The 144179-nt window shown below is 41.5% G+C and overlaps 1 protein-coding gene across 2 annotated transcripts; it reads left to right on the top strand.

Moving 5' to 3' along the window:
• The first annotated feature begins 76770 nt into the window (after positions 1–76770).
• Positions 76771–132067, top strand: snap25b (synaptosome associated protein 25b). 2 transcript variants are annotated; one of them, XM_062446436.1, is made up of 8 exons: positions 76771–76926; positions 96894–97025; positions 98066–98107; positions 121830–121878; positions 125106–125223; positions 129640–129759; positions 129975–130119; positions 130656–132067. In XM_062446436.1, exons 2-8 carry the CDS (start codon positions 96954–96956, stop codon positions 130722–130724), a joined length of 615 nt encoding a protein of 204 aa, XP_062302420.1. In that variant the 5' UTR covers positions 76771–76926; positions 96894–96953; the 3' UTR covers positions 130725–132067. The 2 variants fall into 2 exon arrangements, with proteins under 2 accessions (XP_062302420.1, XP_062302418.1); XM_062446434.1 differs by lacking the exon at positions 125106–125223 and adding an exon at positions 125463–125580 and having other exon boundaries at positions 130656–132060.
• The last annotated feature ends 12112 nt before the right edge of the window (positions 132068–144179 follow it).

Below are 144179 nucleotides of genomic sequence, written 5' to 3'. Positions count from 1 at the left end.
CATGCTGCGTCAGATTTGTACACAAAGTAGAGACACGCGCGGCATACATTTTACACTGGGCTTTTGTTTGACTTCCTTGTCTATTCTGTGTTTGTCTATGGCTGCACTGCAGCTACAATTCACTGAATCTCTCTTACCAATTAAACGTTGCCCTTGAATGAACGCCACCCTCGAATAAACGCTGCACCACTAACTGCTCTATTAAAAGGGTTCACTATGAAGCAAACCATTCTAACAAAATAATAAAAACATTTACAATGATTTCAACAAGAAGTCTCTCTGACTTGACAACTCTCTAAACAAGCAACTTTCCAAAGCAATCTCTGAAACAGCTGACCAGTGTGGTAATTTTATGTTGACAACTAAACCGCTGATTGGAAGTGCGCGGCTGATTGCCAATCACGAGATAGGGAGACTGATAGCCAACCGCCAACAAACGCTGACTAGACCATACCTGCATGCAGCGAATAGAAAGAAAGAGGGGAGAAAAGAAAAAACACACAACCACAACTATACAGACTGAATTAGGACATTTTAAACATGGGTCCGTAACAAAGACGTTGTTAAAAATGCTCATTCACATTCATTTTTCTCAATTAATCTTATCACTTAAACACACTGGTTTAGCATTTTTTCCCACAAGGAAGTCTAACCTCAACAGTGGATCCTTGGTCCCTGGATCTCTTGCTGGAACATGGCATCTAAAAAACACATAGAAAAAACATCAAAAACTATGAAATGTAACATACCACACTACTGCTTAACAATTTCATAGTCTTACATTATCATAACTTCATACTCAACAGTTCTAGTATACAGACCTTTAAGAAAATATTGAAATGGTTAACACCAATCTCTGTACTTAAAAAAAATATTTAGACATCCATTATTTACCTTTATTCAATTTACACTGTCTACATTCAAATTTAAGTCTGTAAAATGTAAACATAGAGAAACGGACTCGACTATAAATACAAATTAAGACCAATTGAGAACAATTTATCTTGCAAATGGTTTTTACTTTAAATTCATGTTTCACCAAAAGAATCATCACAGTTTAACACAAATAACCAAACCTTACTGTTAAAATACTGCCAAGCCACTGACTCACATTAGAAAATTAAAACAAATAAACATAGCCTAGAAGATGTACCTGTAGGTCAATTACATAATCAAGAGCATGGAGTAGGAATGGATGGATGACAAAATACCCCGCCGAGCCCAATCCATTAAATATTTCCTACCCATAAGTTAATTTCCTGAAATGCAATAATTCACCAACATTTTGACAATTTCATGCTCCAAACTTTGTGGGAACAGTTTGGAGATGGCCCCTTCCTGATCTAACATGACTGTGCAACAGTGCACAAAGCAAGGCCCATAAACACATGGATGAGCGAGATTGGTGTGGACGAACTTGAGTGGCCTGCACACAGTCCTGACCTCAACCCAATACAACACCTTTGGGATGAATTAGAGCAGGGACTGCGAGCCAAACCTTCTTGTTCCACATCAATGTTGGACCTCACAAATGCACTTCTGGAAGAATGGTAAAACATTTCCATAAACCTCTTAAACCTTGTGGAAAGCCTTCCTAGACGAGTTGAAACTATTATAGCTACAAAGGGTGGTCCGACATCATATCCTATGGTTTAAGAATGAGATGCCACTCACGTTCATGAGCGTGTAAAGGCAACCGAGCGAACACTTTGGCAATTTAGTGTATAAAATTGATACAAATATAAAATGTTATCAAGAGATGGGAAATCGTGCAGCATAGTACAACATGCCGATTACAAACGTATTGTAGCTCTATAGGCTTTCAATGGAACTCCTAAACGATCAAACCATGAACCCAAACAAAGCTAGCAAGCAAAACAACCATGGTACCATTGCTACTTGTTTAATGCTAGGTAGCTCTATCTGTGCAGCAAACTAGGCTACCTAGCTACAGTTTGGAAAAGAATAACTTACGATGTGATGACCGTCAGAAAAACTTGGAACGAACAAACAAAATTACATCAACAATGACATACAGTTAAATATAGAATAACCCAACCGTAGGTACGTACAGTACATACATTTGAAACGCCGTCCACAAAAGCAAAAACTAGCCTTAAGGGTTATAGCTTGCTCGGCATTCGTTTGACCTCCTTGTCTATTTGTTTGTGTATGGCCGCACTGCAACTACAATTCACTGAATCTGTCTTACTAATTAAACGTTGCCTTCGAATAGACGCCGCACCACAAATGATCATTGTGTAATACACGCTGCAGTGTTTAATCGAAAGACACATTTGGAACTCACGTACTAATTTAAATTACATCAACAATGACATGTAAAAATAGAACAACCCAACCGCATAGTTACGCACAGTATACACATTTCAAACGCGTCTCACAGAAGCAAGTATAATGTTAAAGATTTTACGACTTGCTAGCCTGTAATACTGTCTGTACAAAGAGATATCCTTAGCTCAGCTAGCCTAGGTAGATTAGCTGCTATCCTGTTTACGACAGTATAAAAGTCTTCAAGTTATCATACGAATACAAACGCTAAAATACATGTTTTGTACTGCCATTGTAGGATCTTATTACTCACTGTCAAATGTAACAATGAAAATCTCTGAGGGCTGCAGGAGTTCTCCAACGATAAAATAAAATGGTCGTCTTCTTGTGCGTGTACCAAGCTCGCGCGTGTGTCAAGGGGCTCTGGCCCCTTGTGTGTGTGAGAAAGTGGAGCACGCGCGCACAGGAGCAAAGGGAGAGAGGATTTGGGGAAACAGCCCTAGAAATTAGCCAAGCATGCATGTTTCAAATATTCACTAAAAATCGAGTTTTCATGTTACAGTCAACTTTTTCTCAGATTTGTGTACTCAACATTCTCAAGAGTCTTCATATGAACTACTGATTGAATCAGAGTATCAGTTTTTGGCCGGCGGATGTGTAAAGCATTATTTTAGCATTAGCAATAAATTCAATTTGCTTTATATCAATCATTTTTAGAGGTATGAAGTTGCCTTTGCACATGGTAACATGTTGTAGTGTCTTCCACGTGACATACCAAGTTTGGTGTTGATATCTCAAAGATTTGCTGAGATTTGACCAAACGTCCTGTTTGGTTGCTTTGTTGCAGATTTTGATTGGCTCTACCGGACAAACGGTTTTGAAATTCAGAAATCCCTACGATAACTTTTGTGAGGCTCAGTCTGGATATCATCTATGGCAATTTTGAAGAAAATTCGACCAAAAATGTAGGAGGAGTAGGGGAAAAAACGCGTTTCCTTAATCTTTATTGTACAGACAAATTCAATATGGCGGCCGTTATAGCTTCTTGGGGCTTTTTTATTCCTCATGAGAAATAAGGCATATGTAATGAATTTCAGAATTTTGGGACTTATGGCCTGCAAATGGCATCAATTTGAAAATTGACATATTGGGGCGTGGCCTGTAGCGCCACCTATTGTCTCACATGGCCCATGTTTGGTATGGTAGTTACTAATGGTCTGCAGTTTCAACATGCCAAATTTCACAACTTTTTACGGTACTGGTCTAGGGGCTGCCATTGACTCCCATGGGTAAAACATAATAATAATACCACCAATAACAATAGGGTTCTCCTACCGGAGGAACCCTAATTATAAGAAAAGGTAGAAACCCTTAAGGTGGCTTCGCCGCTTCGCGGCTTGGCCACCAATAATAATAATAAATATAGCTGCAGGCAGCAATGGCGGGTTCCTCCTCAGCATTGCAAACCATTACAAAATTGACATGACACAGACATGTATTTCATACATGTACACAACATTTCAAGACAATTGGATGAATGGCTGATTTGAAGTCATTTTTTGAAATTCTTCACAAATTGTCACTGTAGAGAAATATCCATGCTGCCGACATTATGGGTTCTTGAGACTTATTTGTTCCCCATTGGCAATAAGGCATGCGTACCAACTTTTAGACATGTTGGACTGACAGGGTTAAAATGCCACCCTTTTGAAAGTGACAACTTTGAAGCGTGTTGTGTCAGGCCACCTGTGCTCTGGTCAGGCCCATCATGCAGAGATCCATTCTTTAAAAGCTTTGATTACAACAATAACTTCATGAAAGTGAGGATACACTTCACTAAAGGAAGTGTGTAGGTTATGTACTACTACTGCTTGCTCTGCCCACACACTTTCCCCATCCATGCGGTTTCCCTCTATCCCAGCGCAGGTCATGCCAAGGCATAAATGCGGCAGCCGTATGAGTATTAGAAGTAGCCCAAAAAACATACCATACACAGTCACACTGTTTTCAAAACTGAAACTGGTTAGAAGACCATGGCTATTAGAACTCTACCTGAATTGAGCTCTCTCTAGAGTCTCAGTCAAACAACTGTCAAGAGTCATGTAGGGAACTGGAGCAAGGTATAGCTAATGTCCAGCTGTTAGCAAGTGTACCTTGTGATGGTACAGCAGCTTAACAATACTTTGTCATGGTCAGACTCTCTGATCCCATTAAACTACACAACATGCACAATCAGGGTGACCAACAGTATTATCTTAAGTAAAAAACAATAACATTACACACATTTAAGTGAACGAACACAACAACTGAAATCCCTTGCACAGCTGTTGTAACCAAACTATTTTCCACAGCTATTTGCGTTTTTGGTGTGCACTGCATGCTGGGTACCCAAGGGCGCTGACGCTACAATATTTATTATCTAGCTGTCTTCCGGCTGTGTAATATGACGAGATGCTAGCGATGCAAACATGAAAGCTTGTCTCGGGGGGTCATGCATGTGATCTCACTACAAGCTTTTGATTACACGTGAGGACTGTTAGCAAAGTATTTCTATTCGTGTTTTGTTAGTGATTGAATGGTAATGTCAGCTAGCTAAAAACAATGTTAGTTAGCTTGGCTAAAATGGTTTTCATAGCAACAGATATCAACAAATCAGATCAATCTAACTTTATTCAGAAGGGGGGGGGGGGGGGGGGGTGGGAACATATAAACTAGAGGTGAAATGGTAGGCATTGTTCTGCCTTGAAGCTGCGTGCGCATCCTCATTGTTTGTAACCACCAACCCATCTATATGTAAAGATAACATCCAAGCTAGCAATTTCGCCAAATTTGACTGCAGATTTTTTACACCATATGTACTTTGTTATGGTTTTTGAGTCAAACAACTTGCTAAATGATTAAATGTCTGTTAAATGTCAAATCCAACTTTAAATGTATAAAAGAGAGAATTAAACCTAGAGGTTGAAAAGGCTACGTTTGTCTAAACTGACATGCACAAACTCAGAGCACTGAGTTTCAACATCCATGTACACATTTTGTCTCTATTTTTTACTCTACTCTTTAACGCATGACTATGTTTAACTTAATGTCAGCACCTCTCTGTCATCAATTGTCTCTGGAGTGGGGGATGGGGGCTTCTTATCCAACAAATTACATCCCTGAACTTTTAAAACATATCAATGGCCTACTACAATTGTAAACATCCTTTGGCCTTCCCATGCTGGGAAGAAAACTACAGTTTTTCTTTGATTAAACGTTGACCTTGAATAAACGCTGCACCAAAAATGAACATTGTGTAATAAATGGCACCTTCGATTAAACGCCTCCCCCAAAAAATCAGAAAACGGTTATTTAATTGGTTAAATTAAAACACAGTATTTATTACACAAGTAATTTACAAGTGTAGCATACTATTATCCCATGAAACACTGGCAGGCGCAAGTGTCTTTCTTGCTACAGATTTATTTGAAGCTTTTTCTCCAAATCCACCGTTAAAACTAAACTCACGCTGTAACAGACACAAAACAACATACTTTGTTGGCTGCATGCTGTAGCCTACACAAGGGAATAGAGGTTTCCTTAGATTGCTAACAACCTCTATAACAACCTTAAACTTATCACTTAGAGTGAATGTGCATAAAGCTCCAGGACCTGACAACATCCCTGGCTGTGTTCTCAAGGCCTGTGCTCCTGAACTGGCAGGTGTTCACTGACATCTTTAACCTCTCCCTGTCGCTCGTCCCCAATAGGTTCAAGGGGGCCACCATCATCCCAGTCTCTAAGAAACCATCAGTGAACTGTCTCAATGATTACCGCCCTGTTGCCCTGTTGTGATGAAATGCTTTGAGACGTTAGTCAAAGACCACATTACATCCTGCCTGTCACCTGCATTAGACCCACTCCAGTTTGCAAATAGGCCGAACAGGTCTACAGATGATGTTGTAGCTTTGGCCTTGAACACTGCTCTTTTTCACTTGGATCAGAACAACATATACGTGCGGATGCTCTTCATCGACTTCAGCTCCGTTTTCAACACCATAGTACCATCAAGGCTCATCATAAAACTACAGGACCGGAACATCAGTCCTTCCATGTGCAGCTGGACAGGACACAGGCAGTACGGCTAGGTAACATCACCCCACCAGTCTAACACTCAGCACTTGTGCCCCACAGAGTTGTGTGTTAAGCCCACTGTTGTACTCTCTGTTCACCTATGGTGTGCAGCCACAAACAGCTCCAACACTATCATTATGTTTGCTGATGACACCACCATTATCGGCTGCATCAAGAATGGTGATGAGTCTGCCTACAGAGCAGAGGTGGCAACAATGACATCCTGGTGTCAGCATAACAGCCTGTTGCTTAATGTAGCAAAAACCAAGGAGTTGATAGTGGACTACAGGCGGCTGCAGGGAGAACATGCACCCATTCACATCTCGGGCACAGCTGTGGAGAGTCAAAAGTTTCAGATTTTTTGGTATCAACATCAGTGAGGATCTGAGCTGGACCACCATATTGGTGTGGTTACAAGGACAGCGAAACAGAGGCTCTTTTTTCAGCGGCGACTGTGGAAATTTGGCATGGACTGCACTATACTGACCAATTTTTACCGGTGCACCATTGAGAGCATACTGACTGGTGGCATTACAACATGGTTTGGCAACAGCACTGCCCAGGACAGGAAGACACTACAAAGAGTGGTCAAATCTGCACAGCGTATTACAAGGACTGCATTACCATCCATTCAGGACCTTTACAGCCAGCGGTGCAGGAGAAAGGCCAAGTGGATCATTTCTGACCCTAGTCATCCCTGCCACAGTCTTTTCTCCCTCCTGCCTTCTGGAAGGCGATACAAGAGTATAAGGTCCTGTACCAGCAGATACAGGGATAGTTTTCTCACACATGCCATCAGGATGCTGAACTGTCCTTGAAATATCTTTTTGCACTACAATTTCTCTTATTTTTTCTACCCTTTTTCCCCATTCTTTAGTATTGAATTTTTTTATTCTGCAAGTTGAACGGACATTGAGCACAAAGAATTTCATTACTTATAAATGCTGTTTATGAGTATATGATAATAAACTTGAACTTGAAACTTATCAGAGCTTTAAATTGTCTGTGCTTCGCTTGCTGTTAGGTTGTCGACTCTCTCACTCATGAGCGTCCCAAAAGGCCTTCAAAATAAAGTCACGTAATAATTCTGAATACAATTATATAATTCTAAATTAAGACATTGCTTGAAAAAAAATTATACATTATTATAATGCAATTGCGACAATTGCATTCAGGCCTATAGATAGTTACACATATTGTATACAATATGGCGAGGTAGCTGACTTAACCATTCCTGAATGTGCTTTTCATCAACACCAAGTTTGCGTGCTATAGATCTGTTGCTGGTGGTGAGTGCTTTCTGCACAGGTTTCTGTTTGAAAGCTAAAGTGTAAGAATGTTACAGCATGCTGCGTCAGATTTGTACACAAAGTAGAGACACGCGCGGCATACATTTTACACTGGGCTTTTGTTTGACTTCCTTGTCTATTCTGTGTTTGTCTATGGCTGCACTGCAGCTACAATTCACTGAATCTCTCTTACCAATTAAACGTTGCCCTTGAATGAACGCCACCCTCGAATAAACGCTGCACCACTAACTGCTCTATTAAAAGGGTTCACTATGAAGCAAACCATTCTAACAAAATAATAAAAACATTTACAATGATTTCAACAAGAAGTCTCTCTGACTTGACAACTCTCTAAACAAGCAACTTTCCAAAGCAATCTCTGAAACAGCTGACCAGTGTGGTAATTTTATGTTGACAAATAAACCGCTGATTGGAAGTGCGCGGCTGATTGCCAATCACGAGATAGGGAGACTGATAGCCAACCGCCAACAAACGCTGACTAGACCATACCTGCATGCAGCGAATAGAAAGAAAGAGGGGAGAAAAGAAAAAACACACAACCACAACTATACAGACTGAATTAGGACATTTTAAACATGGGTCCGTAACAAAGACGTTGTTAAAAATGCTCATTCACATTCATTTTTCTCAATTAATCTTATCACTTAAACACACTGGTTTAGCATTTTTTCCCACAAGGAAGTCTAACCTCAACAGTGGATCCTTGGTCCCTGGATCTCTTGCTGGAACATGGCATCTAAAAAACACATAGAAAAAACATCAAAAACTATGAAATGTAACATACCACACTACTGCTTAACAATTTCATAGTCTTACATTATCATAACTTCATACTCAACAGTTCTAGTATACAGACCTTTAAGAAAATATTGAAAGGGTTAGGATTCTCAAAACACCAATCTCTGTACTTAAAAAAAATATTTAGACATCCATTATTTACCTTTATTCAATTTACACTGTCTACATTCAAATTTAAGTCTGTAAAATGTAAACATAGAGAAACGGACTCGACTATAAATACAAATTAAGACCAATTGAGAACAATTTATCTTGCAAATGGTTTTTACTTTAAATTCATGTTTCACCAAAAGAATCATCAGTTTAACACAAATAACCAAACCTTACTGTTAAAATACTGCCAAGCCACTGACTCACATTAGAAAATTAAAACAAATAAACATAGCCTAGAAGATGTACCTGTAGGTCAATTACATAATCAAGAGCATGGAGTAGGAATGGATGGATGACAAAATACCCCGCCGAGCCCAATCCATTAAATATTTCCTACCCATAAGTTAATTTCCTGAAATGCAATAATTCACCAACATTTTGACAATTTCATGCTCCAAACTTTGTGGGAACAGTTTGGAGATGGCCCCTTCCTGTTCTAACATGACTGTGCAACAGTGCACAAAGCAAGGCCCATAAACACATGGATGAGCGAGATTGGTGTGGACGAACTTGAGTGGCCTGCACACAGTCCTGACCTCAACCCAATACAACACCTTTGGGATGAATTAGAGCAGGGACTGCGAGCCAAACCTTCTTGTTCCACATCAATGTTGGACCTCACAAATGCACTTCTGGAAGAATGGTAAAACATTTCCATAAACCTCTTAAACCTTGTGGAAAGCCTTCCTAGACGAGTTGAAACTATTATAGCTACAAAGGGTGGTCCGACATCATATCCTATGGTTTAAGAATGAGATGCCACTCACGTTCATGAGCGTGTAAAGGCAACCGAGCGAACACTTTGGCAATTTAGTGTATAAAATTGATACAAATATAAAATGTTATCAAGAGATGGGAAATCGTGCAGCATAGTACAACATGCCGATTACAAACGTATTGTAGCTCTATAGGCTTTCAATGGAACTCCTAAACGATCAAACCATGAACCCAAACTGTTAAAATGTAAGCCTATTTTTTATGTTCTCAGGTTACATGACTGTAAATATGATTTACTCTTAGCGACACAAGAGGGCGCAAGAGCACACAATAATTAATGTGATGAATGTTCATGTATTGTATTGTGATCTAATGGACTTCCCGTACATGGACATTTTTATGCGTAACGTCTTTACTTTAAAAAGTTAGTTCGCGATCAACCCAACTGGCAGATGGCCACATTTCATTGTTCTGAAATAAATGTCCTATAATGAGAGAAGTCGTCAGCCTCCTTCATACGCATCGTCAGCAGCACCACTCTGCTGATAAAATTTAACAGGTTATGGGCCCAGGAGACGTTTGAAGGAGAATATAGTCGACGAAAGCCAAGAAAGTTGCAACAGATCGCGTGCTGAGGAAGGCTGCTAACCTGAGAAGAGGGGCAAGCTAGCATGGCAGAGCAACGAAGGGCAAGTAGCAGCAGGCTACATCAACTGGTATTCGACGGCGACGAAGCAAAGTATGAAGTTTGGGAAACTAAATTGTTGGGACACTTTCGTTTATTAGGGCTGAAAAACACTGTGTTGAATGAGCCAGTAGAAGAAGCTGAAAAAGCAGCAGATCCTGAGAAAAATGCGGACGCGTATGCAGAGTTGATCCTACTGCTAGATGACAAAAGTCTGTCTCTGGTAATGAGAGATGCGCAAGATGATGGCAGAAAAGCATTAAATATTCTGAGAGACTATTATGCAGGGAAGGGAAAGCCTCGTATAATTAGTTTGTACAACACGCTGACCTCACTTCAAAAGTCCATCGGCGAAAGTGTAATGGACTATATCATTAGAGCAGAGACCGCCATAACTGCCCTGAGAAGCGCGGGAGAAACGCTGGGGGACAGTTTGCTGGTGGCTATGGTGCTGAAGGGATTGCCAGAGAGCTTCAAGCCATTCGCAATTCATGTGGCGCACACCTACGAAAACATCACATTTGCTGACTTCAAGACCAAATTGCGGAGTTTCGAGGAAACCGAGAACATCAGAGCAACCGGGTCGAACGATGACAGCGTGATGAAGACCCAGGGGAGAACCGGACGGCGACCTCCCAGTAGCAGCGCACATGGACCGGGCAAAGACGACAGCGAGATGGTGTGCTTCAAGTGCGGGACCAAGGGGCACCGAGCGAGAGCGTGTCGACAGAAGACGTGGTGTAGTGTTTGCAAAAGTGAAACACACAGGGACGCGACATGCAGACGAAAAGACAAAAACAGAGACCGAAGGGAAGGCGTGAGCAAAGTGTCGGAGAATGCTGAGGTAAAGGAGGACTTAGCGTTCAAGATGGCGGACGGACGGGCCAGTGACCAGCGGAAGCCGGCGCGCACCATCCAGGAAAGGGGCCTGATGGTGGACACCGGGGCCACATCCCATATCATCAACGACATCGCCTTGTTCACAAGTTTCGACAGCACCTTCAGGCCGGAGACTCACAGCGTCGAGTTGGCTGATGGGACCAGATGCAGCGGCGTCGCTCAGCGGAGAGGCACGGCAGTGGTTACCCTCATCGACAGCAGTGGACGGCGGTGCAATGCAAAACTGTTGGACGCTCTGTATGTGCCGTCGTACCCGCAGAACATTTTCTCGGTGAAGGCAGCAACCACGAATGGGTCCACAGTCGTCTTCAAAGAAGACAATGATGTCTTGATAACCAGATATGGTACCAGGTTTGACATTCATGTGTGTGGCAGGTTGTACTACCTGCACACTGAGATTGAGTCAACTGATGATAAGTGTAATGCAACCCACGACATCCAAGCATGGCATGAGATACTAGGCCACTGTAATTATGATGATGTGCTTAGGTTACATGATGTTGTTGATGGTATGCAGATCAAGGGAACAATGAGCAAGCCTGAGCAAGAGTGTGAGGTGTGTATTCAAGGGAAGTTTACACAAACTAGAAATAGGAACCCCGATGCCAGAGCAAAGGCTCCTTTAGAAATGATACACACAGATCTTGCAGGTCCAATAGCCACTGAGTCATTAGATGGGTACAAATATGCACAGTCTTTCACCGATGACTACTCAAATGCAGTATTTGTTTACTTTCTAAAGAAAAAGAGTGACGCAGTGCAGTCAACTGAAAAATTCCTTGCAGATGTATCCCCTTATGGGAAGGTGAAGTGTGTGCGATCTGATAATGGAACTGAGTTCACAGGTGGTGAGTTCCAGGCGCTGCTGAGGAAAAGCAAAATTAGGCATGAGACGACAGCTCCGTACTCACCACACCAAAATGGAACAGCAGAACGTGGGTGGCGTACTCTTTTCGAGATGGGCAGGTGCATGCTAATTGAAAGTGAGTTACCAAAACACCTTTGGCACTACGCAGTACAAACAGCAGCAACGGTACGCAACAGATGCTTGAACAAGCGCACAGGGCTGACTCCTTACGAGATGTTGACAAACAAAAAGCCCAATGTGTCCAGAATGCAACGATTCGGGTCTGTTTGCTACAACTATAAGCAGGAAAAGGGAAAGCTTGACTCCTGGTGTGATCAGGGGCGTTTTGTGGGGTACGATAAAAATAGCCCAGCGTATTTGGTGTACCACCCAGATACAAACAAAGTGCAAAAACACAGGCTGGTGAAATTTGTGAGCAAAACAGCTGCAGAAAAACAAACACAGACAGATGAGCCAGATCTAAATGATGACAGTGTGGGGCACAGAGTCAGGACTAGGGGGACGCAGGGGGTCAACAGGAGTGCAGAAAAGGCTCTAGAGCAAAATGAACCCGGTAAAAGTCCACATTGCGATAGTCCAAGGGCAGCAAATGAGTCTACTGAGCATAATGAAACTGTTACAAGCGTCGATCCTGAGAGTAGGCGGTATCCAACTAGAGAAAGGAGGGCACCTAATTACCTAGACGACTTCGTGAGAGAAGACAGTGATAGTGACGGGATGCATGTCACAGTAGACTACTGCTGCAGAGCAGTTTATGGCATTCCGCAAACTTATGGTGAAGCAATGCAGTCAGACAATTCAAAAGAATGGAGAAAAGCAATGAATGAGGAAATCCAGTCTCTAAATGAGAATAAAACCTTTACCCCGACAACACTACCCGTGGGCAAGAAACCAGTGGGGGGTAGGTGGGTTTACGCAATCAAGTCTGGTGTAGATGGGAATGACCAGTACAAGGCTCGATTTGTCGCCAAGGGCTACAGCCAGAAAATGGGGGTAGACTATGGGGAAACGTTTTCACCTACAGCAGATCTAACCAGTGTTAGAATTGTGATACAGAAGGCAGTGCAGGAAAATTTACTGGTCCACCAAATGGACGTGAAAACCGCGTTCTTACACGCCCCCATCGACCACAAAATCTACATCAATCCACCAGAGGGCTATGAAGAAAAAGAGGGTGTAGTCTATAGGCTAGAAAAATCGCTTTATGGTCTCAAACAGTCTGGAAGAAACTGGAACAGGGTTTTACATGATTGCTTAACTGAAAATGTTTCACACAAAACCAAGCTGACAACTGTGTTTATTCCCAAGAGTCTAAAGAAGGGAAATTAATCATAATTGTGTGGGTCGATGACTTGATCATTGCTGCAAGCGATGAAGGAAAACTGAAAAAGGTGAAAGGGATGCTTGCAGAGCAATTCAAGATGAAAGATTTGGGGCAACTCAAACATTTTCTTGGTATTGATTTTGATTTTTCTGATGGATGCATTAAGATGTCACAAGAGAAGTACATTAACAAAATTCTACAGCGTTTCAACATGTCAGAATGCAGGGTGAGAGATACTCCTTGTGAGCAAAATCTGGAATACAGTAATGATGCCGTTAAAATGACAGATATCAGGATGTACAGAGAGGCCGTGGGCAGTCTGATATACCTGACGACCTGCAGTAGGCCTGATCTGAGTTTTGTGGTGAGCAGGCTGTCACAGTACCTAGCCGAGCCTACAGAGGAGCAATGGGTTACTGTGAAGCATGTCCTGCGATACCTTAAAGGTACAGCAGGCAAAGGTTTAACCTTTAGGAGAAGCACTGAGAATCTTGGTATAAAAGCCTACAGTGATGCAGACTGGGCGACTGATATCAGTGATCGCCGCAGTACCTCGGGATACTGTGTTAGTCTTAGTGAAAACAGTGCACTTGTTTCATGGAAGTCTAAGAAGCAACCTACTGTTGCACTTTCCACATGCGAAGCAGAGTATATGGCACTTGCTTCTACTGTTCAGGAATGCCTTTACCTAGAACAATTACTGGAGAATATGGATGGTTACCAATACACACAAATGGTAATACACGAAGACAATCAGGGGACGATTGCTCTTGCCAGAAATCCTGTAAATAGAAAGCGTTGTAAACACATAGACATTAGGTATCACTTTATTAGGTCTACTGTGAATGAGGGTAAGGTGAATTTAATGTATTGTGCTACTGATGAAATGGTCGCTGATGTGATGACGAAGCCTGTCAGCAAGTTCAAACTGGGAAAGTTTGCAGGTCCTCTTTTTGGTGACTAATATGTGTAAGCCAAAGGTACACATTTGTTTAACTTGTTTTGGTGTTTTTTGTGTTACCAACCTGAGTACAAGTGGGGGTGTTAAAATGTAAGCCTATTTTTTATGTTCTCAGGTTACATGACTGTAAATATGATTTACTCTTAGCGACACAAGAGGGCGCAAGAGCACACAATAATTAATGTGATGAATGTTCATGTATTGTATTGTGATCTAATGGACTTCCCGTACATGGACATTTTTATGCGTAACGTCTTTACTTTAAAAAGTTAGTTCGCGATCAACCCAACTGGCAGATGGCCACATTTCATTGTTCTGAAATAAATGTCCTATAATGAGAGAAGTCGTCAGCCTCCTTCATACGCATCGTCAGCAGCACCACTCTGCTGATAAAATTTAACACAAACAAAGCTAGCAAGCAAAACAACCATGGTACCATTGCTACTTGTTTAATGCTAGGTAGCTCTATCTGTGCAGCAAACTAGGCTACCTAGCTACAGTTTGGAAAAGAATAACTTACGATGTGAAGACCGTAGAAATAGAACAACCCAACCGCATAGTTACGCACAGTATACAAATTTCAAACGCGTCTCACAGAAGCAAGTATAATGTTAAAGATTGTACGGCTTGCTAGCCTGTAATACTGCCTGTACAAAGAGAAATCCTTAGCTCAGCTAGCCTAGATAGATTAGCTGCTATCCTGTTTACAACAGTATAAAAGTCTTCAAGTTATCATACGAATACAAACGCTAAAATACATGTTTTGTATTGCCGTTGTAGGCTCTTATTACTCACTGTCAAATGTAACAATGAAAATCTCTGAGGGCTGCAGGAGTCTCGTCAGTCGTTGTCTTCAAGTCTTCTCCAACTATAAAATGGCCTTCTTCTTGTGCGTCATACCAAGCTCGCGCGTGTGTCAAGGGGCTCTGGCCCCTTTTGTGTGTGAGAATGTGGAGCACGCGCGCACAGGAGCAAAGGGAGAGAGGATTTGGGGAAACAGCCCTAGAAATTAGCCAAGCATGCATGTTTCAAATATTCACTAAAAATCGAGTTTTCATGTTACAGTCAACTTTTTCTCAGATTTGTGTACTCAACATTCTCAAGAGTCTTCATATGAACTAGTGATTGAATCAGAGTATCAGTTTTTGGCCGGCGGATGTGTAAAGCATTATTTTAGCATTAGCAATAAATTCAATTTGCTTTATATCAATCATTTTTTGAGGTATGAAGTTGCCTTTGCACATGGTAACATGTTGTAGTGTCTTCCACGTGACATACCAAGTTTGGTGTTGATATCTCAAAGATTTGCTGAGATTTGACCAAACGTCCTGTTTGGTTGCTTTGTTGCAGATTTTGATTGGCTCTACCGGACAAACGGTTTTGAAAATCAGAAATCCCTACGATAACTTTTGTGAGGCTCAGTCTGGATATCATCTATGGCAATTTTGAAGAAAATTCGACCAAAAATGTAGGAGGAGTAGGGAAAAAACGCGTTTCCTTAATCTTTATTGTACAGACAAATTCAATATGGCGGCCGTTATAGCTTCTTGAGGCTTTTTTATTCGTCATGAGAAATAAGGCATATGTAATGAATTTCAGAATTTTGGGACTTATGGCCTGCAAATGGCATCAATTTGAAAATTGACATATTGGGGCGTGGCCTGTAGCGCCACCTATTGTCTCACATGGCCCATGTTTGGTATGGTAGTTACTAATGGTCTGCAGTTTCAACATGCCAAATTTCTCAACTTTTTACGGTACTGGTCTAGGGGCTGCCATTGACTCCCATGGGTAAAAAATAATAATACCACCAATAACAATAGGGTTCTCCTACCGGAGGAACCCTAAATATAGCTGCAAGCAGCAATGGCGGATTCCTCCAAACATTGCGAACCATTGAAAAATGTATATTCTTCACAAATTGTCACTGTATAGAAAAATCCATGCTGTAGACTTACCAATGGGATACCAAATCTGAAATGCAATACCATCAAGATCCACAAGGGCTTTTATCTCAAGCCAAGAAATGAAAGGAGGGGGCTTGGTGAGTCTACCCATTCCAGAAAGCCTTGTATCTTTGTGTATCAGGGCGTGGCCTGTAGCGTCACCTATGGGTGATATTGGGCCATTTGTGGTGTGGTAGTTACTCTTGGCCTATACTATTAATGTTTCAGGATTTTGAGAACTTTTTACCATTGCACACAAAATCGGAAATGCAATACCATCAAGATCCACAAGGGCATTCACTTCAAGCCAAGGAATGAGTGGGGGCTTAGTCAGCCCACAATTGCCTGAAATGTTGTGTATGCGTCTCGCCAAGCTTCCGCGTGTGTCAAGGGAAAGGCTGAGTGTGTGAGAATGTGGAGCGCGCGCGCTGAGGAGCAGAGGGAGACATTACATTGGAAATTTCATTAGCAATTAGCCAAGCATGCATGTTTCAAATATTCACCACAAATCGACTTTTCATCTCACAGTCAACTTTTTTCTCAGATTTGTGTACTAAACATTCTCAAGAGTCTTCATATGAACTTGTGATTGAATCAGAGTATCAGTTTTTGACTGGCGGATTTGTAAAGTATTATTTTATCGTTAGCGATAAATTCGATTTGCTTGATATCAACCATTTTTGGAGATATGAAGTTGCCTTTGCACATGGTAACATCATGTAGTGTATTCCTTGTGACATACCAAGTTTGGTGTTGATATCTAAAAAATTTGCTGAGATTTGACCCAACTTCCTGTTTGGTTGCTTTGTTGCTGATTTTGATTGGCTGTACCGGCCAAACGGTTTAGAAAGTCAAAACGCCATGGGATAACTTTTGTGAGGCTTGGTCTGAAGATCATCTCTGGTAATTTTGAAGAAGATATGACAAAAATTGTAGGAGGAGTAGAGAAAAAACGTTTTTCAATTAATTCATAATGGCGGCCGCATCAATTCGGCTTTTATCACAAGTTATCATGTGTCACACACTGGATGTCCCAAGATATCATGAGACAAAGGAATCACTTAATAAAGGCAAACAAATCAATAGTTATTGGCCAAAACACATTTTTGCTTCCTGCGGCCACGCCCAGTGATCACATGACACCAAATTGTGTAGACATCCTCAGAAGAGGGTTCCGAGTCATCATACCAAGTTTGGTGTTGATATCTCAAAGATTTGCTGAGATTTGACCCAACTTCCTGTTTGGTTGCTTTTTTGCTGATTTTGATTGGCTGTGCCGGACAAACGGTTTAGAAAATCAAAACGCCATGGTATAACTTTTGTGAGGCTTGGTCTGAAGATCGTCTCTGGTAATTTTGAAGAAGATATGACAAAAATTGTAGGAGGAGTAGGCTTTCAAAGGTTTTTGTTACAACCGGAAATAGCGGAAAATCTATATAACCGGAAATTGACGTCATAGGGTGCGTTGAACTCGTCTTGATCCAGGGAATCCAATGGTACCTCATTTTTTAAAATCAGTCATACGGTTCAAAAGTTGCGTGTGTAAACACAAGTCCAACTTTGACCCATTGGTGGCGCTAGAGTGGTCTAATGGGATACATGAAACTTGGTGTAGGTATAGAAGGAACTGTCCTTAATGAGTGTGCCAAATTTCACAAAAAGTTATCCAAGGGTTCTAGGGGCTGCCATTGACTCCCATGGAACTAGAATAATAATAAATATAGCTGCAGGCAGCAATGGCGGGTTCCTCCTCAGCATTGCAAACCATTACAAAATTGACATGACACAGACATGTATTTCATACATGTACACAACATTTCAAGACAATTGGATGAATGGCTGATTTGAAGTCATTTTTTGAAATTCTTCACAAATTGTCACTGTAGAGAAATATCCATGCTGCCGACATTATGGGTTCTTGAGACTTATTTGTTCCCCATTGGCAATAAGGCATGCGTACCAACTTTTAGACATGTTGGACTGACAGGGTTAAAATGCCACCCTTTTGAAAGTGACAACTTTGAAGCGTGTTGTGTCAGGCCACCTGTGCTCTGGTCAGGCCCATCATGCAGAGATCCATTCTTTAAAAGCTTTGATTACAACAATAACTTCATGAAAGTGAGGATACACTTCACTAAAGGAAGTGTGTAGGTTATGTACTACTACTGCTTGCTCTGCCCACACACTTTCCCCATCCATGCGGTTTCCCTCTATCCCAGCGCAGGTCATGCCAAGGCATAAATGCGGCAGCCGTATGAGTATTAGAAGTAGCCCAAAAAACATACCATACACAGTCACACTGTTTTCAAAACTGAAACTGGTTAGAAGACCATGGCTATTAGAACTCTACCTGAATTGAGCTCTCTCTAGAGTCTCAGTCAAACAACTGTCAAGAGTCATGTAGGGAACTGGACCAAGGTATAGCTAATGTCCAACTGTTAGCAAGTGTACCTTGTGATGGTACAGCAGCTTAACAATACTTTGTCATGGTCAGACTCTCTGATCCCATTAAACTACACAACATGCACAATCAGGGTGACCAACAGTATTATCTTAAGTAAAAAACAATAACATTACACACATTTAAGTGAACGAACACAACAACTGAAATCCCTTGCACAAACTATCCCAAACTATTTTCCACAGCTATTTGCGTTTTTGGTGTGCACTGCATGCTGGGTACCCAAGGGCGCTGACGCTACAATATTTATTATCTAGCTGTCTTCCGGCTGTGTAATATGACGAGATGCTAGCGATGCAAACATGAAAGCTTGTCTCGGGGGGTCATGCATGTGATCTCACTACAAGCTTTTGATTACACGTGAGGACTGTTAGCAAAGTATTTCTATTCGTGTTTTGTTAGTGATTGAATGGTAATGTCAGCTAGCTAAAAACAATGTTAGTTAGCTTGGCTAAAATGGTTTTCATAGCAACAGATATCAACAAATCAGATCAATCTAACTTTATTCAGAAGGGGGGGGGGGTGGGAACATATAAACTAGAGGTGAAATGGTAGGCATTGTTCTGCCTTGAAGCTGCGTGCGCATCCTCATTGTTTGTAACCACCAACCCATCTATATGTAAAGATAACATCCAAGCTAGCAATTTCGCCAAATTTGACTGCAGATTTTTTACACCATATGTACTTCGTTATGGTTTTTGAGTCAAACAACTTGCTAAATGATTAAATGTCTGTTAAATGTCAAATCCAACTTTAAATGTATAAAAGAGAGAATTAAACCTAGAGGTTGAAAAGGCTACGTTTGTCTAAACTGACATGCACAAACTCAGAGCACTGAGTTTCAACATCCATGTACACATTTTGTCTCTATTTTTTACTCTACTCTTTAACGCATGACTATGTTTAACTTAATGTCAGCACCTCTCTGTCATCAATTGTCTCTGGAGTGGGGGATGGGGGCTTCTTATCCAACAAATTACATCCCTGAACTTTTAAAACATATCAATGGCCTACTACAATTGTAAACATCCTTTGGCCTTCCCATGCTGGGAAGAAAACTACAGTTTTTCTTTGATTAAACGTTGACCTTGAATAAACGCTGCACCAAAAATGAACATTGTGTAATAAATGGCACCTTCGATTAAACGCCTCCCCCAAAAAATCAGAAAACGGTTATTTAATTGGTTAAATTAAAACACAGTATTTATTACACAAGTAATTTACAAGTGTAGCATACTATTATCCCATGAAACACTGGCAGGCGCAAGTGTCTTTCTTGCTACAGATTTATTTGAAGCTTTTTCTCCAAATCCACCGTTAAAACTAAACTCACGCTGTAATGAGAAAATAAAGACCACATTAGCTTAATATGAACATGCAATGACATGCGCAGCATGTAAATAACATTCACCAAAGTCAAATACAGACACAAAACAACATACTTTGTTGGCTGCATGCTGTAGCCTACACAAGGGAATAGAGGTTTCCTTAGATTGCTAACAACCTCTATAACAACCTTAAACTTATCACTTAGAGTGAATGTGCATAAAGCTCCAGGACCTGACAACATCCCTGGCTGTGTTCTCAAGGCCTGTGCTCCTGAACTGGCAGGTGTTCACTGACATCTTTAACCTCTCCCTGTCGCAGTCTGTCGTCCCCAATAGGTTCAAGGGGGCCACCATCATCCCAGTCTCTAAGAAACCATCAGTGAGCTGTCTCAATGATTACCGCCCTGTTGTGATGAAATGCTTTGAGACGTTAGTCAAAGACCACATTACATCCTGCCTGTCACCTGCATTAGACCCACTCCAGTTTGCATATAGGCCGAACAGGTCTACAGATGATGTTGTAGCTTTGGCCTTGAACACTGCTCTCTTTCACTTGGATCAGAACAACATATACGTGCGGATGCTCTTCATCGACTTCAGCTCCGTTTTCAACACCATAGTACCATCCAGGCTCATCATAAAACTACAGGACCGGAACATCAGTCCTTCCATGTGCAGCTGGACAGGACACAGGCAGTACGGCTAGGTAACATCACCCCACCAGTCTAACACTCAGCACTGGTGCCCCACAGAGTTGTGTGTTAAGCCCACTGTTGTACTCTCTGTTCACCTATGGTTGTGCAGCCACAAAAAGGTCCAACACTATCATTATGTTTGCTGATGACACCACCATTATCGGCTGCATCAAGAATGGTGATGAGTCTGCCTACAGAGCAGAGGTGGCAACAATGACATCCTGGTGTCAGCATAACAGCCTGTTGCTTAATGTAGCAAAAAACAAGGAGTTGATAGTGGACTACAGGCGGCTGCAGGGAGAACATGCACCCATTCACATCGCGGGCACAGCTGTGGAGAGTCAAAAGTTTCAGATTTTTTGGGATCAACATCAGTGAGGATCTGAGCTGGACCACCATATTGGTGTGGTTACAAGGACAGCGAAACAGAGGCTCTTTTTTCAGCGGCGACTGTGGAAATTTGGCATGGACTGCACTATACTGACCAATTTTTACCGGTGCACCATTGAGAGCATACTGACTGGTGGCATTACAACATGGTTTGGCAACAGCACTGCCCAGGACAGGAAGACACTACAAAGAGTGGTCAAATCTGCACATCGTATTACAAGGACTGCATTACCATCCATTCAGGACCTTTACAGCCAGCGGTGCAGGAGAAAGGCCAAGTGGATCATTTATGACCCTAGTCATCCCTGCCACAGTCTTTTCTCCCTCCTGCCTTCTGGAAGGCGATACAAGAGTATAAGGTCCTGTACCAGCAGATACAGGGATAGTTTTCTCACACATGCCATCAGGATGCTGAACTGTCCTTGAAATATCTTTTTGCACTACAATTTTTCTTATTTTTTCTACCCTTTTTCTCCATTCTTATAAATGCTGTTTATGAGTATATGATAATAAACTTGAACTTGAAACTTTTATCAGAGCTTTAAATTGTCTGTGCTTCGCTTGCTGTTAGGTTGTCGACTCTCACTCATGAGCGTCCCAAAAGGCCTTCAAAATAAAGTCACGTAATAATTCTGAATACAATTATATAATTCTAAATTAAGACATTGCTTGAAAAAAAATTATACATTATTATAATGCAATTGCGACAATTGCATTCAGGCCTATAGATAGTTATACATATTGTATACAATATGGCGAGGTAGCTGACTTAACCATTCCTGAATGTGCTTTTCATCAACACCAAGTTTGCGTGCTATAGATCTGTTGCTGGTGGTGAGTGCTTTCTGCACAGGTTTCTGTTTGAAAGCTAAAGTGTAAGAATGTTACGGCATGCTGCGTCAGATTTGTACACAAAGTAGAGACACGCGCGGCATACATTTTACACTGGGCTTTTGTTTGACTTCCTTGTCTATTCTGTGTTTGTCTATGGCTGCACTGCAGCTACAATTCACTGAATCTCTCTTACCAATTAAACGTTGCCCTTGAATGAACGCCACCCTCGAATAAACGCTGCACCACTAACTGCTCTATTAAAAGGGTTCACTATGAAGCAAACCATTCTAACAAAATAATAACAACATTTACAATGATTTCAACAAGAAGTCTCTCTGACTTGACAACTCTCTAAACAAGCAACTTTCCAAAGCAATCTCTGAAACAGCTGACCAGTGTGGTAATTTTATATCATATAGGTCATATAGGTTCTTCAGTGTATTCTGAAGCTGGACCATGTTGGTATTTTCTTTAATTGCTTTAGTCACACCCAGCTCCAGGCGATGAGCTATGCAGTGTATGGAGATGAGGTATGGGATGTCCCTCAGAAGCTGCGCTGCCACCCCATTCCTGCATCCGACATTGACTGCTGCTCCATCGCTGCCAAATCCCACTAGCCGGTCTTTCCAGTCATCAATGCCAGCTTTTTCAAATGCTTTGAAGAAAAACAATAAAAGAGAAGTTGAGCACCATTCATTAAAATGTAAACATGAAAACATCAGAATCAGAATTCGGTTTATTCGCTATAGATATTGCATTGCAAAAACGAACCCCTCTGGATTAAGGGAGTTGCAACCAAATCAGGTTCACTTGTCAATTGCGTTGTTTATTCCAATATCATAATGATATTTGAAGTGAAAACACTTGTGCACAGTTAATCTACCATACAACCATTCCACATTACCTGCATAGATGGCATCCAGGATCCCAGAAGCATTTCCTTGTTTAACAGCCTGAATGGAGAGGTAAGCATTTACTGGACCTTCGTCTGCCATGAAGCGGACATAGACATTTTCAACGGTGCCACCATCAGTTGCCCCATCAATCATGATGGAGAAGTGTTTGGCTTTCCTCAACTTCTCCATGAGCTTTTCCCTCTCCACATCATATATGTTACAAATGAACCTGCAAAGAACAACATTATTATGTTAACACTTTGGGTAATGCACACAAGAAAGCATCGGCTACTGGATTTGGTCTGTGTGTGACATACCGAGCACAGGCTTTGTCTGATTTGTAGCTGTCTGGGAGTGTCCCACCGGTCCTGTTAGTGAGCCCATGAAGTTCAGGAAATTGAGTGAAGGGTTGCTCCTCATTTGCAATGTAATAGGCTGTGTGCATAACATTCTTAATTTTATTAAACATTGCCGGGTCCATTTTTTGTTCTCCTTGGACTACAGCTGGCACTTTTGCATGAGGATCTTTTGCCTTCTCAGAAACAGCACAGTGCTGGTGGTGTTTGCTGGTCCCGTGGGACAACAGTGTGTCATGTCTGAAGGCACTTGTCCCTTTGACCAACGAAGATGAGCTGTAATATTATACAAATAATATAGTTAACAATTTAGGTGTTATTTGTTATATAAAACATGTACACAATTTCTGCAGAATGAAACATTTTCTGTTATGTACTGTATTGCAGCTTCGTCCCAAGACCTCTAAAGACCTTGAAGCTAATTTAATGCTCAACACTTGAACGGGGGCTTATTACTTGAAAGAGGAATTATTAACTGTGTCGTCTCGGTTACACTATCAGGGCTTGGAAATACTGTGACTTGCTAAAGTAGGCAAATGGCTAGTAGAACATAACATTTCATAATAATTTCAGTAAATCAAAAAGCTGTAAGACCCAGTGAAATGTTCTATAGGCCTACAGCATGCAAACTAACGTTAGCTAGCATCACTAACGACATTGGCTAACTGAACTTAGGCTATATATCCTCAGTATTTGCAAGCTAGCTAAACTTATACTATATATAAAATAATTTTGTAGACATAACAATACATTTTGCCACTGTTTTCTACAATTTCACTTTCTACCCGGCAGAGGCTGATTTACCAAGGGATCCTTTAAAGGTGTAGCAACTTTACAGTTGACTCATAAGGTGCTGTTTTTGTAATGTTTGTTCTTCTTGGTGTTTTCCCTGGCACTTGGCCGGGCTGCGGAGCTTGAAGTAACATAACTCTACACTCCTCCACCACTGTTCTTCTGAGGCGGGTAAAAATGTAGCAGTATGTTTCGACCAGAGCCATAGAAAAAGAGAGTTGCGACACGCTTTGATCTCGCCGACACGTGATCACGTGGTTCATGTAGCTCGCTGTAGTTCCAAAAAACCCACTGCTGTCAACCGGTTTGAATGGTTTTCAATGAAGCTGGCCAACGGAAGTCGCTTTCTCAGGCAAATGATGAATGAAACAGGCTCGGTTAAAGAAATACGATATTCTAGCTATCTTCAGCAGACTCGTATCTACAAAAGGTAGTCCTCCCTGACGTGTTTGGTGTAGAATGGAGTGAAATACAACATTGTGAACACTCACTGCCAGTGAAACACAGGAAAAAAGCTAGAGCTTTTTTGTCACGTGGTTCCGGTAGCTCGCTGTAGTTAAACAAAACCCCCACTGCTGTCAACCTGTTTGAATGGTTTTCGGCGGGACAGACAGCAGCACCATCTCGATTCACAGACATTTTCGGTATATTAACACATAATGTCAATTGGGTACTGGTGTGTTGTATCATGTATGTCTGATACTTTATTAACATGTATGTATTACATGAACTTATAATACATAACGCAATATTGTGAAGCAGAGCTAGAAATGGCTATGCTAGTTACCATACTGTACCAATTGTACTGTACCATACTGTATATACCAAACAGTAGCCTTATGAGGACTAACTATATTGTTCCACTTAACGTTTAACCTTCGACTGTTGAAGTAAATGGGACTTTTTATTCATCAGCCCACTTACAATTTACCACATTAACAACACTTATATTTGTAGTACTTGATGCAAGTTGAATCTAACCATTATCACCAGCAACTGCTCAATTTAAGACAAGAAAGGAGTTTGGTAAATAGAACAGAATAAACAAGGCAACCAACTGCATTCAATAAAACATTTTATTGTACAATATGTCCAGTGTTCTTCCACTCCTTTTGTTTGTGGTGATCTTTTGGCTATGATACATGTAGGCCTACAGCTAGCTAGAGTTACAGTGTTGCTTACGTAGACCTACAGTCTAGCTCCAACTGCATTTAGAATCTAACAAGCTTACGATAAACTTTAACTAAAGCTAGCTATATAAAATACTACTAATAACAATTGATATGTGGTGGTCGAAATATGAAAAAATGCAGGATTTTCGTGAATTTACCAGCTAACTTGCTTCGGACCCCTTAATCTGCAATTCATTGTTGCTAGCTCTACTAACTAGGCTAATAAGAGCTATATATAGAAGACTTACTTTGTATGCCAACAAACACCAATAATTAGAACTAATTTGACAGACTATAAGCCAACTGACTTCTGGTTATGATACACATGCTCTCTAGCTAGCTTCAGTAAAAGTGTTGCTTATGTTAGATACTAGCTAGACCTACCTTTGACATCGATAACTGTGACACCTCAGAGACCTGTGACTGCTCAGAAGAGACCATCCTCAGGTAATGGGGTCCACCAAATGGGGTCCCAGCCAAGAGGGCATGTGACCCACCAACGGATGTGCGCAGGGACATGGTCGCACATTTCCTGTGAAGACAACGAGAGGACGCTGCAGACACTGCATAAAAGGATATTCTAATAAGCTCTGCAGAAAGTGCAATCTCCGTCTCTGCTTTTCAGAGGAAAGGAATACATTCTAATTCATCAAAATATGACTGTTGGGTGATTATTATTAATGAAATGTACTGTTATAGTGCTATGTAAGCAATCCACACTCCAAATTAACCATTAGTTGTTTTGTGTATTTGTTCTGACAGTTTGAGAGCAAATGCTGAAATTCTGCTCCCAACTAGGCCCAACGTTGCATCATTACAACGTTTCCCTAAAAACGTACAAAAACATATTTTTGGAATTAATCCTTCTTTATCTTCATCAGAAGACTCTTACAACATCATCTGACTAAAAAACTTTTTTTAGACATTTTTATGTTTGGGTCTTACAGGGTTAATGAATGAATGCAATAGGAGTAGGCTAAATGCCTGAAAATATCACGAGAAGGGAAAAACTTAAAAGGACGTTCAAGTCATAGGGATTAGGTCTATTTTTACACCGGTCTGCCAAATGTATTCGTTTTGAGGCTGCCTCTTGCAGGGGAAATGACAAGACATCTATTTCATTCTACACTTCACTCTTAGTATTTTGAGTTGTAAATTAGCAGCAAAAAAATAATGCTTTTAAATCTATGTAATCTTTATAAATAATAAGTATGCATTTTTATATAAAATATACAGAAATATCAGTTGTAAAAATGGCATTAAAAAACGGACACCTGTGCAACCAACGCAAGCAAGCACACCCTACAATTTCCCCAGAAATTGTACCCTCTCTAGTTTAGCTTGCTTTGCCGAGCTAGAACAACGACGGAGCCAGATATTCAAGTTTACAGTTTCTTTAATCCGACACAAAACTTAAGCAGTCCAACTAAAAACACGAAGCAAAAAGAGTATAGACCCTGCACGTATAATACTACAGTACTAATAGTATTGATTTTCGTAAAGTTCACATGTATCTGCTTCTTGATCGGACTTGTACCGAGAGTACCGGGAGTCAGGTGGCTGAGCGGTGAGGGAATCGGGCTAGTAATCATAAGGTTGCCAGTTCGATTTCCGGCTGTGCCAACGTTGTGTCCTTGGGCAAGGCACTTCACCCTACTTGCCTCGGGGGAATGTCCCTGTACTTACTGTAAGTCGCTCTGGATAAGAGCGTCTGCTAAATGACTGAATGTAATGTAAAATGTACCACATTCTGACAGTTTTCTGCAATGCCAATACTAAAAAATATAATGCGGGTCACGTGAAAAAAGGATCCAAAGACTCGTAGAAAGACAGAGTCGGGAAATGAACGAATCGTTTGTTTCCTCTAGCTACCAGTACAGAGCCTATGCAGGTCACGTGAAAAAAGATCCAAAGACTCGTAGAAAGACAGAGTCGGGAAATCAACGAATCGTTCGTTTCCTCTAGCTACCAGTACAGAACCTATGCAGGTCACGTGAAAAATGATCCAAAGACTCGTAGAAAGACCGAGTCGGGAAATGAACAAATCGTTTGTTTCCTCTAGCTACCAGTACAGAACCTATGCAGGTCACGTGAAAAATGATCCAAAGACTCGTACCCGAAGACCGAGTCGGGAAATGAACGAATCATTTCTGTTTACTTGGACGAGCCTATGCAACAGTCCCGATGCGCGGCCACGAGAAAATTAATGAATCAGTCTTTGAGGGGACTCATTACTCCCGAGTCCTTGTAAGGATTCGTTCAAAACGACACATCACTACTAGGGGGGGAGTTGCCAAGATGGCCACTTGAACGCACGCTTCCTACCAAGCTCTGCATACCAACTTTTGATAGATGGTGAAAATATCTTTTTTCTGAACTGCCAAACTAATACTCTTCTTGCTAGAACACCATGTTAACCTTTCCTGCTCTGTCTGTCTCTGACCGTAGTTAGAGATTGCAGGGGAGACTGTGTTCAATGCTCCAGGGCCGAAGTATTACAGTTTTTCCCCATTGCTTTGGCTCATTTCACGAAACAGAAATGACATTCTCAAAACAACACGTGCAAACCTCCAAACCACTGGGCACTTGTTCACAACCGATTGGAATTTTTCATTCCTTTAATCAAATTGCAATTGTATTAGCACATCCTCGTAAATGACAAGTGCAATTGCCTACAGTTTGCACAAATTTCTAATGATTTAGCACATCTTTGAAATGGTTAAGTACAATTGCCTTCAGTTAGGCCAATTACCAATTGAATATATCTTGCTGGTATAAACTGATTGTTGCTTCTCAGTCAAGTGGTTATTCTCTGCAAAACATGTTGGCATAATTTCCTTGTGTACATCATCACCTGAACAATAGTTCACTCCACTGTCAAAATCTTTCAGGCACATAATACCATGAAAAACATCATGGTATATACTGTAATATGGATCTCTTGGATCATCTGCTTACAGTCTTTGTCAGGTGCAACTAGAACTTTACTAAACAAGGAGACACATCCGATCACCAATCACACAGTAAGTTTAGTTAGCTGACAGGAGCTATCCAGGAGTATAAATGCAGCCATCAAATATATAGAGCTTGTCCCAGGGCAGCTCGGGGGCAACATCACCATGTGTGCTGCCATGCTTTCAGAGAAAGGTGTAGTCACCCACATTCCCAGTCTTGGCCCATACAATACCCAGAAGCACCTGGTGTTCTTGGACCGCCTGCACTCCGATCTTATCCCTCTACATGAGAGGGGTTTGGTAGGGCCTCACTTGCTTACATTTGTCATTGTGTGGGACAATGTAAGCTTCCACTGTGGCCCACTCATCAGGGTTCACTGCCCATCCAAGAATGCTGATGGTGCTCTTATCACCTTACTCCCCATTCCTCAATCCTATCGAGAAGTTTCTTTTTGCATGGAGGTGGAGGGTCTATGAGCATCGGGCTCAAAACCAGAGGTCCCTGCTCCAGGCAATGGATTCTGCTTGTGATGATGTCACAGCAGATCAGTGTAGGGGATGGTTGCAGCATGCACAACGATTCTTCCCCTGTTGCAGGAGTGAGGACGACAACTAGTGAAACTCCAGCTTTGCTTTACTTTCTTACTGTATGTGTTGTTAGTGTAGGTTATACATAATGTTAGTTTTGATGTGCTTATTGTATGACAGTATATTGTGCTGTACATGTTTCCTGTTACAGTAACCACGATGTATGGCTATTACAGTAATAATTTCCATAGCAGTGTGAGTGCAATATGTGATGTGAAACCTTGTAGGCTACTCTTGAATTACTTTAATCTTTTTTCTGTTTGATACACATTTACATTTTATATTTATTCATTTAGCAGACGCTTTTATCCAAAGTGACTTCCAAGAGAGAGCTTTACAAAAGTGCATAGGTCAATGATCATAAACAACGAGTTAGCCCCAAAAACATTGTGGGTAGCCAAAACATGAAGCATACATTGTGAAAAGCAAATAAGTGCCAATGGGAAGAAACATAAAAGCATGTAGTTACTAAACAAGTTACAATTACATGTAAGCAACATGAACTTCACAAGTGCAAGAGTGGGAGCGGGGAGTCAGGTGTCTGAGCGGTTAGGGAAGCGGGCTTGTAATCAGAAGGTTGCCAGTTCGATTCCCGGCTGTGCCAGATGACGTTGTGTCCTTGGGCAAGGCACCTCACCCTACTTGCCTGTACTTACTGTATGTCGCTCTGGATAAGAGCGTCTGCTAAATGACTAAATGTAAATGTAAGAGTGTACCTGTAGGAAAGCAAGCAACAATACGTAATATAATTCACAGCGAGTACAACAAGTTACAGTAAATCAGTTAGAACTAACCAACAAGAGCAACAAGTCCCTCAATAAGTGTCATTGTGTTCCTGGAGGAAACTAACATCAGGTCCAGCAAATCAATCCTAAGTACCGTTGTACTCCCTGTAAGGATGAGATATCTCAGCAGGCAGGCCGGAAAGAGTCACAACAATTATAAAAAGGGTTGACTCGGTTTTATTAGCTCGACGTCGGATCATGCCACCAATCCACAACAGAGTGGCTAGCATGAGTGAAGACTCTCTCTTACAAGAGTGCTTAAATACAGTATCTGGACATGTTCAAACATAGAATGCACAGAATCGGGTGGGGGTGTAAGGCTAGAGGAGGGTGCAGTCCCGTTCACCGCTCGGAAGGTCAGTACCAGGGTCTTGAATCTGATACGGGCCGTGATGGGAAGCCAGTGGAGAGAGATGAGGAGCGGGGTAACATGGGAGCGTCTGGGTAGATTGAAGACACATAGTATTCTGGAAAGAAAACATCTACTACAGTAACTGTAGCACAGTGCACAAGGGATATTTCTAAGGTCCACTGCCATACTGACAAAACATCTAAACATTTTGACCTGCAGTGTTTACACAATGCCAAAGGGACTTTTCATTTTGGGGGCACTGACTATTTGTATGAGAAAAGGATTTAGTTTTGACTGATGAGTTGTCTGTTTTAGGAGAGAGATGACCCTTTGTAGGTGTGCCATGGTGTTTTGCTGAACCATCTAGGTTATTTTGGCAAATGTATTTAAAGCTTTGAGAATGTCCTCTTTTTTCTTGAGAGATGAGCCAAAGCAATCGAGAAGGAACTTTTCATTTTGGGGGCACTGACTATTTATATGAGAAAATGATTTGGTTTTGAAGCATGAGTTAACTGTTTTGGATGAGATATGACCTTTTGAAGGTGATCTATGTAGTTGTGCTGAACCATATAGGCTATATTGCCCAATGCACTTAGAGCTGTGAGAATGTAATTTCTGTTTCAAGAATTGAGCCAAAGCAATGGAGAAAAACTGTAACAGTGCATAACTTCAGGGTTAATTCCCTTCTGCTGCTGGTTAGAAAATGAATGCCCACTGTATTCTTTCCCTATGATTTATTATTTTCACACTCAAATACTGTTACAGCAGATACGTTTGCTCCGGTCGCTACATTCAGAACACGTTTTTAGCATCACCTCTTTCACTCGCTCCCGCTCCCTCGCTCTGCCACACCCACGCTGTACGTGCTGTTCTTAAAGGAGCCGCACCATTTTACAACAACCAGGTTTTTGATTATTTAAAATTATATTTCCCAAAATGTCACAGCGTGCTGACAGAAAGAGAAATCTTGTGGCTAAATCCTCGGCTAGCAATGCGGCATCACCCAATGTCGCTACACCGGTAGCAAACGCTTTAATTGACAATTGCCACGACTATACTGGGCTGACAGAGTCTATGCCACTTACTGTGTCCGACAAAGATTTTCCTTCTTTGCCTATAACCCCCAGAAAACCTCCAGCTTCCAAGAAAGACATGTTTGAATTGGGCCCAGATATCACTGCCAATGATGATGTTATCACCACTCTTTCCAGACTCATCAATGCAAGGTCCGATTCCATAGAGAAAATGGTTAACGACAACGCAATGAAAATCGAGGGCTTAAAAAAAACTGTTGACTTTGTATGCTTGTGAATCAAGGATGTTAAGTTAAAGGTAGCCCACATCGAAAAGCGTGTTGAAGTGGAAGAAGGATAGGTGGACTTGTGCCAAAGAAGACTCGCGGAACTTGAAAGCTACTCCAGACGGTGGAACCTGAGACCGTATGGAGTTCCCGAAGCTGATGGGGAGAACATGCGGCAAGAGGCAATCAAAGTCTGCCAAGTTATCCTACCTGCTGAGAAGTCTAAGCTAGCGGATGTTGTCGACACTGTACATCGCCTTGGCACGAGACGGCAGGTTGACTCCAAGCCTAGAGGTGTCATTCTCCAGTTCACATCACGGTTTTATAGGGATGCCATTTGAAGAGCAGCCAAGAAATCTACGTTCTTACGCGATAACAATCTACGATTTGATGAAGACCTCTCGAAAGCAGACAGAGAGAGGAGAGAGAAATTGTGGCCAATTGTGGAAAAAGCACGTAAGGAAGGGAAAGCGGCCTACTTCAACAGAGGGCGCGCCTTCATCAACGGATCCGAAATCAACCTTCCTCCTTGAGGACTGTCACAGACTGTGCGTGGTGGTCAACATAGGCTGCCTAGATGCCTCTGGTGAGAGCATGACCCCACTCCCGGTTCCGAAGTGATTTACCTGCACAGGCTTACTGGAATATTGAACGTTTGCCATTGGGTGTGCTCACGCCTTCGGCGAGCACAACCATTGTTCTCTCGCATATATATTTATTGGGTGTGCTTTGCCTTCGGCAAGGGCACAACCTTTGTTCTCTCACATATATATTATTATTGGGTGTGCTCAAGCCTTTGGCGAGAGCACAACCTTTGTTCTCTCACATATATATTATTTTTATTATTCTTTTTGCCCCCCTAAAACTCAGTCAATATTTGGCCTACATAGACAAAGTAGGTGTCAAAAGTTTCGTCTTGGTAGCGATTGAGTTGCTTCTATTGGAATTTACGTTCCGTTGCATGGTTTAGGCTGAAGTTAAGTTTTTGTGGCGAAAAGTGAAGCTAACGGTGGCTAATTTGCTAGCCACAGTCACTGACGTTACTAACGTCACTACGTCACTAACGTCACGAAAACACGCGTGACTACCTTTGGCAGAACATTCGTTTCGCATCTGTTAACTTGGGGGATAGCTAGGCTAACTATAGCTTTACTGCAAGGCAGCTGCAGAAACGCCACAAGCAAAGAGGCCAGGGTGATAACTATTTACTCATTTTACTTTGTGACATGACACACAATTGGTATGTGTAATGTACAATATAAGCTGATATTATTAAGGAAGTACATCTACTTTCGGAAACAGTAGTCTACTATTTCACTGAAGTATTAGCATCATGACGTTAGCCTGTGTTGCCCGGGCAACACATACTACAGTGGTCTATGATGTATCTGTTTTCAATCGTTAAAATAAACATTCCTCACATATACATTTTCGTTGTAGGATTTATTCTGACATTAGTAAACGATTTGTTGGTGAAATTACCATTACCTGTGGTTTCAAACCAGTGTAGCTCACTGCAACGCTGTAGCTTACGTGAGACACACTACAAAAACATCTACACTACACAGCTGTTTAGGAAGTCAAACGGCGACAGAACATGTTCAGCACTCCCCTTACTTAAATCAAAAGTCTATCTAACTACTAACCTGAACTTCATTGCCACAGCCTAAACGTTGTCAATATGTTCATGAAAATAATTAATTTCATCTTAAACCGTACAACGGAACGTTAAATCCAATTCAACCAACGCAATCGCTACCAAGATGAACACAGCAGTAGTCTAGTACTATGCCGTAGTAGTACAATTTACCGGGGCAGCTTCTCCACACAGGGCTATATCGCATTTTGCGTTGTTACTGACAATGATCGCTACCAGTGAGCTTTTTATGAATGAGCGATTTTCCACTAAATAAATGTCAAGCTTATTCACGTTTTGGGGGGCATATTTTCAGTTAGCAGATGGTACTGTTTGAATCGCGATTCCATCTTCTACTGCCGGGTAACGTCGTAGAATAATCTTCAAAGGGGGTTCTTTATTAATGAATGAATGCAATGAGTAGGCTAAATGCATGAAAATATCACGAGAAGGGAAAAACTTAAAAGGACGTTTAAATCATAGAGATTAGGTCAATTTGTACACCGGTCTGCCAAATGTATTCGTTTTGATTCAACGATGAGGCTGCCTCTTGCCTCTTGGGGAAATGAGAAGACATCCATTTCATTCTACACTTCACTCGTATTTTCAGTTGTAAATGAGCAGCAAAAAAAAAATGCTTTTAAATCTATGTCATCTTTATAAATAATAAGTATGCATTTTTATATAAAATACAGAAATATCAGTTGTAAAAATGTCATTAAAAAACGGACCCCTGTTCAACCGACGCAAGCAAGCACACCCTACAATTTCCCCAGAAATTGTACTCTCTCTAGTTCGTTTTGTTTCAACGATGAGGCTGCCTCTTGCAGGGGAAATGAGAAGACATCTATTTCATTCTACACGTCACTCGTATTTTCAGTTGTAAATGAGCAGCAAAAAAAAAAAAGCTTTTAAATCTGTCATCTTTATAAATAATAAGTATGCATTTTTATATAAAATATACAGAAATATCAGTTGTAAAAATGTCATTCAAAAACGGACCCCTGTGCAACCGACGCAAGCAAGCACACCCTACAATTTCCCCAGAAATTGTACCCTCTCTAGTTATTATTTATTTTTGCCCCCCTAAGGATCCGTCAATATTTGGACTACATAGACAACGTCGGTGTCAAAAGTTTCGTCTTGGTAGCGATTGAGTTGCTTGTATTTTTATTTACGTTCTGTTGCACGGTTTAGATTTGAATTAAGTTTTTGTGGCAAAAAGTGCCTTTTGTCGGCAAAGGGAATCAGTGCAAGCCTAACGTCACAACGTCAGCCCACGTCAACAACGACTCATAAATACGACGTGCATAGATGTACTAGTAAGACTGCGCACAGTACTGGCAGCATCATACATAAGCAATTCAAGACTTGCATGTACAGTAAGTAATGTCACATTAAATAATGTAATTAAACTCAAGCTTGTTTGGTGTGTCACTGTTTTCCGTGCCACAGCCTAAACTTGATGTCAAAAGAAACGTTTTTCATATCCGGCGCATTCAAACAATCCCTCAGTGAATTTTGGCTAACAACAGCAGCTAGGCTAGCTTGCTCATAGCACAATTTACCGAGGTCAGCTTCTCCACCGTGCAGGGCTCTAGACTGAGATCAAATGGTTGCATTTGGCATTGTTACTGACAATGATCGCTTCCAGGAAACTTCTTTTGAATTAGCCATTTCCCTCTAAATAAATGTCAAGCTTATTTACGTTTTTTGGGGGGCATATTTTCAGTTAGCAGATGGTACCGTTTCAATCGCGATTCCATCTACTTCTGCCGGTGACAATGTTCCTATGTTACTTAGAATAGCTTGTTTCAAGGGGGTTCAGCTTGTTTCAAAGGGGGTTCTTAATAAATGAATGCAATATGAGTGACATCCATAGCGACTTACAGTAAGTACAGGAATCTACACTTCACTTTTTGTATTTTGAATTGTACATGAGCAGCAACAAATGTAGGCTATGCTTTTAAATCTATGCAATCTTCATAAATAATAAGTAGGTATTTGTATATAAAATATACAGAAATAGCAGTTAATAAACGGACCCATCTGCAACCGATGCAAGCAAGCACACCCTACAATTTCCCCAGAAATGGTATCCTCTAGTTACATTTGTCATGCCATGAACATAATAACGTTCATTACAAAATGGTTAAATCTGCTTTAGAATAACGGAAATAAACTCTACAAACAACCGTCATGTATGTGTGCAAACATTTGTAAAACTGGCTACAGATAAGTCAGGCAACTGTAGATTATGAAGCCCTTTCTCCTTGTGCTCATTCAGCTCAGGTAAATCAGCGATCGGCTAATGTTCACTTTTGTGCTCGTGCCCTGTTTGTATCCGCAAGCACATTTCCAGGAAACTTTTCTTGACATAAGCAAATAAATGGGGTGTGTGAAAGAAATTTTGGGCCTATGTACAATGAATGTGTTTTAGGATAAGTTTACAGTTGGTTAAGTAGCTTGATACAATGAATGTTGATTCAAATCCATTTGGTAGAGATGCCATTTGCAGTTTTATGACACCTAACTAGGAGACGTGAAGTCTAAGAGACGGGAAGTCTGGGTGACCTGAGAGAGTTCTTGTCACCTGGGGGGAAGAGACAGTTGGTCTGAAGACAATGTGGATTCAACTGTATTGTTCTAAGGATTTAACCAATGACAGAAGAGATTTGGTATAGCTGCATGTCTGTAGGATGGACCAATGACTTTTGAGAACTGTTGTATCTATAAAATGGTCTGTTGAAGAATGTTCTGGGGGGGTTCAGGGCCATCAGCTGGGTAGTGCTGGTGGGCTGGATTCTCCCGGTTCCATTCTAGAATGCTAGATGGAGCTGTATAGAATTGTCTTTGTGTTATTGTCTTATGTTTGTGTGTCGATGATGTTATGTTGATAACGTTATTATGTTCAAATCTACGTCAAATAAACATTAACTCTGTACTTCACCCGACTTCAGCTTAAACGATTGATTCTCTCAAAAACTTCCACGACAGGTGCTAGTTTACCCATTTTGGACTGGTTTGAAAATTAGCAAAAATCAGGAAAAATTATTCTATGAAAAGCTAGTAGTATGAGCCAGGTTCGAGAATCAAACAGAAGTTATTGGGGGAGATAATTTTGGAAAAGTTGACTGGAGTTAATAGAATAAAAACGACCGGACGAGCCGGGTACCTAACCGGAAATGCAATACCACCTACATCCACCGGCGCCGTTGCCTCAATCCAAGGGGCGAGGGGTGTGTGTCTGCTCAGTACCCATGAAGTAGCTCTCAGTTTCAAAAAGGTTGGTGACCCCTGGCACAAAGCTAAAGACGGACGCATTGTGGTGGTATCTCACCACACGCGGGAATATATATTTCTTGCAAGCCTCCACCCCAAAGAGTATAGAACACAAGAGGCGAAGCTTAATATTATGTCCCATTGCAACATCAGCCCCCTGCAGCGGTCCTACACATCCGCCATTTTGGACTGTGAATCCAGTAAAACGTCACTCCAACAAATAGCCGTATCAATGTACAAAAAAATGATCAATATTGTATCGCCATATACTTAATGTCTCTACCGAAATAACATATTTAAAAAAAAAAAGAAAACTTTCTCGTCCGGACGCTTTACAGTTTCCGGTGTGTGGATTGCTTCCGTGCACCGCTCATAACAAGACGGATAGACGGGCTCCCCAGAAGGCTGCATGATGAAGGATCCGCACACCGAACGTACAACTGGACACCTGCCACCAATGCTTTGATGGACACGGTTGCAGCTTGCAGGACTCAAAACGGTGCACCCTGCAAAGGGCACAGCACAGACATGTTTACAGGCAGAGGGCTCACAAAGAACGCATCATGGTATGTATAAGAATATTGAAGCTAGGCAGGAGTTGACGGTATTCACTTGCCCTTTGACGAGGGCACAGATCGGGGAAGCGTCCCTGCAGGCTACCTGCAGCATGCAGATACCTATTGCAATCAGTATAGCTGGCTTCATGCAGACCGTCTCACAAGCTTCTTGGTTCATCATTATTGTTACTCATTATCTGACGCATTGATTACATCAGACACATATGTTCAGCATTGTCAGTACACATTGGTATATCTAAAGGTGTAACCGGGCCAGGGTATTCTTCTCTGCCTTGAGAAAAAGAAGCTCAACGCTCCAATTGAAAATGTTCCTCTTATGATGTCATAAGACAACATGCGTGCAATTGACTGTAGACCAGATAGGCTACAATATTAGGGGACTGCTAAGGCTGTATAAAGCATCCAAAACAGCATGTCATGGGACCTTAAGATGCGTCTCTTAAGTAAGAGACATAACTAGTAGTATATGAAATAGCAGCAGGATTAGCATCATAGATTCATTCCTTTACAGGACACATCCTATTAAACTATTACTGCTATTAACCGACAACGTTTGCCGTCTCCATGGTTAGGCTACTTCAAATGTCACTAGGACGATGTACTCCAGTGCTTCCGCTGTATTCATCATACCGCTGCTCGGAATGGAATGAAACGTCATCAAATGCGAGCGAGTAGATTGGATCTGCTCCACGATTCTAACAACCAATTTAAACGGCGCGAATACAGCAAGCACTTCTGTTCGGCTCGGTCAAGCAGTAACAAACAGGGCAGCTTAGTAACAGTAACACTACTACACGCCGAACCCCATGTTGTACAACGGACAGTCCTTAATGTTGGCCGACAAGGCCAAACGAGAACTGCGCCTGACTCGGTGCCCCGAGTTTCCACCGACCCCATCGGTGCAGGGCTCCTCGGATGGAGAATCATCAGGAAGCAGCTCGATTAGTGGACTTCGTAAACTTGTCCACTAATTTAGTGATAGCTGTCATCATAGAATTACAGCATTCATCCACGTCCTCCGTGGCAAATAGTTAGGGATGACTAACCTTATATCATTGTCAGTGTTACATGATTTGCCAAAGTATTCTAGTCTTTTTTTAGTCAATTTTCTAACAGTCAAAGTCATGTTGTGATCTGATAGCCCTGTTATTAAATTATAAGTTCTTGTAATACGATCAGGTTTATTTGTAAAAGCCATGTCAATTAGTCTTAGTCTGTCTAGTAATCCTAGTGGGTCCTTTAATCATTTGTTGATACGTAAATGTTGTCATTATTGTTTTCAGTTTGAGTTTATAACTTTTGTCGGACCAATTGATGTTATAATCACTATACTATATTATAAAGGCAGGTCGGCCACCCCCTGGAACTGGTTGCTCCAAATATACCTTGGATACCAGTCTGATGTTGCAACTGTTGTGTCAGACAACCTTGCACAAAAATCTGATATGGTGACATGTATCTGACAGTCCTTGATTCCATTGATTGCAAAACAATCCAAGGTCACGTTTTATACGAGGCAGGTAAATGAAGTGAAGAGCCCAAAGATTTACAGTTACATTTAGCAGACGCTCTTATCCAGAGCGACTTACAGTAAGTACAGGGACATTCCCCCGAGGCAAGTAGGGTGAAGTGACTTGCCCAAGGACACAACGTCATTTGGCACGGCTGGGAATCGAACTGGCAACCTTCAGATTACTAGCCCAACTCCCTCACCGCTCAGCCATCTGACATCTGAAAGATGCCTTTCGTTGTTGGCAATAATGATTCCTTCATTTTCTAGATATGTAAACAAGGAGTGGTAGACATCTGTTTCAAGTATTTTATTGTCAGGTACACAGAACACCACACAGTCAGACTGGGCACTGACATTTTTGGGACAATACAATGCAAAGCAACCTGGCATAACATAAGTACTTAGAACATAGATTACATCTATGATAAGCTAAAAGAAAAATTATAATAAAAAATTATAAACCTCCTAAATATACAAAATAGTATACAATATACTAGACCTCTAATACACATAATGACCTATACTAACCTAAGACAAGTGGGGTACAGTTAGTGCAATATTGCTGATAGTGCAACCAGTAGCTGAAAGTGACAGTGTGTAAAGTGACTAGTGAGAAATGCATCAATGTAAACTGGCTAGTGAGAAATGTATCAATGTCCATTTCAATGTCCATTCAGAAGCCTTCTGGCCCTTGGATAGAAACTGTTGTCCAGTCTGCGTGTGTGAGACCGAATGCTTCGGTATCGCCTGCCAGAAGGCAGTGGGGTAGAGACTGAAAGATGGGTGGTAGCAGTCTTTTAGAATCCTGCCAGCTTTCCTGAGGCATCGTGTGTGGTAGGTGTCCTGTAGGGCTGGGAGCTTCCTGCCGATGATAAACTCAGCAGACCTGACCACACTACGTAGGACCTTGCGTTTTTTTTGTTACGCCTCACCAGACATCGGCCCACAGTCTTTCAATGCATTGATTATGAGTGCTCCTCCCTCTAAAGCACTCCCTCGGGCTGATCCTCTGAAGACATCCATGAAGAGACAAATGGAATTGTTTTCCCCTCCATTGTCACATCTGAATCCGGATGGGACACCAAACTGGGCGACTGCTTCCGAAAACAGGTCCATTACAATGTCACTTCTTTTGTTGTTAGAAGCTTTCAGGAAAACCACCAGTCGGCTGAACCCATCGATTCCTCCATGGATTACAATCCTCCACCTAAGATGAAGGAAGGGAAAATAAAAGATTTCACTTGCATATCTTATTTTATAAATAACAAAAAAATTGAAATGGCTTGAATGCAGCTAAAATGATTTCTATACATTTCTGTGCAACATGTTGGGCGTTTAATAGCAAGAAAAGTCCTAACCTCTATTGCATTCATGTGAAGCTGAAAATCGTATTTTCAATTCAAAACTCATAAAATAATCAGCTTGTCATTGGCTAGGGACACAGTTAGGGCAAATGAACGAATCACAGTAAAACAAGCCACTTACTTTATGAGCTTGTGGTTGCCATCAAGATGCCTCAGCGAATTTGACCCTGCCACTCGATATGTTCTCCTCCGAAGCCTGTGGGACATACTCCGAATAGCAGCACCTTCAGATCAAATGCATCATCTGTTAGATCCGTGTAGCGACCCCTAAAAGAGAGGTTGTACTGTCTATGGAAGACAATGTATACATATTAGAACTTAGATACATTTTTTACATTCATCCCTAGTAGTAACTCCAAACAAAACAATGCGTTTAAGGAACAGTGACAAGGCCAGCTATGTGGTAAATGCCCATGACAGTTTTTTTCTCCAAAGATATGGGATATGAAAGAGCTCTATCACAGTATACCGTTTTCTTTATGAAATGTATAGGTCATTCTGGAGTGTTTCATGTTCTATGTAAAGAAACAAAAGAATTGTGTAGGGCTCAGTGAGAAATGGGTTACATTATTCAGATCTCTCCTGAACTAGCCCTTCAATTGATCGTCGGTTCACTGTTCTTCTTGAGACAACCAAGATCTCTGCAATCTGTTTAGCAGAGAAGTTAAAGGACAACAACATCTGCAACTGCTCTTGGGAGATTTGGTAAACCGGCCTTCCAGTCTGTCCTCCCATCCGAGGTACATTACATCACACACCTGATTCAAATAAATGGGTAATTATTAAGCTCAACAGAAGCCTGATAACGACCCATTCATTTCAATCAGGTGTGTTGGAGCAGGGAAACTTCTAAAACATGCAGGGCAGGGGGAGCCGAGGACCAGGATTGGGAACCACTGATCTAAGGGAAACACTCCCTGCGATAGAGATATAATCCCCCAACATGCCACCACTCTGCCAGACTATGTGTCGAGCGGAGCACTGCTGCTCCTGAGCCACAGGAGGACCCCCTGACATCTCACTACGTACGTACTAGTGGTGAAAACAAGCGTTTTCTGGATGTGTGGGTCATGCTAGCGTTAACGATGACTAAGACTATGTGTGCATCAGTGGCGGCTGCTGGTCTTTCAAAGAGGGGGAGCTCATTTTCGGCCTACATCCTAAAAATGTTTTATTTATTTGGCTAGTTCACTGGCTAGTTCACCACTACGACACTAGCCTAGCCTACTGAATGAATGAACGAACGATCTAACAAAACAATATTAATCAAGGAGGAAATGTGGATATTTGGTTAAACTGAAACAAGGAACGTGGTGTATAATTGTATGAAATGTATGATGAAAATTGGTTAGCAATTTCGTCAACCAAATACCAAGAAATATAGGTTGCTGCAGTTTGTCTTTCAACTACAGTTGCAAAATCCGCGATGGGACTGAGCTTGAATTAGTGATGTGTCGTTCGTGAACGATTTGTTCATTTTGAACGAATACTTACAAGGACTCGGGAGTAACGAGTCCTCTCAAAGAGTGATTCGTTCATTTTCTCGTGGCCGTGCATCGGGACTGTTGCATAGGCTCGTCCAAGTAAACATAAATGATTAGTTCATTTCACGACTCGGTCTTCAGGTACGAGTATTTGGATCATTTTTCACGTGACCTGCATAGGCTCTGTAGTGGTAGCTAGAGGAAACGCTAGAGGGAACGATTCGTTCATTTCCCGACTCTGTCTTTCTACGAGTCTTTGGATAATTTTTCACGTGACCTGCATAGGCTCTGTAGTGGTAGCTAGAGGAAACGAACGATTCGTTCATTTCCCGACTCGGTCTTTCTACGAGTCTTTGGATCCTTTTTCACGTGACCCGCATTGTATTTTTTTGTAGAGGAAACAGTTTCCTCATTCCCTTTCGCGTGGCCGCTGTTTTAGTAAGACGTGAATGATATTCGCTCCAGTCATCATACTGACTGGTTTTGTGATTTTCACTTTACATTTACACTTACAGTTTAGTGCAGTGTAATTGTTTGCCGTGATAATTAAATGCTAGTGTGATAAGAAATGACCAAATCATACAAACTGTCATGATACATTATTTTAATGCAGGAATTTCTTTTAAAATAGTATCTGCTGGTGCACACATGTCATGCACTAACCTAGATGAGAATATGATACGTGTTTGCAGTGGACGGATAGCCATATTATTTATTTTAATTAAAATGAGAGATCGTATTAGGACTTCAAAATAAACTTTTCAAACCCTTTATGGTTGCAACTATTTATTTATTATTATAACACAGTGTTCTTTTTATTATTATTATTAATGAAATTAATATAATGTCTTATTAAAATGGGGAAGGCCCCGGTGACTTGATGTTCTCTGAAGGGAGGCTCACGCCTGGGACACACTGCCTGCGATCGGCTGCAATCTGCTGCGCCGCGCCTGGAAGCGCCGCCTTTTTTTTTCCGGCGCCCATGTTATCAAATGGGACCGACCACACTGGCTGCGAAGCGCCGCGATTGCCTACGATCGCCTGCGATCTGCAGCGATCGTTTCGGCAGCTGGTTGAATTTTTTCGCGAGACGCTTGCGAAATCGGCTGCAGGATGATGAAATACACCATATTAGTTGATATATTTTAATAAAAAAACATGTTATTAAGATTTTACTCCATTAATTGTAGACTACGGTGAACATTTGTAAAGTTGTAGACTTTATAATTACACAATGTTGGTAACGAACGTCCTTTGTGGTTACCCTGATGAAAACGAATGAAAATAAACGGATTTATCCGTTGAGCTAGCATGCCCGTAGTTGTTTTGTTTGTTTGAGAGAAACGAGTTGTCACGCGTTGCACACAACACACACGCAGACATAGCCTACCGAGAGGGAACCCCCGGTAGATTTCTAAAATCAGCATCAAAAAATTCTCGAAGTTGAAAAGCACAGGGAGTTGTTGTCCAGGCGCTTCGCAGCCAGTGTGTACCAGGCGGGACGTGCAGCGCCACGATCGGCTACGACCGGACAAAAGCTGTTCACACCAGACGTGCATTTCTCCGCGCCGGTCACCAAGCCTTTCAGCTACTCTGAGCTTTCCTTTACGCTGACATGGTACATAAACATGGCATTGGCTATATCCCAGCATTGATCCTTATCTACGTTGTCCTTGTAAAATTGTTGTTGACATACAACAACTCCCTGTGCTTTTCAACTTTGAGAATTCATTTGATGCTGATTTTAGAAATCGACTTGGGGGTTCTCTCTCGGTAGGCTATGTCTGCGTGTGTGTTGTGTGCAACGCGTGACAACGCGTTTCTCTCAAACAAACAAAACAACTACGGGCATGCTAGCTCAACGGATCAATCCGTTTATTTTCATTCGTTTTCATCAGGGTAAACACATGTAAAGGACGTTCTTTACCAACATTGTGTAATTATAAAGTCTACAACTTTACAAATGTTCACTGTAGTCTACAATTAATGGAGTAAAATCTTAATAACATGTTTTTTTATTAAAATATATCAACTAATATGGTGTATTTCATCATCCTGCAGCCGATTTCGCAAGCGTTTCGCAACATTTTTTGACCAGCTGCCGAAACGATCGCTGCAGATCGCAGGCAATCGCGGCGCTTCGCAGCCAGTGTGGTCGGTCCCATTTGATTTCATGGGCGCCGAAAGAAAAAAGGAGGTGCGTCGCAGCAGATCGCAGCCGTTCGCAGGCAGTGTGTCCCAGGCGTCACTCTCTTACACTTTGAAAACCCCTGTTCTAGACCATTGCTACACTACATTCACCTCGGCTTACCATGCATTCCCGAGTGCTCCGCTGGGAAAGTCTGACCATGTTATGCTTTTCCTTGTCCCGGAGTATCGCCAGAAACTTAAAACTGTGAAGTCCAACACTGAAAGTATGGTCCACAGATGCCATCTTTAAGCTTAACGGCTGTTTTGAGTGCACTGATTGGGACATTTTCAAACACACGTGTCAGTCTGGACGAGTACACAGAGGCAGTGACGTCATACGTTCGGTTCTGTGTGGATGAATGCATTGCAACGAAATGTGTGAAGTCATATGGCAATGGTAAGACCTGGTTCAGCGAAGAGGTTGCTGCATTCCATAGGAAAAAACATTCTGCATTTCAAAGAGGTGACAAGGAGGAGTACAAGATTGCCAAGTATGAATTACGTTCTGCAAAAGTCTGGTGCAAGATCCAGACATTTCCTTACAAATGGGGGGACAAAACCAATCGCCCCCACACCATACCACGCTCGTTCAAGTCTAACAACACTATAGGGGGTAATGCCCATGAAAATGGGGTCTTGTTGATTGGCCAAATCTTGCCAGAAGATGAGCCAGCATGGCAGGTGATTCTAGATCTTAAGGACATAGTTGAGTTGGTTGTGGCCCCTGTTCACACAATTGAGACCATTCGATATCTTGAGGCCAGAATCTATTATCACAGACACCGCTATCTTGAACTCTTTCCACAAATCAAGCTCCTACCAAAACATCACTATTTACAGCACTATCCACAAATGATTAGTTGCTTTGGACCTCTTATTGCACTGTGGACAATGAGATTTGAGGCTAAACATAGGTTCTTCAAGCAGGTTGCTCATCATACTAATTGCTTTAAAAATATACCTCAATCACTAGCTCCTAAACACCAGTTCATGCTTGCCTATGACACACATTCATTCAGTCTCAAAAAGTCATGCTTAGTGGTTGCGGATGTCTCAATCATGCCTGTTGATGTTCTTAACGAGGGAGTACTGTCTACTCTGAAGCAGAGATACCCAGATCTGACTGAGGTTCATATGGCAAAAAATGTCTTGCAGTGGTATCGATTACAGTGAGGGAATGCTTGTTGTACACGGATCTGTAGACGGACTGCCTGAATTTCATGAGATCATTCAACTGTGCATTCTTAAGAATAAGTTGTGTTTTCTAGTGAAAGATGTATGTGCTTGGTATAGGGAGCATTTTAGTGGATTTGAGCTGTCTCCCTCTCCCACTAGAGAGGTTGCCCTAATTGATCTTGGTGACTTGGTAGACCCATATCCCCTTGTGGAGTACATGGTTGGAGGTTTGCGCATGGTAACGTTGAAAAGATTTGTCATCAGTAAAGGTTAGTGTCATTGTTAACTCAAATAAGATGCATTTACACCTAAGGAACATGTGGTTCCTCCAGGCCTTTGTCTGTGTGTCCATCATGGTCTAAAGTACAGTGAAGATAAGGCATATGCTGCATGCACTCAACCAATCACCACTCAAAGTCCCTAGTTCCTTGAGAAAGTCCCTGCAAACTAACTCAAACTATTTGTATTTTAATCTAAAATATACTGTTCTGGTTCTCCTTTTTCCTTTGTTTCTGCTTTATATTAAAGGTGTTCCATAATGACAGGCCCAGCTGTACTGCGGATCATCTTTGGTGATGAGTCTGACTCCAGAAAACTGTCCCTGGATTCTGGAATTCCAGCCACAGTGGAAGAACTACAATCAGGTCCATAAATATTTGGACTGACACAATTTTCATCATTTTGGCTCTGTATACCACCACAATGGATTTGAAATGAAACAATCAAGATGTGCTTTAAGTGCAGACTTTCAGCTTTAATTTCAGGGTATTTACATCCAAATCAGGTGAACGGTGTAGGAATTACAACACATTTTATATGTGGCTCCTCCCTTTTTAAGGGACCAAAAATAATTGGACAAACTAACATAATCATAAATCTAATTGTCACTTTTAATACTTGGTTGCAAATCCTTTGCAGTCAATGACAGCCTGAAGTCTGGAACCCATAGACCCGCTGTGAAGCGCGGTCCTATGAGTTCTGAAGCATTTGGCTGAATCTGAGCAGATAATATTGCCCGAAACACTTCAGAATTCATCCTACTGCTTTTGTCAGCAGCCACATCATCGATAAATACAAGGGAACCAGTTCCATTGGCAGCCATACATGCCCACGCCATAACACTACCTCCACCATGCTTCACTGATGAGGTGGTATGCTTTGGATCATGAGCAGTTCCTTCCCTTCTCCATACTCTTCTCTTCCCATCATTCTGGTACAAGTTGATCTTGGTCTCATCTGTCCATAGGATGTTGTTCCAGAACTGTACAGGCTCTTTTAGATTTTTTGGCAAACTCTAATCTGGTCTTCCTGTTTTTGAGACTCACCAATGGTTTACATCTTGTGGTGAACCCTCTGTATTTACTCTGGTGAAGTCTTCTCTTAATTGTTGACTTTGACACAGATACGCCTACCTCCTGGAGAGTGTTCTTGATCTGGCCAACTGTTGTGAAGGGGATTTTCTTCACCAGGGAAAGAATTCTTCTGTCATCCACCACAGTTGTTTTCCGTGGTCTTCCGGGTCTTTTGGTGTCGCTGAGCTCACCAGTGCGTTCTTTCTTTTTAAGAATGTACCAAACAGTTGATTTGGCCACACCTAATGTTTTTGCTATCTCTCTGATAGGTTTGTTTTGATTTTTCAGCCTAACGATGGCTTGCTTCACTGATGGTGACAGCTCTTTGGACTTCATATTGAGAGTTGACAGCAACAGATTCCAAACACAAATACCATACTTGAAATGAACTCTAGACCTTTTATCTGCTCCTTGTCAATGAAATAACGAACTCCCTTTATGAGGGAATAACATACACCTGGCCATGGAACAGCTGAGCAGCCAATTGTCCAATTATTTTTGGTCCCTTAAAAAGGGGGGGCCACATATAAAATGTGTTGTAATTCCTACACCGTTCACCTGATTTGGATGTAAATACCCTGAAATTAAAGCTGAAAGTCTGCACTTAAAGCACATCTTGATTGTTTCATTTCAAATCCATTGTGGTGGTATACAGAGCCAAAATGATGAAAATTGTGTCAATGTCCAAATATTTATGGACCTGACTGTACATACCTTAGTCACTCAACTAAAAGACTACGACTAACAGTCTTTCAACTAAAAGAGGACTTCCAGTTGCAATACATGGATGCTGACTTCAAGGGGTTTATGAACCTAACTTCTGTCTTTGAAATTGAACATAAAAGCACACTCAAAGTCATATACATTCCTACCATGTCATCTGTGGAGCCCTGCATTACTTTGTACATGATGGACTCATCTGATGAGACCTCTCCCAGATCCTGCAACACCTGTTTCTTCCTTGGACTCATCCTTTAGCGATGATACGCTGTGCACATCAACCCCACATTCATTCCCAGAAACTCACAATTCTCCTCCTGGCCCAGTGTTTTTGTGGTACCTAAATTAACCTATGAGGCTGAATTTGAGCTCAACCAAAAAATACAGAATGGAACATACTTAAACCCTGGACCAAAGCTGAAAGGCGTTATCCTTGATGGACTTTCCCAAGAAATGTTGAAGTACACAAACTACTCAAAGGACTATCAGTGTGAAGAGGTAGCAGCAGCTTTGACAAACCCATGCTTGGGTGAGCTGGGGTCCACCACAGGATTTTGGGGATGGAAACAGTCACATAAGTATAAAATGAAAAACTGTCGAACAAAGCTTGTACATCCTGAAATCCGTGTGAACTCCTTGAAGCACAAACGAGAAGGCCAAGGCAAAGCTGCAGCCAACATCAAGAAACCTAGAAAGGCTGAAGTCAATTTCATTCCTCTGTACCCAAAAGGTGAAACTCCAGAAAGCTTGGAGAACGAGAGAATTGCTTTGTTGTCAGATCTTAAAAAGAGTGACAATGAAGGGTTGATCAAAACAAAAATGGGAAAAACCTTCTCCCACAGAAGACGAGAGATTGTGGAGCAGAGGCCCATGATTGCAGAGTTCAAAAACAGATGGCCTGCCCTGTTTCTGCAGTGTGAAGTAAGTAAATGTATACAAGTGTTAACAATATATTGTTTGAATTTGCCAATAATCATGCATCCTTATGTGGTAATTATTATATCTAACAAAAAACAAATGTATGTATTTTGTTTGAATGTGTTTCAGGTGAATGCAGAGTTTTTGCAGATCACCACCAAGTCACTGCAATCAAAGGTCATGTCGCAGCTGGACCACTTCTCAGACAAGCTGATAAAGATCTTCAAGAGAAAAGGAGAAGTGAAGGGGAAAAAGATTAAAGACGTTTTGGCAATCATAGATTCGGTTAGTAGAAATGCATATAACATCCTTGTCATTGAATTGTGGCTATTGTAAGGTTTAATTGTCCATCACTGGTCTCTTAAGCACTATACTTTATGCATTTAATTTACCCACTCACCAATGGCTGTGTAAATCATGCTAGGCTCGTTTGGGGCATTTAGGAGTAAGGTGTCTGATCTCAATACACTCCTCAATAGATATGACCCTACTGTCTACAGACAACTACTCTCCTACCTGTGCCACAGTCACTAAATTCTGTCATGATTTTAGTGTGACATCAACACCAGGAGGGAGTGTGTCCTGAGAAGCCTGGTCATTTACCTCAATAGATAGCACGCTCGCCATTACTGACTGATAAAACATGAGCAGCATCTCCTTGCAGATCTCAAAGGACCTGAGTTTCCTCAGGAAGAACAACCTGCTCTGTCCCTTCTTGTACAGTGCACCTGCGTTAGCCGACCAGTTCAGCTTGTTGTCCAGATGCACCCCCAAGAACTTGTAGGTCTGAACCACAGCAATGTCCTTGCCCTGGACATTAATAGGCTGCAAATGTGGCTTAGTCCTACGGTAGTCATTGACCAACTCCTTGGTCTTGCTGGTGTTAAGGAGAAGGCCGTTCCTCTCGCTCCAGTCGCCGAAGGCTCTCGTCAGGTCCCTGTACTCACCCTCCTGCTCCTCCCTCACACACGCCACTATAGCCGTGTCATCTGAATATTTCTGGACGTGACTGGACCCAGAGTTGTAGGTGAAGTCCGATGTGTAGAGGGTGAACTGGAACAGAGCCAGCACAGTCCCCTGCGGAGCCCCAGTGCTGCTCACAACAATGTCAGAGGCACAGCTCCCCAGTCTGACAAACTGCGGCCGTCCTGTCAGGTAGTCTGTAATCCAGGATGTGAAGAAGGGATCCACCCCCATCCTTTCGAGCTTCTCTCTGAGTAAGAGAGGCTGGATGGTGTTGAAGGCGCTCGCAAAGTCGAAGAACATAATCCTCACTTGACTTCCCGGCTCGTCCAGGTAGGAGTAGGCCCTGTGGAGCAGGTAGAGGACAGCGTCATCCACCCCTACACTCTCCCGGTACCCGAACTGCAGGGGGTCCAGTGCATGTTCGGTCAGAGGTCTCAGGTGGCGCAGAAACAGCCGCTCCAGAGTCTTCATGATGTGTGACGTGAGGGCCACCGGTCTGTAGTCATTGAGCACAGCCGGGCGCCCAGTCTTGGGTACCGGCACGAGAGATGATGTTTTCCACAGAGCCGGGACCCTCCCCGACTGTAGGCTCAGGTTGAAGAGCTCTTGAAGGGGCTCGGCCAGTTGGTCAGCACAGACCTTCAGCAGCCTTGGGCACACTTCATCCGGGCCGGCCGCCTTTCCTGCGTTCAGTTTTTTCAGCTCCACCTTTACCTCGTCAGCTGTGAGGCACAAGGGGAGGCTTGGTGGGGGAGGGGGCTCAGCCGTGAAGTTAGGACTGTAGCTGTGAGGAGTAGCTGGTGAAGGGGGACAGGCTGCTGCTGAAGGAGAGGTGTGGGGGGGGGACTGATGATGATGATGAGGCCGCTGAGTCAAACCTGTTATAGAAGTAATTGAACTCATTGGCCTTGGCCACATCAGGGGCTGTAGCCAGACTGCCCTTCTGCTTGTAGCCCGTGATGGTCTTCATTCTCCTCCACACCTCTCTGGTGTTGTTGTGCTGCAGCTTCCTTTCCACCTTCTTTCTATATTCCTCCTTGGCCTGTTTCAGGCTCCTCTTCAGCTCCCTTCTCTGTGTCACCCTCTATGTAAGCTGCCTTTTTCTGATTCAGGAGCCTCTTGATGTCACAGGTGATCCAGGGTTTATTGTTGGAAAACAGCGCACAATCCTCGCTGGTACAATCATGTCCCTGCAGAATGTCATGTAGCCAGTGTAGCATTCAACCCTCCTGTCGACTTCCGTGACTCCCCTATTTCCCTCTGTGTTTTGCAGTACATTCCAGTCTGTGCATTCATAGCAGGCCCGCAGAGCTTCTTTGGCCTCTGGTGTCCACTTCCTGAATGTCCTGGTGGTGACAGGCTGCCTCATAACACAGGGTTTGTAGGAGGGCTGGAGGAGGACCAGGTTGTGATCTGATCTGCCGAGTGGTGGGAGGGCTGTAGCTGTGTATGCCTCCTTTACATTGGCGTACAGTAGATCAAGGATCTTATTTTCCCTGGTGGGACAGTCTACATACTGCACAAAGCCAGTTAGATGGGAGGAGAGACTAACGTGATTAAAGTCTCCAGAGATCACAATGGCTGCATCAGGGTGCTGGGTCTGTACTCTCGCGACAGTCTCGTGGATGACATCACATGCCACTGCCGGCGCAGCCCGTGGCTGGATGTAAACAACAATGGCGACCATGTGAGAGAATTCCCTCGGAACATAGTACGGTTTATGAAGATCCAGATGTTTTCTTCAAGGAATATCTGGAATATCTGGCAATCTGATATTCCTCATGTAGCATCATACAGTGTAACCCACACTTATTTCTCCCAAAGCACACTATTTATAATGAGACCTAGCATACTATCCCTACCAATGTCTTTCGGCCTATGGGACAGGCTAGCAAGTGCACTTAAATGTGATTTGGGAAATCACATCTAATTAACCCCAACAACCAATGAATTGACCATCTAGTCTGATTTTATATCGTTTGTGGTGTGTGGCATTTACTTAACACGAGTCCTGTGTTTGTGTTGTTGTTCAGACCTCCGCTACTGAGGATGCAGAGAAGGACAACGCAAACAGTCATGGGGATTTACATGATCCGAAGAGATGCAGATGGAGAGCCAGACGATGTGGGAATTGTGATTGAAGGCATCAAAGTCCTGAGCAATGTGGGCAGTGTCATTGTGGGGTTCGTCATGCTGTTTGAGCTCATTTATGGCCTTGATCTGAGCTTTCCAGACAACCTCAAGTACACCTTTGAGTTTTTCCAGAAGGTCATAATGAATCTGGATGGGCACAAGCTGAATGCAAAGGTACAGCAGATAAAAATCAAACTGTTTGCATAAGAAAAAAAACTTGCGTCCATTGTTAGTGCATTAATGTTAGACCTACCTTTTTCTGTGTTATCTTTGCCTGAGATGGTACATGTACTTAACAAGTGGTTTTTGGTTAGGTTTTTTGATGGATATTAATTCTGAAATTCTTAAACAAGAACAATCTGAACCTGTTAGATGCAAAAACATCCCTCCTGCCATTTCACTCAAAAAATACCGTAGTTGGGTGTGCTTTGCCTTCGGCAAGGGCACAACCTTTGTTCTCTCACATATATATTATTATTGGGTGTGCTTTGCCTTCGGCAAGGGCACAACCTTTGTTCTCTCACATATATATTATTATTATTCTTTTTGCCCCCCTAAAACTCAGTCAATATTTGGCCTACATAGACAACCTAGGTGTCAAACGTTTCGTCCTGGTACCGATTGAGTTGCTTGTATTGGGATTTACGTTCCGTTGCACGGTTTAAGTAGAAATTACGTTTTTGTGTCGAAAATTGAAGCTAACGGTGGCTAACTTGCTAACCACAGTCAATGACGCTACTTATGTCACTAACGTCACGAAAACTCGCGTGACTACCTCTAGCAGAATATTAGTTTAGCAGCTCGTTAACTTCTGGGAGATAGCTAGGCTAACTATAGCTTTACTGCAAGGCAGCTGCAGAAACGCCACAAGCAAAGAGGCCAGGTGATAACTATTTACTAATTTTACTTTGTGATATGACACACAATTGTGATGTGTAATGTACAATATAAGCTGATATTATTAAGGAAGTACATCTACTTTCGGAAACAGTAGTCTACTATTTCACTGAAGTATTAGCATCATGACATTAGCCTGTGTTGCCCGGGCAACACATACTACAGTGGTCTATGACGTATCTGTTTTCAATCGTTAAAATAAACATTCCTCACAAATACATTTTCGTTGTAGGATTTATTATGACATTAGTAAACGATTTGTTGGAGAAATTACCATTACCTGTGGTTTCAAACCAGTGTAGCTCACTGCAACGCTGTAGCCTACCCGAAACACTAGTGAGTAGCTAACAAAAACATCTCCACAGCTGTTTAGGAAGTCAAACGGCGACGGAACATGTTCGGCACCCCCTTACTCAAAAGTCTTTCAATAGGTGAAACTATCTGACTACTAACATGAACTTCATTGCCACAGCCTAAACTTTGTTCATCTGTTCATAAAAATAATTAATTTCAGCCTAAACCGTACAACGGAAGGTTAAATCGAATTCAATCAACGCAATCGCTACCAAGACGAACACAGCAGTAGTCTTGTTGTAGTAGCGGCCTAGTACAATTTACCTGGGCAGCTTCTCCACACAGGGCTACATCGCATTTTGCGTTGTTACTGACAATGATCGCTACCAGTGAGCTTTTTATGAATGAGCGATTTCCCCCTAAATAAATGCTCAACACTTCAACGGGTGCTTATTACTTGAAAGATGAATTATTTACTGTGTCGTCTCAGTTACACTATCAGGGGTGGGAAATACTGCGATTTGCTAAAGTAGGCAAATGGCTGGTAGAACATAACATTTCATAATAATTTCAGTAAGTCAAGCAGCGCTGCAAGACCCAGTGAAATGTTGTATATCCTACAGCTAGCATCGGCGTACTCAACTTCGGTAGGCCATCCTCAGTATTTGCAAGCTAGCTAAACTTAGCCTATACTATAGCCTATCTAAAATAATTTTGTAGACATAACAATGCATTTCGTTACTAAATGTTGGTGTTAACTTTTTATTTTTTCTAAAATGTTCCAATCTCTATGACAAGTGTTTCCCTTCTCGTGATATCTTCAGGCATTTAGCCTACTCATTCATTCATTAATAAAGAACCCCCTTTGAAGATTATTTTAACAACGACGTTAGCGGCAGTAGCTATCTCAGATGGAATCGCGATTCAAACAGTAGCCTATATCTGGTACTGTAACTGTAATATGCCCCCAATAACGTAAATAAGCTTGACATTAAATTAGCTGCATGGTATGTAGATATCTTGGGAGGAAGCCACTTTTTGTGTGTTTTGCTAATGCAGAATTCGGTCAAATGAAATCGATAGACGTAATGAGTGGCACATAACGTGAAGTAACATTGGATTTTATTTTGTTTGAGTTTTAATAACTTGGGGCAAGTAGCCTAAATTTCTCTTCCAGACTTTCCCTACAAAAAAAATCCACTCGTCTAAGCCTTAATGTCGAGCCCTGTAGCTACATGGCTAGACTGTTGATACAGATCAGAATCCATCATATCTTGGACACCCACAATCAGCGAATCTCACAGCCAAATCAATTATATATAAAGGCCTTTATATATATATGGCTACAAACTTCTGCCCGGCGTCTAGCTGGCTACTTGTTACTAAGTAACAACTTTGTTGCACGAGCATTCTTTGTTAGCTACAAACTTCTGCTGGGCGTCTAGCTGGCTAATTGTTACTAAGTAACAACTTTGTTGCAGGAGCATTCTTGTAGATTGCGAGCTAAGTGTCCGGTAGGCTAATATTCGCTATAAATAATGATGTCGCTATAAATAATGATGTTAAACCGAGACCACTCAGCCCTAAAAGAAAATAAGGTAAATGAAACGAAAGGTTTGAGGTTAGGCTACTCTGGAAATTATAAATAAAATAGGCTAATGTAATAATAAAACTGCTAAATCATTCTCTAACTAGGCTCCTCTATATCTTGCATAATGAAACATAACGTTTTTTAAATAATCAAAAAGCCTGGGCTTGCCCTCATTACTCAAGTGATGCTGATCAGGGCGGTAAAATATCAAAATAGGACGCGAGTGTCTCAGAAATGATATAGAGCTATTTGTCTGAAAGGCCGACCAATTAGAATATTAAGAATAAAAACAACACAGAAACAGGCGGCAAATAAACAGGCAGATGTTAGCCTTGCATTGTTTGAAAAAGAAGAAGCGGGAAGCCCTCCTATATAAGAGGCAGATGTTGGATGTTGGATCATATCACACCATGGAAAACCATCGTCCCCACGTCTGGATCGTTGGCAGCTCGTTGGTCTACTGGAGGAGGTCGGACTGTACCCCGACCTTGCACTGGAGTGCCATATTGAATGGGTAGGAGTGAGAGGCATGAGGTGGGCAGACCTTGTGCCTAAGCTCCGTGAGAAGTGCATGCTTCCCAGCCCGGACATAATGGTGCTCCACGTCGGGGGAAACGACCTCAGCCAAGTGACCGGCATTGATCTGAAGAGGCGGATGAAGCGAGACCTGGGGGCCATTATGGAGATGTTCCCAAACACTCTGCTGGTGTTTTCGGATATCCTGGAACGCTGCGTCTGGAGGTATCAGAGGAGCACCAGCGCTTCTGGTATCGACAGGGCAAGATGTCGAGTCAACGCAGCGGTGTCTAGCTTCCTGGCTGACCGTGGGATGGGGAGCATTCAACACCCCCAAATACGACACGGTTTCGTGTGGATGTACCGACCCGACGGTGTCCACCTTGATTACGTTGGAAACAATGTGTTCTTGGGAAACATCCAAGACGGTCTCCGACGACTCCTGTGCTAGCCACAGCACACACAACAACGGCTCTTTTAAGAGCCACCCAAAATGTAAAAAAAGAGGAATTAGACAGTTAAAAGTGCTGTAATTTTACAACCAGGGCTCTTACAGGGTTAAATGGTACCATCTTTACATCTTTGAAGTGTGTCATAAAAAGCAGCGTCACGTAGGCTACATTGCGAGCTCAGCTCACGGTGTCCGGTAGGCTACTCTATGCTATAAATATAGCGAGCAACTCTACATTCATAACTACGTCTCTGAGCTTGCTTTAAAATAACAGAAAACATTCATATATTGATGTTGATACATTCAGATGCTTTTATGAATCAATATGTCCTACACCAGCTTGCGATCCACTTTTGGGTCGGGAGTCGGGACCCACCACTTGAGAAACACGGTCGTAGCCTACACATAATTAGACAAACTGGAATATTAGACGTCCCATAGCCTACAATTGACCCTAGCAAAGATGGGTGTTCATTTTCTAATCCTTAATGTATTGTGTAAAATTACATTATGCTGATGTCTTTCTAACCCGGTGCAACAGGTGCCCTTGAGAGGATTAAGGAGTTGAAGCAGATGCTGTCTTCTTCTTGTTGGGCAACCAACAAGTTGTTTATCTGATTAGAATGTTTTCTAAGTTTCCTCCTAAGCGCTGCATCTTCATGAGCTTCATTTGGCCTCCTTCTCTTCCAACCAACCAGTAACACCCCTCCTCCATCTGAGTGATAGATGTTATTTAACAAAATATATTATCAAGGGAACATAATGGTCTTAGAACTGCAGTCATACTTAAATGCTTTTGAAATATGTCCCATTGTTTGTACCTGTGTGTGAGACCTTTGCTATGTCTGGTTTGCTGAGGTGGGCAGTCTGGAAAAGTATAACTAAGGAGTTCACATGGGCAATCAGATATTGTGAGTAGATTATTTTAAACTAAAATATCAGTGTAAGACAAACTTAATGGATGGATTTTTATTGACAATTGTCTGGGAAAAGTAGCTACACCATACCATTTAGTCAATTTAAGACTTTATGTAAATAATGTGTCACATTAAAGAGTTTTCTTAATCCTATGTTTGTGTGGTTTGTCTATCCTACCTTCCTCTCATCCACAGGCCAACCTCTGACTCAAATTTAACCCAATTGTTTCTCATTAGGCTACATGGAGGTGAATAGCGAATGGGATGTGAGATGAGCGGTTACGTGACACTGACACAGTAAATTCAGAAAAGTAACATTTTTCAAATATTGGTTAAAAGAAATATTGAAGTCACATTGTTGTAATTACATGTTAGCTTGTTAAAGTGTTTCAAAATTGTAGACGGAGGCTTTGACTGCGTCCATTTGGTTATGGTTATACTTTGTACAGGCTCTATGTAGCCAGCGCAATAATTTAGAACGGTGAACAGACAGTTTTACTGGAACTACTTAGTCGCTGTTATCACCTGATTACGGACAGCCCTGCAGCCAATAAAAATCGAGTATTCACCCTGACCATGCCTATATACTGAGGTATCACACGCAATCCGATCTCTTGGCTTTCGAGCTAAGCTACCTACATTGCAAACCTTGTCAATTGAGATTTCCCCAACGCTTTCATCTTCACGATCCTGATCTTCAGTGCCACTGAGTGACATTTTGCCAACTATTTGCTTTTCAATCGTCAATCACAGAGGTAAGACATTAAAATATATATATTCTAGCGTCAAAAAATAATCTGACAGGAAAATGTAACTGGGTAACGCTAGATAGCATTGTGATCGGTAACAGTGCAAAACCGAATGAAACCAGACCAGAGCGATTTTTCTAGTTAGAGCTAGCTCTAGCTACAGTAATTTGCCTCAGACAGTTTGCATTGTTCTTATATCTAGAGCCAGCAGTTAACCTGTAGCCACTCATATTGTCTAGTTGGGCTTTTTAATATTAAGCTAGTAAAGGAACAGTTAAAATGCAAGAACAATTAGTTTGGCTTGACAAAATAGTTAGCTAATCACTAGAACGGACGTTTTGAAATGTGCAATAAACTGCTAACGCTAACTGACTTTTCTCATACGTGTATTTTCAATGAAATAATGTATATAAATGACAAAGTGAAATAAAATATCACAGTGACCTATTCCGGCCATACATTCTAATATTGATTGCACAGAATTTATATTGTAAATATGTCTAGTGGTTGGACTACAGGGCCTATCATTGTGTATGTCAAAGAAACGTTGCTAGCGGTCTCAGTGCTTCTGGTAATTTGCTTACAAATACAAATTATTAGATTTAATTGGTTTATCAGTACAGGAGTTGAATAGAAAAACAAATATTAACTGAATTATATGTCAAGACTGTAATATTTAAGTTATCCAGTACTTGTGGCAATTCTAGCATACTCAGTATACCTGGTCATAAAACTTTCAGATGACTTTCCATTGCATTTTTTGGTCTGCAAATTATGTTCTTATTTATTTCCAATAGTTCCTGATCTGTGCTCTGCATCTCCAGAAGGCCAGACTGAGCCCTGTTGCCCAGTGACATTTGTGAAGGTAAATTAGTATAAATCCGATCGTACTTCATCCAATCGTCCCACATACACGTGCTGTTTACAATACACTAGACACCTGCATGGTCACGTTAGCAGATTGCTTTATATCGCAGACTACAGTTTTTTTTAATCTGACTTATTTTACACAATATTTACCCAAACTAATTTAGGAACACTACAATTATTGGCCGGGTTTCCCAGATTCGTTAAGAAGCTCTTAACGCTAAGAGCTTCTTAAGAGCGTTCTAAGAACGCTCTAGAACGCTCTTAGAACGCTCCTAAGAAGCTCTTAGCGTTAAGAGCTTCTTAACGAATCTGGGAAACCCGGCCATTGTATGTGCCATTGTGTGTGTTGAATACCTGTTAGGGAGAGACTATTTTTTACCAGTAAGCACACAAGACACAATGCTTCACCTTTCATGTCTGTACTGAGAATGAAGCGCCTGGCCAAAGTGAAGTCATGTAACCAACACACAACTGCAGCTGTTTTTAACGTTCTTACAATTCTGACTTAATAAACAAACTATAATTGTGTTTAAAATGTTAATTATTGTAGAATCACATAAGTATTAATAACTGTAAGGCAGAGTTTCTGGGTACATGTACAGCTTGTTTCTCTGTAAGGTCAAGAGGTCATACAGCGAGGCCCCCTCTGAGCAGAATATAGCATGCAGTCCAGACAGTGGGGAGACAGTGAGGAAAATCATGTACAAATAGGGCTTATGTGATTAACGACCACTTCACCTGCTGAACGTTCTAGTGTATCAGTGTACTGACCACTGAAGACCCGTTAAGGAAGCGATTCTGTGCATTCTATGTTTGAACATGTCCAGATACTGTATTTAAGCACTCTTGTAAGAGAGAGTCTTCACTCATGCTAGACACTCTGTTGTGGATTGGTGGCATGATCCGACGTCGAGCTAATAAAACCGAGTCAACCCTTTTTATAATTGTCGTGACTCCTTCCGGCCTGCCTTCTCCAGAATTGACATCTTAACAATAATTATATGAGCTTATATCTTGTTATATTAATTAACTTAAATAGTCCCATTAAATCGACCATCATAAGACGCTGTATATTTACATGCCATATACTTCAAGGTATCACATAATCAGTCATAAATTTCTTTCCAATAACACTTTTGTGTTTGAAATTGTGTTTTTATTTTCTAGTCGTTCCAGATCTGTGCCCACATCTCCAAGGTTCTTTTCTCTACAGTTTGGACTGCTTCAGGTTAAAGGTTGGTAATAACAAGTACAGGCTACAGTAGCCAGCATTTGAGGTATGTAAACTAGCTTATTTATTACTCTGTATAAAGATCTTCAGATTCTACTCCACTTTTTCATCCCAAACAAAGCTTACAGGTTTGTAATAACTATTACACAATCCGAATTTCAGCCATTTCAGCAGTGTCAATACAGTCATGCCACGTAAGGGAAAGAAATCTCAGTCTGCAAAGCTGCGCTGGTCTAAATTGGACCTTTCAGACCCATGCTTGCAGAGTGCAGAGCCACACAGAAGTGATGGTGAATGTGGACAAGTGTGTAGTCAACCTGTGGTGTCATCCTCATGCACAGCTCAGTTTCCAGTTCAAGAGCCCAATGGAAGTGTGATTTCCACTTCTGAAAATGACAATATTCAAAAACAATGCATCCTACAAAGTCAGATATCAGTGCAGGCGTCAACTCATCAGGGTCGTATTGGCTATGTAAAGTCAAGGAACAAGCAGTGTACATGCATGGCTCTGACATTTTTGGCATATCACAATGAGGTTGAGGACCTGAGGAAGGCTGATCTTGACAAGATTCTGGACAAGGGCAACAGCTTGTATGACAAAACTATAAAACAGCTCAAAAGAGGAAAACGTTATAAATGCCAACAACTGACAATGGAGGAACTACCACTCAGAGTCAACACTGACCATCATGACTACAATGTTCTTAAATCTCCGGTGGAGATGGGATGTGTGAGAGCCAGCGCAGCCGTCCATAACCAGGCTTGGTTTCTTGATCTCTCCACAAGACTTCAGTGTCTCTCTGAGGGCGTTACACATGCCCTCCTTATCATATCACCATACTGCATTGCTGTGTTCAGAGACAAGTCTGGAAGATATGGACTGTTTGATTCTCATTGTCGAAATGCAGATGGACTACCTGACAGAAATGGAAAAGCGGTTATGATTACTTACACACATTTGAGTGAGATGGTTGCAAGGATTCATACGTTGTATGAATTTCTACTTACAGATTCCAGAGGCCCTATTGATGGACTACAGTATGACTTCATGCCAGTTGCATTTCAACATGCAAGACCTCTTTCAACGTGCAAGATATCCGACTGTTTGCCATTCCTATCAGTGCCATCTGACAAGCCACAAAGTGAAAAGCATGTGAAGAAGGTGACACAGACCAAAGATGTAACGCAAACTGGATTCCCACCCAGCAAACATTCTCTGCAGTCAATCAAGGCACTATCCACACAAGGCATGTCAAAGGACAGTAAGGCATTACCCAAGTTAAATGTACAACAGCGACAAAAAGAAAAGCGAAGACAAAGAAACCAAGGAATGCATGGTGCTCACAACACCAGCAGATATAGAACAGATGCAGATTTCAGAGAAAATCAAAAATAAACTTTCCGCCTAAAGTATTGTAATGATCCTGCCTTCAGAAGAAAGCAAAAAGAATCGTTGTGCCACAGGTATCATAATGATCCTGCCCTCAGAAGAAAGCAAAAAGAAACTTTGTGCCACAGGTATCATAATGATCCTGCCTTCAGAAGAAAGCAAAAAGAAACTTTGCGCCTAAAGTATCGTAATGATCCTGCCTTCAGAAGAAAGCAAAAAGAAACCGTTCGCCACAGGTATCACAATGATCCTACTTTCAGAAAACGTCATTTGCAACAATGCATCAGTTACATGAGAAGCAAGTGTCACAGTGAAGCACATTTTAAGATGGCCCATAAGATGCGCTGTGCCTTGAAAGTAAGTAGGAAATACAGACAATGGACTCATTCTACACGTGAATACAGTCAACCAGTGGACAACAGCCTAATGCAGACAGCTATATCCACTTTCAAGGAATGCATTAAAGCTGGCCCAACTTTTGTGTGCACAATGTGCCATCGCACCCTTTTCCCTAACCAAGTAAAGTGTTGCAATCGCAGCAATTACAAGAAGAATCCACACGTTGTTGCTGTCTGTTTGACAGGGCAATATGTCCATGTGTGCGACGATCTATGTCAAGGTCCTGAACAATGCACTGCACCGGAAGAAAGGAAAAAAGAGTGGATTTGTCACAGCTGTCATTCCCATTTGAAGGCAGGAAACAAATCATCCATCGCTGTGGCTAACAACTTGGAGCTGGCGCCCATTCCCCCAGAGCTCTGTGATTTGAACGTACTGGAAAGACAACTTTTGGCCAAAATACTGCCATTTGCCAAGATTGTCACACTTCCTAAAGGTCGACAAGCAGCTATACATGGGGCTGTGGTGTGTGTGCCATCTGAGGTGGAAACAACGGTAAATAATTTACCAAGGCCATGCAGCTCATCCCAGTTATACAGAGTGAAGCTGAAAAGACGTCTGGTTTACAAAGGCCACCAGCTGTTTCACACTGTAAACATGAGAAATGTAGTAGCGGGACTCTCAAAGCTCATTGACGCACACCCTGACTACAGAAACATTACAATCAGAGCTGATGAGAGAACGGATGATGATGATGGGATGGACCTTGATAGCGATGATGAAACTGAAATGATGGAGGTACTTAATCGCATAGAAAGTGCTGATCTATCAGAGGTAAAGTCTGCAGCTTTACAGACTGCTTATGAGCAACAGGAAGACCATGACCAACAACCTCCCAATGCAGAGACTGAGAAAGCTGCACTAAGACCTGGAGTCGGCTTGGACAGTTGTTTACAGCCACCTGACCTTGGAGAAGAAACACTGACCTACGATGGGATGGGATTGATGGGATTTTCAGCATCGCCCCAGCACAAGGAAACACGCCTGTTAGCTTTTCCCAAGTCCCAAGGCTTGAGGCAATGGCTTTCCCTGTTCAATTCCGCTACATTTCATGCCAGCTGCCTGATGAAGACAAACACACCCTTACTTCACAGATATGTCACAGACGTTCAAATGCACAGCAGAAGTCATTCCAACTCATGCAGGAAAGGTAACAAAGTATGCAGATTTGGATTTCCAAAACCACCTATAAAAAAAACGCGCGTAACTTACCCTATGCCACAAGAAGAGGAAGGACCACCCCAAGAACCTGCAATGGCACCACAAGCAGCCAAGAACAAACTGAAACCGGTCTGGGACTTGCTAAACGACCCAAAAGCACAGGTTGAAGACATGCCACAGCTATTGGCGCAGTGTAATATGACATTTGATGAGTACGACACGTATGTTGAGTCTTTGACCTCCGCAAGCGTCATTTTAATGAAGCGTGATGTCAAGGACTGCTGGGTGAACAACTACAATCCAAATTTGCTAATGGCGTGGAACGCAAACATGGACATCCAGTACATTCTTGATGAGTATGGTTGCATCATGTACATGCTCTCCTACATATCCAAGCCAGAGTGTGAGATGAGTGACTATCTCAAAATGATAGTCAAAGACATGAGCCCAGAAAATCAGACGGAACGAGATGAAATGAAAGGTGTTCTTCAGGTTTATTCCAAACACAGAGAGGTCAGCGCCCAGGAGTCTGTGGCCCGCACGTGCAGCCTGAAAATGAAGCCTTGCTCACGTGAGGTTTTATTTCTACAAACGAGTGACAACGCACTGAAAATGAGTCTCCCACTTTGCGCATTGCAGAAGAAACCAGAGGAAAGTGAGAATGTGTGGATGACGGGTATACCCGACAAATACAGAGCCAGGCCTGAAACGCCAGAGTTTGAAAACATGTGTCTAGCAGACTTTGTATCACATTACAGGATTGTCTACGGCAAGGAAACAGAAGACGGAAAGCGTGTCAGCCTATTAAACAACATGGGAATGATCCAGAAACGCACCAGAGGGAAGCCTGCAGTCATCAGATATGCTCGCTTTTCAGAAAAGAAGGACCCTGAGAACTTCTACGGAAGATTGCTCAAACTCTACCTCCCCCATCGGTCAGAGTCATCGCTGAAAACGGAAATGTTCCCCACACACCAGGAGTTTTACAAACATGCCCATGTGAGATTATCAGGAACACACGAGATATGCGCAGTGACTGCAATTGTTCAAATAAACCAACAGAAGTTTGAACAACACAGTAAGATAGTGGAACAAGTCTTAAACGACTACATGCAGAACGGCCCTGTGGAAGATGCTTGGAACACCTTCGCCCCGGAAGCTGAGTTGGAGAAGTTGGAATGTATAGAAGAACGAAAACAAGCAGAACCACTTCACGAGAATGAACAAGATGATGTTCCGGAGTTTACACGTGAGAAGCAAACTGGGGGGATTGCATTTACTGTAAAGGCCCCACAAATGTGCCCAGATTTTGTTCGCAAAATGTATCGAAACCTTAACCAAACACAAGCTGGCGCATTCTACTTGGTTCGTGAGTGGTGCGTTAACCGTGTGCGTGGCCTAAATCCTGACCCTTTCTTTTACTTTGTCACTGGTGGCGCAGGCACAGGAAAATCTCACCTCATCAAGTGTGTTCATGCTGAGGCAACAAAAATACTCAGTAAACTGCCTAGACTATGCGAGGAAACCGACATATCCATGCCAACCGTTTTACTGACTGCATTTACAGGAACCGCTGCTTTCAACATTTCAGGCAACACTTTGCATTATGTCCTGAAGTTGCCACGATGCTTAAAGCCACCGTACCAAGGACTTGGAAATCTCATAGATGAAGTGAGGGCCCAGCTGTCAAATGCCGAGATCATCATTATTGACGAGGTGTCAATGATTTCAAAGCCCTTGTTGCCTACGTCAACTGGAGATTACAGCAAATCAAAGGCAGTAAGAAACCATTTGGTGGCATGTTGGTACTGGCAGTAGGAGACTTTTATCAGCTCCCCCCACTGGGAAGAAGTAAACCGCTCTGCGTGTTTGAAGAAGATACCGATGACTTCTGGAAAGACTACTTTCAAATGATCACACTCACAGACATTATGCACCAGAGAGATGATGTTGCATTCGCTGAGCTTTTGAATAGAATCAGAGTGAAGCAGAAGACGGACGCCTTGAGCAATGATGACAAAGCTCTGCTTCATCAGGCTGTGACTGACCCCGCCCGCTGCCCTAATGACGTGCTACACATCTTTTCCACCAACAAAGAAGTTGATAGACATAATGCTGCAACAGTGTCTGTTCTCCATTCCAACGTCATCAACATAGATGCAGAGGACTATAGAAGAGACCCTAAAACTGGAGTGATGAAGAAGCAACGCCATCCTTTAAAAGGACAAAAAGACAATCTGCTTGACATGCTACAAGCAGCTGAAGGTGCCCGAATCATGATCACCAGAAACATAGATGTGGAAGACGGGCTTGTAAACGGGACATTTGGAAAGATTGCGAGAATAGTCACCCAGACAGAGAATGGTGCTACGGCTATAAACTCGTTGGGACTTGTGCTGGACAATCCAAATGCAGGACAAAGGTATCGGGACAATTCATCAGGTGATGCTGGAAACTTGGTGTACATAGAGAGGGTAGAGGAAAACCTGAAACAAAAAGGAGTGGTTCGCAGGCAGTTTCCCGTCAGGCTGGCTTTTGCATGTACAATTCACAAAGTCCAAGGAATGACAACACAATCCGCAGTGGTTTCATTAAAACGTGTCTTCCAACCCGGAATGGCCTACGTGGCTCTGAGTAGAACAACTTCACTGCAAGGACTGAAAATGACAGACTTTGATGAGAAGATATTTTGTGATCCTGCAATCACAGCATCACTGGACTCAATGACAAGAGCATCATTGGACAGCACTATGCCACTTATCAAGTATCAACAGACCACAAACGAGCAAACCAGCACTTGTCACCATAGGGATAGTACGCCTCCAACCCTTGTTGTCTGATAAAGTGGGCCTGTGCGGCACTGACAGACCTAACGCTACGCCACAAGAACCCACCATCATCTCCAGCCTTCAAAACCAACTCAGAATCATGTCACGCCACAGCAACCTACCAGCCACTCAAAGCCTTCCAAATCAACGCAAGATAACAGCACAGCAGCAATTTGTCACGCCATGACAAAGGACCAACAAACCAACTCACCACCACACAACAACCAACCAGCACTTGTCACCATAGGGATAGTACGCCTCCAACCCTTGTTGTCTGATAAAGTGGGCCTGTGCGGCACTGACAGACCTAACTCTACGCCACAAGAACCCACCATCATCTCCAGCCTTCAAAACCAACTCAGAATCATGTCACGCCACAACAACCTACCAGCCACTCAACAGCATTCCAAATCAACGCAAGATCACAGCACAGCAGCAATTTGTCACGCCATGACAAAGGACCAACAAAGCGACTCACCACCACACGACAACCAACCAGCACTTGTCACCATAGGGATAGTACGCCTCCAACCATCGTTGTCTGATCAAGTGGGCCTGTGCGGCACTGACAGACCAAACTCTACGCCACAACATTGACATTTATTCATTTAGCAGACTTTTTTTTTTTTTTGTCTGATCAAGTGGGCCTGTGCGGCACTGACAGACCTAACGCTACGCCACAAGAACCCACCATCATCTCCAGCCTTCAAAACCAACTCAGAATCATGTCACGCCACAGCAACCTACCAGCCACTCAAAGCCTTCCAAATCAACGCAAGATAACAGCACAGCAGCAATTTGTCACGCCATGACAAAGGACCAACAAACCAACTCACCACCACACGACAACCAACCAGCACTTGTCACCATAGGGATAGTACGCCTCCAACCCTTGTTGTCTGATAAAGTGGGCCTGTGCGGCACTGACAGACCTAACTCTACGCCACAAGAACCCACCATCATCTCCAGCCTTCAAAACCAACTCAGAATCATGTCACGCCACAACAACCTACCAGCCACTCAACAGCATTCCAAATCAATGCAAGATCACAGCACAGCAGCAATTTGTCACGCCATGACAAAGGACCAACAAAGCGACTCACCACCACACGACAACCAACCAGCACTTGTCACCATAGGGATAGTACGCCTCCAACCATCGTTGTCTGATCAAGTGGGCCTGTGCGGCACTGACAGACCTAACGCTACGCCACAAGAACCCACCATCATCTCCAGCCTTCAAAACCAACTCAGAATCATGTCACGCCACAGCAACCTACCAGCGACTCAAAGCCTTCCAAATCAACGCAAGATCACAGCACAGCAGCAATTTGTCACGCCATGACAAAGGACCAACAAATCGACTCACCACCACACGACAACCAACCAGCACTTGTCACCATAGGGATAGTACGCCTCCAACCCTCGTTGTCTGATCAAGTGGGCCTGTGCGGCACTGACAGACCTAACTCTACGCCACAAGAACCCACCATCATCTCCAGCCTTCAAAACCAACTCAGAATCATGTCACGCCACACCAACCTACCAGCCACTCAAAGCCTTCCAAATCAACGCAAGATCACAGCACAGCAGCAATTTGTCACGCCATGACAAAGGACCAACAAAGCGACTCACCACCACACGACAACCAACCAGCACTTGTCACCATAGGGATAGTACGCCTCCAACCATCGTTGTCTGATCAAGTGGGCCTGTGCGGCACTGACAGACCAAACTCTACGCCACAACATTGACATTTATTCATTTAGCAGACTTTTTTATTTTTTGTCTGATCAAGTGGGCCTGTGCGGCACTGACAGACCTAACTCTACGCCACAAGAACTCACCATCATCTCCAGCCTTCAAAACCAACTCAGAATCATGTCACGCCACAGCAACCTACCAGCCACTCAAAGCCTTCCAAATCAACGCAAGATCACAGCACAGCAGCAATTTGTCACGCCATGACAAAGGACCAACAAAGCGACTCACCACCACACGACAACCAACCAGCACTTGTCACCATAGGGATAGTACGCCTCCAACCCTCCAATTCACGTTGTCTGATCAAGTGGGCCTGTGCGGCACTGACAGGCTTAACTCTACGCCACAACATTGACATTTATTCATTTAGCAGACTATTTTTTTTTTTTTGTCTGATCAAGTGGGCCTGTGCGGCACTGACAGACCTAACTCTACGCCACAAGAACCCACCATCATCTCCAGCCTTCAAAACCAACTCAGAATCATGTCACGCCACACCAACCTACCAGCCACTCAAAGCCTTCCAAATCAACGCAAGATCACAGCACAGCAGCAATTTGTCACGCCATGACAAAGGACCAACAAAGCGACTCACCACCACACGACAACCAACCAGCACTTGTCACCATAGGGATAGTACGCCTCCAACCATCGTTGTCTGATCAAGTGGGCCTGTGCGGCACTGACAGACCAAACTCTACGCCACAACATTGACATTTATTCATTTAGCAGACTTTTTTATTTTTTGTCTGATCAAGTGGGCCTGTGCGGCACTGACAGACCTAACTCTACGCCACAAGAACTCACCATCATCTCCAGCCTTCAAAACCAACTCAGAATCATGTCACGCCACAGCAACCTACCAGCCACTCAAAGCCTTCCAAATCAACGCAAGATCACAGCACAGCAGCAATTTGTCACGCCATGACAAAGGACCAACAAAGCGACTCACCACCACACGACAACCAACCAGCACTTGTCACCATAGGGATAGTACGCCTCCAACCCTCCAATTCACGTTGTCTGATCAAGTGGGCCTGTGCGGCACTGACAGGCTTAACTCTACGCCACAACATTGACATTTATTCATTTAGCAGACTATTTTTTTTTTTTTGTCTGATCAAGTGGGCCTGTGCGGCACTGACAGACCTAACTCTACGCCACAAGAACCCACCATCATCTCCAGCCTTCAAAACCAACTCAGAATCATGTCACGCCACAGCAACCTACCAGCCACTCAACAGCCTTCCAAATCAACGCAAGATCACAGCACAGCAGCAATTTGTCACGCCATGACAAAGGACCAACAAAGCGACTCACCACCACACGACAACCAACCAGCACTTGTCACCATAGGGATAGTACGCCTCCAACCCTCGTTGTCTGATCAAGTGGGCCTGTGCGGCACTGACAGACTTAACTCTGGTGTATTTTGTAATGAGATCTTGGTGACAGACAGGGGGCCCTAATAAAGGGCTACTCCTTGTTAAGCCAATGTGTCACGCCCCACAAAAACCCAGCAGCATCTCCAGCCTCTAAAACAAACTGATATTCTACCCCCCCCCCCCCCCCCCCCCCCCGTTACAGTTCATGTTTTTACACCCCCCGCTAAATAATGCATTGATGTTTATTGTGTTACAATCATGTTGTGTTACGTTTCATGTTTTAACGTCTGTTGTTTTGTCACCCATTCTATTCAGTAGGTGCGGTGGGCAGCTGTGGAGCAGTGATCAGGCACCACCTCCAGATTTATAGCATATGTTCATTTAGTTACAGTTTGTGTAAATGTTATAATTGTGTATATATTTAGTATCCACCTTCTGGTGACCAACTCCAGATCCATTTCTAATTCCCACCTCTGGTCATTCTGGAAAAGTGTGTACGAGTCTCAATTATCCAGATAAATTAAAGTGCACCAGTTCTCAATGTTCTTGTGATTCCATTCACATTGAATATGAGATACAGGTGCTACATGGGCATCAATAATAACCATTTACAACATTTAGGACAGTATTTATAATAAAATCATTTAAATGTATCTGTAGTTGTTAAAAAATAAACCTGAATTTGTCCAGAAGGGGTTTCAAGTGTGCTTTTTAAAATACTTATTTGTTTGTGTAAATCTGATACCTTTTGCGGGAGACACTTAACCCCAAATCTATATGATGCTTAAAATACTTTTGAAAATCGAATATCCATTTTAGATAGACTTGTTGCTGGAAATCCTAACCTGAAATACTGGACATAAGTTTTGATGGAATTTTATTTTTAGAAATTTTACACAAATGTCATGTAATAAGGTAAAAACATCGTCTTTAAATAACATTCCCATATATCATTTTGCTTAATCAAGGCTATCTTTCTGTTGCTTTGTATATATGTTGCCTATCAACTGGAAGAAATGTTGGTTGTATGATTTATTACAAGTTTACAAAACTACATGTCAACTAATGGTTGCTCTCAAGGAATTTTAATCCTAGTAACCAGATAACAGGATGAGTTGACCAACAACCTACAAACATTTTCTTTGCTGTCTAAAACCAATGTAAAAACACACTGAATGGTTGATATCAGTAAAAACCAGGAGACTATGGGCAGCTGGGGCAGCCGCAAGCACACCCTCACAATTTCCCCAGAAATTGTATCCTCTCTAGTTATTGGGTGTGCTCAAGCCTTCGGCGAGAGCACAACCTTTGTTCTCTCACATATATATTTATTATTTATTTTTGCCCCCCTAAATCTTTGTTAATATTTGGCCTACATAGACAACCTAGGTGTCAAAAGTTTCGTCTTGGTAGCGATTGAGTTGCTTGTATTTTTATTTACGTTCCGTTGCATGGTTTAGGCTGAAGTTAAGTTTTTGTGGCGAAAAGTGAAGCTAACGGTGGCTAATTTGCTAGCCACAGTCACTGACGTTACTAACGTCACTACGTCACGAAAACACGCGTGACCTGTCGCAGAACATTCGTTTCGCATCTGTTAACTTGGGGGATAGCTAGGCTAACTATAGCTTTACTGCAAGGCAGCTGCAGAAACGCCACAAGCAAAGAGGCCAGGGTGATAACTATTTACTTTGTGATGTGAAACACAATTGTGAAATGTAATGTACAATATTAGCTGATATTATTAAGGAAGTAGGCCCACATCTACTTTCGGAAACGGTTTTCAATCGTTAAAATAAACATTCCTCACAAATACATTTTCGTTGTAGGATTTATTATGACATTACATTACAAGTAAACGATGTTGTGGGTGAAATGATCATTACCTGTGGTTTCAAACCAGTGTTGCTCACTGCAACGCTGTAGCATACGCGAGACACTACAAAAACATCTACTGTACACAGCTGTAGGAAGTCAAACGGCGACAGAACATGTTACTCCCCTTACTCAAATTAAAAGTCTATCTAACTACTAACCTTAACTTCATTGCCACAGCCAGGAACGTTAAATCCAATTCAACCAACGCAATTGCTACCAAGACGAACGAACACAGCAGTAGTCTAGTACTGTACCGTAGTAGTACAATTTACCGGGGCAGCTTCTCCACACAGGGCTATATCGCACTTGGCGTTGTTATAGTACTGACAATGATCGCTACCACTGAGCTTTTTATGGAAGCGATTTTCCACTAAATAAATGTCAAGCTTATTTACGTTTTTGGGGGCATATTTTCAGTTAGCAGATGGTACTGTTTGAATCGCATTTCCATCTTCTACTGCCGGTAACGTCGTAGAATAATCTTCAAAGGGGGTTCTTTATTCATGAATGAATGCAATATGAGTAGGCTAAATTCCTTAAAATATCACGAGAAGGGAAAAACTTAAAAGGACGTTTAAATCATAGAGATTAGGTCAATTTTTACACCGGTCTGCCACATTTATTCGTTTTGATTCAACGATGAGGCTGCCTCTTGCAGGGGAAATGAGAAGACATCTATTTCATTCTACACTTCACTCGTATTTTCAGTTGTAAATGAGCAGCAAAAAAATGCTTTTAAATCTATGTAATCTTTATAAATAATAAGTATGCATTTTTATATAAAATATACAGAAATATCAGTTGTAAAAATGTAATTCAAAAATGGACCCCTGTGCAACCGACGCAAGCAAGCACACCCTACAATTTCCCCAGAAATTGTACCCTCTCTAGTTGGGTGTGCTTTGCCTTCGGCAAGGGCACAACCTTTGTTCTCTCACATATATATTATTATTATTCTTTTTGCCCCCCTAAAACTCAGTCAATATTTGGCCTACATAGACAACCTAGGTGTCAAACGTTTCGTCCTGGTACCGATTGAGTTGCTTGTATTGGGATTTACGTTCCGTTGCACGGTTTAAGTAGAAATTACGTTTTTGTGTCGAAAAGTGAAGCTAACGGTGGCTAACTTGCTAACCACAGTCAATGACGCTACTTACGTCACTAACGTCACGAAAACTCGCGTGACTACCTCTAGCAGAATATTAGTTTAGCAGCTTGTTAACTTCTGGGAGATAGCTATGCTAACTATAGCTTTACTGCAAGGCAGCTGCAGAAACGCCACAAGCAAAGAGGCCAGGTGATAACTATTTACTAATTTTACTTTGTGATATGACACACAATTGTGATGTGTAATGTACAATATAAGCTGATATTATTAAGGAAGTACATCTACTTTCGGAAACAGTAGTCTACTATTTCACTGAAGTATTAGCATCATGACATTAGCTGAAGAAATTCAACCTGCCAAAGACAATGATGGTGCACTTCTACACAGTCATCATTGAGTTCATCCTCACCTCCTCCATCACCATCTGGTACACTGCTGCCACTGCCAAGGACAAGAGCAGGCTGCAGCGTATCATCCGCACTGCTGAGAAGGTGATCGGCTGCAATCTGCCTACCCTCGAGGACCTGCACACCTCGAGGACCCTGAGGCGTGCGAGGAAGATTGTGGCCGACCCCTCCCACCCTGGTCACTCCCTGTTCCAGCTACTCCCCTCTGGAAGAAGGCTGCGGTCCATCAGGACCAAAACCTCACACCATAAGAACAGTTTCTTTCCATCTGCTACTGGCCTCTTCAACAAGGCCAAGGACTCCCATTGACATTCATTCACTTATTTAACTATTATAAGTCCATCTAATGGCAATTACAGTATGCACAAGCCACCTTACCTCAGTATCCGATTGCACTATGTTGACCACTCACGCTGCTCATTCTTATTGTTATTTTTTTATATATATTTAGGGTTCCTCCGGTAGGAGGGAACCTATTGTATTCGTTAGTTTTATTATTATTATTAATAATCTTCTCCTTGCGCCACAATAACTCAACATGTTATTGGTAACAAATGTTCTAATTTGGCACATTGATACTACATCCAAGTGGGTACCCCCACACCAAATATGGGACACCTTCGACTGTAGGGGGCGCCACAGGCCACGCCCTAAAGTCCGATTTTCAAAGTGATGGCGTTTCCACCCCATTGCTTAAATTCTTCTGAAACTTGGTGTGCATGGCTCATTTTTCATGAGGAACAAAAAAGCCTCAAGGACCCATAAGGTCCGCCATGATGGATTTTCCTGTACAGTGATAATTTGGGAAAACCTTCAAAATTCCTCTTCTCTTGAACCAAAGCTCTAATTGACTTGACATTTTGAACAGATATGTATCATGGATGTATCTAAAAACGTTACTTAAGACAGTTGAATCAAATACAAAATGGCTGAAAGGGGTGTACTTATGTAAATGTCCCCATTGCCTCAATACGTTTGTGTCACTAAATCAAATGTCATTTTGAATGATGGTTTTTCAAACCTAATAGGGTTCAAGATGACATCACTCTGAAGTACCATAAACAATTTCACCTTGGTATGTCAAAATATGATTGAATTAGAGCTGTTTCAACCTTGGCTGAATCTAACAACGCTTACCACAGGAGAAACGGCTTACTTTTTCATACAGTAACTGAACATAACAATATTCAACACTGAGAATAGCTCAATGGGCTGGGACGGTGACCCGCTAAGTATAAGGTCGTAGGTTCAAATCCAGCCACAGTGGTTGAGCCTGTCTTACATTTGAATATCTGTTTAGTTAAACAGGATGACATCGTTCTGAAGTACCATGCGCAATTTCACCTTGATATGTCAAAAGATCATTGAATTAGAGCTGTTTCAACCTTGGCTGAATCTAACAACGCTTACCATAGGAGAAACAGCTTACTTTTTCATACAGTAACTGAACATGACAATGTTCAACACTGAGAATAGCTCAATGGGCTGGGACGGTGACCTTCTAAGTATAAGGTCGTAGGTTCGAATCCTGCCACAGTGATTGAGCCTGTCTTAAATTTGAATATCTGTTTAGTTAAACAGGATGACAAGTACCATGCGCAATTTCACCTTGATATGTCAAAAGATCATTGAATTACAGCTGTTTAAACTTTGGCCGAATCGAACAATCCGTGCTACATGAGAAACGGCTTCTTTTTTTTGTACAGTAACTGACCACGTAATCGCATCCTTGAGGGTAGCTCAATGGGTTGAAACGGTGTCCTACAAAGTGCAAGTCACAGGTTTGAATCCAGGCACAGTCTTTTGGCCTGTCATCATTTTGATTACTTGTTTAGTTAAACAGGCAGACATCATTCTGAAATACCATGCGCAATTTCATGCAATTTCACCTTGAAATGTCAACCGTTTCTTAACCCTCGTGCTGCCTTCGGGTCACATGACCCAAAGGTTCATAACGAACCATCGTTGTGTTTACCCAATTTTACCCAATACAAAAACAAATTAAAATAATTTTCTTTTAACCATCGAAATGTGGGGGGTCTGAGACAGCCTAGCTGTTAAAAGAAAATGCTTCACTTTGTCTTTGTATGCGGTAAATTTGTCGCAATACGACGGTGGGTCACAATGACTGATGGGTCAGAATGACCCGAAGATAACACAAGGGTTAACCTTTGTCCCAAAGCTGACCAAAAACTAATACTCATATCACGCAGTCGGAGCACAGCTAGATAATCAGCGTCAGCACCCTTGGGTACCCAGCATGCAGTGCGGCATGTCAAAAAACGCAAAGACTTGTGGAAAATGGTTTGGTTACAACAGCCGTGCGAGGGATTTCAGTTGTTGTGTTCATTCAGTTAGATGTTTGTAATGTTATTGTTTGTTAGTTAATATAATCTTGTTGGTCACCCTGATTGTGCATGTTGTGTAGTTTAATGGGACCAGAGAGTTGGCTGCTGTACTGTCACAGGCTATTCTCGCAAGGAGCTGAATATAAGCGCTGCCCTAGCCCATTTGCCCACATGACTATTGTTAGTTGTGCATTGACTGAGAGTCTGGAAAGAGATCAACTCAAGAAGAGATTCAGTATCCTATAAAAAGTTAATACTCAGCCCTTACTAATCATAAAATCTCGGTGCTCTCTTATACTGCTGATCGGTATGCCCACAGGACCACCGGAAGGTGGCAATCCCAGTCACGTTGGTGTTGGGAGGTGACGATAGCTAGTTGTGCAACAAGCGTTCTATTAAAGCGTTCGACTAGCCCATCACTCTGTGGGTGGAGGGGTGTTGTCCTGGTCTTATTCACCCCCATTCGCTGACACACCTCTTCCCTGAACACCTGTGCCTCGAAATTTCGTCCCTGATCACTGTGAAGCTCTTGTGGAGCCCCAAACCGGCAGAACATCTCGCACACCAGCTTCTCCGCTGTTGTAATGGCGCTCTGATCTGGAACTGCATATGCCTCAGGCCACTTTGTAGTCCATTGCTACCAGGACGTACCGGTTGCCGGCGTCAGTGGTAGGGAAAGGTCCAAGGAAGTCCACCCCAATCCGTTCCATAGGTGCCCCTACTTGGTACTGCTGCAGGGGAGCATGTGACCGTCCGGAGGGTCCTTTCCTGGAGGTGCAAGCATCACAACAGTGCACAAACAGTTCAGTGTCCTGCCTGCACCCCACCCAGTAGAACCGCTGCCGCAGTCGGTTCAGGATCTTTGCCACTCCAAAGTGTCCTGCTCCCACGGAACCGTGGACGGTCCTCAGCACCCGCTGACGCCAGTTCTTGGGCACCAATAGCTGCCATGTGCTGCCCCCGAGACCCGGGGCACGCCAAATCCGGTAGAGCAGTCCGTTGCACCGGGATAGGGAAGCCCACTGTGAGTAGTAGGCCTTGGTCTCAACAGATGAAGCAGAGACATCTTGCCAAGGAGGGCACACTCCAGCGTCAACCCAGTGTCCCACCACAGCTAAGATGGGGTCGTCTGCTTGCGCTGCTTGCCACTCCGGGTCACTCACTGCTGAAAGACAGTCTTCTACTGCCTCATCCGTTCAAGTCGTGGCCACCCGGGGAGTTTGACGATCCCGTTCCTCTTGGCGCTGACAATGACGGCAGTCTGGTTCTTCACAGGGGCGGCGGGAAAGGGCGTCCGCGTTGCTGTGTCGTCCCGCCCGATGCTGCATCTCCATGTTGTAGCTCTGCAGTGCCTCAATCCACCTGGCTAACTGCCCTTCTGGCTCCTTGAAGCTGACCAGCCAGGTCAGAGAGGCATGATCAGTTCGCAGTAGAAAAGACTGACCGTAGAGGTAGGGTCGAAAATGATGAAGTGCCGAGACCACCGCCAGCACCTCTCTCCGGGTAACACAGTAGTTACGTTCAGGGCAGCTCAAAGCCCGACTGTAGTAAGCCACGGCTCTCTCTCCACCTTCTCCTTCCTGGGACAGCACAGCCCCAATCCCCACGTCACTTGCGTCGGTATCAACGATGAATCCGTCAAGGCGGCGCAAAGTTGGCAAAAGCCAGCGCACAATCATCGTCCCAGATGAATTCCCGCCCCTTGTCAGTGAGGCGGTGGAGGGGACTGGCGATGGATGCGAACCCCTGGACAAAACGTATGTAGTACGAGGCGAGCCCCAGGAAGCTGCGCACCTCTCCGACGTGTCGAGGTACCGGCCAGTTTCTCACTGCTTCCACCTTTGCTGGGTTGGTGGCCACACCCTCCTCCACCCTCCCTCCAGCGAGCTACTCCGGTCGTAGCGTTGGGCGGACTCTCCTGGCGCCGATCCTCGCATCCTCCTGGATGTTCCATCTTCTGTGTAGCGCTGGCTAGCATTCAAGAATTTAGAAGGAATATTGCTCACAACTCTATTATTACAGGCACATTTTTACATCGGAAAGCTTGTAAAGCCATCTAACTAGCCAACAGTCACAATCAGGGTGAACACTCAAACCATCCAAACCACAGATCATCACATCACACACATCAAAACAGAACGAACACAACAACAGAACTTTAAACAATGCTTATCTAACTAAGCTAAAACCTTATACTTCTTAGCTTTTCTGCCTGCCGCGGTGCGTTCTGGGTGCCAAGAGCATTGTCGCTACAGTATTTCATAAAATCCAAGACCAAGAACAGACATTTAATCTGGAAAGGCAAATTATTCAACTACACAATAGCAAACAGAACAACAAGCTGAATATGTGTCCGGTTTGTTAACGTAACACATTAACAGTTATTCAGCTAGCTACACTGCATAAAGAACATACCTGGGAGGCTGAATAGGCTAAATTAACATAACAAGCTAGCGAGTCCAACAAGCAAGTTACCGGTAAGCTAGTTCACCAAGCTCCCGATCTCCACATCACTGAATCCGTTGAACTTGTTGGTTCATGTCAGTCAGTATGAATTAACATTTAAAAACATGTTAAATTATACATATTTTGATATATAAGTCGCACCTGACTATAAGTCGCAGGACGAGCCAAACTATGAAAAAGTGTGACTTTACGAAAATACGGTAGGAAAATACGGTAGGAATTTTTATTGATTCTAATCTCTCCTTTAAAAAACTGTTTATTTTTATTTTAGACATATAAAGAAACAGTCTAACCATGCAAGCTGCATTTAATGCAATGATTATCCCCCATCTGACCTACTGCTTAACCAGCTGGGCACAAGCCAGCAGCACAACATTAAAATCTATCCATATTCTCCATAAAGAAGCTCTAAAAACACTTGATAAAAACCAAAAAGTCACCATCACTGCAATATCCTCATCAAACACCATATCTTGAGTTGGGAGAACCTCATTAAATTCACTGATGTGTGTCTGGTTTTTAAAATTGTACATGGTATTGCCCCACCTCCGCTTAGTGATTTTATTAAACAACGCACTCAAAGTAGCAGACAAACTAGATTTGCTTCAAGAGGTGATTGTGTCATTTCACATTGGTCAAGCTCTTTTAGCAAATCTGCATTTTCTGTGAATTCAGCACACATGTGGAATGCTCTGCCATCACACATATTCACAAAAGACATGTACAAAACATTCAAACATAGCCTTAAGGAATGGCTTGTTTCCAATCAGGTTTGCAAGCATTAATGTACTGTCTGTCCTGCTTGTTTGCCTATATGTGCATTTGTCTTGTTAACCCTTGTGTTCTCCTCGGGTCGTTCTGACCCATCAGTCATTGTGACCCACCGTCGTATTGCGACAACTTTACCGCATACAAAAACAAAGTGAAGCATTTTCTTTTAACCGTCGGGCTGTCTCAGACCCCCCACATTGCGAAGGTTAAAAGAAAAGTATTTTTATTTGGTTTTGTATTGGGTAAAATTGGGTAAACACAATGATGGTTCGTTATGAACCTTTGGGTCATGTGACCCGAAGGCAGCACGAGGGTTAAGTGTTGATATATGTTATGTGCCTCAGTGTTATATGTGCTTGTACTGCAGGTACACTTTTCTTGATATGTGAATTGGTTTTGTCTATACGTTACTGTCTGTTTATCGACTAATTTTAGTCTCATCGTTATTTGAAATTTTGTAATTTTAGGCTGCCTTCCAACATCTGGTCGGGGACAGCAGATGAAAATTAGCCTCTCTGGCTAACTCTGGCTCACTTACAGTTTTGCTGTTGATTGGTGTGCATTGTCCCTGCAAAATAAATGAAAAAAATAGAAAAAAACTACTTTTGCCATTCATGTGTGTGAGGTTTGTCATTACAGATATCTACAATTCAGTTGTAGATATCCACAATTTAATTACAGACATCAACTGAATTGTAGATATCTGTAATGACAAACCTCATACACATGAATGGCAAAAGTAGTTTGAATCTTAATTGTCAAAATGTAATTACAGATAGGGTCTATCTTGAATTAGAGTTTTCACTAGGCAAAATAATGTTGCACATATCTGCAATGAACATCCAGTCTAGCTAATAAATGTTAAAACGGCTTGCCATATTAGGTGTCTAATAGGCTGTCCTTGTTTAGGACACTTGGAAATTAGACAGTAGGCCTAATTGGCATGAAAGAAATACATTTTTGGTAGAGAATCATGTTATGACACGTAACACTGCACATCAATCCTACAGATCTTCTTAACCCTCTCGCAGACTCACCTTTATGAGACGATGACGACAGAGGGCGCGGCCATTTTGACGAGGGCGGAGGCTGTCGGTTCCGGGCGGTTCAGGAGGCTATAGCCTACTCCGAGATCAATCAGTTTGTTGCCAGGCAGAAGAAAGGAGGGGGGATCGTCCAGAAGACTATCATTTCCGACCCGACGACGCTCCGCCGTAAAACTACTTTAGGTAGGTTCGCTTCAGTTACAGGAAACTGTTCATGCATACAAACTTAATTCGTCTTGATTGAGCAGTTTGATGCTTAGTGTGAAATAGCGTTGGTCGCGGACAACCTGATTCCGTTTTCTTTGAAACAGTTTGTTTCAAAAAAAGAGTTGAAGCCCCGATTTTGAATCGTATTCATTGCTGTAGATAAATAATTGCTGTAAACGTAGCAATCATTTCCATTACAAATCGCTGAGAAACGTATTTGCTACGTGAAACACTCCATTTTAATTTCCTCGTGACTAAACCGAACGGGATTTGCCGCTTGTTGCCTGTCCGCGTGAACGCGCAATAAGACACGGCCAGTACCATGGACAGCTCTTCTACGTTGAGAGAAGCGCGTCTAAGAACGTGACTGTCCAATTTACTAATGCAAGCACAAACATTGTTACTATGTGTTATTATAAGTGTGAGTAGCCTACTGTTGTTCCCAGTATGAGTGAAGCCTAGATGAGTTTCCAACTCTTCTCTGACATGGCCAGAAGATTCAAAATCATTTTCAGTTGAGTGGGGATTTTTCTGATCAAAACACTTTGATGTATAGCCAATGTGTTATGTTTGAGTGTCAGTAAGTGTGTGTGTGACAGGAAGTGTGTGTTGGCACGCCTCAGGTTGTCCCACAGGGATCCAGGTGGCTTAGGGAGGCTTGTCCAGGATCAGGACTGAATGGAAAAGGGTCAGCGTCATTACAACACACTCATCAAGAGGAACCCCCTCCACATACCACATTCTCAATAACACAGATCAAGTACAAGTGTTTTGTGATTATTTGATCACATTTTTCCAAACACACAGCCCCAAACTGGAACACATACTCTAAAAAAAAATACATACCCAACAATGTATTACCTCAATTAAAATAAACAACTTGATACCTCTTTCAAGTTTTTCAAATCAGTACACAATGGCCAAATACATAAAATGTACAGCTATGCACGTAACCCGACATAGTTCTCACTCTAGCTCATTTAATTATAGTATATACCAGAAAAGAAAAGTAAACATGTCACAATATGGGCTGTATTTGTTGCTCTAAATCATTTCCCAAAGATGAATATCCAGAAATGAAAGGCTTTTTTAATGAACTGTCAACACAGTAAAAACAAGCAATGACAGAAAAAGAACGCAAATACAGGACACACTACATTCACTCCATTCATTCTTGTTAATCAGGCTTTATGTTTTCGTTAGCATAACACTGGATGTTTTCCATCGCAATGCAGTAAGGAAAATATTTCCTTACATTGTACATTTCAAGATTTAGGCTACCTTTTATGCTTTAATCAGTACAGACGTCACGGCGTGAGGTGGGGTTGGACCCAAACGCAGGGGAGTCGGCAGGCATGGCAGAAACAAGGGTTTTATTCTCAAAACTGGGAACAGATAGGGTACTCACACGGACAGGTATGGTAAGGACAAGACAATGACAGGACACAAAACAGGAACCTAAATACACACCCAAACGACACACAGGTGGACACAATGACGCTAACGAGACAGGTGAAGACAATGACAGGGAAACACTAGGGCAGGACAAAAAACTGAAACTGGGGGGGGGGGCACGGCTGTGGCCGTGACAACAGATTGCTGATTGAACAATTGGTGCAAAGTTTTCAATGCTGTCAGAAGTATCATATTATTTAATTTAGTTTGACATGATTTCCTCAACTTTGGTTTTATAGTGTGTGTGCATTGATGTCTGTGTGAGAGCAATGTGAAAAAGACTTGATGTTTAGCAAAAAGCAAGTGGATCCCAGTTACATTAAAAGTATCTTAGCAATTGAGGAAAACGTAAGAAGGCAGAGATCTGTTAAGAGCCACCATTTAATACACACATCGTTTTACATATCATACAGAATATATAGTATATATAATCACTTTGATTTTCTATGATGTTTGCTTGTCATTGTCATATTTTTCCTTTTAAAAAGCAGAATATAAATTCTCAACTTAGTCTTATTTTCTGTGACCTGAAGACTGAAATGAAGTCACTGTGTAACAATTGTTTCTAACACAGTGCAAGCACCTACATAGTGGGTCTGTCATACTACACATCCTCCTGTACTGTGGTCAACTTTGGATACATGATTTGTGCCGCATTGTTCTATAACAGACGGGTCTTAACCTCTCAGTGTCTGATATGCAGCTGCCTCATCGATTAGCATGTGCAGGCAGACCTGGAGTCACCCAACACCGGGGCTGGGGAGTTTGGGTTGCGGGTGGTGCTAGGCCATGTGAACGGGTGGAGTTGGGTCTTGTCTAGTCTTGTTTTAACACAGACATGCTGCTTGAAATGCCAAGTGCAGGAATGCCAATCAGGAATGTCAAGTGCAGTTGACAGGAGAGTTGAATGCTATGCTATGTAATAGTTGTGTGTGGATGTATGGTTGTGTCATTGAGTGTATGATAAGCACAGTTATTTACTGTACTACAATGAGTTGGGTTAATATGTTACACTAGTACTTCAAGGAAGGGTCTGCTGCTTTTGTCATATAATGTATGGTGTTGTATAGCAGGTAGGGGGAATGGAGGGAGCGATTGAAAGATGGAGGGAGGGAAGGAAAAATGGGCTGTATTTGAAACTCCATGGATGTGGAGAGAAGCAGTGTTATGAAAGTTGTGCACTGTTGCTTTGCTCTGGTAACAGAGAATATACAAGAGAGAAAGAGAGAGGGAGGGAGGAAATAGAAAACAATGAGAGACGAGAGGGAAAGAGAAATTGAGAGAGAGAAAGAGGGAGAGGCAATATGTGTTTTGCACAGGCCTACTTCAGTAGATTAATGCTATGGGCTTCATCCTCTAGTGAATGGGACACTGGCTTTAGCCCACTAATCCCCTCTGGGAAAGATGATTGCTTTGAATCTCCTGAATACTGCATCACCAAGACCGGCCTATAGCACCACCCTCCTCACACACTGAGACAAACACACACAAACACGCTTGCACACACACACATGCACTCACAAACACACACTACAACACTACTCTGCTATCCTGGATGTTATATAAAATGTGATGTGTCACACTGACCTCACCTCTCTATGGGGATGGGGTTCAATAAAACTACCAAACAAGAGTTTATCTTATCAATCAGAGCAGTTTAAAATTATTCTTACAAATGTGTTTCACATACCGTCTCCCAAAACAGCATTACAGAAAGCAGTTAATCTCATTTGACCTGCTTTCTCCTTCACTTCTCCTGACATGATGTGACGGCAAAGGTGGTTAGTGTGTGGAGAAATAGACAGAAAAGTAGAGAAGTAGAACAGAATGAAGGAGACAGAGGTAGAAAATAGTAAATCCAGTGGGTAGAGAGTTACAGTAGAGAGATGGGATGATAAAGAAGTAGATAATAAAAAGGTAAAGAGATAGAAACAGTAGAGCGAAATTGAGATCACATACTGACACAAAGACATCTATATACACCAATATAAGTCTATATTGGTCATACCTGCTCTCCACAGGTCTTTACTGAATAGTCATTTCAAATAAAGAAGCTCATTTGGAGAGACATGCATAAAGAGAGAGTAAGTCAGTGAAGGTTAACCCTTGTGTTATCTTCGGGTCATTCTGACTCATCAGTCATTGTGACCCACCGTCGTATTGTGACAACTTTACCGCATACAAAAACAAAGTGAGGTCTGTCTCAGACCGCCCACATTGCGAAGGTTAAAAGAAAATGCTATTTATTTGTTTTTGTATTGGGTAAAATTGGGTAAAGACAACGATGGTTCGTTGTGAACCTTTGGGTCATGTGACCCCAAGGCAGCACAAGGGTTAAGAAGAGAAAACAGAAATAAAACATTCAAATGTTCTGTCCCTGACTGTGTTTGCAGCGTTAGATGTGGTTTTGCTGCACGCTGTTGTCAGCACCTGTTTTATGGTCTTTGGCCTCACTAACGGCTCCCTGTTCTCGCACATTTTCAGACATCTTCAAATATTTAGCAGAAAACATGCTGGGGGAGTCTGGAGAGGGTTGTTGGAGGGTGGGTGCAGCGGGAGAGGGTGGAGAAATGGGGGTGATGATGCGTGACTACTAGGTGAGGCCAGGAGAAGTAGGGGTGAAGGCAAGGTAGGGGTGGGAACAAGAACAGGACAGAGGAAAAAACTGGTTAGAAGGAAACAAGTTGAGATGTAGCCACAACAGAGTTAAGTGACAGCCAATTTGAGGGCAGATAGACTATTTTCATATCTATTTTATGGCTGTGAAACATGTTCTTAAACTTTAGTTTCTATAGGAATTTCAATGATTATTGCATATCTCCAAGCTAGATTTTTCTTCCAAGATGGCGTCCCCATTCATTTCTATGAAAAGTGCTCAGTGGCGCAGTGAGGCAAGCGAGCGCGCGAAATGGACTGCGCCATCTTTCCAGACTGACTCGTCCGGTCTTGCGCAGAAGCTTGTTCCTAGCTCCGAAACTCGTGCATGCTTGCAACTAGCTGTACACGTCATACTTTGCGACAACAAGTCGCGAGCTTGTGAGCTGGAGCTAAGGTATTGCAGAAAACTGTCAGAATGTGGTACAAGTCCGATCAAGAAGCAGATACATGTGAAAATCAATACTATTAGTACTGTATAGACATTTGAGATTTAATTTTCAAAACATGCCCCAGAAAATAGATACCAAAATTCAATTTGAAATGTAAAATTTGAAAATTAAAATTTTCCGGCAATTCAATCAATTTCCCGGCACATTTGCAATGTAATGCAATGCAGATGTGCACACCGCTCCCTACCGAACAAGATGGGTAGCTCGGTCAGCAGGGAGCTGAAGAAGAGCGGCTACTGACGTCACTCTGCTGCGCCGCTCAGAATGCTTTTTCGTTCATGTTGCATTTCTGCAAATGCATTTGAATTTGAATTGTGGTCACGATTTTGCAGCCACGTTCTTAAAATGAAAATGCATTTCTGGAAATGCATTTGAATTTGAATTGTGGTCACGATTTTGCAGCCACGTTCTTAAAATGAAAATGCATTTCTGGAAAGGCATTTTAATTTTCAAATTTTACATTTCAAATTGAATTTTGGTATTTATTTGCTGGGGCATGTTTTGAAAATTAAATCTCAAATGTTTATTTATTTTTCATTTTAATTAAGTGAAAGATTGAGCACTCTTGAAGAAGAAAATTAAAATGCAAATAGGATGATTGATTACTAATTTCATTTGAGTCAAATAATGCAGCCACATTCTTAAAATGCAAATGCATTTCTGGAAATGCATTTGCTTTGCCTTCGGCAAGGGCACAACCTTTGTTCTCTCACATATATATTATTTATTGTTTATTTTCGCCCCCCTAAGGATCAGTCAATATTTGGACTACATACACAACGGCGGTGTCAAAAGGTTCGTCTTGGTAGCGATTGCGTTGGTTGTATTTTTATTTACGTTCCGTTGCATGGTTTAAGTATAAATTGCGTTTTTGTGGTGAAAAGTGAAGCTAACGGTGGCTAATTTGCTAGCCACAGTCACTGACGTTACTAACGTCACTACGTCACTAACGTCACGAAAACACGCGTGACTGCCTGTAGCAGAACATTCGTTTCACATCTGTTAACTTGGGGGATAGCTGGGGGATTTACTGCAAGGCAGCTGCAGGAACGCCACAAGCAAAGAGGCCAGGGTGATAACTATTTACTCATTTTACTTTGTGATGTGAAACACAATTATGAAATGTAATGTACAATATTAGCTGATATTATTAAGGAAGTAGGCCCACATCTACTTTTGGAAACGGTGGTCTACTATTTCACTGAAGCATTAGCATCATGACATTAGCCTCTGTTGCCCGGGCAACACATACTACGGTGGTCTATGATGCAGCTGTTTTCAATCTTTAAAATAAACATTCCTCACAAATACATTTTCGTTGTAGGATTTATTATGACATTACATTACAAGTAAACGATTTGTGGGTGAAATTATCATTACCTGTGGTTTCAAACCAGTGTTGCTCACTGCAACGCTGTAGCCTACGCGAGACACTACAAAAACATCTACACAGCTGTAGGAAGTCAAACGGCGACAGAACATGTTCGGCACTCCCCTTACTTAAATCAAAAGTCTATCTAACTACTAACCTGAACTTCATTGCCCCAACCTAAACTTTGTCAATCTGTTCATGAAAATAATTAATTTCAGCCTAAACCATACAAAAGGAACGTTAAAAACAATTCAACCAACGCAATCGCTACCGAGACGAACACAGCAGTAACGCTAGTCTAGTACTGTACCGTAGTAGTACAATTTACCGGGGCAGCTTCTCCAAACAGGGCTATATCGCATTTTGCGTTGTTACTGACAATGATCGCTACCAGTGAGCTTTTTATGAATGAGCGATTTTCCACTAAATGAATGTCAAGCTTATTTACGTTTTGGGGTGCATATTTTCAGTTAGCAGATGGTACTGTTTGAATCGCGATTCCATCTTCTACTGCCGGTAACGTCGTAGAATAATCTTCAAAGGGGGTTCTTTATTAATGAATGAATGCAATGAGTAGGCTAAATGCATGAAAATATCACGAGAAGGGAAAAACTTAAAAGGACGTTTAAGTCATAGAGATTAGGTCAATTTGTACACCGGTCTGCCAAATGTATTCGTTTTGTTTCAACAATGAGGCTGCCTCTTGCAGGGGAAATGAGAAGACATCTATTTCATTCTACACTTCACTCGTATTTTCAGTTGTAAATGAGCAGCAAAAAAAATGCTTTTAAATCTATGTCATCTTTATAAATAATAAGTATGCATTTTTATATAAAATATACAGAAATATCAGTCGTAAAAATGTCATTCAAAAACGGACCCCTGTGCAACCGACGCAAGCAAGCACACCCTACAATTTCCCCAGAAATTGTACCCTCTCTAGTTATTGGGTGTGCTCAAGCCTTCGGCGAGAGCACAACCTTTGTTCTCTCACATATATATTATTATTATTGTGAGAATGCTGTTCAGCATTCTCACTATTGTTTTTCAACTTCTTAGTTCTTCCGCCGTTTTTTGGCCTTTAACTAGTTCTGCATACTTTCACCGATTCCTACAATTTATGTATCAAAACGTTCAGCTCCTTCAGGAGATGTTGGCTATCACTTTTGGTATTTCTCACCTTTATACTTTTTAAGACATTAAGGTTTTTGTGCAAATTATTCTCCCATTAAAAGTAATGGTAAATCCTTTCAAATCATTAAAAAGCTTCCTCCTCTTTCAAACGTAACTACTTCAGCATACTTTCAGCTAGAGACACCATTCAACCTTTAAAATGTTCACAAGACATTCAGCTATTCCCAAATGATTCAGCTTTTTCAAATGTTCAGCCAATTTTGAATTATAACAGTTTGAAATACATTAAAATGTTTGCTCCTTCTTGATTTTTATGAATGAGCAGCAAGCAGAGTGGCACACTCTGCTGGCTGCTCTTTTTCTGATATTCAACTAATTTGTCAAACAAATTCCTCTAACGTTCATATAGTTTAACTTACAGAAACAAGTTATACCTTAAAATGTAGGAAAAATTGTCCTCTTTCAGCCAATGTAACTACTAAAGAGCTCACATTTACAGATTTTCAGCTATGAGCCTTGAAGCGAGAGCAGCCTTTCAAATTCTCTCACTAACTTCAATGGAGAGGTGAGTAAAATCAGTCAGAGAAAGCAAGAAGGAACAAGATTTTGAAACTGCCGATAGAGTCGTATTTCTGACCGCACAGACATATAAAGGACATCTCTGGTTTCGGCAGAGTCTTGGGTCTCGGAAAATATCCTTATATTTTCGATTGGACGTATAGTTTTGCGTCTAGGTCAACTTGTTTGAGGTGTGGATGCTAGGTAAATGTTCGTTTTTCTCTCTGCCTAGCTCGTTAGCTATCACAGCTGCGCCATCACCGTGGCAACCAAACAAACAAGCACCAGGAAAGCAAAAGGAACACGTTTTTGAAACTGCAGGTAGAGTCGTATTTCTGACTGCACAGACATATAAAGAATATCTCTGGTTTCGGCAGAGTCTTGGGTCTCGGAAAATATCCTTATATTTTGGATTGGACGTACAGTTTTGCGTCTAGGTTATCTTGTTTGAGGTGTGGATTCTAGCTGCATTTCTCTTATTCTCTTCCCTCAGCGCGTTAGCAATCATAGCTGCACCATCACCGTAACGACAGACACGCACCACTCAGTCTCTCACACAGGTGATTGGTACGTTTACTTGACCATGAGAAACACGATTACTAGCAATTGTCGGTTTATGCCAATAATACGATTACTCCGTTTACATGTGTAATTAGTTATGCGATTACTCAATAAACGCGTCTACATGATTCTTTTTTATTAATCGTTGTATGCTCCACGGACAAAACTTGCACCATCATCCTTCTGCAACAAAGTGTCGCCGTGTCTTCCTGTATCGGCTCTACTGCTGTATGTTTCATTCCATCAACACATTGAATCCTACTAAGAAAGCCGAGTAAACGCACTCAAAGGTAGGCTACATCTGCTACTGCTATTACTATCCCAACTATAATTTCAGCTGTTAAAACGATAATATTCTTGTTCCGACTAGCTAGCCTACTTCTTCTGTTTAACCTTTTCATGTTCCTGTTAAATTTGCCTGAAAACGCCTAAACAGCATACCCAAAGTAAATTGGAAGCTGTTCTTGAACCATTTGGAGTACATGCATGTAAATGATCTCTTTTGAAAGCTGACACTCTGAAGTTATGTCCCCTGTTGTCAGGACCCCTGTCAGTCCTTCTAGTGTTGAGTAATAGAAGCTTGAACACAAGGAAAGTGAAAATTTCTATTTCCGCCTAGATTTTGTTTTGAAAACAGAGGCCTGAAGAGGCCTAGAGGTGGTAGGTATTATCTGGAAGACTAAATTGGACCACAGGTTGAAGCCTTACCCAATTCAAATCAAAAGTCAAACATAATACCACAATATATTCATATTTGACACATGTTTTTATAAGAGTACATCCAGGAATTTTCTAAAAGGGTCTTTTGGAGACTCCAAAATGACCCTTTGTAACCAAGGTCAAGGTCAAATAAAAAGGTATTATTTTTCATAATTGTTATCTCTGGCCCATCTCTGGTACTTAGAAATATCATATATAATAGCTAAATCCCTAATTAGTAATACTGAAACACAAAAACTGAAGCATGAACACATTGGAGTGCTTTATCTGATTCCAAGGATTGGCGCACAAAGAACACTGATTCTGTCAACCATATTGCGCAATCGACTGTTATTTTGAAGGCTCCACAGACGCATACAAATGAGGTATTGGCATTTTCAGCTAGCTGTCAGCTACAAGGCTAACGAGCTAATTTCAGAGCCAGTCGAAGCCAGTTCGAGAAATTTGTTTAGAACGAGTGTGGGGGGGGGGGGGGCGGGGGGGGGCAGGACGCACAGACCTAGTTGGCTTTAGAGGGCTGTCAACGGGGCATGGAAGCTCCTATTGGGTCGAACAAGGTGTCAATCAAAAGGGGAGGGTTCAACGGACATTTTGAGACCTTCATTTTGTAAATACTCCGTTGATAAATCGGAGAAAATAACACTTTTATGTGAACAAGTTGTTTCTTCCGTCGGCTAACTTGCATAATGAAACAAAGGATAATGGCTATTCATGAACGTAAAACATTGTATTTGGACGAATTACTTTACATGGTTAGATACTTTGAACCCTTGGGACTTACGCAGATCAAGTTTTGATGGCATGATTTGCACACCTGGACCTATTTGAACAACTTAGGGTGAGTACAACTTTTTTCTTTGGCATTGTTGAAGGAATGTTCACCGGAAAAAGACGTTGACTTTGCTTGCTATTGCGACTTGATCTTGAATTGGTTTATTTCAATGGAAGCACAAGAATCGTAGCTTTCCAACGATGTATAACATGTGTAGCGTCTAAAAAATATATTTTTTTAGAATTTAGTGCGTCGTAACTGAGGAAGGGGGAGGCAGCATTTTTGTCTCGCGGGCGAAACAGGAGCGTAAACAGGTTAACAGTTCAGCTTTCAGCTTCTCCCGCATTGTAGGCTATTTTAGCTCTTAGCTTTGTTAAGATGATGCAGATGATGCAGTTCAGCTTCCACACTGCCTCTTTTGTGTCACTCACACATTTTTGAAATTCATTTCAGCTTGCGGGTATTTTCTCATTTCTCACTTTTATACTTTTTAAAATATAAAGGTTTTTGTGCAAATTATTCTCCCTTTAAAAGTAATGGTAAATCCTTTCAAATCATTGTTGGAATGCTGCTCCAGCCCCTTTCAAAAATACCTTTCGGTTGCTTTGAAGCTTCAGCTTATAACTTTCTACAAAATTTTCACTATTTTCAGCTTTTTTAGCATGGTCAGCTATCCCCATTCAGGTTTTCAGCATTCTCACTGCTGTTTCGCAGGAACAGCCGTTTCTAGTTATTATTATTTTTATTTCTTTTTGCCCCCCTAAAACTCAGTCAATATTTGGCCTACATAGACAACGTAGGTGTCAAAAGTTTCGTCTTGGTAGCGATTGAGTTGCTTCTATTGGAATTTACGTTCCGTTGCATGGTTTAGGCTGAAGTTAAGTTTTTGTGGCGAAAAGTGAAGCTAACGGTGGCTAATTTGCTAGCCACAGTCACTGACGTTACTAACGTCACTACGTCACTAACGTCACGAAAACACGCGTGACTACCTTTGGCAGAACATTCGTTTCGCATCTGTTAACTTGGGGGATAGCTAGGCTAACTATAGCTTTACTGCAAGGCAGCTGCAGAAACGCCACAACCAAAGAGGCCAGGGTGATAACTATTTACTCATTTTACTTTGTGATATGACACACAATTGTGATGTGTAATGTACAGTATAAGCTGATATTATTAAGGAAGTACATCTACTTTCGGAAACAGTAGTCTACTATTTCACTGAAGTATTAGCATCATGACATTAGCCTGTGTTGCCCGGGCAACACATACTACAGTGGTCTATGATGTAGCGTTATCTGTTTTCAATCGTTAAAATACACATTCCTCACATATACATTTTCGTTGTAGGATTTATTCTGATTAGGTCAATTTTTACACCGGTCTGCCAAATTTATTCGTTTTGATTCAACGATGAGGCTGCCTCTTGCAGGGGAAATGAGAAGACATCTATTTCATTCTACACTTCACTCGTATTTTCAGTTGTAAATGAGCAGCAAAAAAAAAAAATGCTTTTAAATCTATTTAATCTTAATAAATAATAAGTATGCATTTTCATATAAAATATACAGAAATCAGTTGTAAAAATGTCGTTCAAAAACGGATCCCTGTGCAACCGACGCAAGCAAGCACACCCTACAATTTCCCCACGAATTGTACCCTCTCTAGTTACGTTTGTCATGCTATGAGCATAATAGCGTTCATTACAAAATGGTTAAATCTGCTTTAAAATAACGGAAAATAAACTCTACAAACAACCGTCACAAATGTTTGCACACATACATGTATGTGTGCAAACATTTGTAAAACTTGCTACAATAAAGGCAGGCAACTGTACATTATCAAATCATTTCTCCTTGTTCTCATTCAGCTCTGGTAAATCAGCGATTTGCTGATGTTCCCTTTTGTGCTCGTCCCCTGTTCGTATCCGCGAGCACGTTTCCAGGCAACTTTTCTTGACGTAAGTAAATAAATGGGGTGCTAGTTTACCCATTTCGGATTGGTTTCAAATTTAGCAAAAATCAGGAAAACATTTTCTATGAAAAAGCTAGTAGTATGAGCCAGGTTCGAGAATCGAACAAAAATTATTGGGGGAGATAGTTTTAGATATGTTGACTGGAGTTAATAGAATAAATACGACCGGACGAGTCAGGTAGCAAATCGGAAATGCAATACCACCTACATCCACCGGGGCCGTTGCCTCAATCCGAGGGGCGGGGGTCTGGTATGAACGGTGAGGCATTCAAGTCATTGGCAAATTTAAAGACCTGTCAATGATGCTAGCTAATTCCTCACATAATATCAATGATTGCCATCCACAAAAAGATGAATGCTATGTAGAGATTGTGGGATTTCTCAAACTATATCATGAAAAACACAAAACTGCTTTTGTAACTAAGGTGTCTGCAAAAAAAAAACTATTAAAAAATCCATGGACAGATTAAGCTACTATGCATGTCCACAATGTCCCTGGATACTCGGATTTGCCCCAGCCCTACTCCAGCAAAGACAATGTAAGTACAACGTATACATATGGAATAAAACACTCAATATTTAATAGTATATGCATTGTAGCCCACTTCCTCTTAACTACGTTAGCAAAGCCCTCAAGCTGCAGTGCAACCAACAGTGACAGCGGCTCAGAGACTTACCATGCACTCAGACAGGCAGCGACTTTGTCACTGTGTTGCTGTCTATATTACTATATTCTCCAGAGGTGGAAGATTGGCTTGTACGGTTACCTCTTGATGGTGTGTGGCCATGTGTGTGTGGAGTAGGTAGACCATCTCACTCTGGCTGTAGGCTGTGAGCTGATCTCCATGGTCAGTTTACTGTCTGCAGGTTGTGAATGTGGGAATAAATGAGCATGTGCAGGCATTTGGCTTGAGAGTGGTGTGTGTGTGTGTGTGTGTGTGTGGGGGGGGGGGTGTATATGTGTGTGTGTGTCTGTGTGTGCAGGTCCTTGTAAAGCTTTGTCGGGATAAGCCAGAGGCATGTGCTGGATCCCCAGGGTTTACACGACAGTGTGTGTTTGTGTCTGTGTGGGCGGATAGGGACCAGATGGCCCCATGACCCATGGAGCAGTAGATATAGGCACACACAGACATACAAATACACAGACATACAAATACACAAACACAATCATACACAGACACACCTGAAGAGTTGCTTATCTCATTCATAGAGGGCCTGGTTCTGTGTTTTTGCTGTCATCTAGCTGTAATTTACCTGGCAACTTAAATGAGTGTAGGCCTTTAGTCATTCAGTACATGGGCATAACAAGTGTGTGTGGGTATACGCACACTCACACAGACATCGTAATGCATAAGTGATGATGGTGACCATTGATTGTAAAATGCAGTCAGCATACTGTGGAGGAAATCTTGAATTTTGATGTGATAATGTTAATCACAATCAGTAGATCCGCTAACACATTATCTGTTCATGATGTACCCTGTTCTGTTAATCATTCACATAATTGTGTTCCTTCTGTGACCAATACCATGTATTTTGGGTATGAAAGATAGCCCTGAATAGAATGGACACCCATTGTTGTGCTCAAAATATATTTTATAAGACCTAGCATAAACATTTAGGGCCTGGGTCAAGATTAATTCAGGGATAACGCTGACCATTTCAGCTGACCTTATAGGCCTAGCTTCTAGGAATCCTCCACTGAAAAAAGTGAAACGACCGTTTCATTTGTTTAAAGTGCCTTTTTACATTGGTCTAATCCAAAATCATAGTTTCCGGTTCAAAGTTCCGGTTAACTGTTTTGTTCATTTTTAACATTTTCAAATAATACGCCCCTAAGAAAATAAACAATTTAGGTTAAAACTTGTTCAGATTACCTTTAGCCATAGTACTTAAATACATATTTAATTGTGAGTAAAAAAAAATAATTACGTTATGTATAAAAAAAGAATTATGGAGAGAGATATGTCTCAAAAGTATTCGTAAATGCAATTACCATGATCCACAAATGTTTCACGATTTACAAATGTGTTTTGCGATCCACAAAAACAAAATTCTTACTCGTGATTTGTAAGCTGGCATTTACATAAATGTGCTATGATTTGTACACATAGATGTCCATTCGTAAATATATCGTTTGTAATTTCTTAAAATACTTAACATTTTGTGTGTGCATTTCTCATGGTCTGTCACTTGTAAATCTACAATTCGCGTGTGAAGTGTTGAATCTGCATTTGTGGATCGCCCAATACACGCGTGCAATCCTTCTTCAAATGATGTAATTTTGAGACATTCTTTTCGGTCTTTTGCGATCCACACACAAATAGCTTTTTGATCCACAAACACAAGCCCCCCCCCCTCCTCCCTTTAGACAGTGACATCCGATAGGGGGCAGTGTAGTTCTCTGCATTGATGGCTGTGTAGTAGGCCTACATTCAGGGAGTTCGCTCCGTTAGGGCGCTATCTAGATCTTGGCTGGTTTAGATGCACTAAGATATATATGAGAATATGGTAAATGTATGATGATGTATTCAGGCCAGGGAATTGGCTATCAAATGTAAATGTTGAGCACCCCCCTCCCCCCCGTTGAAATGAACGAATGACTCGAAGAAAGATTGTTTCATTTCACTGAACGAGATTCAAAGAACCGAGTCAGTAAAATGATCCAAACTTCCCATCACTAGTGGACATTGGGATTAGGCCTAACCATTCGTAAACTCTGGATTGATTCACATTCTCGTCCCGCACATTGATTCAGAGCGTACACGGAGAGAAGGGGCTATTCACAGACTGGTCCGTTGTAGTGAGAGAGAAGGAATGCAAGCGGGGCAAGAACGGGCTTAGCGAATCAATGCGCTGCGCACAGCTCTACAATTATAATTATTTTTTCCATGTTAAACTGTTAAAAAAACAAATACATGTATGGGAAACACTTGACTAACCCAAGATTACAATCTTGACTTCATCAATAACTAAATTCAAGTTCTGTTTACTGAATAAAATTAGTTTGTCATCTTCACATTTGTCCGACACGCATTTGAATTTTCCTGTCAACATGAAAAGATAAGACATTAGGTCAAAGTAAAACCAAAAGGCAACGTTTTCCACTAGACTTTTTGAGTTAAGCCAACTCAAAAAACAATGTTTTAAGTACTAGTGAATGAGAATTAGAGTGGCCTATGTTGTTTACCTCTGCTGTGCGGTTGACTGTGAACTAAATGTTTTTTAGATTATAATAGTAAGGATCAAGCTAGTAAGCTAGTACGTAATTCAGTAGTGTTCATACAGGTGTGTTTGTGATTATATGGTTGGTTATTATAATGTGGTTATTGTGTAGAATGTTTTGTGTTTTTTTTATGTCACCATGGGTGGGAACACTGTGGGATAGACATACTCATAGACATAGTCATACTCACTCTGTGGCGTCTTTTCCTTTATAGGTTCATCATGTTACTTTGAAATCGAATTCACAATGCTTAAAACATTGCGTTGAATCGACTTAAATGCTTGTGCTGATGTTTTACGTTCCTGGTAAAAAAGTGTCTTAAAAGCTAATTCACCATACTTAAAACATTGTGTGGAAATGTTGCCTTAATTTTGTTTGTTGACCCAATGTCTTAAAGAACACTACAGTATTATAGCAACTAGCAACTAAGAGGGGCAGGACTAAGCGATATGTCAATTGATTGCAAATCCACTGCATATGCAGGCAGCCTAATTTAAATAGAGATAGATTGAATCTGACTGCTGCACTGCACTGATGTTATATTGTGTAATATTGTAGTTATGTTATTGTTGCGCTGTGCCTGGTAGCTGAGATGTGGTTATTTTGCACTGCGCATGATAAATACAGGGCGTTCCTTGATTCTGACCACTGTTAGAACTATGCTCTTCTGATCCTTGATTGTGTGTGTCTGTGAACTTCCAAATCACTGCGTAGTGTATACTCTGTATACTCTGCCAAAAAAACGAAATATAAAATATATCTAAAAATATTAAAACAAATATAGCTGCAAGCAGCAATGAGGGGGCTAAGCAGGTCAAAAGACAACATTTTTGGCCCCCTGGCGCGAACGATCGCCAGGGGGCCAAACTATTTTATAATTTTATAATTATAAAATTATAAAATAGTGCTGTATCATTAAAAAGTGAAAACATATATAAACTAGAGAGGATACAATTTCCCCAGAAATTGTAGGGTGTGCTTGTTTGCATCGGTTGCACAGGGTCCGTTTTTTAATGACATTTTTACAACTGATATTTCTGTATATTTTATATAAAAATGCATACTTATTAGTTATAAAGATTACATAGATTTAAAAGCATATTTATTTTGCTGCTCATTTACAACTCAAAATACGAGTGAAGTGTAGAATGAAATAGATGTCTTCTCATTTCCCCTGCAAGAGGCAGCCTCATAGTTGAATCAAAACGAATACATTTGGCAGACCGGTGTAAAAATTGACCTAATCTCTATGACTTAAACGTCCTTTTAAGTTTTTCCCTTCTTGTGATATTTTCAGGCATTTAGCCTACTCATATTGCATCCATTCATTAATAAAGAACCCCCTTTGAAGATTATTGTACAACGTTACCGGCAGTAGAAGATGGAATCGCAATTCAAACAGTACCATCTGCTAACTGAAAATATGCCCCCAAAAACGTAAATAAGCTTGACATTTATTGGAAAATCGCTCATTCATAAAAAGCTCACTGGTAGTGATCATTGTCAGTAACAACGCAAAATGCGATATAGCCCTGTGTGGAGAAACTGCCCCGGTAAATTGTACTACTACAGTACAGTACCTGGTTTTCTTCACCAGGGAAAGAATTCTTCTGTCACAGTTGTTTTCCGTGGTCTTCCGGGTCTTTTGGTGTTGCTGAGCTCAACAGTGCGTTCTTTCTTTTTAAGAATGTACCAAACAGTTGATCTGGCCACACCTAATGTTTTTGCTCTCTCACTGATAGGTTTGTTTTGATTTTTAAGCCTAACGATGGCTTGCTTCACTGATGGTGACAGCTCTTTGGACTTCATATTGACAGTTGACAGCAACAGATTCCAAACACAAATACCATACTTGAAATGAACTCTAGACCTTTTATCTGCTCCTTGTCAATGAAATAACGAACTCCCATGAGGGAATAACATACACCTGGCCATGGAACAGCTGAGCAGCCAATTGTCCAATTACTTTTGGTCCCTTAAAAAGGGGGGGGCCACATATAAAATGTATTGTAATTCCTACACCGTTCACCTGATTTGGATGTAAATACCCTGAAATTAAAGCTGAAAGTCTGCACTTAAAGCACATCTTGATTGTTTCATTTCAAATCCATTGTGGTGGTATACAGAGCCAAAATGATGAAAATTGTGTCAATGTCCAAATATTTATGGACCTAACTGTATAAACCACTTATGAAGTTAATGGACCGTAGAATAGGGTATTTATTATTTTAAATACCATTTCATTCAAATTATGTCTGATAAATAACACAAAAAATCAAGCACAGAAAAAACTGACATGGATCACACTAGTGCGATTTACCCGCTCTGCTCAAAGTTTGTTGGATTTTATTTGGACTGTGTCTGTCTTCACTGATGGTCCTCCTTAAAACCAAGATAGAATGGTTCAACACTTTGTTTGATCGTGTTTTGTGTGCCAATGTTTTACCATATTTGACCATGTTCCTAAAAGTATTCACACACCTGTCTGTCATACAGTCTGTTATCATGGGCACTGCAGTTAACAGGAAAGCAGTTGTGTACAGATATAAATAAGATATAGGCTAGATAAAAATTATATCATGTTTATCTGTGCTTTCAGTGTCTAAAATTATTATTTAGGTGAAGATTATGATCTAACTGAAGTAAAAGCGGTCCATTATGTTCTATATGAGTTATGTAATCTAAAAGGTTCTTGGGTCAGGAGATCCTGTGGGCTTGGGGATTGCAGACTAGAGGGAAGAGAGTTGTATAGCAACTGACTGAGTTGTATGGAAACTGACATTAACTGGGAGGCTGTTATGAGAGGACCCCCGAGGAGGCTGTAAGGTGGAAGTTTGGCCTCAGGCCAATTTCAAATTTATTTTCCAAGCCATTACATGCCGGGCCAGAACATAATTTAAGGCTAATTTTTAAAATGTATTTATTAAAAAATGCCACTGGAAAATGCAACACCATGTTAGTGTCTTGTTGGACCTGCTTAGGCAGCTGCCGGATTGTTTGCCTGCTGGAGGTACACCATTAAGTTGCATGCAGAGTGAAGTTAGCTACATGCTACAAACCACCGTTAAGCTAGATGGCAAGAGAACATTTTTACTTTCAAAAAGTCTGAAGAGAAAAGTTACCAACAAAAATAGAGCATACAAATAAGAATGGACGATAACTATATTCATCCAACCTGTTTCCCTTATTGCAAAGCCGGTGTTGTACCGAAATCGGTGACCTATCAAAAACTGTGACCAAGGGTTCACTGTTCTAACGCCTTGCCATACTGTTCAGCAAATGTTAGGGTTAAAGATTGGGGTTAAGGCTTGAACATATTTGAAAAGTATTAAAACAGCGACTCCTGGTCACAGTTTTTGATAGGTCACCGATTTCTGTAAACACCGTGTGTAAGGGTGTAGGTTTGATTTCAGGTTTGGTAGGGACATCAATAGAGCATGCAGAGCACTAATTTGAGCACAAAACTGTTGTTTGAGCTTTATGTAATAGCCTAAACATTATATTTCACCTTGCAAAGTTTGGTAGGGATTCGTTTTTCCGTGGCTTTGGTAGGGACGTGTCCCTAGCATCTAAACTTTACACCCTTGCCAGTGTGTATTGTCCACAATGAATGAATTGTTGCTGTTTTCAAGGAAATTAATATTAGAGGGCACCAGAGATGAAGCATGGCACCTTCAAAGTGGCTTGTTCGCTACAACTAGGCAGAAGTTCGAAATTCACTTCAAAAAGAAGCATTGATGCAAATTTATCGAACTTATTTTGTAGGCAAAATGGCAAAATAAATTGGATGATCTCCCTAATAATGCCAGGAATCTCTGTGTGTCTGTGTATCTGCCTGTCTGTGTATCTGTGTGTATGGGATTTCGGGCACTCTGCAAAGTTCATATTTTTCAGGTGTCCTTTTTAATAATCCAACTGTGCAGTGCCCCAATTGACTTTGTTTGAATAAGCATTTCGACATAAAAAAAAAGAAAATCGCTGCCAGTTTTTGCTCTCAACTCTCGGCCATGTTGAGTTGACTGAGCTAGCTCTCGCGAGACAACTATATGGATATAGCGAGCCAAAAATAGGCACAAGAACAATAGTATTTGTCAGTGTGATACAGAAAATACAAGACTATTTTACTGATGAAATACTGGCTAGCTAACTAAGAACAATACAATATTTAAAGTGGATTGGTTCTTTCAGTAGGTAGGCCTATAGCTGGAAGGTTATTAGCTACAATTAGTTTGCAGTGCTGACTGCTTTAATCAGCTGCTTTCAAAGGGTTTCCATTATGGATGAAATGCTGGCTAGCTAACAGTATATATATGTATATATACATATAACAACAATATAAAGCGGATACTTTTAGTATAGATCAGTGAATTTTGTTACATAAATTAACGTGTTTACTGATGTCAAAACTACCTGCACACAAAACTCTCAACACCAAATCAACTACGACATTATAATCACCAGCACGCATCACAGACATGGGCGCTATTCCTACCACTTTAGCCGCCTTGGTCAGATTCTTAAGGCATGGATATAGCGACAGGAACAGTGTTTGTACAAATTGAGTCTCCTCGGTCAGTTGTCGTGTCATATTTATGAGAATGTGATAATATAAACATAGCAAACTTAGGATACATGTGTACAATGTACCAGAGCATTGGCAATTTGTTTAAAATAATGAGAAATTGCCTTTATGACATGAATAAGTTACTAGAATAGATGGATGTGGAGGTTGAACAAGTATTTCAGAGATGACAGAGACTTTCAATTGTTATCTGAGAAGTATAGGTATCAAAGCCACTGAGAAGAACTGTCATCACCAGCTGCATCACTGGCACTGCATCTATAATTAGCGTAACAGTACTCAAGTGCTGTATTCACTCTACTAAGCATTTTTATATAAAGTACATTCTTTATAATGGATATTCTCAATCTCTCTCCACTGCATAAATCCGCCTCACCAACTCTTCTACCCCCTCCTCCCCAGTCTTCCTCTCTTTCTCTCTGTCTCCATCTTTCTCCCTCTGTCTCACTTTCTCTCACTGTCTCACTCTCTCACTGTGTCTACAGGCTTTTCAGTAGTATCCAGTCTTCGCTCTCAGAGGCCAACGCCCTCCTCGTTACCAAGCTATGGCAGACGAAGCAGACATGCGCAATGAGCTGGCTGACCTGCAGACACGGGGCGACCAGATAGCCGATGAGGTACAGCAACACACACACAGACATGCAGTGTGACATATTCTAGACTGTTATGTAAGCCTGAAACATGCAGTACATGCACACAAATATATACACACATTTAGGCCTACACACACTGAGACTCGCACTCAAACACTGGCAAACACACACTGACAAGCAAGGCACACATACAGTATATACACACACAAAGACACACAGATACACACACATGCACACACAAATCCAAGCCAGGTGCATTTCATTGGTCTCACAGTTGTCACTAATGAGATCAGTTTCTCCGTTGCATTGCACAGGATACTGAATAAATCAAGCACACCCATGTATCTAGCAATATCTGCTAATTGTAACCATGTCTAGTAAGATGCCTGGTGGTTTACCTGGAGAGGTGTATATGGCTGTCAGGGCACTCAGCATGACCCTGACTTCCATAATTAACTGAGGCAGAGACATAACTTCACATCCCAGAATAATGCACCAGCCCAAATGATTCCATTAACTATTCATGAGGAAATAATGTAATTCAGACAGGCTCTAGAGAGAGGGGCTGAGGGAGGGAGGGACATAGGGAGGAGAGGGGAGACAGGATGGAGGGAAGAGAGAAAAGGGCAGAGGGATGTAGGTAGAGATTGAAGGGGGAGGGAGGGATGGAGGTAGAGAGGGGAGGGCATGGAGGGAAGATAGATAGTGCTACAGATAAAGAAATTGAGGAGGGATAGGTAGAGGGATAGTAAGTAGGAGAGTGGGGGATAGAGAGAAAAGGGGTGGAGGAAGGAAGAGAATGAAAAGAAAAGGAAAGCAGTGTGAAACAGAGTGGGACAATCAATATTGATTAACTGAATTAGTCTTTGTTCTATAAGGGTCATTTATAGTAGTACATCAACTGTCACTATTTCAGCTTAATCCTACAAGGAGTCCACCCAGGATAACCCCAACCCCTCCAGTTTGCCATTGCATAAGTTTATTTAATGCAGATCTTTATCTGAAAACATTTTCTTCTGTTCTGCTTTCTTTTTCCTGTCTTTCTTTCGTATTTTCTAACCCAGTCACTGGAGAGCACTCGGCGCATGCTGGCTATGGTTGAGGAGGTAAGACGTCACACGGTGAACACCAACACACACAGACACACACGCATCAGTGTTTCCCATACATAGATTTATTTGTGGCAGCCCGCCACAATAAAAAATTGACCGCCACAATGTAATTTTTTTTTTTAAAATACTGTTAAAAAAAAAAAAAAATCTGATTGTAGTGCTGCTCACAGTGCATTGATTCGCTCAGCCCCTTCTTGCCCCGCTCGCGTTCTCTCACTACAACGGACCCGTCTTTGAATAGCCCCCCTCTCCGTGCACGCTCAATTTACATTTACATTTAGTCATTTAGCAGACGCTCTTATCCAGAGCGACTTACAGTAAGTACAGGGACAATTCCCCCCGAGGCAAGTAGGGTGAAGTGCCTTGCCCAAGGACACAACGTCATTTGACATGGCCGGGAATCGAATTAGCAACCTTCAGATTACTAGCCCGATTCCCTAACCGCTCAGCCACCTGACTCCTCAATGCGCGGGACGAACAGTTTCTTCAAAGAATCGTCAGTTTACGAACAGTTAGTATCATAATTCTCTGCACAAATGTGTCCAAAACGACATATTCAAGTTAAATATAATAATATTAAAACAAATATATAAAGCACTCAAATTAATGCGAATACATTTCTCTCTCGCATTACTTGTTGAAGTCCCCATCTACACTCACATCTAACCGATACTAGGACATAGGTTTGGTCTGAGCCCCACATGTCTACAACGTCTGGCTCCGCCCCTGCCTACCGCCAGAAATATAATCACATTCTTGGAAAACAATGCGCATGATGCATGTACACACGCACATCCTTCACACACTACAGAAATTAACCCACAGAGCTCAGAGAGGATACCTTTTCTCTTCAACAAAGACCTTCAGGATAGAAAAAGGCTCAGGCTCAATTGTGCCTTGTCAGTAAGTGGTGTGTAGTGACATTTTATGACCCCTGTTAGGAGAGGTCTCAATATTCATGAACACACTCAGATTTATGCATCCTCTCTGTAAGTGCATCCGGAAAGTATTCACAGCGCTTCACTTTTTCCACATGTTGTTATGTTACAGCCGTATTCCAAAATGGATAACATTTTACATTTTTGCAAATCTATTAAAAATAAAAAACGAATAAATCACATGTACTTAAGTATTCACTGCCTTTGCCATGACACTCAAAATTGAGCTCAGGTGCATCCTGTTTCCATTGATCATCTTTGAGATGTTTCTACAACTTGATCGGAGTCGACCTGTGGTAAATTCAGTTGATTGGACATGATTTGGAAAGGTACATACCTGTCTATATAAGGTCCCACAGTTGACAGTGCATGTCAGAGCACAGACCTCTGACACAGGATTGTATTGAGGCATAGATCTGGGAAGGGTACAAAAAAAAATCTGCAGCATTGAAGGTCCCAAGGTGCACAGTGGCCTCCATCATCCATAAATGGAAGAAGTTTGGAACCACCAGGACTCTTCCTAGAGTTGGCTGCCCGGCCAAACTGAGCGAATGCCAAACATCATGTCAGGAAGAAACCAAGCCCCACTCATCACCTGGCCAATACCATCCCTAAAGTGAAGCATGATGGTGGCAGCATCATGCTGTGGGTATGGTTTTAAGCGGCAGGAACTGGGAGACTTGTCAGGATTGAGGGAAAGATGAAAACCTGCTCCAGAGCACTCTTGACCTCAGACTGGAGCAAAGGTTCATCTTCCAACAGGACAACGACCCTAAGCACACAGCCAAGATAACAAAGGAGTGGCTTCGGGACAACTCTGTGAATGTCCTTGAGTGGCCCAGCCAGAGCCCAGACTTGAACCCGATTTAACATTTCTGGAGAGATCTGAAAATGGCTGTGCACCTATGCTACCCATCCAACCTGATGGAGCTTGAGAGGTCATGGGAGAACCTGAAGAATGGGAGAAACTGCCCCAAAATAGATGTGCCAAGCATGTAGCATCATACTCAAAAAGAATTGAGGCCGTAATTGTTGCCAAAGGTGCTTCAACTCAGTATTGAGCAAAGGCTGTGAATACTTATGTACATATTTTTGTTCTTCATTTTAGCAAATGTATTTAAAATATTAAACAAACTTGGTGATATTGGTAATGTGGGACACTTATACGGTCAAAGTGGGACATCATTACTGTCTATTTAAGTATTCAACCTCTTGCCGATCTCAGGACGACCTCAGGCCCGTGAAACGCTGCACCCCCTCTTCCCCACTAAATTCAAAAAATATAATTGTATTCTGTCACACATGCCATACATCATTGGAAAGAGTCTTGTGATTCTATTGATGTAAACCATTTCAAGATCGAGTTGCAACAGCAGGTACAATCAACGTCTTTGTCCGATCTCAAACTTGTCAACAACGTGAAAGTAAACAGAGACTACTCACCTAACAAGGCTCAGAGTTATCCAGTTATGCAAAACATCCCAACCAAAATGGTCTGGTTACATTCCCAAAGGTCCAAATATCTAACTAAGTAAAGTATTTAATCGAAAACCATGTTTTACATCCATAAATGAACTCTTGTGAAGAGTTGATGTGAAGATGTGAAGTTGATGTCACGCCGCGTTGAATTCTGGGTAAATGGCAAAACCGTTTTGTTTGGGCGCAATCTTGTAAGGTCAACGGACAACACAACGGACATACAACATACATCAGTGGGCGTCTTGATCAGCACATTTAGAGGCATCAAACATTTCCAGGGAGGGCCCCTCTGTACTGATCCGAATGAGGTCATCGGTGGTGGATGGGTTTAAACCTTGTTTTTAGAGTCAATGGTTCAAACTACTCGTTAATGGAAAATGTAGTTTTTATGTTGTATTCGCAACGGTGGGCGCTCTTGGTTTTCATCATGCCTTGCGGCAGACAGAAGGGGACTTAGTTGAGGGGTTAATTTTATTCAGCATTGTTTAAGTTTCTATTGTTGAACTCTTGTGTTTATTTTGATATGTGTAATGTTGGATGTTAGTTTGCTTAGTTCGATTGTTCACACTGAGGGCCTCATTTACTAACAGGATTGCGCCCATTTCAGGCGTACAATAGCGGGTAAAGACATAAAACCATATTGACAAAGGCAGCGCACTTGAGTAAAAATGCAGATTACCGCTGCTGGGAGGGTATAAGGGAAAGTGGGCGTCTGCCGCAAAGAGATGGGAGGAGAGGTCTATTTCTTCCTTGTAACAGGTTTATGTTAGATGTAACTTCGTGAACCAATATTTCTATCTCCTGTTCGCTGAACCTTCTTTTTCTTTTCCTCGTATCACCCATGGTGGCAGTAACATGCAGGCGATTTCTCCCGTCTTTTAACGGCACGCTAATTAACACTAAAGGGCGGCGTAAGGCGCTGATTGCCCGACGAGGATCTGGTTTGATAAATACCACGCAAAATGCGGAAATACACTGTGCGCTATTTGCGGTTGGGCAAAGGCTAAGATTAAGCTGCGGTCGCAATGTTAGTAAATGAGGCCCTGAGGGTTAAGGTTAGCTAGCTAGATCGCTAGCCAGGCTGTTACAGCGCAGGGCAGATGCAGTAGACTATCGCAGGATGCAGCCTATGAGTATGAGGTTTATCCAAGTCACGATTATTGCTAGTTGAAAGGAATAAACGTTTCCCATTGCAAATAATGGTTTGAGTATTTTCGAGTTCCACCACCTCTTTTTACGTAACTGACAGCTGCAATAGGTTAAAACCATAGACTGTATGTCTATTGTTAAAACTTGCTCGCACCCGTGCGACTGTAGTAGAGCCCATATGTATGATTATTTAAAGATCCCATGACATGCTGTTTTTGGATGCTTTTATATAGGCCTTAGTGGTCCCCTAATACTGTATCCGAAGGTTCTTTCCCAAAAGTCAGCCTTGGTGCAGAATTACAACCACTACGAGCAGTCCCACAATGAGCTTTCCTCATGACATGCTGTTTCTGTAGCTTTAAATGCTATGAGGAAGAAAGAGGCGGGGCTAACTGCCATGCTTCGGTCGTTTGCAAGCCAGGATGTCTCGAGGAAAACCAATATCGCGCTCGCACGGTCGTAGCTCATTTTCTCATTGGTGGGCCAAATTCTCTGTGCGGGCAAAGCAGAGAAAGGGGAGGTAACCTTCGCTCTTATGAAGTCATAAAACCAGCATTTTCAAAACCGAGCGTTTCAGCTTTCATTTGATCAAAGGCGGAGAAGAATACCCAGGGCTTGGTTTACACCTATCGAAATTTCTAGCCACTGGGGGACCAAAGGCAGGCTAGGGGAACTCATATTAATGTTAAATAACCTCCTAAAGTGAACATTTCATGTCATGGGACCTTTAAGGGAAATCATGAGAAAACAAGAACATTTCAAGCATCAACGTTTACAATAATCTCCGTCCGTAGGCTACAGCTTCATTTTCAACCACTTCTATTACAAGATAGAGGACAACTTTGTGCATATGAAATATACATAATCGTTGGCAATGTTATGTAGAACAGCACACAGATTATAAATATATTATTTGGTTAGAAAGATATGACCCTTGTAGTGATCAGTGGATAAACCGGAATTCTCCATAACTAAAAAGATTTGACTTTCTTTGACAATCCAAATGTCCAAACAAGTTATAGATATTTAGCTTAAAGGATAGCCTACATAGTGTAGCTAGCAAGTTTCACAAAAATCTGCAAACAACGAGGCATACAGGCTACTACGGTCAGTAGCTGCCTGTCACAAACGCAGAAACAAAAACGTTTAGGTTTTTAATTTACAAAATTGACAACATATGTTAAGCAACGTGTCTACTTGAAATATTGCCTCAGTTTTCAATTTGAAGCAGTACATCTAACACTGTAGGACATCTTCCATGCCATGGTATTCTCTCTTACTGCTTAGGCAAAAGATGGATAATGATACATTTATTAATTCACGCCCATTAACCCCTTAACCAAATTAGATGTGCTTTTAGCTTATGTTGTCATGAGTATCTGGCAGTTTTCAGATATAAAATTTGTGATTGGACGGCGAAGATATTAGGGCAGGAGCCATGGGAATTTAAGTTCCCATATTTGGACTGGCCAGCTGGAAAGGGCGTGTACCTGCAAAGGTGTCGGCGACATCCAAACATGCAACACGGCGTGGTGTATCGTTAACCTACAGTGACGTAACTTTGCATTCTCTATACTAACCTTACAGACCTATACTAACCTAAGACAAGACCTATACGAACCTAAGACAAGTGGGGTACAGTTCAATAGTGCAATGTTGAGCTGAAAGTGACAGTGTGTAAAGTGACTAGTAAGATATGTATCAATGTAAAGTGACGAGTGAGAAGTGTATCAATGTCCATATCAATGTCCATTCAGAAGCCTCATGACCCTTGGATAAAAACTATTGTCCAGTCTGCTGGTGCGAGACCGAATGCTACGGTAGCGCCTGCCAGAAGGCAACGGGGTAAAAAGACTGAAGGATGGGTGGTTACAGTCTCTTAGAATCCTGCCAGCTTTCCTGAAGCATCGTGTGTGGTAGGTGTTCTGTAGGGCAGGGAGCTTCCTTCCGATGATGAACTCAGCAGACCTGACTACACTACGTAGGGCCTTGCGGTCCCTGTCTGTGCAGCTCCCATACCACACTGTGATGCAACCAGTCAGAATGTTCTCTATAGTGCATCTGTAAAAGTTAGTGAGGATGACCGAGTCCATGCCAAACTTCTTCAGTCTCCTCAAGGCGCTTTGACCGCCTTGTCCGTGTGAGCAGATCAGGTGAGGTCATTGCTGATGTTCACCCCTAGGAACCTGAGGCCTTCCCATTAGGAAGTTCCACTAAGGATCCACTTACAGAGGGAGGCGCTTAGTCCCAGGTCCACAAGCTTGGAGACCAGTCTGGAGGGGATGATGGTGTTGAATGCTGAGCTGTAGTCAATAAACAGCATCCTCACATACGTGTTCCCATTAGCGTACCGTGGGCTTTCAGTCAGGGCCTTCCGTAACGACCTCCAACCCCCCCCCCCCCCCTCTGAAAAAAGGAGGGGGGGGGGGTTGGAGGCTAAAGAGTAAGGGCCATCAAATTGATCCTTGAGGTTGTACAAATGTTGATGTAAGAGTGATTTTAATTACGAGGGTTTTATGTCCATTGTTAAAGACACATGCTGTGACATGAAAGGAGTTAGGCCAACAGGTGGAGGACGAAAGGGAGTGTTTGTCTGTCCTGAGGCTTTTGATTTCCCTGTGGGGCAACTTACCCTTGGGGGTCTGCATTTCTACATCCTCCCAATTAAGACTTATGACCTAAGGGGGAAATACTTGAAAGGGTCAGTTGGAGACTTAGAATATGTGCTATTGAACAGCTGTTTGACCTTTTCCTGTTAAGACATTTATTGTTTACAATCCATTGTAGAGAATAATGTATTGATTAACTGTTGTTTAGGATGACCAGATGTTGTGAGTCTTTATAAGACATGGTATGTTTTAGGGTCGGTATCACTCGGCTGAACAACACTTGCGTTATGTGTCCTCCAGCGGATAGGTCACAGAGCGCTCTGTTAAGTACTTTACGGTACTGAATAAATAATTTGTCTTATTCCGGCATCCTGATTATTTGAGCGTACAGTGTCTTCAGAATTCTTCCATTACAAAACATACTGTCACACCGGCGAAGCGCCGCGATCGGCTACAACTGAGCAAAAGCTGTTCACACCAGACGCGCATTTCTCTGCGCCGGTCACCAAGCCTTTCAGCTACTCTGAGCTTTCCTTTTTCACTGACATTGTACATAAACATGTCATAGGCTATATTTAGGAAACGTGTTATTCCAACAGCTGCCCCAACAGCATCCCAACATTGATCCTTCTCTAGGTTGTCCTTGTAAAATTGGTGTTGGGGGTCATACAACTCCCTGTGTTTTTCAACTTCAAGAATTAATTTGATGTCGTCCATCGTCTTGCTGATTTTCAAAATCCACTTGGGGGTTCTCTCTCGGGGGTTCTCTCTCGGTAGACTATGTCTGCACGCGTGTGTGTGGTGTGCAATACGTGACAACTCGTTTCTCTCAAACAAATGTGGTGGCTAGTTTTCAAAACAACTACGGGCATGCTGGCTCAACAGATAAATCAGTTCATTTTCATTCGTTTTTATCAGGATAACCACATGGAACGGCCGTTTGTTACCAACATTGTGTAGTTAGGTTTTATATAGAAAATATTGTACGTAGGCCTCCAAAGTAATATAAAAAAAATAATGATAAAGTCTACAACTTTATGAATGTTCACCGTAGTCTAAAATTAATGTAGTAAAATCTTAATAACATGTTTTTTAATTCAAGTATATCAACTAATATGGTGTATTTTATCATCCTTCAGCCGATTTCGCAAGCGTCTCGCGAAAAAATTTGACTATCTGCCTAGAAACTAGAAACGATCGCAGGCAATCGCGGCGCTTCGCAGCGCTTCGCAGCCAGTGTGGTCGGCCCCATTTGATAACATGGGCGCAGAAAGAAAAAAGGCGGCGCTTCGCAGCAGATCGCAGCTAATCGCAGGCAGTGTGTCGCAGGCAGTGTGTCCCAGGCGTAACAATCGCAATCACGATAAGCGGTATCACGATGGCGGTTATCAACTCTCTAACTCAACCCAGATCTTTCCAATCTAGAGACGTGCGCGTTCACATAAAGGGCCGGTGTTTGCACCGTATGTCCAATCGCAAACATGGACAAAACAAGAGCCGTATATTTCACGCAGAAGGAGCAGACAATAATCTTACAAACTTTGTCTACTCCTCCTGCGTGAAATATTGTAATACAAACGTATCAGGAATACAGATATATAATACAGGCAAAAATCAACAAAGTCGCTGCTGCCAAGCTGGAAGAAAATAGCAGACGCTGTAAATGCGTAAGCTACATGACTTATTGATATCACTGCCCCAGACACAAGATGTGACCATAATTACACTTGTGCATTCCATAACGTTAAACTTTTGTTGCTGTATTATTTTAGTTGCAACCCTGGCAGTGGCAAACGATCGTTGGAGCAAATAAAAAATAAATATAAAAACATAATTCAAAACAGTAAGTAGCAGTAGGCAATACTTGCACATATTCATATATCAGTTCAGCCTTATTTTAATTTCAATTTTGTCTGAACCTTTTCTCAAGTGTTGCTCCTAAAATTCACTAGGAGCAATAGGTGAGACAGAGCAATATTAGCAGGAGTCATAGTTGAGACTTGATAGAGATAACTTGCTCAGTCTCACTAATGGCTCATTTTGTTCTCAGTAGGAAAGAAAATGAGCAGTACCAGAGCTAATATTGAGCAATATATGAGTCATATGCCTTTCACCGTTAAAATTACGGATTTTCTTTTCAGTGTGATTGGTTATCATCCTCTCTACTAATGAGCGGTTTTCCATTTCTATTTGTCCTATTTAAGGGCAAGTAATATTGATAGATTATTTATTTTGAAATATAAAGTGAAAAAATATTGATAAATTTGCTTTTGTCTGCATTAAACCCCAATTTTCGCCATGTAAATATAAAAAAATCTGTTTAAAATGTCATGGGAATTTGTTTTTCATCATGGACAAGCATATAAACGACATTACAATGGGATAGTTGAGTACATTTTTTAAGAAAACAATAAATATGGATGAGAATTCAGAGAGTGCTTGTTGAGAGCTCTTTGTTTGCTCCATCTGAGCTCAGCACAGGGGCGGACTGGCCATCGGGGATACCGGGGGAATCCCCGGTGGGCCGACGGGGTTGGGATGGTCCAAAATACCGGCCCACTTCCATAACCAACCGGCCCTCCCTCTGACATCGCCAGCACCTCAAACTATTTTCCATATTACACAGCTTGAACACGTATAATTTGCTGTAAGACCGTTTAAAATCACTGACTGAGTTTTATACTCCTCCTCACGATCTGTATTAACACTCATGGTGCCTATTTTTCGAAAATGTTCTTAAGTGTCTTCTGAAGTGTCTTCTGAAATGTGTTCTTACGGACTTCGGACGTTCAACATAAGAAAAAATATATATGATGTAATTTCTTTGTAATCATCCAAAATGATGTTAAGTGTATGGGTATTTTAAGTAGGCCACTGATTGGTCGATACCTGCGATGCATTGAGTGGGCAACGCGCCGTGTATTGAGTGGGCAACGCGCCTTGTACTGAGTGGGCCGCGCGCCGTGTATTGAGTGGGCCGGTCTGACAGTAACTCCCGGGCCACTTTTTTCCCCCAGTCCGTCCCTGGCTCAGCATGAGATGCATGAATTAGACTAGGATGTGAATAGATTGAGATTATAAAGAGAGCTCTCTGATATCACTGCCTGAGATCAAAAAGAGGCACACAACTTGAGAAAATCATACATACCTCATTGTTGTCTACGAGACATTTGAAAACAGTGAGCTCTTTTCTAGTTTATTTTCCTCTGGTGGTGGTCTGAACATGAGACAAAAGTCCTTAAAGTGCTAATTTCAAATATGACTCAATTGATTAAATTGCCTTGGTGTTAAACTCAGCAGAAAGAGGAACTTCTTCCTCCCCCTGAGCCTAGGGCCTCCACTTCAAGGCCAAGACAAAGACACAAGGTATAAGCAATGAACCTTGAAACACAGTAGTCAAATGGACACACCTTCAACTTTCTCCAAGTGGGCCTTGCAAAGGGGATATTATTTGTTTCAGGTTGGAGCAGACAATGTGAGGGCCCTGTATAAAAGAACCCTGGAGCTCGATATAGAGTATAAGAGGCTTTTAATTAAAAAAACAAGGCTGGAGATAGAAAAACTGGAATATGAGAAGAGATAGTACATGACTGAAAGAATGACACTAAACTTAGTTACACTGACATTCTTTTTCTGTGTTCCTGGGAAAGGGAGAACAATGAGGATGTATTTGTTAAACTTTTTTCTACGGTTTGGTCTTTTTATACCTTTTTGTGGATTTTTTGTTGTGCCTTTTGAGTCTTTTGTGGGGGGTTTCACCATTTCTTTCTTTCAATGTCCTATTTTTATTTTATTTTTAAATGCTATAAAAGTGAATGAAACATCCTAATTCAATGAAAGTAGTGAAATTATCATTTATTTAACTTGTGAAGAGCATTGTACGGTACCATACACATTGTTCTTTTTGGTTTGAAATGTTTTGGTTGAAGGAAACCCACATTTCTGATATGGAAATAATTAGAAAATGGGTCAAAGCAACCCAAGAACAACAGAAGGGGTTAAGGGGAGACACCCAGTGAATAGGAATAACATATCAACATGACACTACATAAAAGTACCCGTAGCTAAATAACGCAACGCTATGCAGAGGCCCTACAGTCTGTGGGACTGGGGGCGCACGGCTTCGATGTGTTGCAATGGCAACATACGGCTCAAGAAGCTGGCAAAGATACGTAATTCCCTCAGCTGAGAATCTATATCTTTCATTAAGATACTCATCAGGGAATGCCAAAGGGATTTGTCGGTCTCTAAATGTTCTGGCTCTTCTGAGCGCACCTCTCACTATCCGCGCACCAAGCTCCACAGGATCTTCTATGAACGGTGACGTCATTATCCTCAAGAATGAGTTAGTGGGTGGTGCTTTTATACCGGTTGATCTCTGATCTCCAACTTAACCTGCTCCCGACCAGGTTAGGCGTTCAGCATGTCAAGGTCAAGGTAAACTTTATTATCCACAAGTAGGAAATTCATGTGGTCACCATTACACGCTCCATTGTTAAATAGCCTGCTGCATACACATAAAAACATAAATACAAAAGCATTAGATACAAAAACATTTAAACATTAAAACATAAGAAAAAGAAAAACAAGGACAAGACAAACAAAACAGTTAACATTATAACATATGTAATATATAAAAAAATAAACTAGCTGAATGCTAGCTGATTGTTGTACAGTCTAATTGCTATAGGCACAAAAGAATTGCTGTACCTTGTGGTCCTAATTTTCCTTTGCAGTAGTCTGCCACTTGACCTGTTGCTTCTTAAGAAATTCTGATGAAGAGGGTGGGTTGAATCATTTATAATTTGTTCTGTCTATTTAAGACTAAGGTCGTTGGGCTACAGATACCTGATCAACTCCAATGATCTTACTGGCTGTTTTGACTATTCGTTGCAATTTATTCTGATCCTTAATATACATGTTACCAAAGGCACAAATAAGACCAAAAGATGTGTTACCATGGCGATCTACCCCAGTAACAAGTGATCCACCGTCGTGATACAGAAAACCCTGGGTTGAACCTGAAGTTACCTCGTTAACGCCCCCCCCCCTGGAAGTTTTTTTTGTGTATATATATACTGCGCCCGATCACAAAAGGTCATTTAAGGTTACTTTTCCTATAAAACAGGTTTATAGCTTGCTCTTTTATTAAACAAACGAAATGGCCTTGTTATTTATCTTATTTACACGACGACATGTCATTTCTGTTTCTACATGGTTACATATAAACATACCTGCAAACTCAGAAGGGCTGAAAAAGGTGACACATTTTATACAGCCCCCCCCCCCCTCAGAAAATAAGTAATAATAAATAAATACAATTATAAAAAAAATACAAAATAATCTTCAGGTAAAAAAAAAACATGTATTAACACCGCACAAAACAACCTTAAAACTGGTCGAGTGGGGAATAAAAAATACTAATCTCTTATATACTCTTTTGGCCTGGGCAGGTGTTTCGATCCCTCATTAACGTTAAACCAGAAACCGATGGGTCTTGTTTCATTACGTGTTCGTTTTCATTTCGCTCATATCTTACGACAAGCTATAGCCTACATAAAAAATCTGATAACAATACTAATGCAGTGGAGGAGATAGCCTTTGGGTCCGTGTACTTTGCGGCCAATGGATTTTTGTTTTGAAATTAGAAAACCAAAATCGGGAAACGAGCTGTTTCCCGACTACCATTTAGAAATAGGAAAACAAAAAACGGAAAACGACCCATTTTCCGTTTTGATAATAGAAAACGGAAAACGAAAAAATGACCTGTTATCTGATTTTCTTTGATGTGCTTAAACATGGAAATCGGGAATTAAAATAGTGTGTGGAAATCTTCTTTCTCAATTTTGCGTAGATTTTTGTGTTGTGACCCGGAAGTTGCTCCCACGAGCTTGACAGTCACATTCAGGCATAGAGTTAATATTACTAGAGGAAGCAATTTTTGTCTTCCAAGATGGCGTCCCCATTCATTTCTATGAAAAGTGCTCAGTGGCGCAGTGAGGCAAGCGAGAGCACGAAACTGGACCGCGCCATCTTTCCACTTCCGACTCTTCCGGTCTAGCTTTAAACAGTGGCTCTTTTTTTCCCTAGCTCCGAGACCTCGTGCACGCTTGCAACTAGCTGTACACGTCATACTTTGAGACAACCAGTTGCGAGCATAGATTTATATGGTTGCGAGCGTGTGAGCTAAGGCATTGCAGTGGCAGAAAAGGGTACAAGTCCGATAAGAATCAGAGACATGACGCAAACTTTACCGAACTGTATGGTGTCACTGTATAGTATTCCTTTCACTTGGTTTTTAGAAATAGGCTATAGGGCTAAATATAGGGCTATTCTAGATGGAACTCATCACATATGTTGCTTTTTTTCTTGTGATTTGAGTATGATTTCCAACGCATTGTATCGGATTAAATAAACTGTTAACATGAACACCTAGCTCCGTCGTTGTTCTCGCCAGGCAAAGAAAGCGTAATAGTTATTTTGGTAACAGAAATCTTCCATAATGCAGACTTACCATAGCTTACTGTCAACTGTATATTCAAACGAAATGCCACGAAATTCACACTGCCGTCAATTTACATATCAGTGTAGAAATGTGGCCTGTGTTTTATATGTTCAACCTACAAAACCAAACGCCTATTAATGGATATAATGTGATCTAATAAGACTTGGAAATAATGTGATAAATAAAAGCTTGAGAAGTGTGTCTAAAATATACTTTATTTAACATTTGCCTTTGAAAGGGGCATATTAACAGAACTAGGCCTATATACAAGACGTTTCCATCAGATATAAGTGGGGGTGAAACATAGTCACTGAGGACCTTCATTGTCCCACAAAAGCAGTCTGGCTTGATGACACGATTAAAAAAAAGAATAATGGGTGTGTTTAACAAACGCTTCTGAAGGCAAGACTAATCATATTTATATCATTTCTTATTGTGGTTATCAGTTAAAGTATTAATCTTCGTCTTTTCTCCAGATAGACATGTCAACAATCTATGCTCACGCTTAACATAATATAATATTTGCCATCATGTCATGAACGTAAAAACGTTTTTGACAGAAAAATCAAATCTGTTTTAAAATAACGGGAATAAACTATATTAACAACATTTCATGTATGTGTGATAACCATTTGCTAAACTTGTTACAACAGGGCAGGCAACTCAAGCCATTTCTCCCTGTGCTCCTTCAATATGGCTCATTCAGCTCCAGGTAAATCGGCTATCGGCCAATGTGAACTTTTGTGCTCGTGCCCTGTCCTCGAGCACATTTGCAGGCAACTTTTATTGACGTAAGCAAATAAATGGGGTGCTAGTTTACCCATTTCGGAATGGTTTCAAACTTATCAAAAATCAGGAAAAATTCTTCTATGAAAAAGCTAGTAGTATGAGCCAGGTTCGAGAATCGAACAAAAATTATTGGGGGAGATAGTTTTGTAAATGTTGACTGGAGTTAATAGAATAAAAACGACCGGAAGAGACGGAAGTCTAACAAGAAATGCAATACCACCTACATCCACCGGGGCCGTTGCTTCAAGGCGAGGGGTGGGGGCTTGCATTCAAGATGTCAGCAGAGGGCGCATAGCAGAGAAGATGAACAATACAATTGCTCGCAGAGAAATCGAGCCTCAATGCTAAATTTGATTACATCGGACTCACTGAAGCATGGTTCCAGAGTCTCATCAGTCACCTCACCAAAAAGAAGGTTCTACACCAAATTTGAATATTTTTCTAAGCAAGTCAGCAAACGGGTATATTATTTGTGTTTGTTGTATTAAGTGTGTCTCTTTGACTTTTGGGGAAATGGGCCATTTAATGAATTTAAAATATGGACAATGCAACCATATTCGGAACCTGTACACACAATCCTCTGTTATCAAAAAAAATATTTAGATTTCAAAGCATCACTAATATATGTATTATTACATTTACTGTTAAATAAAGTACAATCATTAATAACAACATTTGGTAAAGTTGGTAAGGATTTTATTCTTGCATATAACAATGTGCTTTGAACTAACTAGTATAGGTATTGCTTTACATATCTTGTTGTATTCTCTATAAGTACAGTTTAAATTATATTTGTCTAAGAAAGCTTTATATTCCAAAAGGTTACCATTATCATCTATAACATCATTCACACACACGCCATTTTCATACCAATCATATTTAAACAACGATTTCCTATTGATGACCCTATTGTTCCATAAGGCTCAAATCTTTTAAGATAGACATTTTTAGGCTTGAATTTGTATAGGCTCGACATTTTTAAGCTCAATGTTTTTGGGGGGGGGCTCGAATTTGAGCAACCTGAATTTCCGAGCCTTGAATTTTTGGGTCAGATTTTTTTTTTTACATTGAAATATACATTCATATGTGAATTTGTTGTTGTTTAAATTTCAATAGTAAGTATTCAATTACTTTTAAAATTCAAAACATTGAATCAAAAACATCAAAAACGTTACTGATTAGCTTCCATACAAATGGCAGTGCGCCATCTACTGACATCCTCAATATGTGACTGTCAAGCTCGTGGGAGCAACTTCCGGGTCACAACACAAAAATCTATGCAAAATTGAGAAAGAAGATTTCCACATACTATTTTATTTCCCGATTTCCATGTTTAAGCACATCAAAGAAAATCAGATAACGGGTCGTTTTTTTCGTTTTCCGTTTTCTATTATCAAAACAAAAAACGGAAAATGGGTCGTTTTACGTTTTTTGTTTTCCTACTTCTAAATGGTAGTCGGGAAACAGTATGGGCTCAAAACGGGGCCAAAAGTATTGCAAATGCAATACCGGTTAGGGAATCGGGCTAGTAACCAGAAGGTTGCCAGTTCGATTCCCGGCTGTGCAAAATGATTGTGTGTCCTTGGGCAAGGCACTTCACCCTACTTGCCTCGGGGGGAATGTCCCTGTACTTACTGCAAGTCGCTCTGGATAAGAGCGTCTGCTAAATGACTAAATGTAAATGTAAATGCGTATAGGACAATCCACAAATGTAAAACGTGTTCCGCAAATGTAAAACGTGTTCCGCAAATGTAAAACGTGTTACGCAAATGTAAATTGCTGTCCACAAATGTAAATCAAGATCCAAAAATGTGATCAACTGTCCACAAACAATCACATTTAGATTTGCCTTTGAGTTTTTTTTAACTACATATTTGCAAGACATTTTCAAGGGGATTGCGTAAAATTGGTGCCATAAAGCTTCGCAAATAGGGCATTACAAAGCTGAACTTAGATCATGTGACTTTTGTCACCGATTTGACGCACGTGACTTTTGGCCCCGATTTGACGCTAGAGTCAAAACGGGGCCAAAAGTATTGCGAATGCGTATGACGATCCACAAATGTAAAACGCGATCCACAAATATAAAACGTGATCCACAAATGTAAAACTGGTTCCGCAAATGTGAAACACATTCCGCAAATGTAGAACACGTTCCATCCATCCATCATCTTCCGCTTGTCTTGGGGTCGGGTCGCGGGGGCAGCAACCTAAGCAGGGAGGCCCAGACTTTCCTCTCCCCGGCCACTTCCACCAGCTCTTCCTGGGGGACCCCGAGGCGTTCCCAGGCCAGCCGAGAGACATAGTCCCTCCAGCGTGTCCTGGGTCTTCCCCGGGGCCTCTTCCCAGTGGAACGTGCCCAGAACACCTCACCAGGGAGGCGTCCAGGAGGCATCCTTATCAGATTCCCGAGCCACCTCAACTGGCCCCTCTCGACGCGGAGGAGCAGCAGTTCTACTCTGAGCCCCTCCCGGATGACCGAGCTTCTCACCCTATCTCTAAGGGAGAGCCCAGACACCCTGCGGAGAAAACTCATTTCGGCTGCTTGTATTCGCGATCTCGTTCTTTCAGTCACTACCCACAGTTCGTGACCATAGGTGAGGGTAGGAATGTAGATCGACTGGTAAATAGAGAAATGAGTGTAGTTGCTGAAAATGTGCATATTTTATTGATGAAACTGCTAATTTGTAAATTTGCTCCGACTTCTCGATAACCTAGGTAAATAAACACTCCACGACGACTTACAAAAAACCTACTCTTCTGGCGGTGAATTGTTTTCACCCCTTTAACAGTCCGGGTACAGCACATAGAACCTACATTGCTACATCACGGGTGTCCAGTGCAATTTACTACAAGTGTGAAAACGATTTTACATTTGTGGAACGTGTTTTACATTTGCGGAATGTGTTTCACATTTGCGGAACCAGTTTTACATTTGTGGATCCCGTTTTACATTTGTGGATCGCATTTTACATTTGTGGAACGTGTTTTACATTTGCGGAATGTGTTTCACATTTGCGGAACCAGTTTTACATTTGTGGATCACGTTTTACATTTGTGGATCGTCATACGCATTTGCAATACTTTTGGCCCCGTTTTGACTCTAGCGTAAAATCGGGGCCAAAAGTCACGTGCGTCAAATCGGTGACAAAAGTCACATGATCTAAGTTCAGCTTTTTAATGCCCTATTTGTGAAGCTTTATGGCACCAATTTTACGCAATCCCCTTGAAAATGTCTTGCAAATATGTAGTTAGAAAAAAACTCAAAGGCAAATCAAAATGTGATTGTTTGTGGACAGTTAATCACATTTGTGTATCTTGATTTACATTTGTGGAAAGCAATTTACATTTGCGGAACATGTTTTACATTTGCGAAACACGTTTTACATTTCCGGAACACGTTTTACATTTCCGGAACACGTTTTACATTTGCGGAACACGTTTTACATTTGCGGAACACGTTTTACATTTGCGGAACACGTTTTACATTTGCGGAACACGTTTTACATTTGCGGAACACATTTTACATTTGTGGATTGTCCTATACGCATTTGCAATACTTTTGGCCCCGTTTTGAGCCCATAAAACAGCTTGTTTCCCAATTTCGGTTTTCTCATTTACAAACAAAAATCCATTGGCCGCAAAGTACACGGACCCCTTCGCCAAAATCCTTCACATTGAACTAGGCTAACAACACAATTCGCTGATCTTACGTTAGTTGACAAGCCAACTAGCCGACAAGCTTGCTTTCCATTATAACGTTAGCTACACATGTCAACAACAACGTTCTTCATAAATGGCCTCTGCCTGGTAGTGGTATCGTGAAAAGTTGAATTCACCCGCGGGAAAGCTGCAGCCAGGGAAAGCTGCAGCCAGGGGCTTTTCAAAGAGAAGCATCATAAGCCTAAATTGATCGTAGAATCCGTTGTACGATGGATCTTAGTTTTACGGGCCGTTTCCCTAATCCATCGTAGCGGATGGATTAGAGAAATGCCTGTAGATTAACGAGATCAGTCGTACATTTAGTTATTTAGCAGACGCTCTTATCCAGTCGTAGATCGCCAAGTGCTTCTTAAGCAATGAGACTCATTGGAGACACACGTAGGCCGACGACAATGAAAACTATATTGGCTAATTCTGAAAGGTAGGCCTACTTCAGATGGAAGATAAGATAATTTTGTTTTTCTTTTTATAGCAGTTACGCTGTAACTGGGATATTTGTTAGTGAACCATACAAGTTTTAGTGCCAAATAAATTTCTGAATCCGTTTTATTCTCAAGTAAATTTTGATTTTGTGGGTTGGTGCATGCAATAAACAAATTTAGCAAACAATTAAAAATACAATGACATTGAAATATGGCTGTTGTAATGTGCAATAGTAACTAGAAGTGCGTTAACGAGCTTTTACGAATGCAATAACACAACAACAATTGAACATTGAAGATGTTTATTAGAATTATAGGGCTGGTAGCACGCCAAGCCCGGTGGATGAAGAGGCTGGTGGCAGAGCCGAGCCTGATGTTGTAGAGGCTGGTAGCTCCCAGGAAATGGAAGGACTCCACAGGGTTGACTGGGAAGTCACACAGGGTGAAGGGTCTGGGAGCAGCACCGGCCGGCTCATAGAGGGCGCTAGGGCGCCGCCCCACCACTGCTGCATCACATTCCGACCTGAAACTTAATTGAATAAGACTTAAAAAGAAAGAAAAACATGTCTAATGAGTAAAGTAAATATTATATAGCTAATAGAATGTTGAATCTGCAATAAAATGTGGAAGAAAAAAAATCTACGTTGTCTAAAGTTAGCTGATAGGCTACGTATTTCCGGCTGGGCGCAAGTTACTTGCCCCCAAGGAGCCCCATTGACTGTCGTTATAAGTTGTAAATGCGTAGTTCGCTCCTCTCAATGCAAGAGATAGGACCTCGCGCCCCAAACTGCTGATTTACTAGAGGGCCTGTCACATCCAATCACATCACTCAACACATTTAAGAAGTTGTTTATTTACGTTGTCATGGTGTTCTCTCAGAACTGAACTTGTAGCTACCGATCTAGCTCTAACGTTATAAAGCTAGCTAGCTAGCTATCGTCATGATGGAAACTTGCAATTCAGTCAAGTCGCTAAAAAATACACCCTTTGAAAAAATAAATTTTCAAGAGAAGCTCAAAGTCAAGGAGCTTGGATCTGATCAGCCTGACATATTAATTCAGCAACAGTCGAATGACAGGGGAAGACAATACACTAGGTAGTTTTCAAGGACCTGCTATAGCAAGACGAGTTGGCTGTCATATGGGTCTGAGTCAGTTTACATAATATTTGAATTTGTATATATTTAATTTCTAAAATTGTTTTCTATTATGCCTTACTGTGTTCATAATTTCAAGTTCATAGGTTTATTGTCTCAGGGTTTTGTGTTGTCAGATTTCATTCACAATTATCTAGACACTTACATTGTTGTGTTTCACAACAGAATTATACAGAATAAAGACCTTTTCACTTTATTTAAAACTGTTACATTGTGTATTATTCCTGTAATGTTTGACATGAGGAGCGTGGTCAGACACACTATCATTTACACAGTATGTGCAATTTCAGCACTACAATTGACAAATTAGTAAATACATTTAGGAATGCATCAAAATACTGCTTTCTGGTGTTGAGATAGCATTTTTTTTTTTCCGGGGGGCCATGCCCCCGGACCCCCCGAGCAAGGCTAGGATCTCGGAGCACAATATAGCCCCCCCTGGAAATAAATGCTACCAGCCGCCACTGGCTGGGAGGGAGTGAAAACTCATACAAAAATCAAAAAAGCCATTGATGACATGTTGCCGTGATTCCAAGCCAGCAACATACTGGACATGCCGGGGATCGGGGTTCTGCAGGGGAGGCCCATCTAATTCTTCCTCACTGTCTTCCTCAAACTGCTCTTCATGAGGACCCAAAGGTGCTGTAGCTCTCACAGCTATGTTGTGGAGCATTGCAGTTACTGCAATAACTGCATAACATTTAGATGGGTGAAACAGAAGACCTCCAGCAGACTTGTGGATACTTATTGTATCCACAAGTCCTCTGAATCTTATTTTCCATCAGCCAAGAGTCCTCTCAATGATACTCCTGGCCACATGGTGAGCTTCATTGTACTTCTCATCAGCCTCGTTGTGGGGGTTGGCGACAGGACTAAAAAGGTAGGGTCTTAATGGATACCCACTGTTCTCGAGAAGCAGACATCCATCCCTGGAAGCTTGTGCCTCCTGGCCAACAGAGGAGTTAAAAAAAACTAAAGAGTCATGGCTGCTGCCAGGCCATCTCGCCACAAGATCAGTGATGAGCCCCTGATGGTCACAGACAACCTGGCAATTGATGGCAGCATAGCCTTTCCTACAAAAATATACATGGCCCTCATTGGAAGGGGTGATAATGGGAATGAGGGTGCCATCAATTACCCCAATGACTTGGGGGATACAAAAAAAGCATACTTGTCCCCTCTGGTTGTGGGGAATTGGATGTGGTCCAGGATGTGGCGAATTAACACATTTGTGACAGCCTGCACGGATCTTGACACTAACGGTACGTGTCCACTACAGCGTTTTTTAACACTCTGCACCGCTCGCCTTCCCACAGTACACCACGCTTGGGGGCGTGTTAGACAAGTTAATACAGAGTTGTAGTTCTCTAAGGTCACTGTTGTAGTCATGGCCAAGCGTGCAGACTTGGGTTCATGTACTCACAATATCAATCAAAATACCACTTTTACACAACATTTGTGTAAAATTACAGATTTTTTACGAGTGCAAGATTACAGTAGAATACATGTTACGCCACCGGTCACTCAACCAGTCATTTGTAGGCTGGGCTAGCAAGCTAGCAGTGGCACAGAACAGTCACATAATGTGACGAGACTGAATTTAACGCTCCTCATTTACATAAAGTCGAGAAAATCTAACTTGCAACGCTCCGCTCGCCTTCCCACAATGCCCTACGCGAGCGTCAACGCCTGGTTTCATTGGAAATGAATTGGAAGCCGACGCACCGCGCCGCCCGTTCCGCTGTAGTGGACACGGACCGTGAGGCCTTGGAGAGCCCATGTCCATCTCCAAGAACCTCCAGAAAACGCCAGTGGCATAGAAGCTTAACGCTGCCAGGAGCTGGGTTGCAGGGGTCAGTGCAAAGGACCTCCTTATTAAGATCTGTAGGTCTGCTTCTACCAGGTTCAGGAGCATCATGATATCAGTCCTCCTCAGCCGGTATTTATGGGGAATGGCAGAATCATCCAGGATGTCCAGTGGACTCATAAGTAGTCCTTACAAAGGCATTGAGTCTGACTACTTCTGGGCCACCGTCACTCTCCCTCTCTCAAACATATTATTTGCTGTATTGCAGCCATGTTCCGTTTGAGAAGTAGGCTATACCTCTCCTTTATATACCGTGAGAATGTAATGGATAGGTCTGTATGTCAATTAAACTGATTTGAGTCATCTGACATATCTTACACTCATAATAAGTATAATTGATCAACCATCAATTAAAGTAGAGTTGATTATTCATGTCAGAAACAATGATTCCATGTTGAAGACATGGGGTGTTCATTACTTATGTGTTTGTCATTTGTCACAATGTCATTTGTGGCCAATATGTGAGAATCATGATATTGCAAACATGGTCTTGGAAAGCTGTTGGCCTATTATTGCAAGATTGTAGATATAGTTAACACTAGAAAATAAGACAGTAAATATGTTTGAGATTGAGATGCTTGTATTTGTACATTGAATTATTTAGGCTGCTAGCTGGGACATGGCATGTGTGATACCACTTATATGCATGTTTTTTTAACCTTGTAGTTATATATATATTTATATATACAGTTAGGTCCATAAATATTTGGACATTGACACAATTTTCGATGTGCTTTAAGTGCAGACTTTCAGCTTTAATTTCAGGGTATTTACATCCAAATCAGGTGAACGGTGTAGGAATTACAACACATTTTATATGTGGCCCCCCCTTTTTAAGGGACCAAAAATAATTGGACAAACTAACATAATCATAAATCTAATTGTCACTTTTAATACTTGGTTGCAAATCCTTTGCAGTCAATGACAGCCTGAAGTCTGGAACCCATAGACATCACCAGACGCTGGGTTTCGTCCCTGGTGATGCTCTGCCAGGCCTCTACTGCAACTGTCTGCAGTTCCTGCTTGTTCTTGGGGCATTTTCCCTTCAGTTTTGTCTTTAGCAAGTGAAATGCATGCTCAATTGGATTTAGGTCAGGTGATTGACTTGGCCATTGCAGAACATTCCACTTCTTTGCCTTAAAAAACTCTTTGGTTGCTTTCGCAGTATGCTTCGGGTCATTGTCCATCTGCACTGTGAAGCGCCGTCCTATGAGTTCTGAAGCATTTGGCTGAATCTGAGCAGATAATATTGCCAGAAACACTTCAGAATTCATCCTACTGCTTTTGTCAGCAGTCACATCATCGATAAATACAAGGGAACCAGTTCCATTGGCAGCCATACATGCCCACGCCATAACACTACCTCCACCATGCTTCACTGATGAGGTGGTATGCTTTGGATCATGAGCAGTTCCTTCCCTTCTCCATACTCTTCTCTTCCCATCATTCTGGTACAAGTTGATCTTGGTCTCATCTGTCCATAGGATGTTGTTCCAGAACTGTACAGGCTCTTTTAGATTTTTTGGCAAACTCTAATCTGGTCTTCCTGTTTTTGAGACTCACCAATGGTTTACATCTTGTGGTGAACCCTCTGTATTTACTCTGGTGAAGTCTTCTCTTAATTGTTGACTTTGACACAGATACGCCTACCTCCTGGAGAGTGTTCTTGATCTGGCCAACTGTTGTGAAGGGGTTTTTCTTCACCAGGGAAAGAATTCTTCTGTCATCCACCACAGTTGTTTTCCGTGGTCTTCCGGGTCTTTTGGTGTTGCTGAGCTCACCAGTGCGTTCTTTCTTTTTAAGAATGTACCAAACAGTTGATTTGGCCACACCTAATGTTTTTGCTATCTCTCTGATAGGTTTGTTTTGATTTTTCAGCCTAACGATGGCTTGCTTCACTGATGGTGACAGCTCTTTGGACTTCATATGGAGAGTTGACAGCAACAGATTCCAAACACAAATACCATACTTGAAATGAACTCTAGACCTTTTATCTGCTCCTTGTCAATGAAATAACGAACTCCCTTTATGAGGGAATAACATACACCTGGCCATGGAACAGCTGAGCAGCCAATTGTCCAATTACTTTTGGTCCCTTAAGAAGGGGGGGGCCACATATCAAATGTGTTGTAATTCCTACACCGTTCACCTGATTTGGATGTAAATACCCTGAAATTAAAGCTGAAAGTCTGCACTTAAAGCACATCTTGATTGTTTCATTTCAAATCCATTGTGGTGGTATACAGAGCCAAAATGATGAAAATTGTGTCAATGTCCAAATATTTATGGACCTGACTGTATATCGTGCGTTTATTCACGTGATTCGCCTTCGAGAAAGGCGAATCACGTGAATAAACGCACGAGTAACGCAAATCAATATATATATCTTGACATTTGAAAACTTAGCTTAGCTTTCGGTGGGAATGCAGCCTTACAATTACAAACTGATTAGCTAGTCTAATGCTGTGTTCACACCAAAAGCGAAGTGAATATTTCGCATGGCGGGATTACGTATAAAGTCAATGCTAACACATGAATTTGCACCGGGCAGTGCGAATGACGCAATGAACGTGCTATTTGCATCTATCGCGTCTTTCGCTTGAGTTTAAAATTCTGCGTGACGTACTTGTTTATAGTGGTAATTTCGGACATGGTTGACAACGGAAAAAAAGAGAAAGGCGAATCGCGCCAATAAACATAAACCTTCCCGCGGTCAATTGCGCAAGTAACGCAAAGCGAATTCGGGGGGGGAACATGGCTTAACTCCATTGTGGCTCTGTAAGTGTCTTTCCAGTGAACCAGAAAGGGCATTGCATTCATTCTATTCATCATTGAAAACGATGAAATGTACTCGCAATAACCTTTGCCCTAGCCTCCCTGCTTATTCATAATCTGGTTTACATTCTCTCTTCAGTTTTTTTTCTTAATTTATTTGTTTCTTTAATTGTCTTCTTGTGTCTTCTTTACTTTTGTCTTCCCTTTTTGGTCTTCTTGTTTTGTCCCCGTCTTTTGCTTTCTCTTCCGCTCTCTCTTTATTTCTTACTCTCCCTTTCTCCCTTTTTCCCTCCCCGTGCTGTAGAGTAAAGATGCAGGTATTAGGACACTGGTCATGTTGGATGAACAGGGAGGTAAGTCAGCCGGAGAAATGCAATCATATGGATATGTTTGTTCTATTCTGTGTAATAAATTATCTATACTATACACAACTGTACTGTACTATACTATTCTGTACTATACTTTGTTATGTTATTCCATTGAAGTGTATTTCAAGTTATTCTTGTATAGTAAGATGTAAAAATTACCTGGAGTTATGACTCCTTGTTCATTGGATATGATATCACCAGAGCTGTAGGTTGCTATTGGCCCTGTTGGCTGGTCAGAGGGCAACCTCTGAGGGTCAGGGATTAGCTAGTAGACTTCATCCCCACCCCTTCCTCTTCCTGGGGACACGGTGGTTTGACTGGTAACGACAAATACATCTCATCCACGCCTCCATTCCTACTTCTGGTCCTGTGTGGAAACCTCCCTGTGGGCCTGTGTAAGATCCCTGGGTCAAGGACTACTCTCTCTATGGCCTGTGCTGAGGCTGCTCTTGAAGGGGATACAAGGAAGATTTGGCTTTGGTATAGGTTCATGTGTCTCCGTGGTTTACAAATACTTCACATGGGAACATTATTTCTGGATGAATTCACTGTTTTGGGCCCTATTTGTTAGGCAACTAGATGGACAGTTTATTGTAGTGTTCTGTCTGTGGGGTGATCTGGCCAGTCTGAAATGAAGGTGCTCTCTTCACAGTGTGGTGAGGACGAAATTAGGAGAATAAAGAGGCGAAGTGGAGAGAAGAAAGATAGAGAGAAAAAGAGGAGAGGCGGAGTGGAAAGGAGAGAATGACAGAGGAGGAACACGTTCCACTGGCCTCTGTCAGTTATGTGTTCCTCTGTGAAGTGCATCATGGAGAGACCTAATTGGCCTGTCAGAGTAACATCATCACCTCTCTTACCACTCAGACTTTCCGTGTATTAACATCACTCCCTGAGTAATCGATTCCCACATTCACACACATGCACACACAAACCACAGTCTGTTATGGTGATGGCTCACCATCCCTGATGTGATACCTTGCATTTAATGAATTATGTTTAAAGGTAGGCCTAGTTTTGAGCTATACCTCTACAAAAATGTTGACCTAAACAACCCCTCACTTATGGATGGCCCCTGTTTCACAGAGCCAATATGGCCATCCACTGAGAATTTGGGCAGGGGTCTCATCTCATCAGATGATTAAGAGGTTATGGATTGGTTTCATTCGTTTCATGATGTGGCCTGAATAATTGTTGTGGAGTTGTTTATAATTAATTGAATTGGTTGGCATTGTTTCATTCCAAGCATAACCCTGGGGGTCATGCTACTCAGATGGCTGAGTGGTTAGGGAATCGGGCTTTTAATCAGAAGGTTGCTGGTTCGATTCCTGGCCATGCAAAATTATGTTGTGTCCTTGGGCAAGGCACTTCACCCTACTTGCCTCGGGGGAATGTCCCTGTACTTACTGTAAGTCGTTCTGGATAAGAGCGCCTGCTAAATGACTAAATGTAAAATGTACCCCATCTCAGTGTTTCCTCTATGTTGATTTTGCGGCCCTCATTTCATTTAAGCCTGTTATTCTATTAGTCTATAGTTCTTGCAAATTTAACATAAGTTAACTGGTGATTTTCGTTGTTTGTATTCTTCCCCTGCTAGCTAAATTGCACATGTCTGTTGATTCGATAGCGATTGCTGCCCTTGCTCACGTTTGTATTTTCAGTGCATTATTATGCTGAAGTAGTTTTAATTTATAAATAGTGGGTTTATTGTTATTATTTGCTACAGAATGCTTAGCCTACCAAGATCAAATGAAGCAGACAGTGTACATGCTTCCGAGTGGCCTACCTTAATCGATAGGCTAGGCTACTGACCATTTACAATAAGTTGTTACGTCAATTATTAATTGGCAGCATTTATGCCATTTAGAACATACTTTATGAGTGTAAGTTGTCTTTAAGTAGCCTAACTTTATGGCTTTAGGGGAAATAGGACGAAAATATATGCAATATTACATTAGCTATTACATTAACTTGCTCCGAAATATTGGGTTACAACTTTGTTTCGGCTGGGGGGGGGGGGGAGTACAAGTACAGGGACATTCTCCCCGAGGCAAGTAGGGTGAAGTGCCTTGCCCAAGGACAAAACATCATTTGGCATGGCCGGGAATCGAACCAACAACCTTCTGATTAATAGCCCGACTCCCTAACCACTCAGCCATCCAGCCCCTTTATTCTCCAGGGGATTAGCTGGAAAGGCCTATTAGCGGTGAGGGAAGGTAGAGACAAGGTGGTGACCGGGTGGGGGAAGGGTGTCAGGGCGGAGTGGCTTATAAACTGTGAGGGCAACGGGGAGGGTCAGGAGAGAGAAGCAGGTAGCGACTATGTAGACTTATGTTATACCCAGCTTTCTCTGTCTCTGTCGTGGTGCTGCTGTGTCCATTCCTGACATGGCATCTTTCGACAACACCGTTTTCTCCACATTGCCTTAACCCAGGGATTGTACAAATGCCCCCTCTCGCCCACCCCACTGCTTCGCTTATGCTCAACACGTTTCCTTCCACCTGTTCAGTGCCCCTAGCCAATGATCAGTCAGATTACTCTTCACCAAATCCGAACCTTCTGTTGTTCTCTCGACCAATGAGGTGAGAGGAAAGGGCGGTACCCAAATCTGCACCTAATCATTGTGCTTGTGTACCTCATCCTCCTATAGTGCTTTTCACCTTCTTCTGCTGTCATTTAATTGGTTAACATAGCTCATTCACTCAATCCGCATAATGCTTTGTGTAGCTGTCTATATCTCCCTCTGTTTTTCTCTCTATGTCTCCCTCTCTTTTTCCCTCTTGATTTCTCTCTCGATCTCTCTGTGTCCCTCTATCACACTCATTATGAGTCGTTAGAGTCTGGCTGGTAATTCAGAAGTACTGGTTCAATCAATGATGCAGTTAACATCAACACATATCTTTATCATACTTACTAGAAAGGCACACACAAATAGCTGCTAAATGAAATGTTAACTGATCCCATACTATTAAGAAAAAAGGAGGTCTCTAATAATGCCCAAAGTAATGCCACTGAAATAAACACACACACACAAGTACACACTTAGGCACTCTAACTTTATTAACCTCTACCCTCCTTGTGCTCCTTGTCTGAGCTGCTAACCTTCTTTTGCATTGCATTGTGGTTGTGTTTGATAGGCTAGTCGCTTCAGAGCTCAGTCATTGACGAGCCAAACAAATATCATTTCACTGCTTTCATGCCTTTGTCTCTACCAGAACAACTGGAGCGTATGGAGGATGGCATGAACAGGGTCAACCAGGACCTGAAGGAAGCGGAGAGAAATTTAAAAGATGTAGGACAGTGTTGTGGCCTCATATGCCCATGTTTGGCCAAGTAGGTACCGGCCAGGGGCCGTGAGGCTTCAGCCTGTGTGTCGCTGTTGCTGTCCAATGTCTGTCTCTCTTGTCACAGTCAATGTCTCTTTTTGTCTCCTCCCCTTTCTTTGTCGTCCCTCTCCCCCTTCCTCTGTGCCCCCCTACCCCCCAACCCGACCTTCCAATCCACCTTTCTTTCTCTCTTTCTCATGTGCTTACGTTCTTTGGGGGGATAAATGACTGTGTGTTGGTAATCAGAACAACTGGAGCGCATTGAGGAGGGGATGGAACAGATCAATAAGGACATGAAGGATGCTGAAAAGAATTTGAACAATCTAGGACAGTTCTGTGGTCTATGTTCATGTCCCTGTAACAAGTAGGTGCTGCCTGCCCCATCCTGACTGCATGTGTGCCTGCCTTACTGCCTGTCTCACTGCCTGCCTTACCGTGTGCCTTTCTGCTTGTACTTATGTCTGTCTTTCGGCCTGCTTCAGCCTTATAGCTGCAGAGCATGGTGAAGATCTCTCTGGCCATTAAGGCACCAAATCAAACCAGGGTCACCCTGTGCATGTGTGTATGTTTGTGTTTGGGAGAGATTGTGTATTTACATGCGCGTATGTGTATGTTTTTGTGTTTGTGTGTGACTAAAAGACAGAGAGATGGAAGTACTGATCTGACATTTTTTGTGACTTTAAAGAACCATTCCCAATTCTATTCTTCTTGACACCACTCTCTAGTAAACTCCAGGTTACTCTTTAGGCTTCTAGTTCACATTGTGCTCTCTTCTTTTTGCTCCTGGATACCTCCTCTACACACACACACAGACATACACAAATGCACACCCAAGCCCTTGGTATTGTATAGTCTGCAACAAGAAGTGCCTAATTATACCCTGACAGTGAGAGGTGATGTTTGAATCCTAACACAGATTGCGTCCCTAAGACTCTGTTGTCTGCATTATGTGTAAGGTGATTGTGAATATCAACAAAGACTCAGAGGCATTGTGGGATGTTGAGTTCTGTAAGGTCACATGTTGGTCAGCCATAATGATGATACATAAACCATATCTTGCTTATAAAATTCAAACGGTTAGTCAAACCCACAACTACTTTTAATTTTCAATCATTTTGTCCTAAATACAAACAAATAAACAAATTGCCCCCAAAAGTATTTGTCAAATTGGATCCTACTGCAACATCTCTCTTTCCCTATAATGGATCTTGGTTCTCACACATACTGTCATAAAAAATGTGCTATCACATTCAATTCCTTACTGTTTGTCTGTAGTCAGGTGGCTGAGCTCTAGCTAGGGCTAGTAATCAGAAGGTCGCCGGTTTGATTCCCGGCCGTGCATAATGACGTTGTGTCCTTGGGCAAGGCACTTCACCCTACTTGCCTCGGGGGAATGTCCCTGTACTTACTGTAAGTCGCTCTGGATAAGAGCGTCTGCTAAATTACTAAATGTAATGTAATATTTGCATTCCTGCCACTTATTAGCAACCCCCTCCCTCTCCTTGCACACACAACATGTTGCGGTTTGTTTGTTTTTGCTTATGTTATTCTTTGTCACAGCTACTGTATACTGTGCACATTAGTTGTACACTCTAAAACAGAAATAATCTTCTGTACAAAGGAACTTTTTTAAAGGGGTCATTGATTGCGAAACCGATTTTACCTTGTCATAGTTGAATAACGGGTAAAATGGGCATACAGTGAACCTCAAAGTCCATTGACACCTCTTTCCTATCTAAATCTCACAACTTGAAACTGCAGCTGTAAAACGATCGGTTTTGAAAAAGCTGTATTTGTGACGTCACAAATATAGCATCACCTTTGTCACGCCCCAACATTTACATACAGATCAACCCTCTGGTGTTCTGGCCCAGGATCTTAGACAATAGTTTAGCAGCGCGCTGCTCTGTGTACTTCCACACGAACAACAAAGGAGAAAGTTTGAAAGTTTTTAAAGTATATTGAAAATGGACCATCGTAAATGCAGTGTTCCAGGCTACTGGGAATGCTGACACTTTTCATAATCTTCCCTAGGTAGACTAGCTGTAGTCGGCATTAGAAGGGAAGCTTCCAGAAAACTAATAGCAGTCTAGCCTATTGCTAACGCCTGTCCAGATTATATATTTGAAAGAACTGGAGAAAGGCAGGTGCTAGATACAGGATACGTTAGCATTGCTAATAACTGTTACCGAAAAAATCATACTACAGCTTGCGGTTGTGATGAACGTAAGGTCGGAACGCTCTCTATTACAGCTTCATAGCAAATCCTGCTTTACATTGTCCCAGGTTTTCAAAACCGTCCTTGGTGAAATGGTTCGCGCAAATGTTTCGAGGGTCGAACTGCACAGGGATCTTCTACGCTAGACAAACATCAGCCATGCCCGTCTCGTCAATGTTAGCTAGACTCTAGCTCATCTGCTTTTTATTAACGCTGATTTGCAAGGAATGCAAGAACAGCTAGATAGCGAAAACACTGTAGGGTTAACTGTAGGCATGTAAACTAGTTAGCTAAGCTTGCTAATGCAAGAGCATAGGTAGAATGTGTGATGATTTAGCCTACTTTATTGGCAATGGGGATAACGTTATTTCATGTTCCTGACTGTGTTTCATTCAAATAAGTAACCTGTGTTGTCAAGTAAATCTACAATTCAAGATGCATGTTTGTCCAGATCTATTTTTCAGCAAGATAGCTAGAGCTAACTGAAGCTGAGTTGAATCACGATAGTTTGTTTGCTAAGCTGTAGTGCTAACGTTACCCACCTAAGGCATCCTGTTTGCTTCGACAACAGAAGTGGAAACAACTAACGTAATCATTTCAAATGATATCTAGTCAATCTGTTGAAAACAGTGTTGTGTAGACACAATAGATTTATTTGTTCGTTTTTATTTCAAGTCTCCACCTTCGTTGTTTCAGTGAGTGCTGTTGGCCGTGTTGAGTCTTTGCTCCGCAGCTTCACTCGTTGTAAACCAACCAATCATCTATATATTCATGAGCATAACATAAAAGCTAGCGTTTTTTCCTGGGAAAATTTCACTGGATGTATCAGGGGGCATAGAACAGCACCCGGGCCATTTTCATCCAAACTAATGTTACATACCCTATTCGGAGACCGAACAGTGTGAAATACCCTCCTCCTTTAACAATGTAAATGAAAAATAAATCAATTTAGAACTTCTTTCATATCAGTTGAAAGCGTTCTTTCTGGAACTCACACATATACATATGATATATATATATATATATATATATACATGTAATAAATAAATATATATACAGTATGTATGTGTATATAAATATACTGTATATTGTGGTAACCAGGAAGCTCACTTGGGCTTTGACCTCGTATGAACCATGAACAGCATAACCAGGGACAGGTTCAGCCCAGGTTGGGCATTTATTAAGCAAATAAACACATAATTTAAGTTCAAACAAAACAAAAATACTTCCTCGCTGGAGGGAAAGGTCCACGGCCAGGCCCCGTCTCGCTGGTTACTCTAGGCCTGATGAAAGAAGATAAGGTGTGTTAGTCGTCCACTGCAGCTCTCACCATGGTTGCTTCCTCTTTCCTTGCTCCCCTGTTGGTCAGCTTTTATCCAGTGGCTCGCCATCATTAGCCTGCCAGGGAGTGGGTATCTGTGGTACTTCCCCTGGATCACCTGACCCGAGCTCCAGGGTTGCCACAATATATACTGTATATATGTATACAGTATATATTTTATACTTAATATAAAACATTTTTAAGAGGGTTTTTCTATTGTTATCAAGGGTTCCATCCTGTGGTTTTGGGAGTGTGGTCACTAACAAAACGAAGAGCTAAGAGAACTGTAACTAGCACAGCAGTGCGTTTAATTCTTGATATTGCATGTGATCTAACCATGAGATTTTTCTTCAGTCATCTGATGGAATGGAGAATTAGTGTTTGAACCTCCCTGTGTATCTCTCTGTGTCCCTTTGTGTGTATGTCTGTCTATATCTCTGTATGTGTGTCTGTGTACTAAGTGTCCTCCTCCTGTGTCTGGATTGATACCCGTGGTGTGTGTGTTTGTCTGTGTGTGTTTGTGTTGCTATTGCTTGTCTGTCCAGGAGTGAGCACCTCTGACACACTATCACCGCACATAGTTTTTACTTACTAGTATGGAATTGATCATTAGAAAAGATCAATTATTATTTATTATTGGTAGATATGATCTGCATGTTTGTAACTGCAACATATTGTTGGCATGTGGTTTCAGTAGGCTGCATGGCTTCATGCTCTGCACTGCATCTTATCTTTCTGGATTATCTTTATGTATTTTTCATGTTTGCTCTCACACACAAACACACACACACAAACACAGTCTAATATTCCTACACAGCTTTTATTACACCATGTAGATTATGGATCACACACACACACACTGACGGATATGTCTTGGCTTGCAGGATAAAGGGAGGGGGCCAGGCATGGGGCAGCAACACAGACGGAGTGGTGAACAGTCAGCCTGGAGCCCGTGTCATGGACGAGCGTGAACAGATGGCCATCAGTGGGGGCTTTATCCGCAGGTAAGTGTGTGGTTATGTGTGTGTGTGTGACACGGTGTGTTTGTACTGTATATGTCTCTGGAATTGTTTTGTAGTTGTGATTGAGCTTGTGCATGGTTGTGTCATGTCAGGTTTGTAAGGTGTATATATTGTGTGTGCTAATGTGCATGTCTCTATCTGCATACTCTGTTCCCGTCCCATTTTGAGCCCCTTCCTCTCCCCCTCTATGTCTCTAGGGTAACAGACGATGCCAGGGAGAATGAGATGGATGAAAACCTGGAGCAGGTGGGTGGGATCATAGGAAACCTGCGCCACATGGCTCTGGACATGGGCCAGGAGATCGACACTCAGAACCGGCAGATTGACAGGATCATGGACAAGGTATGGACCAACGGCAGAGAAAGTGGCAATAAACAACAAAAGTGGACACATTGCAAACATTGAAACAAAACGAAGTTACACGTCATATTTATAGATACCTTGAGTGATCTATTGCTAGCAAAAAAAGATTGTTGTAGTTCATGCGTAGTTAATGGTTCAAAGGTTGAGTATTTCCTGGCAGACATCAGCAAACTTAACAAAAAATGGGTACTTTAATAACAGGATGCTAACAGTGTCAACTGATCCACAAATGTAAAAAGTCACAACTCTGACTAACAACAGAATCCTTAATGTGTGTCCAAAATGACAAATGTCTCCACATTGAATACTGTACAACTGTATACCCCTAGTGACAGAGGAAGTAGTACTACATATTATTAATAGGAGTTGTAGAACCCAAATAGTTCATATCTAGAATATATTGGCCAACTGTATTCTCTTCTCATGCCTCAGTCATTAAGCACAAGCTGGCTGAAATATGCAGAACCAGACTGGTATGATGCCACACCACCGATACTCCTCTTCCTTCCTCACAGGCCGACTCCAACAAGACCAGGATTGACGAAGCCAACCAGCGTGCCACAAAAATGCTGGGCAGTGGCTAAACAGCTCCCCCCCCCCACGGCCCCCTCCACCACACTTCACTACCTATGCTCCCTGAACCCCCAGCTCCACAACATAGTATTGAGGCAGTGCAGACATGCTTTTGTCATGGTACTAACACATTAGGTTTGCACAAATCAAACTGTTCTCTTCCTCTCCCTCCTCCTCTTCCTCCTGTAGTAAAATGTAGTTTTGTGTATTTGTCTCAGGTTTTTATTGAATTCCAGTCCTGTTAAATGATGGTGCCCTCCTCTTCATCCCTTTGTTTGTCTTGTCAAGGGTTGTAAATAGTGCTAATTGAATGGCATTAGATAATTTGTGTTCTCTCTTTCTATACTTTTCTCCCTCCCTCTATCTCTTGCTTTCTTTCTCTCATTTAGTCTTTTTTTATATCCAGGTCACCCTTGTGAAAGAGGTCTTGATCTCAATGGGCTTTTTATCTGGTTAAATAAAGGTTATACTAATAATATGTGGGTTTGACATAAATTGTATGTACATCTTGTCAGACACGCAGCAGGAATGCTTCTCTGTGATGTAGTCAGTGTTCCAATGTTGTCCATGTAGAACACAATGCAGCTCTGTATAGTTGTTGATGTGATACTTGATGAGAGAAATCACAGCAGCTCTGAACTCTGTGACCTTTCACTTTGCAATCTTCACTACTACCACTGCTACTATTACTACTACAACTACTAATACTCTACTAGCCATAAACAATACACTAGGGCACTGCAACTACCACTGGTATTACTGATGTATTTAATTGACCATCTCTGTTCAATATCTGTTGATGCTGTTAACTATAACTTCAGTATTGGGAGCACCACAATACTGTTGGCTACTCCAGTTATGTCTACATCATGACTGACTTGACTGTATTGTCACTAACAGTTAAGAATCAATCTGTTTAAATCTGCATCCTGACTGGGCTGTGGGTGCAGCAGCAACAACAACAACAGATCAAACACCAATCAATAATGAGATGTCTAGCAAACTACCTTTGACATTTTAGCATACAGTATGACTGAACTGATGTTTTTATCCTGTTGGTATAGAAACTTGTGAGTGTAATTAGGCATGACCAACCAGCTCATAGGAATGAGCATCTTATGAATAATAAATAGGTATGTAGATCTATGAGCCCCATTGCATGTTCGGTACATAGGGCTGAGCCTGATATTGAGGAGATAAATTACAGTTTTTGCAATAGTGCCACTCTATCTTTTATGTTCACACACATATCTTTCCAGTCTGTGGCCATCGTTGTAAAATAATATGGAAAATGCCAATAAAAACTAAAAGACTGTAGAACAAAACATTTATTTATTGATGATAAAAATTTAAATTGTCTTTGTAAAGTGACTATTATCTTAAGGTGATTTATTAAAATACATAATTATACAAATGGTTCCGTATTTAAAAGTGTTTCTAATGTTTTGATTTGCTCTACAGGAATTGTCAGGGTGAGGTGAGTGAGGCAGAGGAGAGATCGGATGGCCATTACACTAATGGATATCCTCTCTCCGCCCCTGGTTTAAAGTGGATTAGCGTTTGCTATGTCACTAAGAACTCACACACACACTAAGGTAATCCTCTGAATTTGCATCCAGTAAACAGATCGGCTATACATTCAAAGCAGAAATACTGAAATGTTAGGCAAGTTTATGTTAGAATGGTAAGAGGAGGAAATGGATGTTAACAAGTCTTTCATTGTTTATCATATTTCGAATATCATTACGATGTAGTACATTTAGAAGAAACTAGCTGGTCTGCTACATGGCAACCATGAAAGTCTAGAACTACTTTATTTGTATTATATTAACATAATACAAATGTAACAACATGAGAAAGTAACAAACAATCAACAGTGCACAACTCTTCTCAGTGGTACAAATAGAAAGGAAAAGTAACCACTAACATAAAAATTGCCAAATTACCATTAAAATAAAATGAAAGAAATTTGATTTTCCACAAGACCATTTCATCTTGTGTATATGAAGTTTTCCAAGTGAAACTAACAGTTGAACGATATATGCTCTATCTTTTTCTAATCCATAGTCATCAACATAAATCATATCGGCCCCACCCAATTAAACAACTATATCAAGTTTCCTTTTAATAAAATGTTCAATCTCAACCCAAAATATCTTTGTGTAGATGCAATGAAAAAAAAGATGGAAAATAGTTTCTTTCTCACTATGGCAGAATTCACAAGAGTAATCAATATTCAATTTAAAACGTTCCAATACGTGTTTCACAGGATAAATTCAATGCATAATTTTATACAAAACATATTTTATTTTGTTATGAATAAAAAAATTATCAGCTATTCGCCAAGATTGCGCCAATTAAATACCCAAATATGGATGACCAGAAGAATCTAGCTGGGGGATATAAAACATTATGTATTACATGTCTAATGTAATTATTCTAAATTTTTTATTTAAGGATGTTAACATTTCCAATAAAAATTGTACTTCTTATTTAATCAAGGTTAAGGTTGTCACTACAATCATTCCTAAGAAGAAATTATATATTTTTTGGTATAGCATCCATCACAATTGCAAATTCCTTGGGCCTAATAGGGATTTTAAACTTAAGAAATTTTGTGTATGATAACACACATCCATCACTATTCATTACCTGACTGACTAAGATAATGTTATTTTCAAACCAGATATTAAAAAATTAGATTTATGCATGTCTAAAATGTATTTATTATTCCAAATAAAGCATCTTCGAGGATTTTTATAAGCTATAGTTATAAGCTAATGTCCACTCCAAGAGGGTTTGATGATGAAATTTTGCAAGTTTCACTGGAATTTTGTCAAAAGAATACTTACACTTTAATAAGAAATCAAGGTCACGTACTCATTTAAACATAAAGTTGGGGAAGGCGTTCCTCATTTTGTCTTTCTATTTCAAGTATTGTGTAATCCAATTCATTTTGAATACATTATTTAATGTGTCAGAACTTAGTACTTCCAAACCTCCACTGTCCTTCAAATTGCATAATACCTATTTTCTCAAATAAGGTGGTTTCCTTGTCCAAATAAAATTAAAGAGTAATTTGTCTCAATCTTTTATATTTTTTTAAGGCATATCAAACGATAGGGAAACATAAACCGATCTTGAGATACCTTCAGCCTTGGATAGAAGAATCCTCCCTTGTAACGACAAATCCCTCTGCAACCACATATTAAATCTAGTATTGTTTTTTTTATGATTGGGTCAAAGTTTAAATCACTGCGCTTATTCAAATCTTTGCATACAATTATTCCAAAGATAGATCACAATGCTTTTGACTGGAATGTTGCATTTATCTGTTAAATTACAGATTTTCAAAGAAAAAAGGACTGATTTACTCATATTCATGCTTAAAAAAGCATGTTCTATGGTGTCAAATGCCTTATGGAAATCAATGAATAAGATAAAACTATTATCCAGTATGTAGTCATTATAGTCTACCATATCCAGTATCAATCTAATGTTGTCATTTATATGTTGTCCTTGCATGAAACCAGTCTGTCATGGATAATGTCATCTTATCCTTGTTTCAGTTTTTTTGAAAATATATTAGCACACTTTAGCACCATAAAAGACTAATAGGTCTCCAGTTTTCTAAGTGAAGAATATTTTTGTTTGGTTATCTTTATAAATACAGTCCTTAATTTCTCCCAATTTTATTTCCTCATCACAAACTAATTTTAAATCATTGTTAATGTTTTGCTCTCCCCATAACACTTCCCAAAAACATATTCAAATAAGTTAATTAAAATACATAGATTTTTTTAAATTGTGTAACATTGTGTAACCTCCTTAGGATCCTCCGATACTGTATCGTTTATGTGCAGTTTGTTTACTGAAGACAACTCTCCATTTCTTTTCTAAATAAAAAAAGATTTAGTATTATTTTCCCCTTGTTCTAGCCATATATGCCTTGATCTTATAAATGCCCCTTTTGTTTTCTCTTCATACTGTCTAACTTTGTTTGTAATGAAGAAAGTTTTAGTAATTATTGGGAAGTTAAATTCCCTTTGCTGGAAAGCTTTATGATTTATTTTGTAATTCTACATTCAGTTTTTCTTTTGTGAAAAGCAATTTCTTTCCCCATTGAGATGGCCAAATTCCTAATTTAATATTTTGTGAGCTCCCAATATCTTCCAAAGATAATCATGACATTAGCCCACGCCCAATACCTCTCAATAAACTTTATAGCTTCTGTAGGGGGTTAAATATTGGCCAAACAACCAAAACGAATTCCCCTATGGTTTAAAGGAAGATGGGAAACTGAACAGTGTATTAGCATGAACCAAATAATGGCCGGGTTTCCCAGATTCGTTAAGATGCTCTTAACGCTATGAGCTTCTTAGGAGCGTTCTAAGAGCATTCTAGAGCGTTCTTAGAACGTTCCTAAGAAGCTCTTAGCGTTAAGAGCTTCTTAAAGAATCTGGGAAACCCTGCCAATGCCAATACAAATAGAATTCCAGGTATTTGACTCTATGGGTTAAATCAGAGCAAGAATGGTCCAAGTACGGTTAAATGAAATACACATTTAATAACATTGCAAATGAATGAAATCAATTACAAGGCAAACATTTGCAAACAGTTACAATATGAAAGCTTTAAATCTTACCTACTCTACCATGATCATTGTAAATCAGAGAGAAAGCAAGAGGTGAGCAAGGAGTAGGACAAGGGAGAACTGAGGTAGAAGGTCTCAGGAGATGAAGAATCCACAGAACATGCATTACAATTCCCTTTATACACAAGGACAACCAATCAGACCATATCTTGAATGGGGTGTGAGGGCCATCAAGTTGAGACCGTCCAGAAACTCCAGACTTTAGCATATGAGAGGTGGGGGCAGGTTTGACACCCAGCCTTACACTTCCATTTTAAAGTTTTCATTTTCTTACAACATCTTATTGAGTTTCCAGTACCTCTACTTCAGTATTTCAGTCATTTTTCACCATTTATTCATGCACATGACAAATGGTTTAACATTGGCGGAATGGATGTACATGGGGAAGCGCTGCCGGCCTTCACTGCAGCATGCATAACATGAGGCAGGGAGCAACAAGTTAAATCCCCCACGGGGAGAACAGACAGACCACATGGGGGAGAAGGGGATGGTGGTGAGTGGCAGCAGCGCAGAACACAAAGGTAATCGAGGACGCGTGTGCGTGCATGTGTGTGACTTTATAGCACCGCCTATCAAGCTAAGCCTATGGGCTGAGAACACGGCAATGGGTGATATGGCGCTTGCTGCCCGAGTGCCATGCCTGAACTTGCTTCGCTCATTTCAGTCAAGACACTCACGTGATTGATTTCACCATTTATTCATACACATGACAAATGGTTTAACATCGTCGGAATGGATGTACATGGGGAAGCGCTCCCTGCCTTCACTGCAGCATGCATGACATGAGGCAGGGAGCAACAAGTTAAATCCCCACTAAATTCACTCCGCCAGTCTATACTATGTGTAGAGCGGAGCGTCGCTCCTCCTGAGCCACAGGAGGACCACATGACATCCCACTGTTATTAGTAACAAAACAAGGTGTTTTCTGGATGCCCAGGTCATGCTATCATTACGATGACTACGGCTATGTGTGCATATCCTTCATGTTGCATACATGAGGATGTGAGACATATGTCAGCGGTGCATCCGCTGTTCCCAGGGCACTGTGGATTCTGATGGCGACGTAGCGCATCAGAGAACGTCTGCGGATCACCACGGCTACATGGAGATCCGAAGAGACATACTAGCATTGCAATGTATGAAGCCACCCAGCCACAGGATACTTGGGGACCACATTGGTCACCGGAGGTCTCATAACCGCTCGGCCGAGCAGCTGCTCGGCTCCTTCTTGAGCCTGCTCGGCTCCTTCCTGAGCGCCTGCTCGGCTCCTACTTGAGCGCCTGCTCGGCTCCTTCTTGAGCGCCTGCTCGGCTCCTTCTTGAGCGCCTGCTCGGCTTCTTCTTGAGCGGTGCTCAGCTGCTCAGCCTAGAGTAGATAGTCGCTGAGCGTTATGCAATGCAAGCCTCTATTGTATACCAGCTGCAAGCGTCGCCCAACACACAGTCACGGTCTCTGTTCTCAAGCGCTCATGAGTTCTGCGCTTCCACGACGTCCAGCGCGGACACCAGAAGCAGCCGCCCTGATCCGGAAGGAATACGCTGTATACAGCTCCGGGGACAGGCCATAGTGCTCGCACAGAACTCAGTGGCGTTGCATGAGCCACGATCTGGTTGTGGCCTTGCCGGCTGCATCACTAGTAAACAGGGGCTCATCAGGTGTCGCCCGGGGGCAGTACAGCAGGTACCGGCGCAAGAAGGAGAGGGGACAAAAGGTAGTTAGTTTGGACCATCACAGTGGGGGTGCCTTTACACATCACATCAGTTTGAAGTAGGCCCTACTCCGTATGAAATCGGACATGCATGGTGAGATCGCAAGACGTATAGAAAGTAGTGTATCTAGAGGGGCATGTAGACATATTCACCGTACCGCAGAAACCTGTGAGAAACACTGTATCGAGCAGGGTGTCGACTTAGCACGAAGCACCCCTGTCTCAAAGCGGACACTACAGTAGTTTGTGCAGTAAAGGGGGAGTGTTAGGAAGACATTTGTCTGCTTTCATCCCGCTGCTTCCGTGCACCGCTCATGACAAGACTGATAGACATGCTCCCCAGAAGGCTGCATGATAAAGGATCCGCACACCGAACGTATACTGGACACCTGCCACTAATGCTTTGATGGACACGGTTGCAGCTTGCGGGACTCGAACGGTGCACCTTGCAAAGGGGCACAGCACAGACATGTTTACAGGCAAGAGAGCTCACAGAGAACGCACCACAATATGTATAAGAATATTGAAGCCAGGCAGGGGTTGATGGTATTCACTTGCCCTTTGACGAGGGCACAGATCATGGAAGCGTCCCTGCAGGCTACCTGCAGCATGCAGATACCTATTGCAATCAGCATAGCTGGCTTTATGCAGACCGTCTCACAAGCTTCTCGGTTCAACATTATCGTTACACATTTATCTGACACATTGATTATATCTGAAACATATGTTCAGCATTGTCAGTACACATTAGTATATCTTAAAGGTGTAAACCGAGCCCTGGTATTCTTCTCCACCTTTGAGAAAATGAAGCTCAACGCTCCAATTTGAAAATGTTCCTCTTATGATGTCATAAGACAACATGCAGTGCAAATGACCGAAGATGACAAGATAGGCTACAGTATTAGGGGACCGCTAAGGCCTGTATAAAGCATCCAAAACAGCATGTTATGGGACCCTAAGTATTGATGTGTCTCTTAAAGTAAGAGACATGACAAATATGAAATAGCAGCAGGATTAACATCATAGATTCATTCCTTGACAGGACACATCCCTGGTAGGGCTGTCATGACTTATCATTGATCGATTCTTTGCTGTTCAGGATTTATCCGGTTAAATGTAAGCTACATGGAGCCCCCTTTCAACAAGACCTTTTGCGCATCAGAGATGATTTGCATGTTAATTGACCGATCAACAAGATCAGCAAGCTCACGCTGAAAAGTGCCCGTCGCCAAGATACTCAAGGTGGATAGCACCTGAATGTGCACTGGAATGGCATTCGTTCTCCTTGTTGGTCTTTGTAAAGTTGGTCTTAGATCCTCGCATTATTCCACTAAAATGGGTTAATGGAAACAATATCTGCTAATGAACAACTCACTACTTTCTGCAAAAAAGTCATACCTGTCTCTCGATGCGCTCTCGACGAAATGCAGCGTGTGCTAAATCTTCCAACACAGCTAGATCTGCCATCTTCTCTTAGATATTCCGTGTTAATAGACTTTTTTAGTCTTTTATTGTGGTCCACAAGCATATTATTGTTACGTTACACTACATTACATCAATTCGCCAATATTAACAACTCCCCTTATGGTGTTCAATTATATCATGACAATATTTCACGAAATGCTTTCATTATTGATTTCAATCTTATAGGCCTACATAGAGTTCCCGTGTTCACGATGAAATTGCCTTGTTTCACCACTTGGAATTCTCTGTACTCAGCTAAGCATAGTATTGACCATTCTTAGATTTACAAACACTTCCACGAAATCTCTTGGCTTGATAAATCGCAACTTTTGCGTGGATTCATTCGTTTACGCACATATTAGTGTACGAACGGTTGATAAATGAGGCCCCTGGCCTTTAAAATTCCCTTTGAGTATGGCGACCCCTGCTGACCTATTGCTACTGTGGGCAAACCAAATGTCATTACCCCATTGACTTCTCCAAAACCTCTCATCTTCATTACCAGCATGCGTTTCCTGCACAAAATAAAAATCTGCACCTTTCCCTGAACAATATAAAAATAAAGATTTCCTTTTCAAAAGATTACGTAAACCTCTGGCATTCATTGAGAAGATTGAAACAGACAGAAACTTAGTAGTTTAGTGTTAGTGTACAATGGCTAAGTCAGTAGTGTCACTCATTTCTAATATCAATAACCTTTGCAAAAACAAAAACCTTATGTATGTATTCATATGAACAACAGAGTATAATTCTAGCAACATATTGGATTGACTTATAGCCTATCTCTGAACACTGCCCATGAAACGGCACAGTAATCTTTTACTTGAATAGGTACCCAACGCCACAGCAATGCAGGATGATTCTATGCCTAGGCCTACTGCATGGAACGTTTGGTCATGTCAGATAAATAAAGCCTATAGGTTATAACCTTATAACCTAGGTTATTACACACATTTCTTTGTTTTCAATATAAGCCTTGTTTTCCTTCTTTGCGAGCCTTCTCAACAAGCAGCCATAATTTGCTGCGTGCCTCCTTATCTTCAGCGGTCAGATCTTCTTTAAAAAGATGTTGATTGATCAAAAAGTCACAAGCCTTTGAGGATTTCCATACATTTACATAACATTTACATTTATTCATTTAGCAGGCTTCCAAGAGAGAGCTTTACAAAAGTGCATAGGTCACTGATCATAACAACGAGCCCCAAAACATTGCGGGTAGCCAAAACATGAAGCATACTTTGTGAAAAGCAAATAGGTGCCAATGGGAAGAACCATAAGAGCATGTAGTTAAACAAGTTACAACTAGAGAGGGTACAATTTCTGGGGAAATTGTAGGGTGCTTGCTTGCGTCGGTTGCACAGGGGTCCGTTTTTTAATGACATTTTTACAACTGATATTTCTGTATATTTTATATAAAAATGCATAGGGCCTACTTATTATTTATAAAGATTACATAGATTTAAAAGCATCTTTTTTTGCTGCTCATTTACAACTCAAAATACGAGTTAAGTGTAGAATGAACTGATGTCTTCTCATTTCCCCTGCAAGAGGCAGCCTCATAGCTGAATCAACGAATACATTTGGCAGACCGGTGTAAAAATTGACCTAATCTCTATGACTTAAACGTCCTTTTAAGTTTTCCCTTCTCGTGATATTTTCAGGCATTTAGCCTACTCATATTGCATTCATTCATTAATAAAGAACCCCCTTTGAAGATTATTCTACGACGTTACCGGCAGTAGAAGATGGAATCGCAATTCAAACATTACCATCTGCTAACTGAAAAAATGCCCCCAAAAACGTAAATAAGCTTGACATTTATTTAGTGGAAAATCGCTCATTCATAAAAAGCTCACTGGTAGCGATCATTGTCAGTAACAACGCCAAATGCGATATAGCCCTGTGTGGAGAAGCTGCCCCGGTAAATTCTACTACAGTACAGTACTAGACTACTGCTGTGTTCGTCTTGGTAGCGATTGCGTTGGTTGAATTCGATTGAACGTTCCGTTGTAAGGTTTAGGCTGAAATTAATTATTTTCATGAACAGATTGACAAAGTTTAGGCTGTGGCAATGAAGTTCAGGTTAGTAGTCAGATAGTTTCACCTATTGAAAGACTTTTGATTTAAGTAAGGGGAGTGCCGAACATGTTCTGTTGCCGTTTGACTTCCTAAACAGCTGTGTAGCTAGATGTTTTTGTAGTGTCTCGCGTAGGCTACAGCGTTGCAATGAGCAACACTGGTTTGAAACCACAGGTAATGATAATTTCACCCACAAATCGTTTACTTGTAATGTAATGTCATAATAAATCCTACAACGAAAATGTATTTGTGAGGAATGTTTATTTTAACGATTGAAAACAGATGCATCATAGACCACTGTAGTATGTGTTGCCCGGGCAACAGAGGCTAATGTCATGATGCTAATACTTCAGTGCCATAGTAGACTACTGTTTCCGAAAGTAGATGTACTTCCTTAATAAAATCAGCTTATATTGTACATTACACATCACAATTGTGTGTCATATCACACAGTACAATTAGTAAATAGTTGGCCTCACCCTGGCTTCTTTGCTTGTGGCGTTTCTGCAGCTGCCTTGCAGTAAAGCAGTTAGCTTAGCTATCTCCCAGAAGTTAACGAGCTGCTAAACTAATGTTCTGATAGAGGTAGTCACGCGAGTTTTCGTGACGTAGTGACGTAAGTAGCGTCATTGACTGTGGCTAGCAAGTTAGCCACCGTTAGCTTCACTTTTCGCCACAAAAACTTAATTTCCACTTAAACCATGCAACGGAACGTAAATCCCAATAGAAGCAACTCAATCGCTACCAAGACAAAACTTTTGACACCTAGGTTGTCTATGTAGGCCAAATATTGACTGAGTTTTAAGGGGGCAAAAAGAAATAATAATAATATGTATGTGAGAAAACAAAGGTTGTGCCCTTGCCGAAGGCAAAGCACACCCAATCAGCATCTGAATAAAAATGTGATGAGAAATGGGCAGTGTAGTTGCTGAAAATGTGCGTATTTTATTGATGAAACGGCTAATTTGTAAATTTGCTCCAACTTCTCGATAACCTAGGTAAATAAACACTCCACGACGACTTACAAAAAAACGTTGCGCCACCTACTCTTCTGGCGGTGAATTGTTTTCAGCACCCACAGCCTAAGGAGAACCATAAACAAAGTCTATCCGTCCGTATCCGTGCGTATCCGTGCGCCCGCCCATCCGTAAACGGAGACGCAGAAGCATATTTCGGCCTATAGTCAGGAAAATCAGGAGGTGCACGTAGAGCTCTACGAGGGGCTCGGAGAGGGCACGGAGGGGGAGTTCCTCGTCCGAGAGTGCGTTCCCTGTGTCCGTCTCCGTAAAAACGGAGAAGTATAAATCGGCCTTTAGAGCACTCTTGTAGGTGAACGTCGGGAGCTGGCTCGCATATCTGAAGAGCCGACCCTATTTTTAATAGATTAATATAGCCTATAAAAATTAAATTATTATGAAATTATGAATTTTAATTGTATTTAAAATAATTGACAAATTCAAAGAACAACAAAAAAATACTTGTAGGCCTAAAGCTCTTAGCGTTAAGAGCTTCTTAACAAATCTGGGAAACCCAGACATTGTGGTTAAGGTAGAGTATGATTTCATTTAATAATTTAATTCAAATTGTTTTCACACCTATCATAGTCAAATTCATAGTTAAAACATTTATTTTTTAAAGAGCCGTTCGGGAGCCAAAAGAGGCTCTTTTCAGTGAGCCGAGCCAAACGAGCCGGCTCACGAAAAAGAGCCGGAATGTCCATCACTAATTCAGACCCTCGGCTTGAGGCAACGGCCCCGGTGGATGTAGGTGGTATTGCATTTCCGATTTGCTACGACACGTCCGGTCGTTTTTATTCTATTAACTCCAGTCAACATATCTAATCAGTCAATATATCTCCCCAATAATTTTTGTTTTATTCTCGAACCTGGCTCATACTACTAGCTTTCTCATAAAATAATTTCGAAATCGGTAAACTAGCACCCCATTTATTTGCTTAAGTCAAGAAAAGTTGCCTGGAAACGTGTTCGCGGATACGAACAGGGGACGAGCACAAAAGGGAACATCAGCAAATCGCTGATTTACCTGAGCTGAATGAGAACAAGGAGAAAGGAATTGATAATCTACAGTTGCCTGCCTTTATTGTAGCACGTTTACAAATGGTTGCACACATACATGACACATACACATACATTTGTAGAGTTTATTTCCGTTATTTTAAAGCAGATTTAACCATTTTGTAATGAACGCTATTATGTTCATGCATGACAAACGTAGGTATTATAGCGGCCTAATATAATGAGTTATATTAATATTGTGGCATGTTACGGCGTCATTAAAGATTGTTGACATGTTATTCTGGAGCAAAGACAAAGATGTATAAATCATGTCTGATAACCACAATATTGTTATGGTCATTATATTCTGAGAACTTTATGTCAGTTAACACCACAACGATGGCATAAGCTAGTAATAGTAATCAACACATCATAATTATAATAGTAACTATATAGGCTTAATTGGGTGTGCTCAAGCCTTCGGCGAGAGCACAACCTTTGTTCTCTCACATATATATTATTATTATTATTATTATTTATTTTTTTTGCCCCCCTAAAACTCAGTCAATATTTGGCCTACATAGACAACGTAGGTGTCAAAAGTTTCGTCTTGGTAGCGATTGAGTTGCTTCTATTGGAATTTACGTTCCGTTGTATGGTTTAAGTGGAAATTAAGTTTTTGTGGCGAAAAGTGAAGCTAACAGTGGCTAATTTGCTAGCCACAGTCACTGACGTTACTATCGTCACTACGTCACTAACGTCATGAAAACACACGTGACTACCTTTGGAAGAACATTCGTTTCGCATCTGTTAACTTGGGAGATAGCTAGGCTAACTATAGCTTTACTGCAAGGCAGCTGCAGAAACGCCACAAGCAAAGAGGCCAGGGTGATAACTATTTATTACTTTGTGATATGACACACAATTGTGATGTGTAATGTACAGTATAAGCTGATATTATTAAGGAAGTACATCTACTTTCGGAAACAGTAGTCTACTATTTCACTGACGTATTAGCATCATGACATTAGCCTGTGTTGCCCGGGCAACACATACTACAGTAGTCTATGATGTAGCGTTATCTGTTTTCAATCGTTAAAATAAACATTCCTCACATATATATTTTCGTTGTAGGATTTATTCTGACATTAGTAAACGATTTGTTGGTGAAATTACCATTACCTGTGGTTTCAAACCAGTGTTGCTCACTGCAACGCTGTAGCCTACGCGAGACACACTACAAAAACATCTACAGTATACAGCTGTTTAGGAAATCAAACGGCGACAGAACATGTTCGGCACTCCCCTTACTTAAATCAAAAGTCTCTGACCACTAACCTGAACTTCATTGCCACAGCCTAAACTTTGTCAATCTGTTCATGAAAATAATTAATTTCAGCCTAAACCTTACAACGGAACGTTCAATCGAATTCAACCAACGCAATCGCTACCAAGACGAACACAGTAGTCTAGTACTGTACCGTAGTAGAATTTACCGGGGCAGCTTCTCCACACAGGGCTATATCGCATTTTGCGTTGTTACTGA

This window comes from Osmerus eperlanus, chromosome 21 (assembly GCF_963692335.1).
Source record: "Osmerus eperlanus chromosome 21, fOsmEpe2.1, whole genome shotgun sequence".
Lineage (NCBI taxonomy): Eukaryota > Metazoa > Chordata > Actinopteri > Osmeriformes > Osmeridae > Osmerus > Osmerus eperlanus.
The sequence above is the reverse complement of the archived record's forward strand: the minus strand, read 5'-3'. Positions and strand labels throughout refer to the sequence as shown.

Excerpts from the sequence above, each read along its gene's own strand:
- snap25b (XM_062446436.1), top strand. The coding sequence starts at position 96,954 with ATGGCAGACGAAGCAGACATGCGCAATGAGCTGGCTGACCTGCAGACA. Across the intron at positions 121,879-125,105 it reads CATGTTGGATGAACAGGGAG|AACAACTGGAGCGTATGGAG; the intron begins GTAAGTCAGCCG and ends TGTCTCTACCAG. Across the intron at positions 129,760-129,974 it reads AGTGGGGGCTTTATCCGCAG|GGTAACAGACGATGCCAGGG; the intron begins GTAAGTGTGTGG and ends CTATGTCTCTAG.